This window comes from Syngnathus acus, chromosome 2, assembly GCF_901709675.1.
Source record: "Syngnathus acus chromosome 2, fSynAcu1.2, whole genome shotgun sequence".
Classification (NCBI taxonomy): domain Eukaryota; kingdom Metazoa; phylum Chordata; class Actinopteri; order Syngnathiformes; family Syngnathidae; genus Syngnathus; species Syngnathus acus.
The window spans coordinates 10879403-11001918 of record NC_051088.1 but is presented as its reverse complement, the minus strand read 5'-3'; the positions used below and the strand labels follow the sequence as shown (position 1 = coordinate 11001918).

Sequence of the window (122516 nt, the reverse complement as noted above, 5' to 3'; positions counted from 1 at the left end):
TCCAGTGAATCAGCTGAAGTCACTCATTCCAGGCGCCGTGTTCAGGGTCTCCAGTGAGTCGTTTCTACCAACGTCATGAAAGTGCTCCTCCAGTCCAGCGTGTGAGTCAGTCACAGAAGAACAACGCCCCCGCTCGCTCCTCCGCAAATCCCCATTAGACCACATCAGACCTAATTCTGTTCAATGAGGTCATCATACAAACATGACTTCAAATCTTCCACGCAGATGAACTAGTCACTAGCCAATCGCAGGGCACTTATACCGTTCACACCTTTTGGCAATTTGAAAAGAAACTAGAGTATCCGGAGGAAACCCACGCAGGCACGGAGAGAACATGCAAACTCAACACAGGAAGGCTGAAACCGGAATCGAAACCTGCGCCTCTAAACTGTGAGGCGGATGTTCTAACCAGTACAGAAATGTATTTATTAATATTTTCGAATTAACGACAGGTAAAAAATTTTTGTCATACGTCATTGTTATACATTACGATCCACGTATTGCGCAAGATTTTTAAATTGCTGCCCAATAATGTATTTAGGGTCACGTAGAGCTACGTCTGATCAAAATGACCAATTGACCATTGTTGTGTAGGGTTATATTTACTCTTGTGTCTCAAAGTGTGATCAAAAGGAGTATTGTGAAGCTGGTTAATCATCGTCCGATCTCTGATAGGTATACCGCAAAAGTGCAATAGAGGTAAACAATGATTAGTGGATGGACTGTGAAAAGTTTTTTTCTTCTCGCAGGGAATCACAGGCTCCTCCTCCCACTCTTCCAAACTTTTGGTTCCCGGCTGTGGGAACTCCCTGCTATAAGTTTGATTAGAGAAAGACAAGGAGGCGTGGGTCTTGGAGCTCAGTCGTGAAGAGGCGTGGGTCTGGATTGCGCACAAGAGCTGACGGTGCGTTCATGAACGCACTCACCCTGTGGTTTGCTTGGATCCAAGTCAAGGGGATGCAGTTGTAGCTTCGCTTTTGGTTTTAGTTTACTCGAGAAGACAATATTTTCTAGAAGAGTGCAAGACGTGCACCAGTTTTGCAATTCCCCCCCACTTTCCGTCAAAATGTTCCCGGGGCGAGTTCGCTCAAAGACGCCGGGGACGGGCGCTCTCGTGGCCCGCTCGCTGCTGCGCCTCGCCGGGCTTCTGCTCGCTTTTCTTCCTGGATGTGGAGCCTTCAACCTGGACGTGGAAAACCCGTCTGTTTACAGTGGGGACAACGGAAGCTACTTTGGATACGCGGTCGACTTTTATTTGGCTGACTCCGCCAGGTGAGTTTATAAAAGACCACCACACATCTATCAATGTATGATTACTATGACCCTAATTTGTATGCCCACCCCCTTGAAAATCTCAAATAAATAAAGTCAATTTAATCCATATTTGTTCCCTCATACTGCCACTCATCTTTAGAGAAGCCTTTTAAGTATGCATGGCGCTCCTGGTTGTGACGCTCTCCAGCTCAGCTGATCCCTCTGTTGGAATTCTTTCAGCTTGTGTACTGTAGCGGAGAGTAGACTTTACGCAGATTTGATCAGTTGGATCGAATCGGCATTCATTTTTATGCATAATTGGTGATCAGTTTTAATGTCATAATTTGCAGATCATTTGGGGACTCTACAACCATTTTCCATGTATTGAATGGTTTTTATATATAATTTAGGGTGTTTATTTGTTGTTTTTTCTCCATTGCATTTCAATGGGCCTTAATTATACATAAAATTATATGTTTTGATTATTTGTACTATATTCTATGCAGACAGATGGTGTATTCTTTTATTAGGCGTTGCAAATGTTAAGTAGGAAGGAATGGCTCAGATTTGCTGACTGGTGCTTTTTGTTGGGTGTGCTTCTCTGCTAGTAAAGTTAAATGAGCCTTGGATGCAAACTCCTGCAATTGTAATCATCATTAGCCGCTAAAATGTTACACTCAGGGTTTCAGGAATAATCTGACTTCCTGCGTGAAAGTGTCCAACAGCTAATTTTCTCCTTCCTCATCCCCCCCCCCCCCCCCCCTTTCCACCATCATCCCACCACTCATCTCCTAGTCCTTACTGACTCTTTAAAAGAGCCGCTATCCGTCTGCCTGGGAAGATTTGATGATTTAGGATGAAAAACTTGCCTCACTGCAGCGTTTCCCCTCTCCCTCCACCTTCGTACGACCTCATAAACTGATGTCATCCGGCAGGGCTTTTTAATTCACCCACCCCTCAGACCTCCCCCCTCCTCACACACTCTGTCTGGCCTCCCCATCATCTCTCTTCACCTCATTAAGGATGAGGAGACGTCATCTTATTGATGATTGAACGTTTAATGCGGCGCGACGCTTCGCCTGAGGGGAAAGATGAAACAAAGAGGCTTACTAGAAAGCTTACTCCAAAGTGAGTGAGCAGATTAGGGTATGTTTGTATGACAAGACGCGAGTAAAAGATTGACATTTTTTACTGTGGGTTGAGTGAAAAGCTTCAATTTTGGAAGACCATTGTCTCATACTGTCTGGATAGAGGATACAAAAAAAAACCCTAATACGCATGCTGGGCTAATATATAGTTGGAATAAAACCAGCTTTGCAATACACCTTGTTGATATTCTGTACATATCGCTAGTGACCCTTTTAAATCAACACTGTCAATGTAAAATGAAGAAAAATCACAGCTGAACTTTGTAAAGATAAATTTTGTCTTTAAATGTGATTATGCTTATGAATTTTCTCTGCAAAGTTGTGTTCTTTATAAGCACATTCTTCCTGAAAATATCCGTTTGCTTAAGTCAGGTTAGGCAATTGCAGGTGACCGACCGAACCCACTCACTCACTCACTCACTCACTCACTCACTCACTCACTCACTCACTCACTCACTCACTCACTCTCTCTCTCTCTCTCTCTCTCTCTCTCTCTCTCTCTCTCTCTCTCTCTCTCTCTCTCTCTCTCTCTCTCTCTCTCTCTCTCTCTCTCTCTCTCTCTCTCTCTCTCTCTCTCTCTCTCTCACTCACTCACTATATTGTCAATATAATTTGTAATGTATTTAGAAAAAGCATATTCTTTATATGTAGATATGCTATCTATTGACATAAATGATGAAACTTTAGGCAAAATTATAAGACTGTGGACGGGCCGGGCCGGGCCGTATGTGGGCCCCCGGACCTTACTTTGCATACGTTTAATCTCCATAATATGATGGTTGCAAGAGCTGCAAAGAAAATCGACACTTTGATGGCATGAAGTAATAAGTATGTTGAGCAGCACAAACACCCTAAATACATGGCCCACCAATGTTGTTGTGGTTGTGATGTATCCTTTCACACTGAACACCTGTTAGGTTGTTATCAAAGACAACCGTCTTCATGACAACGTTTTCATCAACTTTATCTTTGACACCTGATTTCAAATGTTTGCGTTCTCAGGCTTCCAAATATTCTCACTGATGGTGTATTTGCTTGACATGGCTGTCGATAGCATGTATTGAGGTCAAGTGACAGGATCAATGTGATCGATCATCTTTCTTTCTCTTTCTATTTTGCCTGAGGTTGACTGGCAACCAGAATTCACACTTAAAAATTGGTACGTATGTGTAGAACCCTGTGTGAAAGATAAGAATGTTGCAGAGTTGCCTAACTGGCCTAATTGCGAAATCTTACCAGTGCAGTGGAGACACAGCAAGTGGGGGAGTCGCAGGAATCCCGAGCCGGGGGTCATGCGAGGGTTACGTGCGGAGGAGTCTCTCCCTGTCGGGATGAGTTGAACGGCTCTGGCTCCAACCTTGGCAATAAAAATATGTCTGTGTTTAACAAATTGCCAGATATGTGTGTCCAAATGCGTGTGTTGTGGTTGGAGTCTCCGCCACATCCATAAATGGGACGCCAGGCTTGCAAACACAAAGGCGTACTTTCTCCCACTTTGAGACTGACAAAAGGTTTATGTATGTAGTGCTTGTCATGCCCTCTGGCTTTACGTAATAAAATTAAACTGGGAGGCTGGCAGGCGGCCCACCAAGGAAGAAGGCCTCGGTATTAAGTCCGGAAGATGGGAAACCGGAGTTGGCAAATGGGTTGCCGACAAAGGTATTGGGACACATTTCATCCTTATGTGGTCCCTGGCCTCACATCTTGTTTAACCGTCAATCCTTAAGAAGACTTTCTGCAAAATGTTGAAGTGTGTTGTTGGGTGTTTTGCTCCGTTTGTGAGGTCAAAAGCCACTGATGATGGAAAGTAAAGTGAGAAGCAAAATTCTATGAACAAAGGACTATAGGGTAACCCAAATTACGTAGCAGTATGTAGTAGAACTACATTTGTGAGTGACTCTGTGGTGACTGCGGATTCGGGAGTGCATCTAACTGAGATGTTAGTCGTCGGGGTGTGGAGGTCAAGGGCTGTTATAATAAGAAATAACAGACTTGCCTGGGAGTGTATGAAAACTGATCCTGCGTTTACACAAGACTAGGGCTGTGCACAAATCTGTAGTGATTCGAATTGAGATTCGAGTGGGCGATCGGTGAATCTGAATTTTAGGACTTGAGTCAGAATGAATCTAAGCTAATGAGCATTAAATTAAGCAGTTAAGGACTACTGTCAATCAAGCCCATGTCAGAAGTGATTCAATACCGCTCATTACTTTGCTGCCGGCCTCTCACTCGATGAAGGGAGTTTGCCAACTTGACCTGGAGAGACTAGCAAGCTTAGCTATCAGATGGTTACAACAAACAGTTTGTGAACAAGTTTTATTTATCAGGTGAATTAAGGAAAACCTTGCCCGGCAAGCACATTACATGTTTTTAGTCATGTTTTGAGTGCCCTTTTAGATGTTTTAACAACCTTTTTAATGGGATTGGGTCATGTAAATAGTCTCACTTCCACGTCACCAATGTCTGACCAAAACATATTGAGGTCATCGCTTTCACCCAGTCCCCCTTTGCCAAAATTGACCTTTGCAGACAGGTTTCGTTAAGCTAATATTGACGTAAGACCAAGGTCCAGTTAGTTCACTAAAATGGCAATGTTGTGCTTTTCTACAAGGGTGAGCAAACCTGATTGCTATCATTGCCGTACTTTGTATGAGTGTTTCCAAACTATACCTGCTTACGCTTAATACGCACACACACACACACACACACACACACACACACACACACACACACACACACACACACACACACACACACACACACACACGCGCGCGCACACACAAAGGGTGCTTTGTCTTTACTGCCTTCTGTTGGAGGCAAATTTTCAGCGTGACTTTTTCTTCCTTAAGTCAATGCTGGAACTGTGCTTAAAATGTCAGGCTTTGCCACAGCGCTGTTCGATACCGCCAAAGACGTGACTGCTGCCACACTGCTGCGTTTGTTCCGAACACAAAGCGCCTGTGTCATTTCGTATGGTATGAACTAGGGGAAAAGAAGTCTTGTCGATACTGAGCCTGTGTTTGAGTACGGTGACGCTGTGTGATTAAACCCCCCCCACCCCCCCCAAAAAAAATGTTTTAAAGGTCTGCCATCACGTTTGAGTTTGGGAATGCCCCTGGGACGTCATGTCTGGGAGTTGGCTGCTCGTCAGGAGGGCCGACTCGCCTCATACGGCACCATGAGCCTGACCCCCAGACACCCCCCCCTATGAGTCACTCATCAGTGATGGTAATCTGATATGGGCTGTCCTATATTTAGCATTCAAATGGCACGGTCATAGTTTGGCCATATTTGACATAGAGATGAGCCACTGCGGCCATTACTGTGAATGTTTGTGTGTGCCGGAGGCTGTTTCAACAGCTGCTTCCCCCGCCCCCACCTTATTTAATACAACAGCCTCTCTATGCTTAGGTGAGACGACTCGGACCCCCTGACGTGGTCATTGTAGTGAGGTGTGAACTACCAGCACTGCAGGAGGACTTTAGGGGCCTGTGAAAGAATTGGTGCTAGGGGGTATTTTATAGGGGTGGGGGCAGGCACTTTGCTGTACATTCACTGGCAACCTCACAAATCATTGCAATGTTTTTCCTCTCGTTGCTTATTAACACAGTCGCCGGTTTTCCAAAACAGCTGCCAGGTTTAATGCACAACTACTGCAAGGTCAGTTTTGTGTGTGTGTAACGGCTACAAAACATTGGCACAACTAATGGTACTAGCAACTTTGTCATATTAAACAAATGACCCAAATGACATAGATGCTCAACTTGGTACTAGACCTGTTCTGTGACGAAATACATAAGCTGGCGGATGCCCTGCTAGCAGTCTTCCAGCCACATTTGGTACATGCTAAATACTTCTATTTCCAATGACATGTATGGTATTTGTTTTGCTAAGTGGTGAGAACAGATGTTCTACCAGCTATTACTTCCCAGTCTAAACCAATGGTGAGAAAATTTGGCATATATAATTGGTACTGTTCTGGTTCCATTAGCTGCAATGAATACTTTGTTAACCACTGTGGTGTATGTTAGCTCAACTATTAAGTATTTTATTTGGTATGATTTGCAGACACACTGTTTATGTGTCCCAAAAGTGTAGTAAGGTGGAACCCTGCTATTCACTGGGCATTGGGGGCCGAGCTCAAGAACAAATGTTCCCCTTGAGTAGATCACGTGGGTCAAATTGAAGAAATTGGGATATGCAGGTTTTCTAAAAGGACATTAACATTTGTTTCCTATGGCGTGTAGATTGTGTAAATGCAATCAAAAATCGATTCAAGTAGTAAAATGTACGAATTACAATGTGAGGCATTTAGCAGAAATAAATCAAATTCAAAACACTCTTTTCCTGAAACATGATCCCATAATTCCAAATGTTAAGATGTTGTAATAGTACGTTGCTCAAAAATTACGGTTATGTTGCAATTCGGTGTTAGCCAGTGATGACTGCAAAGGGAGGAAGATAAGTTACAGACATTAATTTTGCTGAAGCTGCTGTGCTGTTGGGAAACTCCGCTGCTTCGTAGGCTGCTGGGCTAACGTTACAGTTATCGCTAGAATAATGATCTAACACAGCCATTTTTAGATTTATATCATGCCCAGTGTAGTGTAGACAGTACCTTCCCATGAAAATAACAAAAATTCAGGCTTTTCTTTGCCACTGATCCGCAAATGGGCACATTTATGGATGGCTAACAGGGAATATGTGGGTTCCACTGCAATGTTGTGATGCTTTGACTCTTTCCAAACCACAGAATAGAGAGGAAATGATTTTGTGTGGATAGTAAGATCAGCTCTATCCGTGACGCACTGGGCTGTTTATCTAATCAAGATGTCAGGCGTGTGCCTCAGATCTGTCGTGATGTCCAAAATTGTAAAAGAAGATTTCCAACTTGTCGTTTATCGGCAATTCGCAGGTCAATCTGACAGAAGCGAAATGTGGTTTGTGCAAAGCACAGTAGACTCTCTGTAGTCTGCACACACCATCCCGCCAGACACTGCTACTCTCATCAGCCGCAATGTGTGTGTGCGTGTGTGTGCGTGTGTGTGTGTGCGTGCGTGTGTGTGTATGTGTGTCCGTGCGACTCCATGTGTCCCCATATGGCAGCGTGAGGACTTGAGCAGCTCCCGTCTGGCCTCTACTCTGAGAGGAATCGAGACATTCGTCTGACTGCACAGGCTGAAGCTCGCGTGTCTGCCACTTGGCTACAAAAAGAAAACGTGCATGTAGCGTACAAAGTTGAATCAATTCCATTTGTTTTCAACTGCTTAGAAGTTACTTGCATTAAGTAGGCTCATACTGTAGCAGACTAAAATGCTCTCCGTTGGTTTGCGTCGATGGCTCACTGAGAGCATTCTTAAGTCTACTTAACTAGTTTTGACTCCAACTGGCACAAATGTGTTTTCTTCTCTTACAGTGATGGTTAGGCTGATGTCAGCATCCTAGCTGGGTGGGAGACAATTATATTTTTTGAGGGGAGTGAGGCAATGCCATGGTCCACTTCAGTTCACCACAGTTTTTGCAAGGGCAACTGCTTGTGTGTGTGTGGGTGGGTCGGGTGGGGTTTAAAGAAGACATGAGCGTGTCGACAGTGTAAGTTGCTAATTAATTTAAGAGAAGTTACGCAGTCAACAATGGAGGACATCTTTCTTTTTGACGTGTCATAAAAACACACAGCCATAAAACAACGCTAAGATACTGAGACAAAAGCGCAATCCCGTCTCTCTCGGTCTAGACCTGCCACCTCCATCGAGCCGTGGGTCAGGTCACTGGCCCCCAGCGGGTGCCGCATATTTGCATAGCTCGAGAATTGTGGCGACGCCCCTCACTTGCACCAAAGGAATTTGTCATGCAGACAGAGCTATATTAAATGCTAATCATACCAAAGCTCTACTTGTTGACAACAATAGATAATTGAAGGAATAGGAAAGGGGTGGGAACACCCTGCGAGCACTACTGATCCCCCCAGAAGATATCGGGTCATTAAATGTTAAATCCGCATTCACTGTAAAGTACTTTTTGATGACTATCATGTTATGCTAAATGGTTGCTTGTGTCAAATTCCTGCTTAGTGCTGATTAAAAATGCTTGCTTTTTCTTTTTGATTACCATGTTGTGCTAAATGAATGCTTGTGTCAAATTCCTGCTTAGTGCTGATTAAAGCTGCTCGCTTTTTCTGATATTCTTATTTCGAAGAGCTGCTCAGTCACGTTTTCTAGACGATAGATGATATCAACAAAAGTGGTTTAATTGAACTTACAGTATGCTGCCTTTTTACTCAAAACAGATGAGGACAAGTCGTTCCGTGTGTGTTCGTTTTAGCTTACAATTTTGTTAGGTAGCTGGATTAGCAGGAAACCTACTTTACAGATTTCCATAAAAACTTTTATTGAGGAAAAAGCATTGCATACATTTTGAGTGTTCATATGAATCCAAGATTTTTTTTTTTTATTTGTTCTCAAAGTGCTTAGGGAGGGCCTCAGAGAAAATAAATCCATTTACTCCCTTTAGTTTTTGTTTTCACCACTTTATATTGTGTCACAATTACTTACTTGATTTCTCTCTAACGTTTTGGACTTTATGGACCACCACAGTCTGAACTGGTAGAAGTCAGACACAGGGCACCTATAGAGAAAAACCACCATTGACACTCACATATAAGTACTGTTGTTGCTTTAGATTGCGTTAAATGACGAGCTAACGAACACAGCATTTATTTCCAAATGGCTAGTTTCTTTTAATGCATGTATTTTTAAGAAATACTAATTCTACAAGAACAAGGGAGGTGAGCCTCTTCTGCAAAGTAGTCTCCTGCAAACCTTGAACAGATGTGTGTGATTTGAATTTATACCCCATATTGGTGTATGAGTTCGGATGACAACAAAGTCGCTCTCCAGGAAGTGCCTGTGAAGTAGATTATTTCACAGGTGCTGAGGTCATCATAAATAATACAACTTTGACTGATGGGTTTCCTTGTATCCTTTTTTTTTTCAAGTGTGACTTTAAACTCCATGATATGAGACACACAGAGGTTCCCCATTGGGACTGATCTGTCAAGATTACGAGGTCACTCTTGCATGAGGAGGAAGCCTCCAGGGCGGCCAGAATGCCACGTTTGGTCAAAAAACTGCAAATGCTGCTGGTGCACATGTGGAAGATTGGAGGCAGGAAAGGGTGCACTTCCCTGAAATTGTTTGCCCTCAGCATTCCCATGTCTGCCACTTCAATGTTAGTGATGCTTGTCAGGTCAAGTGATCCACATTGAACTAATGGCTGTGGCAAGTGGACATTATTATATGTTAACGTGCTAATTCTAAACAAAAGACTTTCTTCTTGTGACCTGTAGACATTTATTGCACAGAGTGTGAGCGATATTTTGATTTTTGTTCTTTCTTTGTTGATGCAAAAACGACTGAATTGATTTTTCAGAAAATTGATCTATATCAATATTTTCTTCATAATTGATAAAATGCCTATCCGTCTGCCGACAGACCACCCCAGAATCAGAAATGTTGCGGTTCAATTGTCCCACGTGTAGCATACTACTACTTAGATTGCAGAATACCCAGAAAAGTACCGTAATTTTCGGAGTATAAGTCGCACCGGAGTATAAGTCGCACCAGCCATAAAATGCCCAAAAAAGTGAAAAAAAACATATATATGTATATAAGTCGCTCCTGAGTATAAGTCGCCCCCCCACCCAAACTATGAAAAAAACCGCGACTTATAGTCCGAAAATTACGGTATTTGCTCGTCTTTTAGCCCTTCATTCATGTCAGTATGTCACAGCTGGGAAAACAAGAGCATGACTCCACTTAGCCTGTCTGTCCTTTTTTTTTTCTGTCCATAATTCCCCACTGGGTGCAATGTTTTCTCCTTGTGAGTCTGATTTCACACCAACCAGTAAGAGTCGGGGGGGGCGTCGCATTTCAGAGCCACAGGGAGTGATGAAATAAGTCTGCTTAGTTTACAAAACAGTAAACTCTGGTGTTGATATTCCATCAGTTGTTGAAAATGGATTTTGAAGACCACAGCAACCATATTGTCCTTAAACAACCACATCCCCCTTGTGGTCTCCCAACCCATGACCGCTAACATTCTACAACATGCTGTGTATTCAGTAAATTTTGTTGTTTCGCTACAATAAAATGATATAGCAGTTAAACTGCACGCTGCAACTCTTTGACAACAATGACAAAGTTCAATTTGATTCTCTTGGCTGAGGAACCATGTTTGGTAAGTAACTGTATGACGTCTATTTATGATTACTACTAATTACCTAAGAAAAGCAGTGATTAAGAGTTCTAAAAATCTGCGAAGCATAGAATTTCTAAATCAAGATTATAAACATTCTGTGTAGTAAAGATCTTGACAAACATTTTGATGAATGTCCTTCCACTGTGTCCCGTTTAGTGCCAGCGTGGTGGTGGGCGCTCCCAAGGCTCACACCAAGCAAATCGACATTGTTGAGGGAGGCTCCGTCTCCTCCTGTCCCTGGAGCCTCGGCCAAACCGATTGCCACACTATTGAATTTGACGCAGAAGGTAAGTGTCATGACTGACATGCTTGCTAACATCTACAATTGAGATTAGATAGAGTAGAATAAAACGAAACAGTTTAAATTTGCATTTTATTTTGTACCACGGTCAAAGAGAATAAACACTCATTATGCTTATATGACAAATCAGATTATTGGGTTAGTCTAACCAAAAGTGGAATTATGAACCATCTAATTACTGTAGTTAAAGTTAAATCCAGACACATTGTATTACTCATACTCTGCTAAGTGGATAGTATGGTAGTGATTTGCACATCTGCTTCATAGTCAAATGTTCTGGGTTCAAATCTTTTTTTTTTTTCCTGTGTTGAGTTTGTTTGAGCTGACAGGACTGAGCACCAACATCTTGACCTGCCTTTGTGTAGACTTGAGCTTTGTTGACGGGAAAGACTCCTCCTTCAGCACCAGGTTGTGGTCGGCCTCATTTTTTCCGCTACACTGGATTCTTATCGGTTATGTCAGTTCCTGACAAGTAATTTTTATCCTGTTTATGTCTGGGAAAAGCTAATTGGCTGTTGAGGAACAGCTTTTGAAGGATGCTCTTTGCTTCCTTCCCCCAATTCATGTTTGGGAAGGTTTAGAGAGATAAGAAACAAATCAACAAATAAGTAAGACAAAGCTGTGTTTGCGGGACCGGTGAACATGATACAGGGAATCTTGACACAAGGCCTGCAGGTGAGCTAAAGGGATGACATAAGGTGATCAAATGAATGGACTTCTCCTTTGGGCAGCTGATAGAAGACCCGGAAGGCTTTTTTGCTCAAAGACAACACAGCAGACTGATGACAGGAAGAATCAGAGGAAACACAAACTCATTAGCAGTTATTTTCCAAGTCTGAGACCACGGTTCAAATAGACTTTATAGTCTGTCGTGAACAATTGGCGTAATATTCCAGGAAGTGTTTCACAAGACCATTTGACGACACTTGGCTCTTGAGACTTTTTGCACTCTTTTTTTCCTCCTGTGTTAAATGTTGGACAGCCATGGCGTTATATGGCCGCAGGCCATCCTGAGCGATGTCATCGCAAGGTCTAATGGCGAAGGCGAGTCGACCCTCTCGTCAGGGGTAATCTGGGGGCGAAAGCGCTCGTTACCGTGACCTGAGCTCGTTCCGACATGCTGAGCTGCGCTCCAGTGGCGGAATTCTGAAAACATCTGCACGCGACTCTGCGCCAAGCAGCTGTTGCATGGATGACATTTAGTGTTGCAATTCTTTTACTGTAGCTGTGACCGAGCTTTGTATGCCAGCTTCAACAATCCAAGAGGTGATCCACAAGTCTGACAGCGGGTGCTGCTAGTCATTATTTGCTTGAGTTTTTTGACGGGACAGTTCAATTTGATGTGGTTTTGGCAGGTGCACAACTTGTAGTCTTAGTTTAAGGGTCACTGATTACACTGGTCAATTAATTTTTATTATTCTTTTCAATCAGAAATGCAAGTAGACTTTTCTAGATTTTTTTTTGCGCTGATTCCAAATTGGCCCTAATTATATTTTCACTAGCACATCAGGTTTTCATGAAAATGATAATATAACTACACCGTATATGTTATATAGTAATATATAGTAAGAGTAGCTTCAGCAACTGGTGGAATTTTTTTCGGGAAATGTTAAAGCTATAAATTTCAATGCTAGGGAAAATCCGTATTGCGTGAACGTTCATAGGTCAAACTTTAAACACGAAATGAAAATATCCACAAAACGTGTCACATAAAGCAAACGAGTTGAGAGGAACTCAACAGCATCCCTGCTGGTCACAGCTGAGTACTGCATGCCTTTTTACCTCAAACGGTTTGACACAATCAGCTATCAGTTGAACAAAACTAGTCGATTCATTGAGTCTTATACCCAATGTAAAAAAAAAAGTGCTCTGACATTTTTGTGTGTCAGTGATGGTATCCAAACGCTTGGTGAGTTTGAGCTCTGACCCACAGGCCATCGACCGACTTAATTAGCCCAACTAATTGGGTCAAAGTGTCCCCCTCCCATCCACTTCCTCTCCCTTTGAGATAAGAGCCTGACTATGGTTGGGAGAGGAGGTGTGGAGGGCCAGGGCACCAAGGAGCCTGCGAGAGGATCCCATTCAGGATGGGAGGAACGGAAGAGGGCATGTGATGAGTGAATTTGACCATTTGTCTTCTAACCCACTCACACACACAAACACACTCACACAGTCAAAGGCAACACATCCGTCTAATGGTGTGTGCGTTTACTGGCGCACCCCCACACAGCAGGTCCTGTCCCGGGAGAAGCTTGGTCGGGCACAAAGCAGCCCCCCAGAAGTCACATGTCATGTTTTGAATGGCCTGTTTCCACGCCATCGCCTTTTGGAATCTCTATTCTTTTCATCTTATAGTGGTCCACGTGACTCCAGTTTACCGCCCGCCTCAAGACAAACACAACTTTTCATTGCTGGTTACAGTGACACTAGCTCCTGCTCAAATTAGCCTGATGAAATGGAAGGCTTCTATAAAAGTCATTTAGCCCCACAATTCAAAACGCGCATCTCTCACCTCCCCCTTCCTCCCTTCATGTTCGGTAATGGTGATGTATTAATGTGTCCCCTCTGTGAGGAATGTCGGTAATGAGCTCAAATCCATTAGGCAAGCCCGAGCATTTACATCTTTGGCTATTAGGTCCATTCCAAGGAGAAAATCAATCATGTTTTGTTCTCATCTCAATGATGATTTATCACAAGTTATGAGTTATCAGAAGTATCTCAATATCTTTATTTCCCCATGGATGCAATCTCAAGGATTAGATCGACATTAAATAATGCACATTTTCCTCACAATTATTATCATTGGCAAACGAACAAACACTGAATGGATTGTCATCAGAGAAAACAAAATTATACTGATGCGTTAATGCTTCTTCCTTTGTGTCAACAAATAATTATGGTATGCAATACTGTCCCCAAGTGGACTGGAGGTACAACAGCATGTGCTATATGTTGCCTCGCGTACATTTTAGGGGTGGGTGGCCAAACTGGACCAAACTGGACTTGTTCATGTCAGGAAAAAAAAAAAGAGAACTAATATGCTACACTTTGTTGTGTTGGTTGTCTTGGTAACAGGAACTAAAGATACACAGCCTCTTACGCTCCATGTTTTCTTTGAGTTATCCATGCTGATACCTGTGAGTTATGAAAATACGGTGGTGTGTTCTTAATGACTCCAGCAAATAGATATTAGCTGAAGTAACATGCTTGCAAGGAGCCCTTTGAAGCCTTGCTCTTGTTCCTCAATTGTTTACTTAGAACTGATTCACCTCGGGAAACCTAAACAATCATGAGAAAAAGCTGCAGATGGGGTATTAAATGAATATTGTATTAAAAGAATATTGTTGTTTTGCTCAAGATTATGATGGGGATCCTCTAGGGAAAGTCAGCGTCGGAAACGTAATTGTGCATTTATTTGGAACGGACATAGAACTGAAGTGGACGTGGAAACGGAAAGCTTGAGGCAAAAGTGTGTCGAAACAAAGAATGATGACCACGTTGCTATGAGGGCTTCGGTCCAAAGAGTGATTATTTTGCTTGGACCAAAATCTTTGTGCTGTTCCACATGGAGGATGGAACAGAACTCCACTTTTGGATTGCTGAGTGGGCTGACAACACGCTTTGCTCACATCCGCACGCGTCATGACCATCATCTTCCTTCTCGAACTGGCGACACCCTCGTGAGAGTCGGTTCTTAAAAAATGTGTTCTTCCCTCTGTAATCGATTTTGTTTGCATTGCTTTGTTGCTTCGGCACAGATGAAGCATCTGTCTGCCAATGACTTTGCAAAGTTTAAACCTGACCCCGGCGGCCATCTGTCATCTCTCGCTTGCTTGCTGGTGGAGTGTCGAAGTGGCGGATCATTGGCCAGGTGGTCAAACGTGGCCAAGGGTCAATGAGGTTAAGCTCAGACAGACCGGTTCGAATTTGGTCAGACACTCTGGATGCCGCACATCAGCCTTAAGAAATTCGTCACCCTCGTCATAATTGTTTATTTTCACCCGACGGCTGTTTGAAAATATTGATTTTATATTTTTGTCATCTGTGTCATGTGTCATTCACTTTGTGTGAAGACCAAATATCCGGAAGCAAGGTCAGCTTTTAGGTAGTATGTGCTAATCTGGCCAACTAACATTAGAGTCTTTGAGAAAACAAAAATCTTAGGAGTGTTGCTTTATTATTTTTTTTCTTTTTCATATTTCACATTACGACTTGTGGTCTTGGTGTCAATGGAATTTTGTGTGTCTGTCACAGGTGCTCGTGTCGTCTTGATCAACAACACGGTGCATCAGATCGAGTTCAAGTCGCACCAATGGTTCGGAGCCACGGTGCGTTCCCACGGTGACACGATTCTGGTAAGTCGATCCTGGCAAAATATTACTGCATAAATGAGCCCACTATAAAGCTACAACACATGCAGTGAAGTTCCCCTAACTGCATTCCCAAACTTGCTTCGTAATCAAACATTCAATGAACCCAACCCCCCAACGCCCAACCAATGACGTCAGAGTTTGGCCGCCAGTCATCTGGTCCAGCAAGGGTCATGACCTGGGTTGGGTTTTGTGGTTACCCTGCTCCAGATGCACTGACACCCTCAGCAGGCGTCCCCCTTTTAGATCACTGTTGTAGCAACTGGAAAAACATTACCCACCTAAAAAATCATGTCCAGTCCACCTCATCTCTTCCATACTGACCCCACAATTTTCTTTCTTACAGGCCTGCGCACCTCTCTACTCGTGGCGGACCGAAAAGGACATACCTCGCTCGGACGCCACTGGGACCTGCTACCTCTCCGTTCAGAATTTTACCAAATTTGTGGAGTACGCACCTTGTCGAACAGGTGACTGTCACCTTTGTCTTAGCTTGACAAAAGTTTTAGCAAACACAAGTACACTGCTGGTAACCCAAAGTCAGTTGATGTTATGACACGAATAAAAACAAAAACAGTCACGACAGTATTAGTATTATTATTCCGATGTTAGCTTTTCTCATTGTTTTTTTTATTTTTTATGAAAGGGCCCTAAACTAAATCCACAGAATGAATCAACCTATGGGTACAAACAGAGTGACCCAAACCCAATATCATTTTATTATTGATGTATCATCTCAATTCCTCATATTGTGATGGATCTGTCATGTCTGTAGAAATCAGCGATGAGGGAGGACAAGGATACTGCCAAGGAGGATTCAGTGCCGACTTTACCACGGTAACCACCTCGTTTTGGACCAAGATTTGTCCATGTCAGTGTAGTAACGCCCAATGTATTATTTTTTTTTATCTTTCAGGACGGTCGAGTGGTGTTGGGTGGGCCGGGCAGCTACTTCTGGCAAGGTAGGCTTTGACGCATCATTCAATGCAATTTCTTTGTTTAAAAATAAATAAATTGAAAAAATATATACATGTTCATAGCCAACTGGTTTTCATCTTTGGTCATAACTCAGGTCAAGTGATCTCAGCAGATAAAGAGGACATTATTGAGGCCTACTACCCGCGCTACTTTATGCAGTCTGTGGGCGGTCAAATCCAAACAAAACAGGTCCAGGCTAAACATGATGACAGCTACCAAGGTAACACCCTTTTTCTTCCTCCTCACCCTTGTTTATTAATACGCCAAGAAATTTCACTTTCATTTTTATGCCCTATAAGGTTATTCGGTGGCTGTGGGGGAGTTCAGTGGCGATCAAGTTGAAGGTAAAGTCAATTAAATGTTTACAACCAGGCCAGGAGTTGGCGACAAATACAATTGCAATAGACTAGAGAGAACATGAAACTAAGCCACCCGAATATGTTTTTGGCCCGAGTTGCGTTCTGCTAGCTTTCTTCCTTCTGTAAATCTTGACTTTATTTCCCTCAGATTTTGTGGCTGGCGTTCCAAAAGGAGTCATGCTTTATGGTTTGGTAAGAACGTGCTCTATTTTGACTTTCTTTTTCGAAGGCTGTGTGGATTTTAAGACTGATGGTGTAAAATATAAGGGCGGGGGGTGCTTTTGTAAAATTAAATTTTGGCATCTTTGACTGCTGTGTTGCAGGTTTCCATTCTAAATGGAACAGACTTGAAGATGATGATTAACTACACGGGCGAGCAGGTGAGTCAGAATTTTCAGTGAAGCTCAATTGTTAATTGAACAATGTAGTGGCAAATCAAAAAATGAATGAATGAATAGCAAACCTTTCTGAATGTTCAGTCTGAATTTCATGACTGAGACAAAACAATCGCTGTCTTTGTCCCCAGATGGGATCATATTTTGGCTATGCAGTGGCCACCACTGACATCAACAGTGATGGGTGAGTTTTCTCTCACCCAAAAATAACCATCGGACCTAATTGGAGGCCAATGACTAGGCATAACACCTCAAAGTGTCTCAACCTGAGTGACCGAATGTATGTCCCTTTTTTTTGTCTGCAGGATGGTCGACCTGATGGTGGGCGCTCCCATGTTCATGACGCGAGGCTCTGACGGCCGCCTGGAAGAAATGGGCCGAGTCTACGTATACCTGCAGCGGGCTCCCTTGAGCCTGGAACTCGGGCCACTTCATCTGACAGGCACTCAGGTGTTTGGCAGATTCGGCAGCACCATTGCACCCTTGGGTGATTTGAACCAGGATGGATTCAATGGTGAGAGCAGGCGACCAACCGTGTTGCGGAACGGTACGATCTGCTACCATTCAAAACACAAATGTCATCCTTGGCAGATGTGGCTGTGAGCAGTCCATTTGGCGGAGAGGAGCAGCAGGGCTTGGTCTACATCTTCAACGGCTTCCACCAAGGCCTCAAAGAGAAGCCATCCCAGGTGATTGCGGGCCAGTGGGCCGCAGGTTCCATTCCCGCCAGTTTTGGCTTCGCTCTCAGAGGGGCCAAGGATCTGGATAGGAATGGTTACCCAGGTCAGTGATGTTAAAAAAAAAACTGTGTGCATATCAGGCCTTTACATGCTTTCTCACCATTTTCTCCTCATCTTCCCAGATCTTATTGTTGGTGCCTTTGGAGTTGATAAGGCCGTTCTCTACAGGTTTGTTCTTTAACATTATTGAAATGATTTATAATGATTGAGTTTGCATGTTGTCGAATTCAAACAGAAAAGTCTATGCAATTTTTTATGCTGTAATGTTTTTTAACATATGCCGTGGTGGTCTCTCACAGATCCCGGCCCATCGTCAACACCAGCGCCTCGCTGACGGTGTACCCCACCATGATCAACCCCGAAGAGAAGAACTGCATGATCACGAACGGGAACACAAGTATTTCCGTTTCTTGGTTAGTAACCAGAACTCGCACTTGTAATCACTTGTTTCCTGCCTGATAAGGAATATGCACGACGTCAGCGTTGCCCGAGCGCTGCTCTCGTGTGACGCCTGTTTTTTGTGTTGTGCATTTAAGCGACATGTTCAATAGCAGCATTGTTGGCCATTGTGGCTTCCTACAAATGTGCGCACTATTCCCTCTCCAGAAGAGAGGAAGCAGACGGCGGTGGCTGGATTTTAAACACGCTTAACACTGTGCTCATGTGTGTGCACCCCTCTACCCCCACTTTATGAAGGAAACGTTTGTATACACATGTGTCTTGATTACACTGCCGCGTTGCTGTGGTGATGAAGAGTTTTCAGAGGGGATAATGGCAAGGAGAGTGAGAGAGGGGAGGGGCCTTTTCCTTGCAGTTGCTTTGAATGCGATATTGTTGGGTCGTGGAACACAGCTGGGAAACATCAGGACACGTAGACTCACAGTTGGGCTGGAGCATTCACACACAGGAGCTTGGATAAAGATATTAGTGCTCCTCAATAGAGGTCCTTGTACTTTGTCTCTTTCTGTTAGTTTTGGATAGGGCAAAGAAATAAAGGGGAGATTTAGAAGCAAGTCATTCACATATTAGATCTGAATACTTTGCAAATGGTGCAAATTATTACGTGATAATATCAGCAATGAAGGATGCCATGATGTTTATCCAACTGAAAAAAAACCAGAAAGGTTCTTAATAAAAAAAAAATCAATTGATTCAATAGATTCAGCAACACTATGACTGTTTTCTGCACTTTAAATAACTGAATTCAAGAAGATATGGCTCTTTAAGGGCACTTATTAAAAAATATGATTACTAGAAATACAAGACTGGGCAAATGACTCCAATTATACCACATTGTCAATTTTATTGAATGACCCTTCTTTGCTAAAAATCAAATCTCGTGCTTCTTTTGTCTCAAATGTAATTGACCAAACACTGCAATACAGGTTAAGAATATGAGCATCGGTTTTCTTATCAAATCATATTACGTACCTGGAAATGTCACTTACTCTAAGTAAACAGCAGCGGTGGCAAAACAGAGCCAGTTATCACATTCATCACTGTATCCTGTCCTGGTTTTTGCGGGTTCTACAATGATTAGGTGGGGGTGGGCTGTCAAGACATCAGCAGCGTGTTATGCGGTTGATGTCATGGGAGACGACTTCCATGGGTAACCTTTGGCCAGTCGCTGCTGTAACTCGAGTGCTTGCCCAATTTCACCCTTCTTAACTTTGCTACTCGTTTTTACATGCATCAATTTATCAGCCCGGCTTGGTGAAAGCTGGCTTTCCAACATTCCCAGTCATCTTAGTCATTGCATTTGTTACATTACCCTGAAATGGGAAACATGTAAGGAATGGACTGTGTGCTTTTTATTTACAATCAAACTTCTGTCCAACACAGCGTCAACTTGAGTTTCTGCATATCGGCTGATGGGAAGCACCTACCCGACGTTCTCGGTGAGACAACATTCCACATCTACTTTGTCAAAAAGTTGTTGGGATTTTTCGCATCTGACAGTGAAAGTTTTAGCACATGATTGCTGGATTTCATTCCGTCAACTATTGTGATTTATACTGTCGGTCTTAAAGCCTGGGTCCAGATGTCGTGTTTTTTCTACAGAAATGGAGATCACCATTCATAAATAGATAAAATCATTTAAAATTATTCTTTTTATTTTTTTTATTTTTTGGGAGCTTAAGATCAGGGGATGCTTTGAGAATAATTGTCAATTTTTGTCTATGTGAAGCCCTTTGAGACTGCTTGTGATTTAGGGCTATACAAATAAACTTGACTTGACTTGACTTGACTTTTTATGCATGGCAGATTTCCAGGTGGAGTTGCAGCTTGACAGTCAGAAGTTGAAGCAGAAAGGAGCGGTGAGACGAGCTCTTTTCCTGGATTCCCAGCAGCCTTTGCTGCAGAGGAACATACGTGTGCGCCACGGCGAGCGTGTGTGCAACCACACCAAGATCTACCTCAGGGTAGGTCCTCGTTCACAGCTATGTACTGTATAATGCTACCATTCCTTGCTGTATCCAGTCTGTTTTATTCAACCGCGTATTCTTCAAATTTATTTTTGCCTGCAGGATGAGAAGGAATTCAGGGATAAACTCTCCTCAATCTTGGTGGCGTTGAACTTCAGCCTGGATTCCAAAGCTACTGCGGATCAGCACGGCCTGCGACCCATTCTCAACTATCAATCCGCCAACATGATAGAGCAAAAGGTACTTCAGACTAAATAAAGTTGCATCTAACCACAAGTGCATGAATGAAATGAAGTAGCATGTATGTATTGTACAGCATGCTGTCATTTTAAGGCGCACTGGATTATAAGGCGCAGTCTCAATGAACCGGTCTCTTTTAAACAAGTCAAACTTTATTGTACAGCCATACAAAAGGCCCACCTGAATATAAATCTCAGAAAATTAAAGGGTTTTAATTGTGCCTCCAAATTCCAGCGCAAGGCATGAGATAACATGGACACACATCACTACAGCCTCAAAAATGATCTAATAACAATCATGAGGGAACGACACTGCCAGAAAAAGATTCAAGTGATTTAAAAAGGGGATTTCAGTATGAAAATATAAAGAGATTACAACTTTCTGGTCTCGGGCTGTAGGATGCAAGATTTCCATCTCCAGGAATGAACATGGATGAAATGTTTGACCTCTGGGAAGACTTTCTATGAGATGTGTGGAATGTGTCTGTGGGTATTGTTTTCCATTGGTGAGTTGGACCCAAGAGACGGCCTGCTGGCCATTCGAGTTCTTGCTAAAGGTGTTTGATGAGCTGGTCCCACACCAAACTCATTGAGACGTGCCTAGAGGACCCTGCTTTGTATATTCCAGTTTGGTTAACGTGTCTCTCGCTGTCATGTAGCTTCTCCTTGGCTGCTGCCTTCAACATATCAAAGCTTGTGGGCCTCTCACAGATGTGGGATGCTGCCAAGAGCTAAGACCTTGAGCTAAAATATCAAACTTAAATCTGGCAGAGCTCCCTTTTAGGATAATCCTGAAATTCAACATACTCATGTGTCAATTGGGGGGCGGGAGTCGTGTTGAGGATATTTAATTTCATCCGCAGAATTGGAGCGTATTGTGATAACGCAGCTCTGACCTTCATTAAACTGCGAGACTGTGTGGCAGCAACTTTTCATCAAGTCTGGATGTGTCTCAAAAGTTACTCACGCTCTCATCCTTAACCTATTCCGTATGTTACTCGCGGGATTTATCGTCTCATGCTGCATCAATTCATGGGCGTCATTCTGGCATCATTTGCATGAATCTCAGCTGTTGTTCTACTTGGGAGCTTGAAAGTATGCAACAAGGCCCTCATTGTTCTTTGTTACTTTGATTAATGAAGTACTCTCGCTTGATTGCACCATGCAGAGGACACTCGTTTTTAAAAACGATCTTATAGAATCTGTTGCGCCACACTCATTCGCTCAGATTAAGACACAAGTTAGTAACAAATCGTGATTGAAATATGAATCATCTGTGACAGAAGACAATTTGGTCAAATTCCAATTGTTCTATCTGATGCCTAGGGTGTAAATCACACATGGATCCGCCCGCTCATGTTTGACTTGTAACATGCCTACTCCAGATGAATACAACGATCCCAGGCTCTAAATTTCAATTGGCTTTCAAAACATATTTCCTTAAAATTTCCCACTGTATTTTTTTCCCACTTTGTAATGGGGCTGGGAGAAATCATGTGGTTTGATAGCCCTTAAAAAAGACTTGTATTACTTTCATCATTATACTGCAAATGTTTGTCAGAGTTGTTGTGAAGCTCCGAGCATCACATGTGTTATCCACACAGGTCCAAAGAACCATGTGCGTAGTTAACATGGCGGCTTCCCTTGGTGTCCATAATTAGAGCCTGGTGTTGGTGTAATAACAGAGGGGGTGGAGGCAGGCACATTGCTCTCTCTAATCTCTTCCTTCTATTTATTATCCTCGTCATCACCGACATCGTGACACTGACAGTCGCAGGCTGATGCAATTTAGCTTGCCGCAGGTACAACGTTAATTTAGCAACAGTGCTTTTAGTTCCTTTCTTGCCTTGGAAGTGCCATTCTCTTCAGTTTTGGGGGTTTCGATGTCTGTATGTAATATTCCAGAAAATTATGAAAGGTGAAATTTCTCACCTATAGCATGGGAAACTGCATTGGAATGTTGAAGTTGATGTTGAAGTTGCAGAAGACTGGTATTGGCTGGTATTAGAACATTTCAAACTGGTTAGAAAAGACAGGACAGTCTTGGGGTCTGTATTTTCTGGCCTTAGTCACGTGATATTCCGCATATTATAGCAGATTCCACGTGGTTGTGTTACCAACTCATCCTAGTCATTTTTTTTACGACACATTCTAACTCGAGTCAGATGAGGCTCGCTTGGCTGTCATCTATGTTGACAACATTTTGACTTAGCATATCTGATCTGATGTTCAGGCAACAGTTTTAAACATTTATTACCACCACCCACAGACCTCCAGTTGAATCGTACCATTTACAACACAAGCGATTTACACGCGCAGTGGGAGTCAGCATTTTAGAATAATGAGGCGTATGCATGGCTTAAGTTTTTCTACAGCCTAACGACGCTGCCTCTCTGGTTTCACTGGGGTGGCGTAGCGTGTGTGGAAAGTGTGGCCCGCCACAGATCGCTGTGATGTGGGACGGTGGCGAGATCGGTGAACTTGCAGCCGCATGCTCTGTGCCGCAAGAGTGTATGCTTCCCTACGGTCAGACTCATCATTTCCTCGTGTGACGTCGCAAACACAAAACATGTGCGTGCCGGCACAGCTGGCTGAGGAGAGTGTGTGTACACGTCTGCTCCTATCATTAGCTCAGCGGGTCGTCCCATTGAGCCACTACAGTGTTTCAGACCATCCGTTTGTAATCCTATAAATAAGAAGGGGGGCTGTGATCCAGGTGTGTGTCGGGATGTCATCAGTCATTGTACATGTTGCATCATGCTACACACATCCTCATGTCTCCCTTCAACACATGTGATTTATTATCTGAATTCAAAAGAAAAAGTGTGGCTTCTTTATGTCACATTTTTTTGTGTTTAAATAAATGTGTGTTCAGGCTCAGATTCTGCTGGATTGCGGAGAAGACAACATCTGCGTCCCCGATTTGAAGCTGGCAGTCCACGGGTGAGTCTTTCATTTCCTCTCATATTTCTTGGAATCCATTTATGATTGATGGGGAAATACAGTAGATTCCGCAAATATACAAAGTTGGAGTGAATGCTGTTTGAAATCTCAATTAAGGACCAATTGGAATTGATAAAAGGTTTGATATAAATCAAGCCCCTGCACTCAAACCTGACTGCTCCTGTTTTTGTTGCACCGCTGCTGGCTTAAACACACCAAAGGAAGGTCAAGCAAGCAGCGGCCTTTCAAAACAGGAAGCGCGTGCGCTCGACAGGTGCTACGACAAGCAGGAGACAGGCAAATTGTCAGGAAACGCGAGCGCCGCGTGCCAAAAGTCCAAAGGTCCCGCCTGATGCAGAGGTTGCCACACGCTGTGCCGAGAAATCTGTTAGCATTTTCCTCCTCCCTGATACTCCCTTCTCCGCTCTGTCATTTCGATTTCACATTCCTATATTTATCTGCCATCTGCATGTATGGGCGACCCCTTGCATATGGAACAACCTGCTGTGGGTGCATTGAAAGTACAACTCCAGAAAAGTGCGATTAGCGCAATCAGAACCATGTCCGAATTTTTGGGCCTGCTGTGTTGGGGCCAAGGGCTAATGTGATGGCCATGGGTTTTGTGGAATTCCATCCAAATACAAAAAAAAAGAGGCCATCATTCCTGCAGTGTTGTTTCTTGCACTGGGCTGCCAAAGCTCACAACCTGTTGGAGGGAGGAGTCCCTCAGGGAGGCTTCACGGTGTTGTGGCCTTTTACTAATTTGGATCTGTTGTTTGGTTTTGAAAAAAAAAAAAGCGCAGCGGCAGTTCGAAGACAGCTACAGCTGACTTACAGGAGAACTGCTCGCCAGCTTTCCCTTTATGAGAGCAGACGCTAATTAGAAGCATGTGCGTGACCCTCGCTATGGAATTCTTCATTGTTCCAGGGAATGGGAGGAAGCAGAATAGGAGCGCCGTTGTTCTATGCTCCCAGTGTTGTGTCGGCTTATACAATCAGGATTTTTGAGCCCAGCACCGACCGTCAAGTCAAATAAAAAAGCTATCGCCAATCCGATCAGAAGATGGACCTATCCATCCAATCTATTTAAACAACGACGGCAGCACAGAATGTCTCTGGAGTACATGAGATTTTGTTTGCTGAAATGTCTTCCTTGGCGGATCCGAGCAATGGCGTCAATGATCGATTGGCAAAATATGACAACCTGACAGCTGTTCCACACATTTATTGGCTTGGAGACACCATTTGACCCCAATTAGTAATAATTTCTTCCCTCTCCTGGCTCCACAGGGACAGAAAGGAAGTGTACCTGGGCGATGACAACGCCCTGACCTTGACTTTCAACGCCAGGAATGAGGGCGAGGGTGGCGCCTACGAGGCAGAGCTCTACGTGGTGCTACCACCCGAGGCCGACTACAGCGGCATCGCCCGTAATAATGAGGTGAGCACAGCTGCTCCCCCTACTAAAAATAAAGAGCACATTCTTTGGACATGCTCACACTTTTCCCTACACGTTTGGCCCGCAGAGCTTGACCCAGCTGACCTGCAGCTACGACACCGAGAACCAGACCCGATACCTCAGTTGTGATCTGGGGAACCCCATGAAGTCTGGCACCAGTGTAAGGGCGCCGTCGTTAGGCACTCCCCGAACAATCATGTTTTATGGCGATCAAAAAAATGGCGTGACGTCTCGGATTTTCTCTCTGCTGTGGAAAGAGTCAAAATGTCAACCGGAGACAAGCTGCACAGAGTCAGCAGGATTTAGGAAATGTTTTGCCAGAAATCATTTTTTCATTTTAACTATATTTAACACAGTTATAGTGGAACTTTTGTTTGGCTTGAAATTTATGTTCCATTTTAGTTTTGGGAAGCAATAATATATTACATTTAGGCAGTAACATAAGTTACAGTTTTTTGTAATGGACTTAGTTACTGAGTCTCATAACGCGTTAGCAGGAATGCAGTCCGATCCGTTTTATAAGATAAGATAAGATAAGATAAGATAGTCCTTTATTATTCCCTCAATGGGGAAACTCCTGTGTAAGCAGCAGTACACTTAACATACACGCACACACGCATGCAGGGAAGGGGGTAAAAGATTTAAAAAAGTAAAGATATATATAATTAAAAAAAATATGGACAGTATGTACACAATACACTTTTACACAGTATACACAATATACAGTGGAGATAAGAAATTATTAGATAAAAAAAATAGTGCAAGGGAAGGTAATTAGGTATAAGGTAATTAATTAACTTGTCATGGTCAATAGTTATTTCCTTATTTCTTAAAAAAAAAAAAGCAGCGAATGGTTTGTGATGAATGAAATCGTTAGTAAAAATTAGCATTATCTAACACACTTTTACGCATTTACACAAACGCCCTGAAAAACATGTCAGAATACACTTTCTTCGACTACTTTTTTTGTTTAAAGTGTGTTTGTAAGGCGCTTATGATGAATGTTCTCCTCAGCTTTGGGCAGGTCTTCGTTTCACGGTGCCTCGACTTAAAGACACGCACAAAACGGTCCAGTTTGAGCTGCAGATTCGCAGGTACTTTGCCAACAGTTTAAAAAGTCCCAAATCTCTTCTTCTGGTTTTGAGGTCACCTTACCACACTCTTTTTCTTGGCATCTACAGTAAGAATGAGAACAACTCTCACAGCGAGGTGGCGCCTTACAAGTTGGAGGTGGTCGTCCAAGCTGAGGTCATCCTGCAAGGGTGAGGACTCCCGGGGCCTCAAGCAAGTTCTTGGTCCCTCATCAAACATGTTCTCACTCCCACCTTCTCTCTCTCTCTGTCTCTCCATTTTTTTAAGGGTGTCTCGCCCAGATAAGGTCTTCTTCCCACCGGCCAACTGGAAGGTGACCAAGAACTACGAAATGGAGCAGGAAGTGGGGCCAGCAGTGGAACACATCTATGAGGTAAGCACTTCTTTTCCCTTTCCACCTACTACTGTACTACAGTATCAGCCTGTTGATCCTGTTGACGCTGCATTGGGCGTTGTTTTGCAGTTGGTGAACAATGGGCCCAGTCGGATCAGCCACACGCTTCTGGAGCTGCGCTGCCCCTTGGCCGCCCAGGGCCACAATCTGCTTTACCCCCTTGAGTTCTCCACCGAGGGCCCCATCAACTGCACCTCCGACAGCAACGTGAACCGCCTCCAACTCAGAGTGAGCGCAAGCTGCACTGATGCACATCTGCTCCGATTTTGACCTCTCGGAGACTCGCATAACTTTTTGAGACCTCCTGATGATTGGCGGCACGATGTATGATTAAGTGTCTACCAGCCTGCCAGCCCCACCCGTGCCAATGCTTTGATCAACCACCTCAATGGCAGTAAATTCGCTCATCGCTGACAGCCGGCGGTGTGCCCCCTCCCTCTAAATATAAGGGAGTTGTTTGTATTTACAGATGTTGGGCAGAGCTCATCTGTGTCTTCTTTTAGGGATGGCCACGCTTCCGTGTGTCTGATTAATAGCGTGCTGACATTGGGGCCTCAGAACGGAAGGTCACCGTGGCAAATGTTTAATGCTCGTCTCTCCTTTACAGCTCCAACACACGGCAACAGAACCACCTCATCTGGCTCTGAGGGCCCAGGAGCACCGTGTGGAAAGGCGGGAGGCGCACAAGAACCCGCTCGCGCACTCGACAAACCTGGTAAGAAGGCCCCATTGACTTTTTGGATGGTGGCTCCACAATAGATCAATTTAAGTTAATAAAAGTGAATGCTAATTCAAGTTTCACATCTCTCTTATTTAAGGATATTATGCAATGCAATTGAAAAGTGTTGCTAGTTTTTTTTTTAACATGTCTGTGTTATGCTTTCATCACACTCCATCCAAGGTTTTGACTGCATACCGCAGGGCCATTGGCGTTGAAAGGGAATTATTGTCAGGGTTGTCCCGTTGTCGTAACTAATAAGTGTGTTGAGATGGGGCCCCCTTTACATATAGTACTGGGTCCATACAGGGACCATTGACAGTCCCAGCTGCAGGTCTCCTTGTATGGATACCTGCCTCAAGTAAAGACATTGTTGTGCTGGCGTCCCAAACAGTGCCTGCCCTGTCTACCATGTACGCACGTGATGCTCAATGCATCTTTGTCTCACTAAAGAAGCATGTTACTATGTGAGGGTTTAGAAAAGGGTTTGGCCTCTTTGAGTAGTTCGCACTTGAAGTCTAGAATTGCTCACACAATTGAAGGCGTTTTTCTTTTATTATACAAAATGTGTTGGCAGTCATAATGGGAAACGAGGCAACATTATTTAATTCAGTTAGGAAGAGACCAATGCAGGGACCGCATTCAATCACCAATAACGGCGCCTGTCTGCTGCTGTTTCTTTTAATGATGTGTCGGGAACAACCTTAACTTCACCGACCTTCACATCCCGACCACAGAAGCCTACAAACGAGGATGTGTAGGACTTGGCACTGCAAAACTCCCATGTCCTTCTCATAGACCACTTGGGTTTTTTTGGGGGAGGGGCTCTTGCCGTGGGCACTGAGGAGGTTTGAGTCGGAGAGGAAGTGGTTTGATAGCCCGCCTGTCTATTTGATTTTAATAAGTCTGTCTCACTTCGGGGCTCCTCTTGCGTTTGTCAGCCTTTTAAGTGAAGCAAAGAACTCCCGCAGGAAACCTCTGCATCTCAGGGTGGTCTGCCTCCGTTGCATGGGGCCCACGTGTTGGGCACTGAGATGATTTGTGGGAGACTCATTAGACAATCTTGAGGAGAAATAGACTGCTTTCAGCTGTTGGACAGTAATATGAAAAGGTTTCTGTTTTTTTACAGTCAGATGACATTCCTTCCAAACTAATTTGAAGCAGGCACGGATAAGACTTCTTAACATTGGACTCCCTTGTATTTATTTGACCGACGGCAATAATGTGGCTCCCACTTGTTTTATTTGAATGTTTTTTTTTCTTTTTAAATACTTCACCCTTTGTGAGTCCTTCACTTGTCAGCAGCTGATTTTCTAGGTGGCCTTGAATTTACAGTGAATTTTACAGTCTTTGGCCGAACCAAATGAATTCCAGAATGCTAGTTGACAGCTGATTGGTTGTGATGAGTTTTGCATAGGAACGGATGGATACAGAAAAATCTTTTCCAGGCTCAAACCATTGCTATGCTTTATTTTTCTATTACTAACTGTACATGCAAGGTTTTTGTTTCTAATGAACATTTCTAGATATGCAAACGTGTAAAAACAAGTTATGCATGGTTAAACTGTGAAAGAAGTGAACATTCAAACAAGCTTTAATGGCAAAGGTGGCGATTAGAATCAGAGGATATAGTAGAAGCAGTCATAAAAGTATAAAAAATTGGCCAAATTAATAAAACAGTCACTCGTGTCATGTTTTTTCTTCTTCTTCACATTATTTTCTTTTAATACCCCTTGTCAAAGCTGCTTTTGGAGTTTCTCAAAAACCTGACTTGATTTTAGGGGCACATTTTTCTAGATGTCAAATTATACAAACTCAAATTACTCAAACTAGAGTTTCCAAAATAAATCACCACCAACGACTGACCTGGTGTGCTTATTAGCGGTTGCAGGTCTGTACGGTATGTAAAAATGCAAATTGTGGTGAGCACGTCTGCCACACGGCTCAAAATTGAATATTTTTTTTGCCTTACTTATGTAACTTCCTCCCACATTCCAAAACCATGCATGTCAGGCTCATCGACGAAATCAACCATTGGTGTGTATGAGAATGCTTGTTTGTTTATTCGTGCTCTGAGATTGGTCTTGGCCTCTTTCCAAGTCAGGTCGGATGGGCTCCAGCTTCAGCTGTGACCTGCTGTCGAAAATTTGCTGTGGTGTGAAGTCAAATGAAAAGCATCTAATCAGCATGTATTGCCTGTTGTGTTTTGTGTAGTCTTGCTCCAATGTGAACTGCTGGGCCCTGCAGTGCCAAGTGGGTCTCCTGGAGAAGGGGACCACGGCCATCCTCAAAGTGCGCTCCCGCGTCTGGGCGGAGACATTCATGGAGGTTAGCTTTTTTTTAAATTTTTATTATATGACAGATGAGGTGTTGTGTTTTTTTGTTGTTGCTTCTTTTGAAATGATCCATTATGTCCCTTTGGAGACCTCATACATGTCTGACCCACAACAGTATGTTTAATTGCACGCTCAAACGTGGGCGTTTCTTTGTCTCTGTCGCCACCCAGCGTTTGACAGTAACACTACATGCATGTCATGTTTCTCCTGCAGAGAGCATACAAGCAGTATGTGCTGGAGTGCCTGGCCAGATACAGTGTGAAGACCATGCCCTACGCCATCCTACCCAAACATGTTCCCAGTGGACACAAAAAGGTATTTAGGATTCTTGTTTACCTATTTACATGGGGGATGATGAGTATATTAGTACAAATATGTTACAATACAAATGATTCAACATGACCTCTTATTTACGAGAGTAATAATTATTCAACATGTAAATATTTATTATCACACTGTTACCTTTGTAAGCGTAGAAACTCATGTTAACGTTTTCAAATAATAGATTCATGCATTTATTTTATTTGTTTCACTTTTAGAGGTAGAGGAATTTGATTCTAAGTGTGCTCATGTGGTCCTCAGGTGGTGACCCCAGTGGTGTGGAACAAACCTGACATTGACAACTCGGTCCCACTATGGATCATCATCTTGGCCATTCTGGCAGGTTTGCTGCTTCTGGCCTTGCTCATCTTTGTCCTGTACAAGGTCAGTGACAATGTGAGGATGAAAAAAACGTATTCAAGGGCTGCCATCATTGAACTGTTGCTCCGTGTCATTCGGCAGTTCGGCTTCTTCAAGAGATCCCTCCCGTACGGCACCGCCATGGAGAAAGCCCAACTCAAACCGCAGGCTGCCTCGGAGGCCTGAGCGGCCCACGCGAGCCAGGCTCCCTCTAGCAGGGCTGCAGAACCACAGAACCAGGCCACATGATTGCAAGGGAGACACACGACGGAAGATTGCAAAAAAAAACAACAACAAAAACGAGACCACTGGAACTACTAGACTGGTCAGAAGACAATTCCAGACGTACTCCAAACCAAATGAATGTTTGTTTTGTATTTATGTTTGTCAGCAGGTCGCTTGGCAAAGTAGATCATTAGGATCATTTTTTAAATGTAGTATATGAATGCAGCTGACCTGTCCAGGATGCTCACAGGATTGTCTCCAGCATCCAGGACAGGTTACGCAGGTATAGACAACCGCCAGGTCAGACGCTTTGTGTCCAACCGCCAGGTCAGACGCTTTGTGTCCGTCCATGGCGGCAATCTCTCTGCCTCAGGTCGGAGGATGGTGCTGCGTTGAGTTGTTTTTGCACTCAAAGAAAATCTACTGATTCACTTCCAAAGATGCCAAAGACTGACTCGCGCTCCTCACGGGTTTTCAAGTTGCCTGCTACTGATCGCTTTGCTTGTTCGCCAGAACCTCTAAATAACTCGAGACGGGACTGGAACTGGACAAAGCCTTGCTTTAAAAGTTCCGCCAGAGAACGTTTTCTGGACTCTGAAAAGTCACGAAGCCTCGAACCAAAGCCCTGAACGTGACAATCAGCAGAGTTGTAGCCAACACAGAAGGTTCATGTCGGGAGCGGTTTCTGCGAGTGTGAAGGAGCCCATTTTCAGCTTGGTGTTACTGTGACATACTATTTATGACCCGTTTGACTAAGAGAGGGAAAAACAAAATCAGATTACAACCAAAAGACTGCAGGACTGAACTTGATCCAGACAAGTGTTGAGATTTCTTTTCAATTTGATTTTAGTCTTGTTCTTGGACTTTGACATGCAAATACTTTGACTTTTGAGTGTGATAGCGGATATGCATTTGTGTGAATGGCATATTTATGAATGTTAGTTTTATTGTATGAATTCCTTCTGCGTTCCCACCGGTAGGTCCTGGTAAGCCCCTCTGAGTGTTGACGACGGCTTTCCACCATGACATGTTGCCACCATCCACATTTTATTATCAAAGCCTTGATACGAGAAAAAAAATCAATTATCAAAATATTGCCTCATATTTTAATAATCGAGTCATCATTTGATTTCAGGCTCTCAAAGTAATTCTGATTTCTCTTGCCTTTATGAGCGGAGACTCGTTTCTTTTTTTTGCGTTTCAAATTTGCAATCCACGCTTTTACTTTGGAGAACAATGTCATCAATCCTACTTGTGTGATATTGCTGAACTGTTGTTTAGTTTTTCTTTAATTACTAAATAATACCGTATAAATAAAACAATTGGTTAATAAAACTGTTAAAAGGAAAAACACGTTTTTCAATACACTAACGGCAATAAAATTGTATGTGATTATTTTATTAATCGATGGAATAATTTTTAGAATAATCAATTCTGAAAATATTTAATAGTGACAGCCCGCCCTTTCCATTGTCATTGATGAAGTATCACAATACTGTTGTCGTTCTAATTTGTGTCACCAGGTGGTCTTCCGATCGTATTATGATACTATCGTATTGCAATACTGCCGTCCCAAGTCTCATTTTGGCATCAGAAATGGGCCAACCAGGCACTGGGAGCTTGTTTAGATGTGCAATATTTATAGTCAACCACCCCCCCCCCCCCAAGTCATTGTTTTGTATGCATTCTATTTTAGTTTTGTTACGCAATCTAAAGTGTTGTTTGCGATAAGCACATATTTCGTTGTTCAGGTTCGTCTTTGCTGATATTACACTTTGATTGAATTTGTCACCACTTTGTTGCACGGATAAAGATCACCAACCTTGGAGAGCTGACATGATGAATAATGATGATGCGCTGTATGGTTGCCTCTATCCCGACATGACTGTTTTACTAAACACGGTTCACGTTTGTTTGCCTCACTAACCACCCCCCTCACGTATAGTATACGGATTTAATGTTTTTCAAATTGTCTACAAGATTCTTCCTAATTTATAAGAACGGAGTGTCACCTCCATCGTCCCCTGTGGTTACACCATGTGAAGGCACTGCACCTCTTGCCACCTTTATTTTGTTTTGAATTTTGGCATGTCCTAGCCTTCTTCCTTTCTCTTCCAAAAAGTCGTTGTACATATTTATGACTAGGAGAGTATTTCCAAATGGTAACTTGTGAATTTTCTCACCCCATATTGGGGATTCATTTTAATTTTGCTGGATGGAGAGGGCGCATCTTGTAGGTTAATTGTTCCTGCTATGAGTTAGAAATTTCTACTTTGTATGATTTGTATTTTAAATAAACTGTTTCCCTTTTTAACAAATCCCCTGGGGTTTAACTGAATGCACATAATTGGGAAAATAATTTATTAAGAAAAACAAATGTATGAAATATGCATATACAGAGCATCTACTGATTTATAAACATTTGTGCATAAACGACTGACCGAATAGTGAAAGGCTGATTGTGTTCCTCTGGCGTTTTGTGAAGTGGTGTGTGACTGCAGTCTATGAAGTTGATGAATAACACAAAAACACAAGAGAGTGTTGGAAGGCCGTCAGCTTGATTGCAGTTCAGCATAAGTTCGTCTCATCCTTGAGTCGGTCGCCATGACAACCAGCCTAGCAGCACCTCCAGAGCTCGAGTATTTGTTCACGGAGTTTCTGTGCGCTAGCATTCTAGTGTCCTCGATAGCTGTGTTAGTTTGCGCTGGTTGTCGATCACATTCAGGTTCTGGATGTAGTGTTGGATGTTGCTGGGACTCCGCAAAGGGAGTGCGTGGTCCGAGTCTGTAAAGATGGAGAACAAAGCAAGACATTCTATGTATGGTTTTGTTCTTCTTAAAAAAAAATGAATGCTGTGAGTTGCAATGAACATAAACAAATTTTCATGGCTTTTTCTTCTAATGGTTACGATTTAGCCTGTGGCCAGGGTAGTGATTCACAAAACGGCTTATCTGAGCCGCTCCTCAGAACTGGGGTAAAAGAAGGGCCTGTAAAGACGAGGACAACTATTTATGAGCATATTTCTACTTCAAGTACAGTTCAGTTGTATCTATAGTCCATTCTCCCCATGGGAACTGGACAGAACCCATGTGAGCACAGGGAGAATATACAAAACCCACAGAGGAGTCTGAGATTTGAACCAGACACCTATCAACTGTGAGGCAAAAGTGCTAACAATTAGGCAAGCATTCTGCCTAACATCAAGGAAGGACCCCGCCGTTCCAAATCAACGGCCTTTCCATCTCTACACAAACGTAATCCAACTTACATGTAGATAAGCGTGCAGCAGGGCTTTCCAGAAACATTCGGTCAGCAAGGCCTCTTTGTGGCGACGAAGGCACTGCAGAGGGATCGGAAATGTCGGTTGATGTCATTTAGCATAGTTTGCCGCAACAACTAGATTATGGACGTGTCCCAATACTTTTGTCCAAAATATAACCTTATGGCACTCACCATGAGGTTGGCTCCGGCAAAGCCGCACCATTTTCACAGTCTTGGCAATCATGCGCTTGTGGGTGAAGGACATTTAGGTCACAGTGTTGATTATTTGTTCCAAAAATACAAGTCAGTAAGCACAAGTCTGTCATACCATCTTTTCAAAATTGACCAGCCGGTCTACCAGGTTGGAATTTCCCTCGTGGATGAATGTCATGTCTGAAAAAAGATGCAACATCTGGTCATTTTGGTCACTCACGTCACTGCTGTGCTCCGTTATTGTACGATGATGATAACTGGTGGTGACCGTTGGTTACCTTTGAGTATGAGAGGCATGAAGGGGATGTAAGGGGGGTTGAGTTTGGCCACAGCCAGCCTGTAAGCTCGGTGGTTGCGTGAAGGATCCTGGCACAAGACAGTACAATTTGCATTAACGGCCACCAGATGACACCGTTTTTGTTTCCAATATGAGCTTTCCATACAAGGAAGCATGAACGGATGCATCATGTCACATATTTGTTATTTAGACACTTGTGAACCGTTCCAACCACTGCACAGGCACATTATATTTTAAGTCCGACTCACCATAAGCCTCTCGTAGGCGCAGTAGATTCTTTTTGTCTTACCGGGTATTCTCTACAAAAGGAGACGGGCTAATTGTGAAAAATAATGGTGACATTATTCAAGTGTCACACGTGAAGTGAAGTATCACCTCCCAGGTCTTGTAAAGCCTATGCACGGCGCTGTTGCTCAAACCAAACATCACGGCAAAGAAGGAATTGAGATTCCTCTGCTCCTTTAATCTGAAAGGACACAAAGTCAGTCAACTTGAGGTCATTTTATTGATCAAGTTTTGACCCTGTGACGTCTGATTTCGTTCAACAAGGTTCTGTTGTGAATTTTCATCTTGAAGAAACAGTGGCAGAATGGATTTCCCTACGTAGCAGCAACTGACAGAGGGAGCAATTATTTCAGATCAAACTGGCATTGCTGCCTAAATAAACAATGGAAACACAATGTTCAAAGAAAGAAAATGGATGCAATAGAAATGGGGAAATTAAGCTTCAAGTTTGATTCATGAACCAGTTGTACTTTTTTAATCCTCCAGATGGCACTGTTGGTTAAAAGGGGAAATGGCAAGCCAAAGTGCTTCCTGCCCAATGTTGAACAAATAGTGCCATCTAGAGGTCTCAAAAAACACAACACTTGGTTCATGAATCACCTTGAAGCCTTTTCCCTCCCCATCACTAGATGCAGACTCTTACACTGCAGCGATTTTGATGAACTTCTTCAGCACGATGGCTCGTTTGACCAGGTCTTCACAAAGGCAGAGCTCGCTCACCACCCAGTACTGAACCTCGTTGAAGCGACGGACAAAACGCTCCAAGTTGGCCGTTATGGAGACTGGGAACTTTTGACGTCCAAATACGTAATGGATGAGCTCAGACTGGAGGAAGAGGCGGAGGGTTATCAACCTCAGTGTGGTGATGAAGATACAAAAGGAACCAAGTGACGGCAGGTCTGGTTTAGAATGACGGATCGACGACTGACCTCGTGCATGGCGGTAAACAGTTCCCAGTCGTAGTTGGTGAGTTCATTGGCGATGTCCTTGGAGCACATTTGCTCAAGTGTGTTGGCACTTCCTCGCTCGGGACCCTGCTGCTCTTTCAGGGGCGTCTGAGTCAAGAGCGAGAGTAAGAGAGAAGATATAGAATCATTGGGTATGTCAGAAAAGGGAGGATCTCAAAGGAATCTTTTCTTGAGTGCACAAAAGATGCCTTTAGGAAAACCCAAACAAGCACGAGGAAAACATACAAACGCTACACAGGAAGTCCAAAGGCAAGATTCAAACGGAGCCTCAGAACTGTGTAGATAAACACCGTGTTACTTCATTCACGTGCGGTCACACGATGTTTACCAGCAGTTTGTTCAATTAACCACATTGAAAATATCCATACCAGTTTTTCAACTTGGCCACTGGTGCAGATGAAGAGTCTCTCGTTGAGTCCCAGCGCGGTGAACACGGCTGTGGCATCCAATTTCAACTGGGCTCTTTCTGTCAGGGTAGCAAACGTTAGTTATTAAAGGTTTTGACTAGCATAAAATATGTCACAATGATGATTTGGCACCTCCAGCTGAGTTCATCTTGACCAGCACGTGATCTCCTCCAGCTTTGACTAGTGACAGCATTACTTGTTGGACGGACATGTTGACCGGCAGTATCAGCGTGAGAGCTTGGTGGTCTGGCGTGTAAATCTCGTATAACACTGCACGGCAGAGCAGAACGTCACCACATCACTACGCTGCAAACGGCCGAGGCAACTTTTCCAAGTTGTCGGCCAAAACAAGCACAGTTTGGCAGTTTCCATATCAGAATGTTTTGACAGCTCACCTTTATCCTGCGCTTTGATTGGTTGTATCCGTCCAACAGACTCCTCGCTGTGAGCAAACCAGTCAAATGAGTTCTGTTGATGACAGCAGAGCAACAACAGGGAAGCAACACTAAATAAATAATAAAAATAAATAAATGTGCCGTTACAGCGGAACACATTTTCTTCAGGGTGCTGGCCACCTTCTGATTTGCAATTTGAACCGTGGTATCAGGTCAAACCGTTGGCATCATGGAAATTTTTATCAACTGTACTGGCAATAATTAAGTCATACTGTAAGTGATGAAACATTTCATATCAAGAGTTATTGTGATCAAAACGGACATACCACTACCCGCAAGTCTGGCTTTGACGTCATAGGCGTTTGTCATAAAGTAATGCTAATGGACAGATCAAACCGTGGGAGGCAAGATGGAGCAAGAAAAATTCAATAATTTAGTGAAGTTATTTAATACATCTTTTGAGCGGAGAATAAATCACTCCAAATACTTTTACCCTTTGCAACATGGCTTGGCTAAAATGCATGTAGCAAGGCCAATGCTTTATCATAATTTCCCTGCCTCCTTTCTCAAGTGTTAGCAGCATTAAAAGAGAGGTGGGCTGATTTAAAACGCTTTTTAGAAAAGGCAAAGAAGCACATCCAAAATGGGATCTAAACGGGAAATACACTGCGACTCACCATGCCTGGAAAAATAAACATTTAAAGTCTGCTTGTTGAAAGCTACAGGATATGGAGCTGAAAGGACAATGAGGAGGGCAGCAAAAACAGGCAGATCCTATCTAAACAAAATACACTTTTGTCAGGTTCTGCATTGCATTTGAACTTGCTTAGCATGACTATGACAAACCTGAGTTGCTGGATTTGGAACCAATGAGAAATTAAGCTACAGAGCTACAAACAAAATTAGTAAAACATTACATAACATTGTTAGGCAAAGAATTATGGTCCTTACTCTGCCCAATGAGTGGTAGCCATTCTCTAACCTGGTGAAGATGACAATACACATTAGCTGCATTTTGAGACTCGAGAAGTTGTTGAGGATATTTTAAGGTACACTAATAGCATTACACTTTTGTTCTTCTTCTATCCCGTAATTGATCTTTCAGCACGCCAGCCAAACGAAAATCCGCTGCAATGTCCTTCTTTAGCTTCTGTTTGAGAGCACACGAGAAATAAATAGTACACACAAAGTCAAAATGTACTTTCACTTTATGCAACTCTAAAACTGATTTCTAACCTCACCTCCAGAAACGTTACGGCAATGGGGTCTTCCCTCAGCAGAAGACCATAGAGTGCTACCCACTGACCAACCAGCTTCACCACCTTCTGCTTCGTGTTGAGAACGTAGGCGGCCTTCTCCTGCTCGGATCCCTCAGAGAGCTCTGCCTGGTAGGTGCATTGCTCGTTAAGAAACATTCACTTGAAGGTGGTTGACAACACCAATACTCTAAAATGAAATTGAATCTATTAAGAGTACATGAAATCTAAAAGACCCCCCTCCCCCAACATATCAACTGCTTTGGTTTATAAGCCGCCAATTCATTTCTTAGCCTAATCGTGTCAGTAGTGCGACAAAAGTAGAGCTGATTGATGGAGTCAAGAAGAATTGGATTACAGTAATCCCCTTTCTGTTCTAGACCACCCACAAACTATGTGAAAAATTGAATAGCGTTTACAGGAAATGTTTTTAAGGTCTTTTAACACACGTTTTAATCCTTACAAACATATTTTTGTACATAGTGGATCGGGAAAATCCACAAATAAGACTGATCACTGATTAAACTGCGGGGACAAAAGCTGGGAGGAAGAAATTGTGGCTTATAGTGGGAAAGACTTAAATAGATGTGGTTTGAAAACCAATGACCTAAGGATATTGATGCTGCAGTGCAGGACACAGTTGACTGGAGGGCATGAAGACTCTGTGGGTGAGCAAGAAATCGCTCACACACGAATCTATCAGGCAGAAAAAAAAAACATAAGACCGCTAAGGTCATGAAGAATTTGTCCAACAAACAAGAAAAGACGAGAAAACCTCTCACCGATGGCATCAGTCCCGTTGGAGTCCAACTTTACTGTTTCCAGGAAGTGTTCCAAGATCTTCTCTGGCGTTCCTGACATCACAGTGTACCTGCACAAAACAAGAAAAAAAGAAATAATGTTGACATTTGCACTATAGTATTATGTATGCAGATTTAGCGATTAGGAAAGCAACCAAGTGAGGTGTCAGACCTCAATATAGTTTTAAAAAGTAATGATTCTTTTGATGACTTTGACTTTCTCAGTATAATTTTTATCTTAATTCCACCAGTAAAAATTATAGTAGAAGAATTTTTACCCAAAAGCTGTACATTCTTGGCTTTTTTTTTTTTTTAGATATTATATTAACATTTTTGATCAGTAATTTGCGGAATGGGGGGCATTTACAAAGCTATCAGGAGTCTGGGTCCCTCACTTGTTTCCAGCTCCCCCCTGCTCATCTGGGTCAGCACATTTCTCCAGCACCAGCACAGTTTTCCCGTGCTCCTCCAATCGCACCGTGTTAGCCTCTACGTCCTGAAATTGAAGAAACGCATAAATACAATCACACAACAGCAAAACAAAATTGCAATGGAGCAAACGGTCAGCTGACCTTGAGAATCCGTATGAAGTCGTGTTTGTCCACACGCAAGAAGTGACAGTTATCCTCCCTCAGGATGATGGTGGCGGCACGCGGGGCGTCATTCAGCAAGGCCAACTGCCCAAAATCTTTGCCCTCGTGCAGTGTGGTCACCAGACCCTGAACGCACATACCTCCTGTTGTCAATGTTGTTTTTCTATAGATAGAAATAGTGCTGCACTTCAAACCTGAGTGAACTGGTAAATTGGGATTAAAAGGCCAGTTTAACAAACTCACAACTGCATGCAAATGTTATTTGCAGATTCCACAGATTTGAATGTTGGCTCTAGCCTTCCTGTGTCAAGTAGGAAAGAAATCCTTTTTGTTTGGTGTTATCATTCAGCAGAGCCACTGACCTACCTTCCCGTGTGTGATGACATTGACGGAGCCTTTCCAGATGATGTACCAGGAAGTGCCTTTGTCCCCCTGACTGAACACTTCAAAAACAACACAAACCTTTGAGCCAACGTTTCAAGTGTGCATTATGATCAAAACGCTTCAGCATTGATGTCGGCACATTTTGACAACCATGGTGCTTCAAGGGCTGCTGGCGTGCTTTATTGAAACGTGCTATTGTGCTAAATAGCTGGTCTTCACAATGAGACGTGTGTACATGTACAAAAGTGGGCCAACTTACGGACGGTACCGGCCTTAGCATGTGATTCAAACATCAGCACAGCTGCCAGCTCTTTCCGCACCTACAGACACAGCGGGGACAAAAGTTGGCTTCAAGGAATAAACAAACTAGGAAATGTTGGCTTGATGCCTTCTGATAGAACTTCTTGTAACTAAAGTAAAAAAGTGTTGTTGGGTTAGGAATGCCAGGCCTGCTTACAATAAGAGAAATTATCAAACACTTAATATGGCAAAAATTGTTAGGAATGAATTAGTAATATAATTGACTTTGAATTTTGGTAATGCGTCAATAGCAGTGACTGACCGAGGCGGAAAGATGAGCGGCGGCTTTGACATGGAGAAGCTCCTCATAAATGACCTCCAGGTCCTCAGCACTTCTCTGGGCTGGACTAAACACAAAAGGCTTGTTAAGACATACACAGGAAAGCATACATTAGGTCAGAATTGGAATTGTCTAGATACGCTTTGACTTGGGAGCAAAAATTTGAGATAAGAGCCCAACACGGTGGTCGTGAACAACATGCAGTCGTTTGGCAGATTGAACACGTCTTCAAAAACAAATGGCTTTAGCATCTATCCCAGCATGTACCCGCTGCTGGCAACAGTGATTTGTGATGTGGAATGTTGTGACAGATTATCCAAGACTCCACGGCACTCACCATTTGCGTAGAATCATCGTGAGTAAGGCGTCAGGGCCCAGCTGAGACAGCAGCGACAGGCTTTCCTGCAGCTCATCCTCCGAGTCCTTTGTTAGGTGGTTTGGTCCAAACTGGGAATCCAGGAAGCGGTAGAACTGCGTGTCCTTGTCGTGGAAGTTCACCTCATGTTTCACTTGGCATGGAAAAGACAAAGACAATGCAAGTAAACAAATACGTGTGGCTAATTTGGTTGTAAGCCACAAGCATGCACGTATTGTCCATCTGGGACTCTTATCGGCTTGCGTAAAAAACTGGATTAGTGGTTGTCATGGCAGCAACTAAGGTTCCATTGTCCTTATCAAAAAAAAAAAAATTACTTTGCAACTTTTAGTGTTAGCATATGCGTTAATTGTTACATGTCACAAATTGAGCCTAATGTGACATTGGCCTCACAGTACACTATTGATAGTTTTCTAAGACTAATTACAATTCTTGCTTGCGCTTTAAACAAACTTTTTTTTTTTTAAATATGAGCACTGGAAACAAAGTGTCTTCAAAACATTGTAGAATGAATGAAAATTTATTCCAAGTGAGCCACTTGAATAGATGATGGAGTGTTTCTCGCTTGATTGGACTTTTGTTTTGCTGGCAGACAATGCGCCTTCTCCTGTAGATAGTGCATACTTGACTGGGTTAATTTTGTGCCTGCACACTTAAGTCACATTTTAAGCTCCTCAAGCATGTCTGAGTACTGCCTGAGATATCATTTGCTGAATATATTACATTAAGAAATGCCAGTATATAATATGATTGTTGAGATTGGACAGCAAATTTATGCTTTGTTGAATTTTTTTTTGTCTAGTAATTTCATGACATGTTTAGTTCTCGAAACTACATTCACTAGATTTGGGTAGTTGATCTGAAGTTCATTTTTCCTCATGGATCTCTTCGTTTTCAGCATCAATATTCCTAATGTCTTTTTGAAATGTCTCAGTGTCCTACCATGAACCAGGATTCCTTCGTCCACCAGGACCTGCCACATTCCGACTGCCTGGCTTCTTGACTGCAGGCCTTCATTTTGTCCCATCAGCCAATCGACAAGTTCTTTACCAGAGCAGCATTGTCTATGAATGAAGGTGAGTCACAAAGGATGTCAAATGGTGTAGGCGCAATTTTGTAAATCCATTTATTGGTTTGTAATTTAAAATGTTATGTAATTTTTGTAATATAAAATCGCGTTGGAAATAAGAGACATAACTGAGCTTATTGGATAGTAGCAGAAATAAGAGGGCAAAGTTAATTAATTCTTTCAATATATCAATATTCATCATTAACATTCCCGACAAAGGAAAGCACAATGTCCATCCGAGTAGGCATGTTACCTGTAAGTTTTGAGGTGATGTTTTCGATCTCGGATCAAGCCAGGGTTCCTCACGACCATGGCTCTGTACACGGACCTTGCGGCCTTCACCACGCGATCTGAGGGGAACTTAAGCACACAGAGGTGAGCAGTGAGTCATTAAACACACAACTATATTTATATCAGGGGCATAAATATGACATTGGGTTGTTTTATGATATGGAGAGATTGGCTGAGAACAATTTGGGCCATGCAATGGTTCTGTATACACAAGTGAGGGAATGATCTGGCATAATTAAGAGCACGTGAGAAGATCTTTGTAATGGGTGTTGGAAATGGCCCCGTAACTCTGTGACGCGTAGAGGCTCCCCGGCCACCCTTGGTCAGTTTCCATTCAACTCGCCATTTAATTCCTCCTCACTTCCCCTCGAAAGCACGCAAGGCGAGCAGGTCCAAGACCTGAAAAGGGTGGCTGAAGCCCTGTGAGCCACTGTTGCAGAAACAAGTCTTATGTAACAAGAATGGGCGTCAATGTGGCTGTCCGGTTTTTCCATCCTTTGCGCTTGATGACACCAACAAAATGAAATTGTAGCTTTGCTTCAACCTTCTTGCCTTTGAGTCAAAAAGGAAAATACATCATTCCTCCGCGTGCAAAAACCCGTCAGCCTCTGAAGCAGGCTGGTGCCAAGGCTGGGGGGCGGGCGGGCTGGCTGCAGAGGGAGGCCCAACTGAGGCTCTCATTTAAGTAAATACGAAAATAAAAAAATGAAAAAATAAACAAGATAAAATAAAATAATATATACATAATATAAATACGAATAAATATAAACATTTCTACCCCAAGTTTCCATATTAAAAACAAATGGTTGGACATGAGTATATTTAATGCAGTTTTCCATAATGGCCTAAATATCGACCTATATCGTAGTATTGGGCAGAAAAGAAATTGTCATTTTGCCCAATATGGATTGATGCGTTATCGGTGTGAGGATTACCTTGGAAAACCAACTTTGAAAATGTAACCTTAGTTTAAAACTGTAATGCTACCCTTGAAACCCTACTTCAAAACCCTAACCCTAATTTGAAATCTTTTTTCAAACCCCTACCATAGCTTTGAACTACATCTAAACCAGAACACTGGTTTCAAACCCTATTTCAAAATCATAACCCTAGTTTGAAACCACAGGGTTACGTTTTCAATTTAGGATTTTAAACTATAGTTATGGATGCAAAGTTGGGGTTCTCGCTAGCATTAAGGTTTCAAATGAGGGTTTTAAACTAAGGTTGAGGTTTCAAGGTTGCGTTGCAAATAGAGCGTTTCAATTTAGGTTTTCAAACTAGGGTCAAGGTTTTGAATTAGGATATTAAAAAAGGGGTTGGGTTTCAATTTAGTGTTTTAAACCCTATCAAAATTGTGCTCCTTGAGAGCAAAGTATCTGAACCATATCTTTGTAAATCATGCAGTTAAGCTTTAGCTTTAGAGAACGAAGTGTTTTTGTTTAGAGTTTTCTATAAACATGACCCACATTTTATTAACGACTGAAGCTAGTCTTTATTGAAATTATTGTACTGTACTATGTGCTTGTGTCAACAGACCAAAGTCTTCAATGAACCTCATGTACATGGTTTTGTTAACACCAACAACTCTATTGAGTCTTTTGTCATCTTAATGTTTTCAAAACACCAAAGGCAATAGTCTTCAATGAACCTGATGTACAGGTTTTTGTGAACACAAGCAAATCTTTACCCTACATCGACAGATTTCTAATCATAACACTGAAGACAATTTAAAGTCGTTGACAAACCATGATTTTTTTGGGGTGGGGGTAGCGGAAAAATTGCAACTTTAGATGCAACATGCTAATTCCAAACAAGAAAGCCAATTATACAACTAAAACAGACATAGCCTTTGCTTTGTGATTGGACCAGGAATTGCGACGCAAATCTGTTCCATGCACTTCAACTAGCTTGTTCCCAGATCTGCCGGCCCCTAAATAAATCCAACGTGGGTCCTGCACGATTGCAATGATGAAGTCATGAGCACAAGGTACGTTCGTCTTTCCCAGGGGCCCATTTCACCTTTTGATCCCCACTGTGACATTCTCAGGCACCAACTTGTATTTACTTTTTTCCAAGAGGCAAACTTTCCATTACTCAAGCAAAAACACTATTAAAAGTCGTATTTCATTTTGAAAGCTGGGTTGGCTCACACTAACTGTCAAACTGAATCATGAGCGGAGGTACAAAGTCATTCTGTATGAATTCTGAAAAAAGGCTGACTCGGGATTCATACTGTATAAGACAGAAATTCTTTGATCATTGATAAGGAGTATCTATTAATTGTCCACTCATCCATTTTCTGCACTGCTCATCATTTTCAGGCTAAAAGGAAACAGGAGATGATCACACGTAAGCTGACTTTGGTGCAGAGCAAAAGACAGACAACAATTCACACTGCCACTGAGTGGGATCCGAGTCCACGCCCCCAGCTGGGAGGTCAGGTGAGTGACCCACTGCACCAATTATTCATGAATTCATGCATTGCCATTGACAGCTATAGACATAACGATTGTCACTGTGAATCTGGAATCAACAATTACATGCAACATGTACCACATGGCTAAAGTTACATTCCCATACATCTTTTTTTGGAAAGTCAAGATAAACCAGCAGCTTATAGAAGTCTATTTTTTTCTTAAATTACATGAATAATTCAGATTTGCCACTCCAACATTAACTGGTTTGTCTTGTCAACGTGCAGCGAGATTCATTATCGCACATGCTCGAAAGCATTTCACAGCCGGACTGCAATTGTCAACACTTCCGCACCAGTATATTGCATTTGTGCATTCCTTGAGTCATTAGTATTGTAAGGTGGAATGACCCCGCCCCCCCCATGTCAACACTGTGTGATTTGACAGGGAGATTGGAAGGCACTGTGACCTTTGTAACAGGAATGGCACACTTTTGCAAGTAGTGACACAATGATGCTTGTAACTACAGGAGGGTCATTTTTTTAGACTCGTATAATCATGAAAGACATTAAAAGGATCTATGAAACTTAGTTCTGTTTTTTTTGTACCACCCTGAACCAGTATGGTGCCACCCGACGTGGTTTTATTTTCCATTATTTTTTTGAGGCCAAGGAGGGCCATGACATCACTGTCAATGGATTAACTGCTAGAGGTTGGTGTTTCTTTAAGGCATGAGGCAAGTCAACTTCACTGAACACGCCCATCTCCTGGTTTTAAGCCAGCGAGACACAGCTGCTCGGCGCTCGCCACATCCACTGTTTAACAGCAATACTTAAGATTTCATATGCATCAGCGTGTAGGTGAATTTTTGAGTGACTAATGGAGCATGAATTCCACCAGGGTGAATTCACAAGTAGCATATACCCTTGGGAACACTGCGTACGTGTATATGAAAATGTTATTTTGATATCATGACTAGAACGAACAAACATATTGTTTGAATTCTGCTGTTATTCAGACTCAGTGTGTCGTCTTAACTAAATAATATGCTCCCACAGTGCCTAAGCCTGTTTATCGGTGTGCTTGCTGCTTCTTCTCTCCTTACCACTTAGTTAAGGCAAGCTTGAGATAAAGAGTGGTGTGAGGGTCCCAGCTTGGGGTGGGGGTGGGGGGGGGGTCGATTAGCAGTGAGCACTCAAGTGCCCTTTCGACTCCTTCTGACCACCAGTCTCGTCAGGAATGTGCTTTTCAAGACTCGCATGGTCAGTTTCACGAGATATTAAACACAACGAAAGAATAAGTTCAGCACACCGAGAGGATGCAGGAGCTGCAAAACTCGCCCAGGAGAACAATAACGTCTTTCTTTGGACCATGCTTCGCTTCACATACACACCTGCTTCATTGTGTCCTTTGAGTCCAGCACCCGTGGTAGTAGTGGAGTCTATGAGAAGGAGAGAGAGAAGGATGGTGTCATGAGCCAATTTTGCATATCTAAATAACAAAGTTTAACCAAAGACATGCAATCCAAATTTAGGACAGGAGCAACTACTAGTTTGATTTTCTATTGAATCATTTGGCATTAGGTTCCAGATAATTTATGCATGATTGATAAATGAGTTGAATGATGAGTTCAGTGGAGGGCAGAATGAATCACGCTAGACAATGTCAACAATTTATATTTTGCAAACGCTAGACAATGTCAACAATTTATATTTTGCAAAAGCAATTATGGACATGTGAAAAAATATTAATCTGAGTTACTGTTGTTTGCAAAAAAAAAATCATTCAGATGGGAAATCTGCCCTGTACTGACTACGTTTTACGTCACGCCCACATCGGCACCAGACTGATTGATGAGACACTTTTCACGTCATATCTCAGACGCATCTGTTAAATGTCGCTTCTCCTGCACACACACTTTTGTATTTCCTCATACGTCGGTCACACGGCGGTGTGGATGGCCGACTAATGGTCCTCATTGTTTGCGCTTGGAAAACAACCTTGTTAGCTTCTCGTCTGACGAGGTGGCCAAAAGACAAAATACACTCGTTGATTTAATGGTGTTGTAAAACCACATATAGGACATTGTCTTCTTTGTTATGACCTTGATCAAATGATGCACGAGGCATATGCAGGAAATGTAGAAAAACTAGTTTGATCCTATGGACGCAGTCACGATCAGATGACTGGGGAATGTTACATATTTTGTCCACATACTGTATATAGGTGAGCAAACCTAGCTAGTAACAATAATGATGTCTTACAAGAAAACACGTCACTTGGCTAACATTTGGACAAACTAACTTGTACCAGCTAGCAAGTGGTGACAAAGCCTGTCTTCATTAAATTATTGCGAAATGAGCATCAGCGCTTTGTGAGGCCGACATACAGTAGTTGGACCAAATATTGAAGTTCTCCTTCCAAACATTGGGCGGCCTTTCGACGCCGACCGACAGAATGAGAGTCTTAAACAAGGTTTTTAATGGAGCAATTGCCTGCCTGTTGGTTGTGTGTATTAATGATGTCAACATGAAACATTCACAGGAGAACATTGTATGCATGGTCTGCTTTTTGCTCGCTCGTTCCCCACCCGACTTATTTACTCTGACTTTTATGACCGGTTTTATGTCTTTTTCACAGCTTTTTTTTATTCCTTTCACATCTCATGACGCTTTCTCTGCCTGGACTTTTGCCCTCTTCCTAACAGTGGGCAACTTGGGAGGACATCCTCTGCAGTGTCTGAAGTTTTCTTGTGTAATTTATTATGTAAGTTAACTTGAAGAGACGCAATAGCCGTCTATTCAGATCAGTGCTGCTGGTAACAAATTTTGTTACATAAAAGGCGTCGCTGATGGGGGAAGAAAGATTGCTGGACATAAACACCAAGATGATATTTGTATTAAGTCTGAAAGTATAACAAGTTGGGCATCTATCTGAATGTTGTGTCTTCATGTGACCAGGAAATGACAACTTTCCTTCTGTACACTCTTCAACAGGCTCTTCCAAGAAAGGGAGTGTGAAGGTGAACAATAAACAATACACTATTTTTAATACTTTGCTTTGATTGCCTTCCTGTATCCACCCAAAGGGCTGCACAAATGTGCTTCCACAAGTGGCTGGGAATAGTTTCAGACTTAAACCATCACATGTAGTGTTTGCTTTTTTGTCCTTCTAATCCAATAAAATGTTATCAAGTGAAATGTAATCATTTGAAATAGTGCAGTCATCAAATGGAAATTAGATTTTAAACCCGAGTAAGAGCATATTCACATTTTTGGGTGTGTTTACGTGGGCTTTAAAAAGCTAAATACTGCCAAGATTCGGGTTTTAAAAGAGTTATTGACTGCATGTAATCATAGTCACTGACCTTTTAAATTTTTTTTGATAAAACAGTGGATAAAAATGGATTTTGATGTCATAGGACCCTTTAAACAAGTATTCAATTGTTGCACCTCTACATACAAGTTACACTAAAGTGCATAAAACACACATGGTTATTAAAAGTTGCAAAAGTTGAATTTGGATGCAATTAAAGTTGTAATAATACTCATTGAAGGTTATACATTGTTATTCTAAAAAAAAAAAAAAAAAGAATGCATTGTAGTCAAACTTCTAAATGGACAATCGGGTTGAGATGACTTGCTGTAAAAAAAAAAAAAAAAAAGACAGAGACGCGTGTCATTACGCTGTAGTGTGTAATTTGCGTGCAGTATAGAACAATGCGCTCATTCAAGAGCGCATGCTCTGAGATGTGAATATACATACCCATCTGATGCCGCGTATGGTCGGCGTGTCCACTAAGTCTCGGTCCGGAAACACTTGATAATTGTAACTCCTAAACAGATGCATCTTATTTCACATTTCAACAGTTGACCAGAAGAAAATCGGAAAAGTAGCGCCCGTCACGCGACTTGCGCACGCAGCGCATACACGCTAATCAGAGTCTCATTCGGACATAGCTGAACCATGGTACCGATTCTGGATCTCATCTGCTCCAGCATCCCGAAGTCGGACTCGACTCCGCTTGGCCATGTCGTCGTGCTGCGTCACTTTTGAGACAATCGGGGAGGAGTGGCATTCACGAACGCACGCGCGGGGTGCGCGCTTTGCACACTGGTGCGCGCTTTGCACACTGGTGCGCGCTTTGCACACTGGTGCGCGCTTTGCACACTAGTGTGCGCTTTGCACACTAGTGTGCGCTTTGCACACGTGACCCCCCTTTAATCCTTTACCTCACTACTTACGTCTTCACGATTCAAGCAGCATGACGAATGACGTTAATTTGGTAATATTCATTTTAAATCATCAGTTTCGAGCGCTTCAAAAATGTCACGAGATACAGATCACAATTACCGGGCTGTTCTTTACCACTGCAATAGTGAGACAGTGGCACGATTTAAGAAGCTGTGGGAACGGTACTGTCTGATTTTGTATTATATATTTTCTTTCCCGTTAAAAACATGACATAATCATGGGAAAAAGTTACAAGAATAAAGTTAGAATGCCATGAGAAATTGATTGTTTTTTTTCTTTAAAAAAAGCAATTTATTGCAAGAGAAAAATACTATGTGCATCCAAATAATATATTATAAATTATTATACAAATATTTAAAACTTTTAATTGAAAAAATAATAAAAATAAGCATTTTTTTAAATTAAAGGTGCATGGGAGGCAACTGCTTTACACACCACCTCACAGGTCAGAGGTCAGGGGTTCGTATCCGGGCTCCAGCTTTCCTGTTTTCCTGAGCTTGTATGCTTGTGTGGGTTTCTACAGGTTCTCTGGTTTTCTCCCACGTTCCGAAATCATGAATAGTAGATTAACTGAAGACTTTAATTGTCCTCATGAGTGAGCTGGCAACAAGTCCACAGTGAGTCTGCTAGAATAGGCTCCAGTACACCTGCCACCCTCACGAGGGTAAGTGCAATGAAATGGATGGAAAGTCACGACAATACATAAAGTGGTTGAAGAGTGGGTATTTGACTCTTTGAAAAAAATCTTTGTCGCTCTTCAAGATTTGTGCTTGACTATGTCTGATTCCCATGACACAATTAACCTCACCGTGTTTTTAGCAGCCTTACCACAAGCTAACCACTTGTCTGCCCAGCTGAAGGGAATGCGTCCTATGAAAATACTGTTCACTGTTGATTCTTGAAGCTGTCTGAGGTAATCAGATGATGACCAGCCTCACTCTGTATGCTTATCAAGTTGTCCCAGCTTTGGGCCAGATAAACATTATGTTGGTGGCAAAGTTACGGATAAACAAAAGCGCCTGAACGTCTTTACTCAAGCGCAGGAGTTTTGCTTCACCTTTTCTCACGTTTGCCCGCACTTTGCTCTGCCGTTAAACTGACACTCGTAGCTTTATGGATCCATAAAGCTGCCTTTTGTGTCACCACATGTATTCCGTAAAAGCTCCAATGTATTTTCAGCACGGAAACAAGTGAGAAAACACAGTGTTGCTAGCCTTGTGAGGTGCTGCATTGATCATAAATAGAACACAGCACTGGTCAAAAGCAAACTTTAATCATTCAGAAATAGATAATACAGTTGTGTATTTTCACAATTGATGAGCTTGGCAGGCACAACTAAATGCATATCAATAATAACATGTCCATTCACCAATTTTCTCTAGCAGAGCTGGGTTACCCGAGAATAGATGCAGTGCAGTCATGCACCGAGTTTGATGTCCAAAATTTGTACTTTTTAAGGATCATTATTTACAAGCTTACCACCCTGAGGTCAAAGAATTTGAAGAGATAAGCTAATTTAATTAACAAGTAATATTTTAGTTCCTCTTTTCTTATTCACATTTTACCACACAAGTTGCAGTTTACTGCGCATGTACAGCCAGTTTTGTATTTCACGTGGTAAATGCTGGCCTCTACTGTGAAGTTTCAGCTTTGCAACCTACATTGAAGTTTTGCATCCCAAGTACAATTTCAGTGCAATAAAGCAAAACCATAACATAATCAATGGCAGGAAGTAACAAAATAGCAATACTTCAATCCGGTACAGATTTTTATAAGTCTCATAAGCAGAAAAAATAGACGAAACAGCTCTAACATGGCAGAACATGAACCAGGCTGCATTAACAATGACAGTGATCGGGCAAATTTGGAGAACCAAGATATTCCTTATCCATCTTTACTCAAGACAATTGTCACTATCAAAATTGTCAAAATTGACAATAGAAGCTATAAAAAAATTATAACGCGTTGCCACCTTCGTGCCAGCCGAAAAACAGGCAGCCTCGGGTGTTAAAAAATGACACTGAAAATATCTTGAGTGTAAAACCCATGCTAGCTAGCTCTAGGTTAAACGACAACAATGCATCATCTGATAAGCAACAAAATTTTTCTTCCAAGTAAAATGACTGTAGTCAATAAGAGTACGTGTTCGTATTTTGTGTGTTGATATTTTTCTTCCTTTTGGACCAACTTACCAAACAAACGTTTTTACTTTCACATTTGTTCTGCAAGTACATTTAGAATTTATACTTTCAATTACGAGTATTAAATCAGTAGTCCCTTAACTTTTTTTTGCACAAATATCTAGTAGTTTGTTCCTTAGGCCACCACTCTAGACATAACAAATGCTCATTTTGGAATAGATTATAGTTGCATAAAAAAAGGTAGTTACGTGGTTGGTCATTATAAAAATTGTGTTTGTGTCTTTGTGTGCGTGTTTATTTACATCCATCTCTGTTTCTATTTAAATCATTTGAGGAAGGGAGTGGGGCTTCCTGCGGCTGATCTACTACGCCCATGGAATGTGTACTTGGCCAACTGTCTGGTACGTCTGTCTTGTGGCACACAAACACACCGACACGCATTTATCAAATGGAGATATTTAATTAGTTAAAGCCATCAAAATAACCTCTTACTAACCGTCGACTAAACTAGTGTGAACCTAAACCAGTGTGTGTGTGTGTGCGTGTGTATGTGTGTATAAAGTAATACCGTGTTTTTCCATGCATAATGTGCAAAATGTAACTAATTTATTGTCCTAAAATCTGGGGTGCGCATTATGCATGGGTACAACAATTTTTGAAGAAAATCTCCCTCGAAATAAAACTTGAAATCACACCTTTCTTCTTGTTTGTTGTCAATCGCGCATCGCATTCAGCCATCCTGCCCAACACACTTAGTCAGTAAAATTCATAATTGACGACACATCGTTTGATGCGATGGTGCAATCCTTGATGGTGTGTTATTGTCAAATATTGTTTGTTTTTTAATCTCCATCGCAGACCGGATATCATATGGAGGCCGCCATGACAGTATGCGCAGAACGGATGCGCAAGACACGTCGGCTATCTAAAGAGCGAGAGTTCAGTTCTCTACCTATTAGTTTCAATTCACAGCTTAATTAGCGTATTTTACATGGAAAATTACGGTATATTGACAATAATATGCATCAATACAGTTTTAAAAGATCCAACACTAACAAAAGTCACTTTCACTGACACTAATGAGTCAAACTGAGTCAATTCTATCTCTTGCAAAAACTCTTTTTTTTTAATTGCAAGACATGATTTAAAGTTACAGAGGAATTTGTTGCCAAAGTCACTTATACTAGGGCTGTTCGATTATGGGTAAAAATCATAATCACGATTGTTCTGTTCAATATTCCCCCAATCATTGAATGGAGCATCTGTCATCCTTTTCCCCTGCCAATTTAAGCCTTGTTTACTTTGTGTTTAGCTGGGCTTTATTTTGAAGTCGAAGACGACAAAACCTGGCATCTTTGAACAAAAGTGCTGTTCAAAACCATTCAATGGCCCCAAAATGAGCGTGTTCACAAAAACGTCCCAACGAGCAAAAATGCACTACGTTCACTTCACGTTCCTCCAAAATATGAACAAGTTCATGAGATTTCATTCATTGAATGCGTTGAGGTACAACACTGCCTGTTAAATATGGGCAGGATCTCCACGTCTCAGAACGGAATCACCAAGTTGTCCTCGATTATATGAATTTTGAGATTGTCTGGAGTCAAAATCGTGATTATGATTAAAATTCGCTTAATTGAGCAGCCCTAACTCAAACATTTTACCAAAGTAGAAGAGAATCATTGACTCACCGTGGGTGACCTCCTGACATTCTTCTGCTTGTCCATAGGTTTCCAAATTTTTAGCAGTGCTTCCTCCATTTCTTCCGTTCCATCCTATATGACAGAAAGATAACTCTCCAGACAAACAAGGCCGCGTGATCTGTGAGCAGAGTTACTGCAGATGGCCTTCCTCTGATTGGCTGTGAATAGTTAGCCTCGAGGGCATAAGGCATTAGCTTTCACATGGCAGGCCTCGGTTATGCAACTTGAGTTAAAGCTAAGAAAGACATAGATGCATTATACAGAGCGGGACAAAATTTATTCTAGCTTTGCATTTTGGGGAAACAGTTCGGAGCTGCCTCAGCTGGTCAATAGTGGGCGTCCCACCACTCACCACTTACAAAATCAAGATGAATAACAAACAAATGAACACATTTGGAAAAAAATAAAATACAGTAAAAATAATTGAAAACATGTACCATGTATGGAAACGGATAAATGTAAATTATTTCTTCATGATGATGACTTATTTCTATAAACCTCTCAAAACATTCTCTCAAATGATCGCAACATTCCAAGGAACGCACGTTCCATTTCTACTAACCACTAAAAATTACTCAGAGGTATCGCTTTAATACCAGGCCCACTCATGTGATCTCCTGGGGCCACCTGGTGCCCACAGACACAATGTTGGTGACCCCTGACTTACATATTAAAAAAACACAAGTCATGTTGTTTTTCTTAATCCAAGACCGAAAACAATATGGTCCATTATTTTGTCCAACACTTGACAGGGACAGTGTAGCATGTGGCTCCTCTTGTCATCTGAAATTAATACGCCATTGTAAACTGATTCAAACAGTTATTGGTTTGAGTGGAACAACATCATGCAACATAAAACATAGTTATTGGTTTGAGTGGAACAACACCGTGCAACACAATCTTGCAGAACATGGTCTGATACGTGTTTGTCATAGTAATCCTAGTGATGTAAAGACAGATGTCTAACAGATAAAGCTGAATTTTTTTCCTTTTCATGTTGCAAGACTGCAGGGAGCATCTCTCTCTTGCTGTGAGTGTGTCATCTTTGTGGCGGAAACCGGAAATACTCTCGTTTCTCCATCTCGCCGCAGTGTTGTTTCTATCTCCTTTGCTCACATTGGATGTTATTACGTGAAATTCCAAGACCCGTTTTGGTATTTAACTCGATCGCTACCTGCGTTGACGTAAACAACATTTTGCTCGCTCCCGTGATTGTTCCGTGTTAATGTTAATAACCGATCCCCGTCGTTAGCATTGGGGCTATCGACTTACATAATGTTGTGATAAGCTGGCGATGAGGCTAGCTTACTTAGCAGCAAAGTGTTTTTAGAAATAAACACCGCATTATCTCTTAACAAGCGCGTCCAAGGCGGTCGTTCGACTGACATGGTCTTCAGAAGAATACACATCAGCATAGGCTATGCTAGTTTCGGTGCCTTGGTTGGACTATCGGCTTTTTTGGTGTGGAATATTGTCTATCATCAGCCATGGACGGCGGCTATGGGAGGCCTCTCAGGTACGTCAACGTGTCAGTATGTTTTTCTTTAATTATATTGAACAATATATCAAGACCTGTTCAGACAAAACTATAACCCAACGTCCTAAAATGTGTCTTCACGAAAGTACTGTAACCTGCGTGGTATTGAAAACAGCAGGGACAGTATGTCTTGGAGAATCTTTAATTTTATTTAAAATAGCTAAAGGTTTGTAGTATACTGTTATGTGTATAGTTTGCTCACAATCAGGCTTGTCTCATTTCTCACAACATGACCAAATCGTATGCAAGACCAAATAGTATGCTTCCCTCACTCAATTTAAAACATTATTTTAGGGTCTCTTGTTTACTAAGCCCCCCCAAACCCATTAACGTGTTGTGCTGTTTATGTCCAATTTGCTGTGGCACAGTTACAAGATAATTCACTAAATGTGTGCGAAAATTCCATAAAGGTTTGTGTAATTTATTCAACGTTTGAAAATACTTTTCTCCATTGATCATGTGTAGCATCTATATATAGTTTTCTCAGATAGAGGACTCTTTGACCTCTTATCCTACTGTCTTTGCACAAAAGGCCTAGTCGGGATACATCTATTCTACGGCATCTGCAAAGCTCAAAAGAACACATCTTTAAATAGCATGCTGTTTTCCAATGTTTCCATTGAATGTGTTTTGATTTGTGCCTGACAGGAGTGTTGGCTGTCTGGGCTTTGGTCACACACATCATGTACCTCCAGGACTACTGGCGCACATGGCTCAAAGGCCTCAAGCTCTTTATCTGCGTGGGTTTGCTCTTCAGTGTCCTGGCCGTGACCGCTTTCATCACCTTCTTGACGCTGGCTATCACGCAGAAGCAATGTAAGAGCCTTCCACCACATGGCTTATGTTAAGGGCAACAAGCGGAGTTTAAATGTTTTTGTGTGTTGCAGCTGTGACTGACCCAAGGAGTCTGTACCTGTCGTGCGTGTGGAGCTTCATTACCCTCAAGTGGGCCTCCCTCCTTGTCATGTACTCGTTTCGATATCGGCAGGAGTTTGCAGACATCAGCATCCTCAGCGATTTTTAGTTGGATGCGACAGACTTTGAGGGTTCTCTGGATTGGGCCTTGAAGACTTTTTTGGAACGTAAGGATTTTAGGTGATAGTCGCCTTGGCTTTGACCACCAAGAGTTGCGCTCGTGTCATTGTATTAACATATGTTGAAACTAACACACTTCTTGTTCTCGAGTGCATGTCTCAACCTCAAGGCTAGTTTCTGTTACATTTAAAAAAAAAAAAAAAAAGAAAAATCACCATCCTGGCTGGTTTCAGAACATGCTGCCCCAATGAAATTTGCTTGTTCTCAGAAAACCATTAATGGCTGTTTTTTGCTTGTATTTTTCCAGAAACAGCATTTGAAAACTGTCAGTATATCAGCCAAAAAAACAAAGGGCACCGTAAGCAATGTTTTTTTGAAAGTTACTTGATGTACTTCAATTTCTAATGTGTTTAATAGAGTCATGACTCTGTATTTACACTGTATGGGTTGAAGTGACGCCATTCTGATCTTGATATTTGTTTTGTTTTTTTTGGGGGGGGGGGGACTTGGCTGCCACAATTATATTATGATACGTGTCACGGCAGTACAAATTAAAATCTTGGAATCAAAAATACAGAACGGGTCGGCGAATAGTGAAAGCCCATCTATAACCGACACCCATTGTAATACATTTGCGGATTTATTTTTTAAAACCTCCAAATTCTTCAAAAACAGAAGCAAATATCATTAAAAATATGCTACATTGGATGTATGTTGATCATCAAACAAGGACACCATTGCCAAAAGCCTAAACTATGTAATGTTTTATCTTTGTATTATTTATGTATTATTCTTCTGTGTTCACATTTTAAACCACCCTACGTATTGACGAAAGTCGTGCTAACTGGTATTTTTGGACAAGTAAGCAAGCAAGCATTAACTGTTGGTGTGCCTGTGTGTAGTGTTGCTTACACGATGACCTTGTCAACTTCTTGTATTGGCATGCATACGTACATTTTGTTGGTCTGTGTGAACAAAATCTTGGGACTCTCTGCTCATAGGCGAGCAATTTTCTTTGCGGTGATTCTGTGCTTTACTTTTACAGTATGTCAAAGCAAAGGCCAAGCACATATTGAGTAGTGTCTCACCTAAAGGCCAAGTCAGATATGTCGTATAAAGTCTTTGCAAGAATCCATCTGTTTTAAGCTTCAAATTAAATTATCTTGATGGATTATAAAAAAAAAAACCACGCATTTTAATCTTAAGATTCTATGTATAATTTTGCACCCTCATTGTGTTGTGTGACCATATAGTAGCGCCGTGCAAGTTCCTTTTAAGCTCCCGCAGGAGGAGAGCCGCCCTCATATTTGTCCTGTATAGACTTGGATGAATGCCGAATGCACTTTAATATCGACGCTATTGTTTGCAGACATAACTTCCAAAACCTTACATTCGTTGTTTTGCCTGCTATCCATGTGTGTCACTCTATGCTGAAGGTGAAAACTGGAAGATGTATCATTTTAAAATTTTGTGAATGAGAACATGCAAAGGTACATTACTTAATTCCATGTATGTTGTCTCTGACTAATAATAAAACAATTCAGCTCCTAAACAAGGTTGGACAGATTATTTTTTCCTCAGACCACAAGGTTTACTGCCTTTCTAGTTTAGTCATGTGGGAGGCGCTCTAGCCGCTTGTAACTTAGCAGGCTTAAAGGTTTTCACCGGAGTGCTGCCGGTGAATTTATGAGGCTATTAACAAATCATTTTAAAGTATTCTGGCAACACCTACTGCTGTGCACCGCTTCCTCTCAGTGGGAAATTGGCTTCACAAGTGATTACAAGGCTTCTGTGACCATCAGCTTGAATTTGTGCCTCCACAAGTCGCTCATCACTTAACTAAACGTGCATGTTTGATTTAATCATTTGCAAATCATTCTCTGAGCGCTCATGTTTGAAAATGACTTGCTTGCTTTATAAGAATCAGGGAAGTTACCATTACAAAACCATCAAAATCCTGATATCGCTGAAAGATGGTGTGGGGTGTGTGTTAAGAGTGATTGCTTGAAAAATGGTTAGGGCTGACGATCAACAATGTTAAGGTTTTCAATATTTACGATTGCAAATCTCTCATCGCTGCATTTGGTCGAGCTATGGAGTTTAGAATTGTGAAACAGGAAGATAGCCCCCAAAGTGTCTTAAAGCAAAGAGCTGGAGAAATTGAATCCAGATCTAAATTCCATAGAACCGATAACAAAACCAAACAAACAAACAAATACTAACAATAAATAAATATCCCCTTCCACACAGAATAGCAAAAGAATGCCCTTTTTTTCATGTCAGGGCTGTCAATTGTTCATGTTTATACACTTGCCCCCCCCTCCCCATCCTTGAAAACATTTATTTGAATAGTTGCTGCCTTGTCACACTTGTTGTCATCACCGATGTCATTGCACAAATAATTCAACATTTACGGTTGCCTAGCGCACATATTTTTCCTCTCCTGCGAACATACACAATGACATAAATGACTGCTTTATATTTTCCACCCCTTGCTCATTCATTGATGCAATGGTTTAATTAACACGGTCCCCTTCAGTAATTTGAGCCTCGAGATTTATGTTTTGAATTCACTGACACGCCTGGTGGTTCGCTACTATTAGTGAGACTAATGGTGTGGTGTCAGAGAGTTGAGTCATGGGGGATTGTTTGAGTGCGGCTTGCATGATGACGGGCCCAGGGAATATCTCAAACCATTTTGTTGTTAATATTCAAAAGCAGAGTGCCTTCAAGAAGCTTAATGAATGACTGTTTTCTCATCATGAGAGCATGAGAACATCCCAGAATGACTGATAAAACAGCCGCATTCAGATTATGCAGTGTCAGCATATGGTTTGTTTGAGAGCCAATATGACGCCTGCATGTATTCATTTATGTTGTGTCATTTCAGTCTGCATGAATGCATCTACAGAAGTGTTTTTTTAGATTATGAGTCATGTTCATATAAAATACAACTGCTTTATATTTGACTTTTACAAAAACATACTAGCTTCATTTGATACTAATTGATCTGGGATGTTTTATAAAACATGTTCATTGGGAACTTTTATCATCCCATCAACTCATTTAACAAAACATCTCAGGCTCTTTATTGGATTTTAAGAAGGGGGGCCAGCTAGAAGTCCAGCTATAAGGAGCTCATATGCTTTCAAGCAGTGCGTGTATGGATTTGGGGTCACATTTGTTTCCTCTGAGGGTCGGACTCTGCCAAGGCTTTCATTTGTCTCAGATTCCGTTAATAACTGGCCTGGTTTAATGGCCTCAGTAGGGCGCGTCTGCGTTTGCAGAGATGTGGTTCTGTTGGATCACCAAGCGATGATGATGAGTGCCAAATTTAGACCATAACAAAGGCCCTTAAATCTATTAATTGGATTACACAATTGATGGCAAACTCAACTCCCTTTTTCTGCTGTAGTGACCAAACATACCCACAGGGTGTCACTGTGGTATAACCGTAAAATCTTTCTCTCGTCCGAGTTTAACCCTGAAGGAAATCGTGAAAAACAAAAGTTTAATGCCGCAGCTGGAGCTATTTGAAAGCAAAAAGGCTTCTCAAAGTTTTGTGATCTATTTTCCTGTGATCCATATATATTGAGCAAAGGAAGAGTGCTTGCTTAGCGGGGAATGACGCACCTCAGTTGCCCTGCAAATGAAGATGCAAACGGAAGGGGAGTGTGAAATTAAAACCTTCGCTTCCACTAAACACCCCCTTGAGGCCTTGCCCCTGAGCGCTCAACCTCTGCTCATCCAGAACTTGCATACTTCATTTTTTTTACAAGATACATGACTCCTTGAGTGACAAGAGATGGATGCCATCTATGCAGAATCCACTTTGATAACTTCCAGCTGCTGCACCGACTGCAAAATAACCAAAGCAAATAACCACACAAATCTAAAAAGTGCTTTACGTGGAAATAGACAGGGGGGTGAGGCGCGCGTGCCGCCTGCCAGTGTAAATGTCAATTCAGTGTCAGCTTCTTTCTCTGATCATGCGTGACATCGGCAACTGCTTGATCTTTGCGTGACAATCGTTCTGCCTCTCATGGCGCTCGGCCTCTAATGATGCATCTGAAAAGACGGCGTGGCAGCCACCTGTGTGTGAAAGTGCCCATTGTTCCGTCTTTCCAAAGTCAAATATTGTCATTTTCATCCAACAGGAGTGTCCTGCTGGGACCTCGGTCGGACTCAAGAAGAAAGGCATCATCCAGGCCTAGAGTGGCACCTGCAAATTCTTGGAGCGTGGAGTTCATTATTCCCCGTCGCTGCGCTCACAGCAGGTAAAGATGTCATGGGATTAGGAAAATTACAACTCATCATCACATTGAATGGCCCTGTTGTAGTTAGTGGGAACCTTGTACTAGTGCCATCATTGTTTTTTCATTTGCAAGCTTGTCGCAGAGCAGGCTTGCTGCTTGAGGAATCATCTGAAGTGATAAAGCCACATTTCAAAGAGCAATGCGGCTATTGTTTTCAAAATACAACTTGGATTGATGTATAAGGCAAACCCTGGAAACTTCTGTCAGTCTGAGTATCAATAAAACTATTTTTTGTCTGTTTTTGCTAGGCACCACGGGAGACAAAACACATCAGTCATCAAACATAGCAGACGCATGACAAACATTCGTACGTCGTTCTTGGTTGACATGACTTATTCCATTTTGTCCCCTGTGGAACACATGGCGAACAATTGATGTGATTTTCAAAATAGCTGCCGTATAAGTCATCTGTAGACATCCTTGTGATGGGCAGCAGTTCCCATCGATCATACTCATGAAGTTGTGATTGGTAGTGTTGAAAGTCGTGCCGTACTTCAAGATGTCGTCCACGGTACACATGAAATGCGATAGGGCTCACTCTTGGATGACGTACAGGTTGGGACACGTGTACTATAGTCATCATGACGGATATTGCCAGTGCATATAAAAAGTCTACACACCCTTTTTGAAATGCCAGGTATTTGCGTAAATAATGGCAGGTATTTGCGTAAATAATGTCACATCTCAAAACGTTCTACTATTAATGTGACCTATAACCTGTTCAACGTTTAAACACTGAACCCAAAACAAAGTTGGGGTGTCACGTAGGCTTTTCCAGACCTTTTTCGTTTCCTACTAAGTCTGAAGGTTACTCTGTGTGCAAAAAATGACTACTATTTAGCTTTTATTTGACTGCCATTTGTAACAGTACAAAAATTGACATTAAATGAGAGATAACCTAAATGTTAACTGCATTATGAACAAACTGTGAAAATCATATCAAGTTATGGTCCATAAAATCCAATATGAAATTCACAATCTAGGTCTAGTGCATCTAGTTCTTCACTACAATTCAAAAAAAATCATGTGGTTATCTACAGGCTTGGTGGCAAGCATGCGCAATGGCTGCATAATTAGCACTCTTCCATGCCAGACGGGCACAAAGCCGCCGTCACCATCACAGTAACACCGGAACAACCTTTGGCGCCAGGGCCTGGTTCCAGTGCATCTGTCAGCCCCGAGTCACCAAGCCACGGGTGAGCCAAAACACTCAATCTGCAGCCTTGCTACACAATGTACACAAAAACACTGCTTTGCCAACGACGTCATTCATGTGGAAGCTGCTTTATTTGCTACGTAGAGTATTTTAGTGCATATCGCCTACATGTCCAGTCACAATAATAGCCTTGACTAATTCTCAATCATTATCTCATAACTAGGGAGGCAGCTAACGCGGGGTGGACGTCTCTTCTGGCTCTGACGTGAAATACACAAGACAAGGTAGAGTGTGGAGACGGCGGCCAGAAAGGTTCCCATGAAGCCCAACAGGATCCCATAGAGAAGAGGGAGTGCCACATCTAAAGGGCCCTTGGAGTACTCAGGCATTGGGCGTCGCTCCACAATAAGATCGAGGTCACGCTGAGTCAAATCGGACGCTAACACCAACCGAAAAACATCCACATATGAATGGTTATTTATTGGTGAGTAAAGTATATGTGATGTACGTTTCCCATTTACGGTGGTGTGCTTGTTTTTAATCGGATAACATAGCTTTTTACGATTTCGGCAAAATCACCAAGATTATTTATTTCTATTCCCCATGGTTAAACTAGCTGAATTTGAGTCAATCTGAGGTCAACCAGAATCCCAAAATGAATCGTATTCAACGTCAGCCTGTGCTCCGATTCCCCTTAACGCACAATCACTCACCTCTTTTCAGTCTTTTGGGTTGGCCTGTTTCCGGTTCTGCTTCTTGGAAGTGTACGGACTTGACAAGGTCATGATAGCCTTCAGCATACCGTTTCAGGTTTAAAATTTTATCCTGGTTGATGTTCTTGCTCAGCTCTGTGGGGAAAAAATATGATGACTGAAATGCCAAAACTGCATCTGTGTAAATCCTGCATGGTGTGGCCTTTAACTCAGTTAGACCCGGTGTGGGTAATTTCTCTCATGCCAACTGTTATTAATGATGGTTCATAATTGGTATGTTGTGCATCCACACTGGGTTTTTCATAAAAGACACCACCATCTCCCTCGTGCCTCGCCTTGTCATCGCCTCCCTTTTTCCTGATGAAAGGAGCAGATGCTTTCTTGTGTGGCTCGCGTCAATTCCACAGAGTCCTCCGTCAGATCATTTACACCTTCGTCTCGGCCACGCCGGACGACAACACGTGCCAGAAACTGGCAGTGTGCAAAAAATATGCCATTCTTGACGCGCCAATTAAAACCAATCACAGCGTAATGGAGCAATTATATGCCGCTGTTTAAAGTCTTCAAGGAGGCATTCTTGACCGGATTAAACAAGCGCTTGTAAAAATACAAGCACTGAGCAGTCGGATGAGGCTGTGTTCCAATTTGCGTTTGTCGAGGGACATGCTGTGATTTCCCCTCGTGAGGTTTGTTATCAACGGTACATTGTACAAACAAAGTCAGAGCTTTTTATTTGAAGATTATTACATCAGTAGGCCCGCATGAAAGCAATCCAAAACGACATTATAAAATGTAACAGAGCAAAGCAGCAACCCTGAAGGCAACAATTTTACGACTCTGATCCTATCCTTGAATAGCTAATTGTCTACTTAACTGTGAGCTTTTATATTATTATCATTATTATTGTACCATCAACCCTCTTGTGGAAGAGCATTTACAATTGCTCTGTCTGTCATTATACATTGCTGGCATAGATTTCCCTCGGGCTTTGCAAACTCTTACCAAGTGCGATGTCAACTCTATTGATGTGGCGCAAGGCCCAAGTGAGTCGGTCGTAGTAGGCCTCCATCTTGTTTTTATGAAGAATGTCTTTCAGCTTCTTCCGACATTCAGCCTCACTCTCTGGTAGAACACAAAATATATGGGGCTTATTTACTAAGTTCACTGGAGACATTTTGATACAAGAGAACCTCTGAAGTCAAATGCCCTTGAGGTTGTACAATGCAAAATTTGACCAAAGATTTTCTGAGGGAAACCACTGACATGTAAGATGTCATACAAGACCTCAGTAAATCTCACTGTCTGTTGCTTTTACGTCCTTTTTTCTGCAACACGTAAAAAAACATAGCGGCATAAAACGTTCTGTACATAATGTAAAATCAGACATCTAAAAACAAAGACAGTTTCCTCCAGTGGAAAACATTGTAACCATGTCCGAATAGATTAAACATCTATCCTGGACAACAGTGTCTTTAAACTTTGGTTAAATCCTGTACTCCACAGTGTCAATGGTCAAATCAGTTGAGTGCTGACCTTTAGATGAAGAGGTGTCTCTCTTGACAATATTGCTATGTGCACTGATTTTTTCCTTTGATTCAGCAAGTGCTTCCAGAAGTTCCTTGCACTCATAAGGCATCAGCAGCTCCGCCAGACGTGTCAATTGATGCTCGCCGATTTCTTCAGCCACTGGACAGCCACATCGTGCACTTGTTAGACGATCACTGTTCATTACCTTGTCAAAGGTGTGCTTGATGGCGCGCTCAGTAAGTAACACTTCTCAACACAGCAATCGGCAACTTAGCATGCAGCACATTTTGCCAAGTTTAATTAATTAGCATGCGAGTAACTCATGTTCTCTCACGTGGACTCACCTGTGACATCATCCTCCTCCTCCGCAAGTATCAAACTTTGGGTAAAAAGAACCAAGAAACAAAATTTCCAGATTTGCATGGCAGCTGAAAGAACAGACAGACTATGATTTAAAAAATGGTCAGTGATTGACACATTTCAACACAGTTTTTATAGAACACTTTAGAAAATAATCACAGCCACATGCAAAGTGTTGTACACACACATGCACGCTCAAAACGCATGCGCACATTTTGCAAATATTAAAATAAATTCCTATCTGTGATGTATTTTTTCATATTGATTTAACATCTGTTGTATTAAATATCTCATTATGATTATACACAATTCGTTATTAGTCATTGATTTTATTTTTCTATTATTTTCTATTATTTTATTTGTAGCATTTTCCCCATAAATAGATCCAGTAAATTTTCACTTTTATTCATTTGTGATTCAATCTAACGGATTTATTGTAAATACTATATTGTAAGTAAATATAAAAATAAAAGAACTCAATATACTGTCTTCAATTACATTTTTTGTCTAATTGATGAACTCCAGTAAGATATTAAGCAATAAAGTAATGGCCTTGAAATGCATTTTTTTAATTAAAATAAACAATTTCTCGTCTTTGACCTTTATCTCTCTCATTCTCAATCGAAACATTGCTGGTTTGATTGGGAGCTATTGGTTTCCCAAGGCTCCAAAACATATTGCGCTTGCACCTGTTGCGCAATCACCGTTCATCCATGAGACCTGGATTCGACATTCGATTATCTTACCGGGTACTTCCTCTGTACATTTAACCACCCATTCAGGCAACATTTATAGCATGGTTCACCGAACTCTTAGGCTATGTTTTGCACGTCTGTCAGTTTCCGATTGCAGAGTGTCGCCAAGTCCCTGCAGCTAATCAAGCTACTTTATGGCGATGACTCGACGTGGCAAAGTTAATTCTGGTAAGTGTTGCCTTGAAGTTGCATCACCACCCTGTCGTCATCAGTTTGGTGTTATTAAAGAGTTTGACGTTTTTGTTGGGTGGGAGTGATTGCTATGACGCGATCTTAAAGATCAGGGGTGGTTTAATGAAATGAACGTAAATGACAATCCACAATAAAGACATGGTTGAACACAATGTATACAATTCATTATTTAGACTCTAAAGAAATAAATATCTTCTTTATTCTCTAAATTTGAGAGAATCAAAGAAGATATTTATTTAATCCTCCCGTATTGTTCATCTATCCACTCCAATGAGCATATATTGGCTGTCAGAACAATTCAATGCTCTCTCCCATTAGATGACAGGCCCATTAAAGGTTGAGAAACAACGCATTATATAATGTAAACTTTCCCAGTTGTCTACAGCACCAAAACAAAATAAAACGAAAAACATGTTACACGTACCATACTGCCAACATGAGAATACATGCTTGTGATCATAAAAGGGAACTTCCTCAAGAACATTTAGTTTATGCCCACTCAAATCTATGCACTTAATTATTCAAATAAATGACACAGGAATAAAGAAAAACAAACATTTGAAATGCATTGTAGTAAGCCAGCTTTTATTGAATTCAACAGCGCTTGCTTGAAGATGCAACCATCATTAGGCTGATAGGATTTACATTATGTACGTGCGCTTTCTTATGTTTTTGTCTGCTTGTAGCAGTGTTATATATTCAGTTTTGGGGTGAGCCTGTGTGATAAATACAATTTGTTATGAGCCTCTTCCATGTGAGGAGGTTAAGTCTGCACTGTAGCAGAATTAATTTAATCAATTACCCCCTGCTTTTTTCAAACAGAGCATATTGCTTTATGTGAAGCCACAAATATGCAGTTTTATTGCACACTGAGCTGACAGCAAAGCAGATTTTGGCAGCAGCACGGCAGAGTTGTGTAGGACCACAATGGGCACGCATGATGAGTCGCTCAACTTAAGAGGTGCATAACTAAATGACATCACTGTGTAGAGCTGAAGCCATATTTTATATTGTTAAGAAGATCCATTTGCCTAAATTGCACAAGGTTGGTTCTGCAAGCCAAGGCTTAAATTTGAGATTTAGATGGCTGACTACCATGAAAATGAGTGTGGGTGGCGTAGGTGACATTTATAAGACACTTTTTTGGTAAACGTGAATGGAAATCATAAGGAAGTAGAATTTCGATTTTTATCGTTTATTTAAAGTGTATTAGGCGTAATTGGAAAAAACAAACAAGTACCAATTAAGAAATATATGAATACTGTATTACCACTGTCTATTTGCCTTAAATTCAATAACTGCGTGAGTTTTGTTTGTTTTGAAATGGCCAGAAGGAAGGGCCTGATTAAAATGTGAAATTGTGATTCGTCAACAGGTAACTTGTAATGTATTATTTAAGAAAAAGTAAGGCAACATTTCTTGGTTATCTACAGAAAAAGCAAAATTAGAAAATAGAATATATGATAAGGATTTTTGTACAATTGAAGTTATGATACATACAAACACAACACAAACTTTGTTTAATCTAAAATATGCAAGGCTAAGATGTAGGGAGTTTTTTATTTTTGCACCATAACACCACAATTCAGTTTCACTTTATGCAGATAGAACACGAGACACTAAAAGAAAGGTCAGAAATTTCAACTAATGCAAATGCTCAAGCACCTCATGGCCTGCAAAAATATAGTGCGTTAACGACTTGAGAAGTGTTCGGAACTAAACTGAGAAGAGCGCCATCTTTAGCTGGTGGTCTGGTGTGCAGCCTCCATGTCTCGTACACTTCACGCCACTGAAATCTGGTTATGTACAGATACAGACTCCGGTGGAATGAAGGATAGAACACATGGAATGTTCCTGTTGAAAGGCGTGCTAAAATCAAATAGTTGTATGACTTAAAACTTCTCCTTCCAGAAGGCCCCAAGTCGAGGCACGGTGATTGCAGGGAGCGGCTAGCGACGGTTCACGAACGATGGGGCGGCGGCATTGGTGAGTGGAGCAAAACCTTTTTGCCTCATCTTCTCCAGTTTTAAAAGTGAGACCCAGAAAGACCGAGCCTACATTTTGCTGTAGTTCCGTGGTCTCTGGCTCCCGATCAGACCCCAGTGACGCTTTGTAACCGGACACCAATCACAACCCCTCACCTGAAGCCTTCCTGTGCATCCAAATTTGACTTCAAAGCAAATACGCGCAGGACTCTGCAGGTCAACTTAGATAAGAAAAGAAGTCAAATCAAAGGAATATTTACGACAAAACGTTATTTTTTTGCTCCTTCCTTGTTGTAAAAGCAATACTTACCTTTTCTGCTTCTCTTACAAACGTGTTAAAGTTTTTCTTCGTGACTGCACATGCAAGCGACAACAAAGCACTGTCAGTCTTTTCTCAACCTGACTCAGGTAGACGGTGCTTTAGACTTCCCAGCCAACCAATGGGATGCAAGCACCCGCAAGGGCCACCCACACTTTTCCTAAACCATAAAAAGGAACCACACCCAGCCATGCTTCTGTGACTTTAGCGACAAGAACTAAACAATCAAAGATAAGCCTTAATAGTAAATGTGTCCCATTTTAGAGCGCTCATTGGCTCACTAAATCCTCTTTCCATGTCAGAAATTTTGGTATTTTATGAAATATTATTAACTCGTGATGGTGTTAATGGGCCAAAACATTGACAATATTTTTTATTATGTGTATGCTCAAGTATAATAATCTCCTTTATTCCATTGCTTTAAAACAATGATGTTTTTCTCATTGCAGCGTTATTTTGTAAAATGATGACTTTGTGCTCTCATAATGTTGTTTAAAGTGACATCCTTAAAACATCTGTCCAACACAACATCCAAACAGTTAGTTGAATAGCATTCTTGCAAGTACCTCGAAACACAAGTAGAAGTAAAAGGGGATCATTTCTCAGATAAGAAAATGCTCTCCTGGAGCTGCAGGTACAACCCCCACTTTAAGCCTTACGTGAAAAAGGGGCGACACCCGCCATCCCTCACTGTGAAAGGAACAACTTTTTGAAAAGCATTCTTTCTTCTCACAATAGCTGGATTGGGGAAGGGGGGGTCCTGAGGAGATGGGGGGGATGGGAGAAGAGTAAGGGCACATTCCTAAACTGAGCCTCACCTGATGGGACGTTTCTTAAGAGAGTCCCTCCGTTCCAGCTCAGACGTCCACCTTTGCAGTTTTATTGGCAACCAAATGTAATAACTGTTCAGTTTTCTTGATCAATAACAGTCGACTCTTTATGAGTGTACAAAATCAAATGCTGGCCAACCTCCCATTTGTACATGCTTCAAGGTATATTTTCCCAAAAGAAATTGAAACAACTAAATAACCCAACTGGCAAAGTCTGGTTGAGGTAAAACACAGTGACAGTAAAGCATAGGCAGACCGATAATTAAATGTCCAATGGCAACCCTGAACACAAAATTTAAGTGAGGCATCATTCAAGCTTATTGGGCACAAATGGGAACGAAGGTAAACAACTTTTGAACCATTTTCAAAATATACAATTTATTAAATATTACTGGGTGGTACTGGGTGGATTGGTTAGTGCAGGTCACGGGTTCAAATCCGGGCTCTGGCCTTCCTGCATGTTCTCCAAGTACCTGCATGGATTTTCTTCAGGTACTCCAGTTTCCGCCCACAACCCAAAAACATGCATGGTAGGTTTACTGAAGTTGCAGTTGGCTGGCAACCAGTTCAGGGTGTGCCCCTTCTCTTGCCCTAAATCAGCTGAGATAGGTACCAAGCACACCTCGGACCCTCGTGAGGATAAGACATGTTTTCAAATCTTACCCATGCAGTCTTTCCCAAACCTAAATTTTAAATCTGAATGTCCTCTGTTCATTTTTTTTTGTGTGTAACTCCCTCAAAATACACTTATGCCTACCAATGGGTATTAGAAGCATTCCATTGAAGAGAAATATGGACCCATTAAAAGCCCATGCTTAGTGCTGAACCGTATTTCAATGTTATTACGTGTTTGCCAACCACTGCCGATGTTTTATTTTCTTTCACTAGTCTTATAAACCAGCAACAACAAAAACAAAACAACTGCAGAATTCAAATTGAGACTTTTTCTTCTTCCTGGTTTCAAATCACATTGCATGCTGAACCTCCCTTTAAATAACACGGAAGTGATGCTTTTCACTTGAAATTTGACCATTTGCTTCAGACGCTCATGACAGTTACACCGATTTGCATGTATTTGTGTGAGCGTTGTGTTAAGGCTCTGCAGCCCCAGGCCACCCTGAGGTGTTTCTCTGTACCTTGATACTTCTCACCACCTCAGCGGCGGCTGGTGTTCCGACTTGCTCGGGCAGGAATGCACCCTCGCTGCTAATGTACTTTTATGGCCAAGCACATTTGACAATAAGCAGACCCGTCATTTTCGCACATCAATATTTCAGTCTTCATTTGGATGCAGATTTGTGCCGGCGCACCCACAGTACAAATGTGCTGTGCCTCATTCGGAAAATACCCGAGGCGTTGGACCCTTCAAAAGAGATGATCGAGCGTGATTCGCTCATTGCAGAAATGACTGTTTTTGTATGTACGAAGCTTTTGTTAAAAACAACAAGAGATGATATGTGCCCGTACCTCATATAAACTCTGTCTAGTGGAAATTGCATCCGCTGGCATGGGAGGTTTTAAGATGCACAAATGATAAAGGTTCTCTTTTACAGAATCACGTTTGTGATGACGTTTGAAGTGAACAAGTCCAGAAATTTTCATTTCCTACAGCTTCATACAAACTCTGAAAACATGCACTTAGACTTTATGCTTTCTTTTTAAGCACTCAAAGATCTGTTCACATTTTGACAACAGAATAACAATCAATCCAACTTTTATTGTGACGCTCAAATCTATCCTGATCAGCTTTCATCAGGCTGCAAACATCATTTGATTGATTCAGCCAATACCCCTGGCGAGCTCACTTTAAACTGTTTCATCAGTTGAATTTGTTTTTGCTTGAATTCGCTCTCCAAATGGCCATTTCGAAAGAACCTGGGAACCAAGCCAAACTTCCAAAACTTCCTCTTTTTGTGAAGGTGCACTGTAACTTCACTGAACCAGCCTGGACTTGTCTGCTTCTCAAAAGCCGCTTCCTTCTCTACTAAGCTTCTTCCTCTATAAAAACCTGCCACATTCCAGCTTGCTGGAGGTGCTGATTAGTGCCGGATTCTTTGGAATAGCATTGTACAGAAATTGCTGTCTGTAGAGGGAGAGGCTGAGTTAAGAGGTGGCTCAATTATTGATAAGGGCAAGCCAAACGTAGCTAACCTAGCACCCTCTGATTAACGAGCACATTAGTTAACCAGCTCAGATGAAACAAGTGATACAAAGAACTGGGGTCAGTTGCAGAGGTGGGACCTTCCGAAAGGCCCAACAGCAATTACGATGAACATTTGGTGTGTGCGTGCAGGCACATGTCCGTGTCCGTGCTGTGTTTCTGTCAAAATCACGTCTTGCACAAAACTAACAATTGAGCAATCTTGCTCTTTAATGACCTTTATTCCTATATCCGGTAAGTGTCATCGAAATGTGAGCCCTGAATTGTTGTAGTCCCTTACACAGATAAGCTCACATGCCAGCAATCTAGTAAAAGACTTGACTTCTTTCTTGGATGCTTTTGTGTTAATGATCGCCAGTCACAGCAACCTGCAAATGCAAACAAAACACTTAAGTCTATTTACCAAGCTAGTTGGAAATGTCACTTGGAAATGAAATACTACTTCTATGCTGACCCGCTATTTGTCCTCTTCCATCCTGTGAATATTTTCCTGATTCAGTACATAGTAAAAGAAAAAAGCAGGGGTTTCCGGAAACCTGTACTTCCAGTGTATGTTTGTCAGCTTGTGGTTTAAAATGTTATATCTAAAGTCATGTGATTCTGATAGACACATTGTATGTCATATAAGCTCACTTGCAATAACAACCCCGTGGCCTCTCCCGTTATTGTCATAACAATCTTTTTTCTGGTTCATTCATAGGCCTTTACCCCCCATATTCGAAGTCCTGTGAAAATAAGTTGGGGAGTTGTTGAAAATAATTTGTTCATAATAAAATTACAATTGGAAGGAAGCTCCTGTGGTAGAATAATCCTGAACAGTTTATTGTATGAATTGCAAACAAGGAGACTGGAAACGCTAATGCGTCTTATATTGAAAAACAGATAAAAAGATTGATGAAAAATAAATGAAGAGTATTAGCAATGTTCTAATGGCAATCCGATATGGGCATGAAAATAAATTATTTTAACTTGAATTCTGGCAGGACTATTAGCTGCTGAACACTACAGTGATTGATTTCACACAATATCTCTGTGCTCTAGTGAGCATAGTTGGATTCTCTAATCAAAGCTGTCCAAACATTTAATCACAGAAGAAAAATGAGAAATATGTGCTATGCACACCTCACATTGTGTAATTTTTAAAATATCTCAATATAAAACTTTATTAAAAAAAATCATAGTGCCATTTTCTTTCCCACAACCATGCAGCTACTTTATAGTAGTATAGAAACATTGACTGAATGTCATTGATCCCCCAATTCCTTTTTTCCCCTCAGTCATTAGCCCGGAATGTAGACTTGGCAATTTGGTGTTGGTAATTGCAGATCCTCTCCTTGTTTGAATAGTATATGAAGAGCAAAATGAATTCCTGACTTTCGCAAATCAGAGCTGCCACTGCTGACTTTTTTTTTTTTTTTTTTGAAGCGGGGAGGTCACTAAGGTTGAATGGCACGTCTGGAAAAGAATTATAAAGCAATTTTGTATTGACACCGAAGCTACATTCCTCAACATGTGCTGCACCAGGTACTGTCGAAGCAGGGCATTGAGGATATTAAGGCTGCCAATGAGTATTGATCCTGTTGGTGCAAGAGTGCATACCTTCTGCTTTAAATGTGTATAAGAAGAGACAACTTGGTAAGGGAGGTGAATAAATCATCTCTCTTAGGTGGGGATGTCACATTTGTTGGAACGAGCAACAAGTTCAAGCTAGTCCCATATTCACCATTTTAGCCTGCAGTGAAAAACTTACTTTGGAGCATTTGGTTAATTAACTCCCCCACCCCACCCCAATACCTTGCTTCTGTGATTGCCAAAGAATTTTCCAGGAGTGTTTCTCTGGGCTTGCGGAATGCCGACAAGATGGAGCATGTCTCGGGTTGTCTCACGACATCTCTGCAAAATGCCCTAAAGACAATGTAGGAGTGGTTATTGGAGATGATGAAAGCCATCAAACAATACAAATGTGTTTTATCCAAACACGCAAGCTTTGGTTATGTGACTAAGAAAAGAACGTATGGAGAAAGAATGTACGTACCATCACTAAGGAAGCTAAGATAAACAAAAACTCACTGGCCACAATGTGACACTTGAACAAGCTAATAAGATCCAGGGTGAGCTGTGTCAGAAATGCAGATTTGAAAATGGAAATGATCTTTTTTGTAAACATGTCCACACCTTTCTTAGTTTTGACTGACACTGCAACAAGTTTTTTAATTCCAACTCTCAACTACTCTTTGAATCAAACCGCCGAGTTGCTTTTAAGTCGCATCTAATTTGAGGTCTAAATTTTTGACCGAAATCAAAAATGCAAAAGGAATTATAATAGAGTTTTGAAGTTCGCTTTAAATGTGAATAAGAAGAGACAACTTTGTTAGGGATGTGAATAAATTGGCTATCTTAAATGAGATGTCACATGCAGAGTTTAAAAAAAAAAAAAGAAGTCAACCAAGTCTGTGAAAGATGAAGTACATATATAAAAATATGCTATAGACATTGGCATTTAGATTTTAAAACTGGCTTTACTCTTCTAAAAGTCTATAAAGCGGGGGTTGTAAAGAACAAATTCAATAGATTTTGTGTGAGTTTTAACCTACACTGGCTATTTCAGGCATTTTTCTGAGATCAGGTTGCTGTTTTTCTTTTGCCGGCTGCACTTATGATGTCACCGAATGCATTTAGCGTGCCTTCGCGTTAGAAGCATTCAAGGCAACATGAGCTCCCTTTACTTCTCCTCTGTGATCAGCGCTGGTTAAAATCACCAGAACCCAGTGCCTGTGAAATCTGAGTCAGTCACCACGTCGTCTTTTCAAATGGAAATGTAAGACAGCGTTTATGCCTTGAGCCGCGATATCGGTACTTTAATCTTTATTACGTGGTGTAACGTCTCTATGTATCATCTCGGTGGTGGCGATGGGACTGGAGTCCCCTTGTTAAAGTACACACTGCGTTAAAGTATATGGATTTGGTAAGCTAACATCAATTGGAGTATTTGCTGTAGTCTTGATAGCAGTATGGAAGAGTCAAGCAGTGTTGGGTTGGTTAGATGGATGGATGAATGGATAGATGGATGGATGGATGGATGGATGGATCATGAATATACAAGATGACTCGTGACTCACCCAAAAAGGCAAGATGCAGACTTTGCTAATACCCCACATGAGGCAGGCCAAGAGGAAGACAGAAAATATACTTTTGCACCATCTGCTGAGGAAGGGAGAGAAGCACATCTATGCGGGAAGAAGTCAAATACGGGGTGGTTTCTTCTGTTGTGTAGTAGCAAACAAAGATAATGAATGAGATTATAATCGCACAAAGATCGGATCCGGCCAATATTATGCAATTTTTATACAATTTAAAACAGCTCCCAGGGGTCTTGGAAAAAAAAGTCTGGAGCATTTAGACTACAGAAATGATGAAGAACTATTGCACACTTAATGTCCATGCTCTGGTTTGGTTTTTGGCGTGCTCAAATGCCAAGTAAGGCTTTTGTTGCCATAACAGCCTTTACGTGTATTATATTTCCATCTCTTGTTGTAAGTCTAAAATTTCAGGGGTATTACATGTTGGAGTGAAAACTCAATAGATTTTGTTTCCTTATTGAAAAGGAACTTCATTTAAATGACTCAAGGTATTAGGTAGGCTTAATATGTATTGTACAACGCATGTTAATTTTTAGCCTTTTGTAATTGGTCTTTAGAGCTCTTTGAGCGAGGCATGCACGGTTTTTAAATTCCAGCTCACACTGCACAAGTTCATTACATCTGATGAAAGTCAACTCTAATAATTGAAATGCTCACAATGTACTAAGTTGACCTCAGTGTAGGCTAATATGTGTGTTCGAGCTAGTGCTGTGTCATAACAGTCTTGAGCGAGAGTAGTGTTGATAGATTTGTTAGTTGTAAACATTTTTTCAGCGCCTTGCTCAGAAGTGTTTCCAAACCAGAAATTTAGTTTTGCCTTGGAAGTCAGCCATCGATTTTTCTGAGTAAATAAATTTGTGTGACTCTTTAAAGTTACAGATGACTTGTACGATCTCTCTTCTGACATCGTGAGAAAAGAAGAGCTGCGCCGTGGTATGTTTTCTGGCTATAGGAAACGCATGAAAAAAGAATGCCGGCAATATTATTTCTGAGTTGACGTTATTGCACTTTTATGTGTCTTGGGAAATCATTGTGTCCTGGGTTGCAGCAAATGATTATTGAGAGCTTTATAGGGCGCAATGTTTAATATGAGGTTGAGCACAGACAAAATCACTCATTGCACCTCAGGGAATAAATTAAGGGTGAGTGAAGGTATCGCCGGCATATCTGCAGAAAGACAATCTTTATTACCAGCCGCCTGCCTCCGTGTCGCGTCATTACTGGGACGCGCACTGTGCTGCTGGCGCGAGATTGTCATTCCCAGCTGGAATGAGTGGCGTGCGTGGACTGCAGTATTTACTCAAGCCAATACATCCAGCAAATATTGATCCATGAGATGTGCTTTGGAAGCCACGGGCCCTGAAAACTCCTGAGGCAATCAGCGCCTCCATTTCCCATGCCACGTTTGACCAAGTCCACGGCCGTACGATATGAGTCTCGAGAAATGTGCGATCGAGCAAACATCCTTGATCATCTAATCAACAATGATTTACATATTGCTGAAAATATCAAAAAAGGCCAGTTTACCTCAATGAAAACCTCATTCTAAGAAAATCAGCTTAAGGGATGATCTTAATGTAAGCCGTTAGCATTTCTAACCCTTGAGATTGATCAATAATTTGCGAAAGTAACAGAAACACGTTGGGATTGTCCAATAGTGTGGATTCGTGAAAAGAAAAAAAATATATATATATATACATATATATTGACTCAATTCAGACATAGTAGGATTCTGCATGAATGCAACAATATGGTATTCCAGTATTTTGTTTTAAAAGTGTTATCTATATTGATTTGGCACAAATACTGTATGCAGTGCTTCATAAAATATACACACTTAGCACGGCGCTTAGTGTGACATTTATGCCAAACATCTGCTTAACCCGTCATATTTTTTATGCTAACATTTATTATTGGTATCCAATAATTTTCAAACATGCTCTTTTACATAAAAAAAACAAATAGTGATGCGCAGTATATTAAGATTTTAAATGACATTTAATAACTTGTATTCCTCAACGGATACATTTACTATGGTTGTGTTGCATGGTGTGCTTGATTAAATCCTGACTTCTCAGAAAAGACCAGTGTGCCGACTCGAATCAGGGTATAAAAATGTAGCTTCACTTTGAATGGCTTCATTGCCGCTCAAAATTGCAATGCGTCGAGAGCTTACGGAAACCAAAAGCGTTCACATTAAAGCGCTTCATGGTGCTACTTACAGTAGATGGCATCTTTCTAACTACCAGGTGAGAATGGTGAAGTGGTCTCTCTTAATTTCACGGCCAAGATTAAGACATAGACAAACAAATAAACATTTGTGGTCTGTACATTATGTTGTTTTTTGACGCAGGCTAAGCGCAAGCAGACTGCTGACTCTATAGATCAGCTCGCTGTTTGTGTGTTCTGGTCTCAGATGGCCCGTCTGCTTATCAGCCAACAGAAAGGGAGAATTTTCCATATCCTTCAGTGAAGAGCACCTGGAGAGGCTCGGACCCGGGTAGGAGTGACTGTCAGCGGTAAAATGCATGTTGCTATGGAGAAGAGAAGACTCATTTCCTGCCTAATAACAAACGAGATAAAGAGGCAGCTATCGCATTGTTTTCTCCAATTTTCTCCTCCTCATTCTCAAGGGACAACGAACGATGCCTCGGCGCACCGGTGCAAACAAAGTGTTGCTGTGTGCAAAAACAGCAGCTTATTACCTCAACTGCCACTACTGTGCTGAATGAAGATGCTTTTACCAGAGTAAGCAAACAACCTGGTCATGAAGTCATGTTTAAAAGGCAACATGATTTTAATTTGAAAGGCATCATCACTTTATTTGACTTTGAGAAAACACCTCATAGGGTGGTTTATGGTCCATTTGATTTTGCATCGTAGCAAATGCTTCATGCTGCTCATTTTATTATTTTATAGTTCAGGCCCACACAGGTTATGTTCTATCAATTACGAATGTCAAAATTGAAGTGATGACGTTAATATGTGGAATGTTTATTCATTTTCAAAAATATCTAAATATCTAGATGGCTGATCATCGCTATATTAGTATGTTTTTTTAAAATAAAAGTTGGAATCTTCAATACCACTTTTTTCAGACTGTTACCATTTTGAGTAATCAGTTCTTGAGTAGTCACCGATACCAAGCACCGATACTACTTTTGATACCTAAAAATTCCCTATAAAACAAAGACAGATACTTTTTGGAACAGACCTTGATATCCCAATATAGCCATTTGCCTTAAAATTTCATAAAACAGCAACAATAGGGCAACTGATGCTGCTATCAGCCAACGTCATGAATACTAGTTTTGGCACTCGCCCATCCCTAATTAAACGTTGTAAAAATATTTCTCTCAGGAAATAATGAAAATAATTAATTCCAAGGTCAAAACAGTCACAACCAAAAAACTATTAACTGCAGAGGCAATGGTAATTAACATTTTCACACTGTTAATTGCCATGTTAAGCGTCAAAAGATCTTTTTATGTTTGTTGAGTCTTTCTTTTATTGTCCTATTGAAAGTCACCAAACTGAAAAACCAAAAGGAAAAATACAGTGTCTCGAATAATCATTGCTTGCCAATCTGAGCTCTCATGAAATCATAATGATCAGGACATATGACTTTTCAGGCACCATCGTATTCCCAAATTTGAACCGCAAATCAGTCCAGTACATTTCTACAAAACTTTCTATTACCAGCCCATCTTTTCTTCTTTCTCGTTTATTTCCAAGTTCCATTTCAAATATACGGCTAAGTGGCTATCATCATGCATTACGAGGCTTCCAACCAAAGGCCTGCCTCATGTCACCATGTCAGCGTGCTGCAGGTCTCAACAGAGTGCCAGCCAAGCAAATGGTGATTAAGTTGGAAGGTCAGGTGGAATTGATTCTTTTCCCCGCGGTACATCCTTGTTGCATTTCGGCTCGAAATGAGTGCTTATTTGTTTTCAGGGCACCGCATTATTTCGCATGCCTCACCCGCAAGCGAGGTGGGGGTTCATCTGCGCTCAACAGAGCGCCGGCGATGCCCCGACACGATGACGTCAACGGAAAGCGGAGGGTGGTCAGGCGTTGCAACTGCAAGGCTAGTAGCCCTGTAGAGATTGACTTAATGGAGAGCAATTACGTTGATGACTTGCTGTAGTCAGTGATCTTTTATGTTTCATTAGCGCATTACTCAGACATTTAGCTAATGAGAATAGGGAGGCACAAACAAAAGTAATTTGCCCCCGACATGTTGAGCTGTGCGACCGCCGCATTGTTGAATAGGTCACATTATACTAGGTATGTCAGAAAAGTCCCAGGACTGGCCTCACAAGAAGCATTATTACTGCAAACAAGGATCGATATAAGTTTTGACGCGTAATTTCTTTTTTGCAATCAGGATGTGTGGCTGATGTGTGGAGTGATGCGGGAGGCGAAAAGCAGGCGTCATGTATGTCATGTAGACAATATAGCGGCAATGTAAGCGCCAATCTGTCACTTTTAACGCCTCATCAAGCGGTGACGGCGAACCGTATCTGTGGACCGCGCTTTGTGTTTTGATGCGGCTGACACATCTGACAGCGCGTGCGGCTGCCGTCAGTCATGAAGCTGCAGACATTGTCTAACTTTATTGGGCTGAACGCAATCAAAGGCACCTGAAGCGTAGCAAACAAAACCGACACAGAGAAAGATGTCTTTACAATTACTTGAAAACACGGTGCGGGGAGCCTCAGCTCACAGAAGACTCAAGTTGCCTCTGAGGCTTGTATTTCATCATTTGCGGTTTAGCTTTGCTGACTTTATCATCCATTTCAACTTTGGGGGAATCTACTTCATTGTTGTCCGTGTAGGCCATAATTTGCAGCATCCATAAAGTTCTCGTTTCAGTGTTCACATGTCATTTGATCATCGCTGATTTTTCCTCATTTCCAGTCCATGCCGCTCCAATGAGCAGAGGTTAGAGGTCATATCGGTACTGTTTTTACTGCTTGGCAATTTTCAAGTGATTCCCCCAGCGGCGGCAGCAAAAGTGCCTCTCAGCGCATCCTGAGGGAAAGGCAGATCGCATCCGCCCTCACCTCGCTCGACGGACGGTCGTGGGTGTGTGGGTGGAGGCTCGGGCGAGCAACTTTCTGACGCAGGTAGCGTCTGCTCAGAATGTTAATGTAATCGCAATGATTTTGATGGAATGTCTTCATAAATGTCTCCTCTCTGGGGAGGAAGAGTGGAGACGCTTTTTCGCCATGAATAAATTCATGTCCACTCTTGTGCGCCGGCACCGCCTCTGTTTGCTCATCTCATATGCGGCCGGTCGAGCGGCTCGTCCCGTGAGACGCAAGTTTGTAAACATGAATAATAATTAGGAGCAGGTTGACAAGCAGGTAATCTGCATGTTGCTTGCAGCAGAGGACTTGCTGCTTGCTTTGCAAGCCTTCCAGGGGTCCTTCCATACAATTTGCTAAGTTTACTTTATGAATGTGCACATTCTTCCACTTTTACAAGACATTTTAGGCAACTTAGGCAAGTTTATTTAAATTGCGGCTTTCCTTCACAAAACATATTTCGGCGCGCAGTGGAACCTGGATTTAACGGACTAATGTGGGGGAGGGGTCATCTGTAAGAGCCGAATTGAAGCAAACATTTTCCACCATGCATTTGATCACATTCATGAGATGCGATGTGAGTGTGCTTCCTTTTTTCCACCTCTGTTGCGATTCAATGCCATTAAACATACGACATGACAAAGGTTTGCTCCGTTAAAGAACAACCGTAAATACAAATAAGCAGATACAACACTCATTCTCTTGAGCTGTGGCGATGCTAAGGTACGTAATGCCCATCACTACTTGAAGATTTAATGTACTTTCTGTCTATTCATCGTTACGAATGGAGACCCGTTAGCTGTCCATGTCGGATCAATTCATTTTTTTATTCTATATCACATTATGTATTTGGGCTGAGAAATTAATCTTTTGGATAGCAGTTGTCTAGTGAGATAGTATGAGAAACAAGTTAAATGTTGGCTGGCTAAGAATGATTAGTTTGTGATGCTGTTGCTCATTTGGATCCATTTTGAAACAATCACCCATAAACTCCAAATGCATCACCGCCAATTGAATTCGGTCATAATTTTGTTTCACATTCAGGATGTCTGGTAGAAGTCATCAGTCAGAAAATATTGTGAGTTTAGCAGCGTAAGAGTTCAGTTCAGTACAGTACAGTAAACGATTAAACATATCTTTTAATTGCAATAGATTTAATGAATGATAAGCAAACCTCAGAGCTCTTTCCACACTTTTTTGATTGAAATCCAGGGAGATAAAATTGTACAGAGCTGAAAGACGTGAGGGAGACTTATTAAAACCATCGATCCTTCCTTCAATAGTCTTCATCTGCGCTGAGCCTACATTTGAGATGCGGAGCATGTGCTCCGGAGCCTGCCTTTGGAGAAGCGCACACATCTCTGGCGTGAGCTTCTCTTTACCCTATTGACTGGATGAGTCCGTCACGGGATCAGGATTAAAGTCTTAAGACTATCTATAAAAAAAGGGCCGGGCAAGGAAAAGGGACTTGTCAGAGATTTGTTTGCCATCAAGGACTTGTTACTGTCAGGTGAAGCTACCGCTCTGGAATCACAAGTCATTTCAAAGTCACTTGAAGATCAAACCTCGCTTTCATTAAAATCTTCCTAAATCAACATGAAGCCTTTTTATCACATGCCAAAAACACTTCAGTGTTACAAGGAAATTTCTGTCAACGCTCGTGAGTTCTAACATCGGCCCCCGTGTTACTTAGCATCGGTTGTGAAGGAAACCCCAGGGAATAAGATGAAGTATTGTCATTATTGTCGACATGTCTCCGCTATAATGCACCTGCTATGTTCTATCAGAGTTCTGGCAGCAGCGTGTGACATTACTGCAGTACAAACCGTACGATAAATCTCTTGACGCCATCTGTTCTGTGTTTGTTCTTCTGTTTTTATGTTTCATAGCATTTAACATGAGACACCCTGCTATCAGTTCAACAAGAGACGACTTAAGGGGAAAGCTTGGTTTTAAAATACAGCAAATTAACACAAAGAAATTCTGCAGAAGCCCTGTGGTCGTGGTTAGAATGTCTGCCTCACATTTTTAAGGTTCGGGGTTTGAATCCCTCATTCATTTGCATGTTCTTTCTATGCCTGAATTTTGTTGTTGTTTTTTTTCTCTATCAAATTGAAAATTCTTCGTCAAGTATGTTCCCCTGTCCAAAATTTCCTTGCGTCAAGAAAAAAACAACACTAAAACTGTTGGCGAAATCATTTGCGACCTTGAACGAACCCCGACGAAATTTTGCAACCTTCGCCAACAGTCGCAATTTTTCCTAGATCAGTGGGAGCAAGGGCTTTTTTTGCAAGCTCATGGATGAAAAAAAGCATTGATTTCATGTCGAACTTTCCTCCAAAAAGTCCTTCAGTAGTACTTCATGTTTGAGGAGCCATTTAGTTGTCATGTTGAAACAATTAAGTCCGGATAAATCACGCGCCAAAGAGCCCTCATTGTTTAAACATCAAGCACCTCGCATTGACTCCTCGTTAACTTTATCAGGATGCCAATAGTCATTATTGCTTGTCTTGTCTTGATTATCCTCTCAGCTGTAAAATCAATCGGACATAATCCATTCCCATTCTGCGGGTCTAAAGTTCACACTGCGATGATTTACTGTACAAGCTTATGTATTCATCTCTTACATGCATATTTACCTTATTACTCACAGCGGCACGTTTCCAAACCTTTTGACCGCCTGAATGATTAATTCAATTTTACTGTGGAAAAGGCATCGCTCCATCTCTTCACCCCCACCCGCCAAGGAGGTCATGTAGTGCAAATTGCAAGGTTAATAATGTCACGGATACAATGGATACAGTCGGCCCGATCAATACAGATGAGACGGCAGATGGTACTTTGAGTGAAGGTGTACTACAGAAGTGGAGGTGTGTGGATTTCCACATCCAAGGACATTCAATTCCAATATTCCACTCACACTCCTGTAAAGTTATTCCACATATGAGCTTTTCGTGTCTGATAACACCAAACACAAACAAACTGCACGAAATTATACCTTACATACACGGAATTCCAATTTAACGGCATGTCGAGGCAGACAGATGTTCATTCTTGGAAAATAAAAATATGCATGCATGAGATTGCGGAAATTGTCACGGTTGTTGGGATGATTGTGTGTATGGTCATTTTGTTTCTTTTGCGTGTTTTCCGTGCTGTGGGTTTGCTTCCCCTCTGTCGTCTCTTATGTGCCTTGGAATTTGATGCCATGCTATCATCTCGAAAGACAAAAGTGCGAGCCCTTTCTTCATCAGATATGAAGAATGTGATACACATCTGGATTACCACAAAGTATCCCATCGTGACTCACTAAAAACGAGGCACGTCTCACTGGTATTAACCAGAGTCAAAGATGAAAGACAACTGTAAACTTATGACTGACTTCACTTGACAAATGTAAATCTAAGCATTTGACAATTTTTTTTTTTTTTAGATTTTTTAGAATTTACCCACCTGATTTTAAACAGCTTGCCATCATTGGTTTCATGGAACTGCTAGAGATTTTATTGTCTTTTATTGCCAAAGAAAGAAAATTGGATAGGTGTTGTCTATGATGGAAATGTGTATTTGGGCTCCAAGGCACTCCATTTTTCAATAGCCCCCCCAATTTACATCGCCTTTAGATAGAGGTTTAATTTGTTCCATGATCTGACCATTTTCGTATTGCAAAATGCTTGTACTTCATCTTCATCTTTCTCCATTGTACTGAATGGAAATTTTATTATTATTATTATGATTACTTTTATAACAAAAAAATAAACCGTAATTTTTTTAAATGTTTTTAAAAGTTTTATAGAAGTTGCTCAAGGACCTTTTATATAATTCAACAAACAAGCAAACAAACAAACACACAAACACACAAACAAACAAACAAACAAACAAACAAACAAACAAACAAACACTAGCATAATCCCCTTGAAATGATCTCACAGAGGTGACAGACACTTAGTTATGATTGAGGAATTATCTCTACTGCTGCTGGGTCTTTAGCCATCCTCGTTTCAGGATAAGAGTGCACTAATTTGATTTCTTGCCATGCGGCCGCTAAGCATTCTTCCTCACACCATCATATGGCCCTGAGCAGCCAGAGCAGACTTTGCATCATCTCCTTTCAGGAGCGAAAAGTCATTTATTAGTCATTTATCGTTTGCCGACTATGTTCATCCACTAAAAACGAATAAAAACTCTTGAACTAACTAAATCGTGACTCCCATTACATGGCTTTTTTTTCTTCTCCCGATCCTGTTGTATTAGAATCATGTTACGATCAGTGTCACTTGTTAGTCACTTGTTTCTCTTGCTCAGACTCCTTCATAAAACTGTTCATTTTGTCAATTTGTCAAATTTTGTCATTTAATTCGCCTGCAGGGTCACTTGTCAGCTACCCAGACATTTAGTATGTTGATTGGATGGATGGATGGATGGATGGATGGATGGATAAGATGATGGACGAATATTGATCAATATGGTGGTACTTGGAGCGCTAAATATTGTTTTGGTTGTACTTGGTGTAAAAGGTTTGAGAATCACTGCTTTTGATTTTAGATAAAAGTTGGTGTTTTTTAAATGATTTTATTAGTGATTTTGAAGTGAGTCTGCACATACTCATAGTTGTTTCAGATTAGGTTTATTTATACACATAACGGGCTATTTGTAATCATTTTTGCCTTCAGCAACCTTAAGGTGGCGCCTGCTTTGAGCATACTGGGTTATTTCAGGTTCAAAATAAACATGCTAATAGACCACACGAATAAACTTCTTTCCAGTAAGGAGGTTGTCACTTGGCTTCTTGACTCTTGATTTTTACTATGTATGCCTCGTACGTGCTAATGACATTAATAATACAGAACACTCCCATGTTGCATGAACTCGAATGATTGACTGAGAGACAGTGATAACTTCTCCCGTATATCAAAGCTTAGGCATAGCTGTGAGGCAACTTCTCATATCTCACTTCAGAGAAAAGTGGGGTGTGAAAAAAAAAATCAGTTTGCAATCGTGCCCAGTTAATTGTGCTCAACACGAATCAAAGCAAAGAAGAATCGAGTTGGGTCGGCTTAGATAAAGGCGACGCCGCTGACTGTGTGGCGTGGCTAAGCCCCCACCTGCCTGGTGTCCTGTTGGCCTTCCCAACTGTCACCTCGCTCTAGGCTAAAAGGCCGCACTGCCAAGCTCTGTCTTTCTTGTCTTGTTCCATTGAACTGCTGTAACCGCCGCGGTAAAATCATCAAATACGGCGAGCCACGCAGGAATTGCAAATACCGCCTCTCTTCCTCCGCCTTCCGCTGGTTTTCAAAGGAAATGATAAAGGCGTGGAAATATGAAAATGCTCTTCTTCACAGGAATCTGTGAAGGGGGTAATTTCCATCATGCCCATGTCTGTTTCCTGCGTAGAGGGGAAAAAAATTATATCACTCTGACGTTCCTGTACAACGAGCAGCAGAAAGAGCGAAGAAGGGTTTGAAATGACTTTTTTCTCTCGAAACGCTCTCTATTTAATTTACTCCTAAAGGGTGTGTTGCCATAGTCACAGCCAATGGAAGAATTGGTGTATGAACACATTGTGAATTATTTGTTCATTTTAAGCTTTGTGATTCTCCATTGATAATTGTAAGCTTATTCCATGAAGAGCAATGTAAAACGTTGGACTATTTATAATTACATAATTTTATAAATAATTAATGTTCTCATTAAAATATATCAGTGCTCATATTGTTTTCAGACCGAAACCAGTACGAGAAGTCAATTATGAAGTAGTCACCAATACGATACTAAATACCGATATCACAATACTAAATCCCGATACCACTCGTACTTTTGACACATAACATTTCCCCCAAAAAACAATGACTGATGCTGAAGGCCTACATATCCCAATGTAAATATACATTTTCATTAAAATTGCCTGAAATTAATCTTCTGTTCATCTAATTTCTACTTTCTCTTTCCTGATAGTAAAACAACCAAAAGAGGGTAATCAATACTCGTATCGTCTTTAGTCGTGAGTACCTTATACCTTGATATAAGACTTCAGCATTGATATTTTCTAATATATTTCTACCATATACCGATTCCTGGAAATGGATCTGTTGTTGTAATCTAAAAATTCAGCCTAGGGGCAGACAGAAGCTAAGCACAACCTTTAGGAATTCTCTGAGTAAGTAAGATGTGTGATCTCATATTTAGTTCAATGGTGTAGTTTGGCCATATGAAGCTAGGATTTCAGAGTTGACATTTTAAACTCAAAAGGAATGCCAAGATGCTTTTGCAAGATATGTGATTGGCTGCACTTACTTGGTAAACAAATCCATGAATCCTACATATTGAGATTGATTCAGCCGGTGTCCTTGTCGGAGAGTTTAAGCTAATTGAGATGGTGGTTGTGTGGTGGTTGGCAGTTTCGTCATAACGAGCACACTGACTACAGAGTACACAATGCACTTATCTCATTCGAATGATTCCCTACTGTCTTGATGATAAATCTAATCTGATTAAAATAATTGAATTAATTGAGGCCACGCAGTTTCGCAAGGTCCATTTCTTTCTACCAGTGGACGAGCCTTTTTTTCTAAAATGGCTTATCATCATAAAACCATTTTTAAATTCTTGCAAATGTGCCGTTCAATGTTTCTTCAGTCTTCATCCTCCGACATGACTATATTTATCTTTGCTTGCCACCTCTTTGTTTGCTAATGTTTATTCTCAGTCCTGTATTAATATTGTTCGACTTGATAAGAGGATTTCTACCATCCAAAGCGCTCAACTTTCTCAAATATTGACCAGAGATTATTTTATTTATAATCTAATATTGAACAACCTTAGCAGACATCAGGGACAGATTCTCGCTGATTGTCTTATCCTTGTAGTCGTATGGGATCCATATTTTTGTCTGTGTAAACATTGAGCAGGTAGAATAAAGTGGAACAAAGCCAGTTTTGGGACGCTTGCTGATGTGTTCTAATTTCATAGCAATGATTGTAAATGAATAGGTCTCGCTGTACCCCTAAATCCTCGAATGACCTTCTGTAATAATTGAATGTTCCTTACTGTCACAGTGGAAGGTAACTACTACTCACCCTCAAGTTAACCTCATGGTTTATGCTTTCTTTTTAACATTCTTGAATATTCTGTCAAATTAAAAGAATACAAAATTAATGTCTCTTTTGTAGTTTTAAATGAGTAGGGGGTTAAAGATATCAGATTTTTTTTTTATGCTTACGATCCAGCAACATCCATCTGTGCTTGACAAATTTGGCTTTTTGGATCAAGTATATCAATTTAAAACTGTCTTTAAAGGTCATTAACAGGTTACATCAATACTAAGAATTATCAATATGTATTGTGAAAATGTGTCTGCCGAGAAGCTTAGCACATTGCTGAATGTGCAACCAAATGCGGCCATCAATACATTTTTGTTTCTTTGGAAAGAATGAGAGCAAAGTATGAGCAGGTACTATGTTGCATAAAAAGTCGCAGCACGTTGGGTTCCAAAGAGCAGGTTTGTTCCCTTGTTTAGTTGCTCTCGAGTATGCATTATTAACGCTACTCCTTAAAGATTTTCCATGAGGAAACTTCATGCTGCTTTGCTTCTAGCCATTTACTCTTTACTGCAATTCTCAAAGTTGGGACCAGGGAGCTTTTGAAGTGAAGGTATTTTTCCAAGGACCCCCTCATGGGTCTAACCAATTAAAGATTCAATAAGCTCCATTTCTAATACTATGATAAAATAAGGACAAGCACAACAGACGATGGATGGATGGATGGATGGATGGATGGATGGATGGACGGACGGACGGACGGACGGACGGACGGACGGATGGATGGACATTATCATGCTTTTCCTCTTTGCCATCACAAGTGTACCCTTGTGTTGTGACTTAAATAAATTGGCCACTTTATGAGTTCCCTGTGGTAAACTGACTCGACAACAAAAAGCAAGCGTCCAAGCAGTACTGGTAAACCGGTGCGAGTGCATTTTGATGTAGTTAATTACAAATGATTCTTAATTAACTAAAACTGTCAAACCCTATAAGTTACAGTGTTCCCGCAACTCCTCATAACAGCTCGACTTTTATTGATACCCCTTGCTTGGGTTTTTAAACCCCTCCGATATTTTACATTCTTTCACCGTGTTTGGATAATTTTAATTTTCCTGATGACAAATTTCTATTATGATCCATTGGCTCTGCCCCCCCTCCTTCCCCAGTAGCTGTTTATGTGGCCTAATAGCCAAGCACTGCAGCTATATTTCATGCACGTATATTTCTTTTCTGTGTACTTACAGAGGCACACAGTGATTGAAGTGAGGCCCTTAGCCATGACAGCTCCCGCCTGTGATATTAATGGAAGCCCACGTAATTGCGCACGCCATTAAGAAAGTACAGATGCTATCAGGGAGAGCACACATCATTATTTCTCAGTGTAGCACCTCATTAATATTTGTTGTTCTTTAATTTTATCCCAACACACACACGCATACGCGCACACACACATGCCGCCTCCCTCCTACTTTGCAAGCAAGAGGGCTGAGCTGAGGATGCCAGAAAGATGAGTCTGCTTCACTCCAGGCAGATGATTTCTTTTCTTCTGCATTCAAAGTAGGAGCGAGCGTCATAGCTCTCACGTACCCCTGCTCTGTACTCAAAAACAGTTCTGAATGCCATGGAAGTGAGTTGTGGCGCCTTAAGCTTCCCTGATAGTTTCTTTAAAGGTCAGATGGCTTACAGCAAGGTGTGATCTATTTAATGATGAACTCTAGTAACCCCTCGGTTACATTTTGCTGGTCAGGTTTGTGACGGTTGTCTGTTCTGTGAAACAGTGGAACGAACTGTAATAGTATCGCTGATGTTTGTTTGCCTGTAGCTGCAGACAGAACTCGCAGATGTTTTGGCCTAAGGCCAAAGGATTGATTGTTTTTGGATTGAAATCGTGATCTCAGACAATGCAATCTTATGATTCTGAAAGCTGTGTGTGTGTGTGTCATGCATGCCACCTGTCAACTGGTTACTGGTCAGGCAAAATCAATTGCTCCTTGTACAGTGCACGACTAAAAACCCCAACAACCTCCAATGTTAAAGCTGCTTTAAAGACAGATGCAGCACCCCTCTTATACAGTCTCAATTTGGGCATCTTCTGAGGGTGTGAACCACTTCGCTTGCATTACCAGAATCTATGGCTTTGTTTACAGTTAGAAGTTTTAGAGCCACTACATTTATTCATCCCAATGCCGTTATCCGTGTTATTTGCAAAGAGATCACAATTCCACTGCAATTGTCCCGGATCTAACTAGACCAAGTGGGAATACGTTTTCCAAGAAGGATATGACTGAGACGCATCACCATCACTCCTCCCAATATTACTGTCATCTTACAGCGCTCCAATATAATTATTGCCTATGAATAATGCCGCACAATATCTCCCTCTAAATGAAGGAACCTTTAAATTGGCCCCTGAAGGTTGCTCGATTCGGGAAAGTATTTGATAAAACGGGCTGCTTTGTAATATGTTTTGCTTGGGAATTTATTTCGTAGCGCTCAACTAAATTCATGGAAGCAACGCAATTTTGTATTTTATTACTTAGGCCAAAGGGATTATGCACTTATAGCTTCTGTTTGTTTCTCAGTTGGAAAGATAAAGTGCCCTGTAGGATATTATGTATGCTCTATTTTTTAAAACAGCCTCGGGTCACTGGTGCTTTCTATTCTTTTTCAAAGAAATGGACATTCACCTCGCCGGCATTGTGCAAAAATGATGCATCGGATGAGAGCACCACTTCATTTGCTGCTTGATGCAATTCTAACGCTCACATGCTCACATTACGGTTGTCGCTTTGGTGGCAGACAGATTTATAGGAGTATGCTAACTGGTCCACTTATGCAGAGATGCATTTCATCACTCTTTGATGACGAGCTCATAAACAGACTTTGAGACAATTTTCAATTTTTAAGCCGAATGTGATTGTTTGTGCTCCATTATGTTGACATTATGTGGCTGAACTTGTTTTATAACATCATCTTTTGACAAAATGTCTCCACAGTCCTTCAAAACACGTACTTGTGCTTTCTAACACATTTCTTTTTACTATTCAAGATAAGCAAAACTGCACAGCTCAGACAATAAACGCAACATTTAAAGTCTTCAACCTTTAATGATCATCTGACAAAACTGAGAGAAACAAACTATTTGTAAAGATCCATAACCATATATTTCCTTCTTCTGTAGTAGTGCCATTCTTTCTTCACTGAAATCTCTTTAAGTTTGAGTTACATTGCTGCTTAAATCATTATGATTACCGTGAGCACACAGATCAATACTTCTGGTCCAGTCCTAAATCAGCTTTATAAGTCATTTGTGGTGGGTTTTATGAATTATTTGGTTTAGAACATGAAAAAAGTGCGGAATATTTATGGAACAAGGCTGAAAAGGTTGGACTCAACAGATTGAATGTCCTAACAAACAAATCCACTAGTGTGAGATTCTGTATTGTTGTAAGTCACCCGTCAGAGTTTTCTTATTTGTGGTCGATCACTTCGGGGGTTATCTCTGGAATTCTACCTATTGTCTCGGAGAGTTTACTTATCCCAAGAGAAGTGTCTTTCATTTGCAGAGTGAGTACACAGTGCCCACAGGGATTCCAGTCTTGTCCTAATGGTTACTCCGGGATAATTATTGGAATTTCATTCAGTCAAGCTAACCAAATCCAATGTTATTTTAGAATCTCCCCAAAGAGATGAACTACCTGAGTCTGCTGCATACGGCTTCCATCCCCAAGGGGTTAAGTCCTCTCCAAACACTTCTCGGCCAAACGCAAACACATTAATGAGGGTTTTATCTACTTCCTTTTCCTTTGACTCATCTAGCCCAGCTCAATTTCTGCCCTAGATTAGCATAATTTCTCCCCTCGATCCCTTCCTGTGTCCTTGAACGTAGCTCGACGACTCGGCAAAGACTTAAAAAAAGAATAATAAAATTCTCACCACAGCTTGAACCCTTTCGCGATAGTCCCAGAGTGGCCCAGAGTCAAGTGGCCTTTTGGGGCCGTTCTTTTTTCTCTCTGACCCTCATGTGACCACCCCTTGATATTGTGGCCCCTGCACTTCTACTCTCTGATCACACATTGACCCCTCTGGTCCCACTTCGTCAAATATCTTTTGCTCAGGAGGGACCACCAAGTGTATGCAATGATCAACAAGCGCATCGGCATAATTGCAAGATACCTGCTTATTTAAACGGTTAGTTACCGTCATTGTAGTATTGAAAAAATACGACATATATGTCAAAAATTTGTCAAGCATTTGCTCCAGGGCCACATTTACGCCACTTTCCACTTTGTAAATGATGATACAAGTGAACAAGTGATGTTTTTCTCTAATGCTTATAGTCCAGTATGCAAATGACAGACGCACCAGTTCGATTGGTGCAAAAACAATTGTCAAAGACATGGCTGTTATATTTGTCACAATATTCCTGCTTTAAAAAAATGATACAAAAATATGTATATATTTTATGGCTAATACTACATGGCAAAATGACCGTGACAGCAACTGTGATGTCAGACTGCTAATTACACTATCGCACATGTGGCAAAGGATTCTTCATGTTTTTTGTTGTCTCCTTCGAATCGTGCCGATTAGCAACTCTGTTATGGTCTTTCAAAAAAAAAAATCTCTAATGTTGATTGCTAATTGAAAAATTAGAAAGTCAATTAGAAGCTAGAGATCCAATTAAAGTGGGATTGAAGGAAAAGCTGGCTCCAGACTCAATCAGCCTCTCTAATTGATCATCTCCTTAAGGCGAGAGAATGAGAACCCTCACCCCCCCTCCAGCCCCCCACCGTGCGTCATTCCAATCTAATTCCAGCGCTGTCATCTGACACGCTGATTTGGATTCAGCTGCAGTCTCTTTCCAGCTTGTGAGAAGATGAAAATAATAATGTTAGGTCACGAGGTGGATGGGAAGTCTCTCAAGGAAAAGTGACCCGGGAACCTCCTCACTGAGACTTGCACTCGTTCTCTCAATCGTTTGGACGAGCTTGTGAGCTGGCAGTCGGATGTTTTCTACATAAAGACTACAAGCCTGAAACCTAAGAGATATCTTTCAGCATTATATGAACGGACACGTTTGTCCTTTCAGGTGCTTCGCGATCAGGGGCTTTGCGATTTTTGCGTCTGACGCAACCCTCATTGCTTTAAATCGGCCGATTTTAAATCGGACAATTTTTAGACATTCTCATCCACGCAGCTGTGCCTCCACAATGGGATTTCTTTGCCAAACCGTCTTGTGAAAAATGAAATTTGTGTTGGCTACCTGTAATTGCTTGTTTTCTTCCGCTTCAGTGCAACATCATTTGCTCTGGGATTTTGCAGGCTCTGCTGACTTGTGCACATTTCTTATTTTTTCCCGCACGCAATTTTTCCTGCCTCCTGGCGACGATTGCAGAGATCCGTGAAAATGACTGATTGAACGTCGGTGTCGGAAACCTGAGTAGATGGAGAGCGGGAATTTAATCATACGCCAACGTTGCCATATGTGCACATTACAGAGATTTATTGACATGTTGATGCTTTGAACAATATTTTGAAACCTCCAGAATCAACCACAAACAAAGAAAAAGTTGAACAATTACACTGATGTATTTTAAGCCTATGTTGCATTTTCTCAAGACATTGAAGGCAACCTTCGCTTTTGTGCTCGATCTTCGCTTTCTCCTCGGTTGACAGAGAAGCGGAACGAACTGGATTTTCCTGCAAAGGTTTTTTTTAATCCTACTTTAAAAGTTCTTATGTGATGAAATATATGTCTTGAATAAAAGAAAATCACCCAAGGTCACACACAGCTTTATTTGACTTGTTCTGGGACCTGGCAAGCCAGAGCAACTAAGAAATTGCTGGTACAGCTAAGGAACCGTCTGATGCCAGACTCAGCAAAGTGCTCCTTTTTAAAATTGTAAAGTTGCATGCGGATTTCTCATGCAAAATGGCAAGTTGTGGACGGCAACACTAAAACATAAGGCGTTGTCATAAAGGTTTTAGAAGTTTAGTTGAGTGACATGATTGGCAAAGCATTGACTTGACCCTCGGTTTTATCTTCCTCTGCTATCTCGTGTCATCTTAAATCCTTGCTGGAAGTTACTCACACAATTATATTTGAAACCCTTTCTTCTTTTGCCCCTGGAGCTCGGTTAAAATTGTACCATGCCTATGGGCCTGCGTATATCTGCGAAAAAGGCTTGTCAGTTGTTGTAATTTCACTTTGAGATAAACGACATTGGACTCTTGAGTTGGCGAGTTTGTTAGGATGAGAAGACTAAATTGGCCTCCAGTTCATTCGTTGTGCTTTGGCTCTTATTTTACAGCTGGCACTCCATTCTGTTAAACAAATGGGCCGTAAAAAAATTACTTTCTGTAAAAGTCCTTTAAGAAGCCATTAGAAAATCAACAGTAATAAATTATGAACAGTACTGTAATGAGGTTGCCACAGAGGAACCTCATAGACCGAATTAATGTGGACCAGTCACGGACACCGCTTTATAGCCTCACGTCTCATTCATTTCTTCATATTTTGTGTACATGAAAAACGACTGGACGGAGGCAAATTGTTATTGGAGCTCGAAGCTGAAATGGCCTCTGACCCATTTTCGTCACAAAGGAGCACATTTGTACTTTACAAACTGTCTGATGCTGGTTTTTGAGAAGGTATTCAAATACAAACAAAAGAAGGAGTGACCGATTCTGGCCATACCAAAATGAGGAGTAGCTTCCTGCTTGGTGGAAACCCGGCTTTAAGGGATGACCTTTGAGCAGACCGCGGCGAACTCGAGATGGCAATGCCCCCAGCAACACTAGGTTGTGGCGGTAACATTTGCATTAGATTCGCTGCATGGGAAAGAAAAAACACATCACAGGTTGGACTCCCCTCTCTGACAGCTCATCTCCTCATGTCTGAGTATCTTGTGGGTTGACCGCCCCCCTCCGCTGCAAAGCCCCTGTAGCGGCGGGTGACGGCAGCCGCAGAGGCCAGCGGGCAGAAAAGTCACTCCCATCTGGTACAGTTGGATCAACATGGATCAAATGGGGGGGCCGTGGAGGCTCATGTGTCCCTCTCCGTTAGAGTGACAAAACAGGCTTTTCTCTTAAAGGTCCCCTTCAAAGGTCTGACCGTTGGCACTTATTTTATTGTTCTGAACTTAAAAATGATTTTTACCTCAATATTAACCAGCCTAAAGAAATACTAAACTAATTATTGTAGCTCAAGAACAAATATGTAAACACATTTTGTGTGTGTCAAATGTTGCTGACTCAGCGCGAAATGCAGCTTGGTCACTCTGGAAGGGGGAATGCCGCTCATCTGTGGTCCCTTCTTGAGCTTTCTTCATTTTTCTCCCAGGAGGGTTTTTTGAGTTTTTCCTTGACTGGTTAGGATGTTTAGATCAGAGGCTAATATTTCTTAAGCTCCGTGAGAGTCCAATTTGACTTGGCTTGACTTTTAAATGTTCCGGAACGCTCAAATTTTTGAGAGCAAATCCTTGTTTTGTGGAAGAAAGCCCTGCGGCGTACTAACGTAAGTGTATGCAGATTCCTTTCGAGCTAATGCACAGCTTTACTGAGTTATAAATAAGTACTATACTGTATTTATGTATTACGTCACTCATGGTTTTGAAAAAGAGTTTGGAAAGATGAAGTAACACAAGCTTTTCAGCAGAAAGTGTCGTATTCTAATACTGTATTTTTAATCACTGACAAGTAAAGAAAAGTGCAAGTTTTTTTAATTATGCATCCATTTCCATGACCCTAAAAAGGACGTTGTCGAGAAAGCGGACAGATGGCATTGCAAGCTGGTGGAAGTCTTCCACAATTTTAACACTACGGACAACATTTTCTACCAATACGTCGTGACTCACAGTTCCTTTTAGGCTCCACCTCCTTAAAGTCAACATGTCAGCTATTATACGTATCAAAGCCACAAGTTTGTGTGTTTGCAGTCACGCGTGGTCAGTAAATTCCAATTCAGAATCTTGTTTGTGTTTTAAATTGCGATTTTAATTGTGCCATACTGAATACCTATGACAAAAGTGAATTTCACAAAATCATGTAAGTGAAAAAAAATCCTGAGGAAAAAGCCTACTAGAACACCTCAAGTTTGTTTGTGGTTCTTTAAATAGTGGCAGCCCTCCCATTTAACATGAATTTGAATTTGAATTCTTTATATCACAATCTGGCATTTGAACAGTGGTGAGTAGACTTTTTATAACCTCTTGCAACTTCTTTGCAAAGGTTAATAGAGTTTCTGGATGTCAAAAGGTCAAACTGCAAAATGAGCTGAATTACCTTGAAGACCTCCCCTTTCTTTCTTTCTTTCTTTCTTTCTTTCTTTCTTTCTTTCTTTCTTTCTTTCTTTCTTTCTTTCTTTCAGAATTGTAGACACTGAGAAAAACAGGTGGAACTGACGCTGAAGAACTTGACATCATATGTCAACTGTAAAATGAGCCATAAATATAGTACAATTTAAAAAAATAGCAACCAATGGCCCAGAACACAATGAATGTCAAATATCTCCTCGAAGCAGATGCTGATTTGGTACCAGTCCTCCATATATTTGACTCTTGTCTCTTGTGGCTCATTTCCACTCCTTCCGCGTCTAATCCACATTTCCTTTGGTGATGAGACGCCCACTAATTGCTCCATGTTCTGCCCGAGTGTGAAGGTCACTGACAGAACCAATCAGGTGACTTAAATTACTCATTATTGCCAAGTGTTTATTGGCTGGAGGGTCGGTGAAGCGTGCAAGCTCTCCTTGCCCTTTACACAAAGCACACGTGCACAAATACACTCGCACACACTCGATCAGCTTTTAATCACAATGACACAGAGACTGATTGCTAGGAGTCGCTTTCCTTCTGTATACATTTACACTCTAGTCAATGCTTCAATAGTTTCTTACTTATTCATAACAGGAGAAATACAGTCCTGTCTGCTTCTGCATTTGAGCATATGCTTTAAGTGGGCTCTAAGTGACTACCCCAGAACACCTAAATAATTCCAATTATTATCACATAAATTCACTCTTAAAATTATATTGCAAAATAGGACCACATTATATGTTTTAATCAGTGCTATATTATATACTGTAATTAGAATGTCACTGCTCTGCAAAGGCCAAATAGTAAGTAATCTAGTAAATAAATAAAGAAATGAATGGATTGATAAATAAATAAATAAATAAATAAATACTAGACACCCTAGTTCAAGGATGATTATGAGCTGTGTGTTCATTTAATCAGGACAAAACAAAAACAAAAAGCTCTTTTCCCATCTCTTGCAATTTCCTTATTGAAATGGAATTCATTGCAGATGTGTTTTAGGACCTACACAGTTTTCCTATCCACATGCAAATCCTTAAATCTTACTGGCAAAGTTTTCCTAAAGCTTTGTAGCTGGCAGCCCAAACTGCACTTGTGGACAAAAGGCCACAAGTTGTCGAAAATATTTGTTTTTCAAACAACCTTCATATGTGCTGATATGGCCTTGGGCTACTTTCATGTGAAATGGTAAATGCTAAATGGGCTTGCACTTGTATAGAACTAGTTGACATGGACAAAATATCTTGATAGTCCCATAATCAGCAAGAATTAAAACCAAATTATACTGCAACTGTGCTTCAACAATATTAGTAACTTGAATGTTCATATGGTGCTATTGATATGCTAACCATGTCACCCAGACTCTCTTCATTCACCTCCTGATGATGGAGCAACTTAGGGTTCAGTATCTTAAAAGTCTGCCGAGATTCATACTTTTACTTTACCGAATAATGCTCCAATTCAAATAAAAATGGTTCCCTGGATGGCTGATGGCGTTCCCTATAGGAATGTCTCCACAACTACTCTGATAACGGCATTTTTCTTTGTGCCATTCCAAATAGATGTCAAGCTTGTCTTTGCCGCCATCCCTGTGAATCAAAGGGAAGAACGGTGATGAAAGTGAACAAATGAAATCAAATAAAGCAGGGTCACACATCACTGGAAGGGCAACAAATGGCTTCTGAAGTGGAAGTAATTTTTCCCCTTGTGTCTGGACAAAAATGGTGGAAAAAAAAAACATCAAGTCTGGTCAGAAAGCAAGTTGTCATTTTGCCTAAAGCACAAGCTAAGCGCATCCACAAAAATGTAGGTCTGAGCGGGACTTTGCATGGCAGAGGAGGGTCACTCATTTCTAATGAAAAAGGACAGTTCTTTTATGAAAAAGCGCTGAATGAGCCAAATCTCGGCCGAGGTAAAGCTTCATAAATCACCTGAATTGTATTCTTTTGAGTTGCTCTCTTTCTATGACAAACTGGTTTACAATTTTGGGTGGTTCTTAAATCGATGGTTGGTCCCTCCTGGTTGAATACATCTAAAAAAATATATAGATCCATCAGTTGATGTCTGTAGCTGCAAACATTAGAAATTGCAGCCTCACTGCTGTGACGGTAAAGAAAGGGGAAGTTTTTAAAACAGGATGACATCACAGAAATCGCCTCCGAGTCTAGCGGGGGATAACATTGACAAAAGTTTGTGTTGCGCACTTCCACACTTCCACTTTACACTGCGGCATATTTGAATGTCTTTCACTCTATCATCAGGTGAGGATTGACCCCTTCCCAGATCTATTTTATCTACCATTTGTAACCCAACCAAATAATTTAAAAAAATCCTTAAAATCAGTTAGAAAGGGGCATCAATAGTGCTCTCCAGAAAATGCTGTTTTATGTATAGGTCAGGTAATTCTTTCAACACATCAGATACTTGCTCTCCAATGACTCAACTAGTTCATCAAAACCGAATGCGTTACCTCAGCAACCGCTGCTGTAATGTCCCTTTTTGGTTTTATACAACCTCTCCACCTTATCGGTCCACCGCCATCTGATGACTGACTGACATGTCGTCTTGACAGGTTGTTTATGAGTCACAGCGGATGCTCGCCAGCGGCTGCAGGCCGTGTGACCTCATGGGGGGGGGCTTTGCTTATTCCGACTCTGCGGTCCCTCACCCTATATCCTGCTCGCTTCCAATGGTACAGGCCTGTGGGGCTTGGCACACGTGTGACATATACCGTAATTTTCGGACTATAAGTCGCGGTTTTTTTTCATAGTTTGGGTGGGGGGGCGACTTATACTCAGGAGCGACTTATATACATATATATGTTTTTTTTTCACTTTTTTGGGCATTTTATGGCTGGTGCGACTTATACTCCGGTGCGACTTATAGTCCGAAAATTACGGTAATTGATTCATTAATAATGTGAACAGATGTTTCTGGTCCACTCTGGCAGTGAGCCATATTGCCAGTTTGCTATTTTATTGCCCACGGCCAGACTGGCTGAATCTCATTAAATGTTTACTCACACACGAGACGCGAAGGTGACACATTTTGGGTCTTAAATAAAATAATGGAAGAATTGCAGTAATTAACAAGGATGAAGGATGTTGTGCCTCTTAACTGGGAAAATGGATAGAAAGGTTTACATAATTATGGAGCAGCTATGCGAGGAAAAAAAGCAAGTGGGGTGTATAGAAAATATCATATTTGATAGTGACAGGCCCATGCAATCTGATTCTTTTTTTTTTCTGATATAAGACTGGTACCTTATACAAACCTCTTATCGGAGTTTGGTAAATTACATGATGAACCTAATGGGTTTGTCAAAACAAAAATGCACGAGGGAATATCGTTTTTGGAATAATGGAATTAACAATTACCGTACTTTTCGGACGAGAAGCTGCGACTTTTGTCTCAAATTTGGAACCCTGCGGTTTACAGTCCGGTGCGGCTTATCTATGGATTTTTTTCAGTGATTTTTGTGATGACTTGATCATTTTTATACACTCGTAAGAAGGCTGTGGACCGCTGTTGTGCGGCACTGCTTTGCTGGGCGGAGGGATATGTGACACGGGCACTGGGGAGAAAAGTGGTGTGTTGATCGCATGTCCATCCGCCAGGCAAATAGTGCCGTATAATTCACACAAAGAAGAGACAGAACGAGATCAAGATGGACATGACTGAAAGGAAGCTTTTATACACAAACTGTCATTATGGGGGACAAAAGAAATGCATATTATACCGCTTTTAAGTTAAAGGCAGTCGATTTGGCCCATTGTTGATGACATCGTGTTGCATCACCCTTTTCTTTCTTTATTTCCCAGTCACGTCTACTGTGAAGTTATACGTGTAGCTCGCTATTTTAATGTAACTTAGCGCTTCGTGCATGAATAAAATTAGCATGAACAGACCCTCATCATGGAAAATGCTAGAAGAAATGCATAAAAGCGACGACAAAAGAGAGACTGAGGAAGTGTGTGGCGAAGGATATCTAACGCTATTCCAATCTCGGACACTGAGGAGGAAGACTTCGATGGTTTCAGTGCACAGGAAAAAGATGAAGACGGCTTTTTTTTTACTTTTACTGGTATGTTTTTTTTAACCAGCCCTGTTAGTGCTGTGCTACCGTGTTGCTGCTGTGTTACCGCCGTGTCACAGGCAGTGTTTGGAAAGAAATGTTAAGGTATGTTATTAAAACTTTAAAAAGGCTTTCTGTGTACCGTCTTTCTTTATAAATAACTCGCATGCACACTTCCGTGTTGCTGCGGTGCTACTGCTGCGTCACAGGCAGCGTTTAGAAAGACATGTGAATGTGTATGTTATTAAAACTTTAAAAAGGCTTTCTGTGTACTGTCTTTCTTTGTAAACAACTCATGCGCACCGGCGACTTATAGTCCGGTGCGGCTTATATAAGAAAAAAACTAAAATATCCCCGAATTTTAGCTGGTGCGGCTTATAGTCCGGTGCGATTTATAGTCGGAAAATTACGGTAAAAAATATAAAAAATGGGCACCTATGGTCGTGTAGTTTATGCTAAGGCGGTTGTCAATAAATGGATTTGGATGTGCATGCTTATTGAGACAATCCAAGTATACGATGATTTATTGTCTTCGTTTTTGCCAGACTGCCACTAAACTATGCATGTAAATGTCCTGACTGATGATCACCTACTGAGAATTGCACACGCCCCAATCGCAACCTCTCAGGATTGCCATTAATCACCATGTAGTGGAAAAAAAAAGGAAAAAAACCCAGCACCATAGTAGCACTCAAATCTTCAGCTAATTGTTCACGCGGAGAATATCAGTGGTTAGCTCTCTAAAGGGATAATAAGTATTGTAGCAGAAATGTGAGATGGAGAGGAAAGGCTTGAAATATAACGACAAAGGTCTAATTAATGTGTCTCCGTGGCAGCTTCCTAGAGCTATCCATTAGACTTTCATTCAACAAAGTTGACGGCGCTTCAATCTCACTTTCATTGTTCCAAGGAGAGCTCCGCAATAATAACATGATTGCAGATTGATCAAGGGAAGGTTCAGACGGGAAGTGCATGTGGCGAGGAATAATAATGGCCGCGCGTATCTGTGCCGAAAGCTCTCCACAAACGGGATCGCCAACACGCTCACAATTCAGAACATTTAAAATTGCTGCGAATCAATTCGCGTTTCCCTCCCTTGTAGAGTTTGACACAAACCATTGAGGGTTTTTCGCAAGGCGAGAAGTCCTGCCGGGAGCTACTCGGCCTTTAACTTGAAGTCAAGGCTCCCCGTGGCTGATAAGGCACATTGGGGACCACAGCCGTCTGCTAGAAATTAAAGTGGAGTCTTATAAATAGTGCGCTAATACCCACCGCCTTGTGAGGCCGCGTCTTGGTGTCTGTGTACGCCACATGAGGCCAAACCTTTTCCCACAACACGACGCTTCATTTATTGTGCAACAAATCTCTTCCATAAGGGTGTTTCTTTTCTCACCGTTGTTTGTCACATTGAGCTCAAGCGCCCCAATTAAATTGACACGGCTTGGAGGATTAGCGTTGTTGTACGATAAACTATCCAGTACGTGAAGTGAATGCTGCTCATTTCTTGAACTTGGGAAGATGGAAATAGCATGTGTGAACCCAAATGATTATCATACTTGACGTAGGTTATAGCCCAGTGATTATTATTTTTTCTACATCAGCCATCGCGTCTGGCCAGAACGGAAACAGTGAGAGGATTTCTATTGCAGCATGAAATTTGAGTAACTCATGTTGTGCATTACATTGTCTTTGAAAATTGTGGCCATATTCAACGACTTTCCCGACCCCTCCAGCAACTTACCAACAGTGGCTCCAAATGCTAGCATCATTTTTATTTTTTGAAAGGCCCAAACAATTGTAATTGCTGCTTCTACTTTTGTTTCACACATAATTTTTGATTGAAAACAACAAACATATATCTACACAGGTTGACGCTTATTAAAACAATACAAGTTACTATGCTAAAAAGACTCATGGAATGAATATCGAATGCTATTGACGACTGGCAAGGAGCACTCATGGCTCTTAAACTTCTTGCTAAAAGAACGATGTTCTGTCCTTGCAAGAGAACACACGTTATTGCATGTGTTGTGTTTTAACAATTGGACAAACAACCACTTGTCAGGTTTTCACATTGATGCAAAGTGAAGATAAGCATTTTTTTTCTTACATAGTCAATGCTCAGTAATGAAGGACAAGGTTTTACCTTCAGTCCGTCTACCAAAGGCGCTGTGTCAATATTGATTTGTGGACTATGGGGGAAGGGAGGTGGGGGTTCTGGACGGACAGACAAACTGCTGCCATCTTCAATACAATAAGCAAACAACTACAGGGTACCGAAGAGAAAAAAAATATAGGTCATTCACTTCAGCCCAGGAAAAACTAGGACATTTGTCCTATGAATATTTTTGCTTTGCTTCAAACTACAAGCTAATCATGACACAGAGCCCAAAATTAATTATACTGAAATCAATTGTAAGTCGCAAGAAGTTTAAAAGCTACTGAATGTATAAACTTGAGTGATAGTACTTTGCGGCTTATCCTATTAACATGGCTGACTTTATGTCACAGGCTGTTAGCACTGGCATCATGAAGAATGTGCCTTAATGATGCCTTGATGGCATCCCACAAGTGCAGACAATGATTTTGTTCAAAACCATTAAACTTGTTTCATTTAAGTTAATGGAAAACAGTTAAAGCATCTCAATATATGTTTTTGAACCGGACCTTATACCTTTTAACCGAGGGCTTTTGCCCAATACCACCATCAATAAATCCTTTTGAAAAATGTTACTTGTTGCGTTTTATCATAGTAGTCTTTGTCCCATTTAGTCTTTTGGTAACGTTGCTTAGGAAGGACACCCTCAGCAGAGTGAAGATTTGTTGGCTCCCACCTCTCCTGGGAGGCCCTTTATAACATTTTTTACTAGAGGCTCATTAATGTTTTACCAGAGTAATAAGCCCCATGCCCCGAGAACGGGCCGCCGCCGTGATTATGGTGCACATATCCATTAAAACTGATTAGCTCTCATGTGACGATGGGAGCTCTGCATCCACAACAAACACTCCGATTGCTTTTGTTTAAGGTTTGGAGTGTGCAGGCAACAAAAGTGATTGGCACGCCATCCTCCAGGCTTGACAAACAGTTTTAGTTTTTTGACTCCAAATTAATGGTTGCAGCAGCATGAAATAACACCACAATGTTTTAAGTAGTACTACTTACTACAATATATTTAATATATTATTCAATATACTACATTGCAACAAAATCCCTGTCAGATTGCTGGATGATCTTATATGACACTCTTTTTGCTTCAAATTGTTTTTTCGTCAACGTATATATCCTTTCAGAGTGCATTCAACTCAGTATTACCGCCATTGTCATTACCATGACATGTCTTTTTGCTTGATGCTAACCTCTGCCATAACTAATAGAAATTCACTCTTGTACTGGTATGTGTTTTTTTCATACTTAGTAGGTACAGGTTTCATTAGTTTGATTATATTTTTTTTACTATTACCCATATGAACTGGGAAGTGTTCTACTGTAGAGGGTCAGAACAACGTGAAGGCTGGAGCAATTGGCTTGGTGGCACATTCACACTGAGCGTTGCTGTAGTTAGAGAGACCACCCCCCCAACTACTACCCCAACCCCAACTAGTTTTTACGGGATTAACAGTAGCATAAATGTTCAAGTCAGTGCTTTGCTGTGTGTGTGTCCTCCCTGCAGCTGCACGCTGGCCGTGTGCCGCTGCAAGCTTTTGTGAGCTGGACACCATGTGGGAGATGCATCTTGTCCTGCCAGCGAGCCCTCCGGTGCTGGAGTGGCCCGCGCCACTGCGGTGCTGCGGGCCGTCGTTAACATTATTGACAGGTGGTGCATGAAGCCAAATGTCCTTGTGAGGACCCTGAAGGCAACTTTTCAAACTAAAGTTAAAGTCCAGCAGAGTCAATCAAATGTCTGTCCTCCTCCACTGTAATAACCTGCAGAGCTGTGACAGATAGGAGGAAGAGGCATTTTCAAAATTAAAGAGAAAACTCACTTCTCAAACATAACGTCACGTCGCAAGTCGACCAACAAATTCTCTGTGAATTGGTTTCTCTTCAGTATTCTGCCGTTTTGCCTCACAAGTGACTCACCGGCTTACAATAAGGGAACTCATCATCACATTCAGCTAAATGCCAGGGGGGAAGAAAACTCAGCAGAAATTATAAATCCCCGACAAATGTCACCCATCCGACTGACATTCCATATGTTTGCACTCTGGCGGGACTTCTTGCATCTGTCATCTTGTCCAGGTGAAAGAGTGGACTGGTTTAAAAAAAAAAAAAGAGCCGTACGTGACACATTTACCTGCTGGCATCTGGCAAAAAAAAAAAAATCAAGATTCTCAAGGTGGCGCTCTTAGATTTACTGAGCAAATATTCAAGCAGATGTTTATAGGCGCTTTTTTTTTTTTTTTTTTGGCAGGTAACGTCAAACAGATTGTGCCTCCTTAGTGATGACGCATAGCTGCTGACACGGCAACAGATGGCCTGCTGGATCCGCAGCCTCCCTCACATGGTCACGTCTGAAGATGGAAGGGCTTCACTTGAAGGTACAATTGGTCTTCCTGTGGGCTGTGTACGACTTCATTTTTTTTGTTTTACAAATAAGCCTTAATGGTGAACACATGCTCCTGGGATGACAGGGACTTGTCGTGCCAAGCCGACTGCGATGAACGGTGCCAAAAATGTGTTGCAACCGATCCCGTGTCGGATGACGTCACTTCATAAACCGAAAGTTCAAGGTAAGAGGAACATTCTGCCTTATTTTGACATTTTGAGAACAATTAATGAACACATAAAATTCACCAACTTAAGAATTTTGATTATTACATGCAAAAACAATTATAAATGATTTTCAATATAGAAATTATGCATGAAGATAATTTCCAGGAGTTTTTTATTTTTAGGGGGGGGGCACTTTTGGTGCGGTTTGTTTAGCTAGGTTAGAGCATAGTAGTCAAACTTTGAGATAAACTAAATCACCTGCTACATTTCCAAATGATCAAATGCAGTTGTGTTGTGGCCAAATGAGTGTGGCATTTGCTGTGTGATGAGTTGGGGAGTCAGTCGGAACGGAAGCAGGTCCACACATGGAGGCTTTAAAGCAGTATGCCGAGATCAGGGGCCAAGCTGTCTCCTTGGCTGAAAGCTAATGACACCGCTGGGCGAGCTAAGCGGCATTTGGCGCCTGAAATGGCACCAGAAATCAACACCTGCCCATGTCGCCTTCCAAAATTTGATGGCATTGTGATGAAGCGTACATCCCGCTGACGACGCAAAGGTTATGTTCTAGTCCATTGCAAATTTGAATCAGAGATGGTTTTTGGGTACTTCAACTTATTTTGGAGTCAGATTTTTTGTAGCAAGTCAGTTGTTTGAGGTGTTTTTAGGTTTTACACAAAAAAACCTTCAGAAACAATTCTTGAACTTAACCCTTAATTCATACATACTTCGAAATATATTACTTTTATATCATATTATTACCGTTTTTTTCCATATATAATGCGCAAAATTTAACTACCGTTTTTTTCCGTGTATAATACGCAAAATTTAACTAATTTATTGTCCTAAAATCTGGGGTGCGCATTATACATGGGTAAAATTTTTTTTAATTTTTTTTTTTTTAATTAAATTTTTTTTTTTTTTTTTTTTTAAGAAAATCATGGTACTGGTACGAGTATTGATTTATGTATTGTTCTCTTCTTGTCATGTTGTGAAAGAATGTGGGTTGAATAAATACCGAAAGAACAATAGTGTGTTTGTACTGTGCTCTGGTCATTTCGTCAAAGAAGGGATAATAGTCCTCTTCTCTTCTTGACTGACAATGAATGTGATAGTTTAATACAATCAGCAAATAACAAAATGCGTATTACAGGTAATATTTTATTTCACAACACTTTGCCTTGTTCCTTTCGTCTCTGCTGTTCACTTCAAACACGCTCCATACGAACGCAATGCTCTCGTATCAGACGCTTGCTCGATCACCTGCTCGTTTGCTGTCACAATGTACCCTACACAAATCCGAAACATTTGTTGCGGCTCCGAGTCACGACGAGGGGCAAGTTTTGGTTTCCAAGGGTGTTATTATTCCTCTTCAACGTCTCTCCCATACAGAGCCGCCTTTTTCACATGTCCGCACGTCACTTTCCTCTCTTTTCAGCTGATCGCGGTGGTGCCTTTACGGGCAGTCGGAGAAATCAACGCCAACAAAAAAAATACATCCAGCCTAGTTAAGACCATACCAAAGACTATAAAAATGGGACCCATTGCCTCCCTGCGTGTGTGACGATCATTGGGACTTAAAAAAAAAAAAAAAAAAAAAAAAAAAAATTGGGTGCGTATTATACATGGGTACAGGCTTTTTTCCAGCATCAACATGCCATTGTTAGGGTGCGTATTATACATGGGGGCGTATTATACACGGAAAAAAACGGTAATTTATTGTCCTAAAATCTGGGGTGCGCATTATACATGGGTACAATTTTTTTTTATTTTATTTTTTTTATCCGGATATCATACGGAGGCCGCCATTACAGATGCGCTTTCTTCTCTGCTGTTCACTTCAAACACGCTCCATACGAACACAATGCTCTCGTATCAGACGCTTGCTCGATCACCTGCTCGTTTGCTGTCACAATGTACCCTACACAAATCCGAAACATTTCTTCGCTATTGAGTTTGCTAGCGCATGCGCAGTGATACTGACCGGCAGAATAACATCCGGTTGTTCCCAAAGATGATCTTTTTTCTGAAATAATTTTACGTTTACGGACTTAAGTAGGAGTCAAAATTTGGGTGCGTATTATACATGGGTACAGGCTTTTTTCTAGCATCAACATGCCATTTTTAGGGTGCGTATTATACATGGGGGCGCATTATACATGGAAAAAAACGGTATTTGATCATTACGATTATTTTGAAAACTTGATGTGCTAGTGAAAAAAATAGCGCAGATTCGGAATCAGTCAAAAAAGTCTAAAGGAGTTTATTTGCATCTCTAATTAAAAAAAAAAACACTTGACCAGTATTATGTTTATAGTTCTGGTCTTTTTTTTTTCTCCTTAGACTGACATCAAAATATGGTAGCAAGTTAGCAACCACATTTGTGCTTTTTACCTTGTACTAGCTAACACTTGTCACTCTGTTATGTAGGATAAATAAAAAAAACTCAGTTTGTTGTATTTTCATCATCCATGCAGGGCGTCTGTCTGAATATACCGTAGAACCGCTAATTTTCTTTTCAACTTTGATTGGAGGTCGATAAATGTATGGCTCAATACTGCACCCGAGGGACAATAATGTGGAGGAGGAGAATATTATTGTTACGCTGCCGTCCACTTTGGCCCACTCGAGACTCAAACAAGATAATAAATCCTGAATCCGTTCGTGACCAAAAGTGATGTTTTATTTTCCAAAATAGTTGATTTTTTTTCTTTTTTTATCAATAGTTTAATTCAGATTTTTTTTTAATCTATTAGTCGAGTCGTGTCTGCACTGGGGGTTGATCGGCATGAACTAATTTGTTTCTGGCATCATGGGATCACTTTTCAAATGTCGCCGCTTATAAGAGATGGAGCAAGTCAAGGCTCTGACATTTTGTCACAGTCTCTCTCAGTGGAGTTTGTTATGGGCTAGTTCAAATGAAAAGTTGAAAACTAGCCTGTTGTCTGGGTAGAACATCAATCTGCTTGATTGTTTTAATTACTTTCATTCATTTGTATTTAGCATTTGAATAAAAAATGCAAGCCAGGCCTAAAGACAAATTAATGGTGCGGATTGAGATTTTAAGATTTGAAGACCCGCAAGTGGAAAGTAATTAACCTGAGTCTCAGGGTTCCCGAAGATTAGATAAAGCCATATGTTTGCCGTCACTATCATCCAAAGTCAAGTGAGGATAGACTGTGTATTAATATTAAATTAACGAACAAGAGTCATTATGTGAGCTCCTTGAGTAGATTGATGATTTTTTATTTTTTTTTGTAAAGTCACATCCACTTCAACCCTCACTCGTTTAAGCATCATCCATCTCACTTAGACACGGAACATAAAGACGTCGCCTTTATTGCCGAGTCTAGCGCAAGAATGCTAAATTATTTATTCTATACAGATGTGCTACTGCAAAGATCCGCAACATTGAACTGTAGTTTGACCAGCCTACAATACAGAGGAAGAAGAATATAAAGAAACATCTTACAAGTCACAATTTAGTTTTGTTAGTTTCCTAGATGTTTGGTAAATAAGCTCTTAATGAGTCATAAAATCCACACTTTTGGTATTTTGTGCATTTAACATCCAACTTCTTTCGTGGTCAGAAATTAACATTTTGCAAATTCTCATGTCATGAACACAGGCTTGAAAATATCTTGATGTTAGGAGGTCCTCCTCATTTTCTTCATCCACAACATAGCTTTGCTTCTTTGCCCTCAATTACTGTGTGATCAAATAGGATTTTTTATTTTTACAGTGTAAAGTGAGACATTATACAAGGAAGCATCTTCTGTGGTGCAGTCATAAAAATGAAATATCTCAACAATACATTCATAGCACATCTGATCTCCAATGAATTCACTCAACTATTCTCATAAAGGGAAAATGCATTAGTGGAAATTGCACAGCCTCCATTGAGTTCGACTACAATGACTGTAAAGCATAAGGTGCCAGATAATTAAATGGACCCTGGCAACACTCAACACACAAAAATGTAAAGCGAGAGAGCTTAGAGCACACAAAATGGAAAAGAAGGAAACGGATTTAAATTATTTTTTTAGAATAAAATTATAAGTCGACATCCTCTGGTTTTTAGTCAAATGTGAATACTTTTGTTTAATCCAACGTGGAAGCAAAACAAATCATCTTTGTGCTTTATAAAGCGCGAGAATTTCATGTAAACATCTTACAGACAAGAGATCAACATTTTTGTTTGCTTATTTTCCTGTTTTTTTATATGCTGTAGCAAACAAGATCGGTGTTATCTGAGCTCAGATTTTACTGCTGACACACATAGGGCATCAAAATGCATAGATTTTTTTATTAGAAAGGCCTGGACCGCAAAGTCAGACATCGCCTTGTTGTTGGATTTTACTCATTGATGGTAGACTGACTCCACATTTCGTGACCTATTAATTTGTCGACGTGCATTATCAACAGTTTTGCAATCGTGCCGCTCAAGAAACCGCAGGAGGCAATGTGTTTGTACGTTACAATTCACTGCCCACAAATGAAGCCCAGCTGGCGGGAAAAGTAATCAAACCTCGTCGACAGAAAATTGAATAGTAACATATTGATGTACTGTGTGCGCTGCATCCGTACATCACTTTTAAAAGCAAACGTCCAGACAAATGTCCGCGGCTCACTCAGCCCTTTTTCTTCTTTTCATGTTCCTCTTATTGTGATGGATGCCTGCTGTGGGGCCCCCCTGACCTCTCATTGATTGATTGACGCACTTCACAGTGCAATAATCCAGTGTTTCAATGCGCATCTGCGGTCCCAATACAATTTGTCACTGACAGGGTTCACATTCGAGCCTCCCCACCCACCCCGCGTTAATATTTTGCTTCCTAAATTGATTGGCTCACAGTCCCCCAGCCTCGTAAATATCAGGTAATGGTGCATCGCCATTTTCTCAGCTGTATCAAAAATGATCACTCCCTGAGATAAACCCACACAACATATATTGACATCTCCAATGGTCAACCTGCTAACTTTTGGTACGTTAACAGAATGTCATCCGACATCCGGACAAGAAGGCGATTAATTGTGAATGACATCTGACGCAAGCTGGTTCAAAACAATCTTTCAGCCAAACAGTCGAATTGGGATGAAAGGAAGAAGCCAAGCAGAACTCGAAGGGCTTGTCCTTCCCGTTGAGGCCTGATCATTTTTGTGCACTCGTCAGCTTCGCTTAGTGTCCAGAGGTTGTTTAGATTGTCATGGGCGCTGCTTTGGGCGACGTGTTACTTCATTTTATTTTTGTGTGTTGTTGTTGTTCTTGTGAGTGAGGTTTAAAAAAGGACCAGCTACTTTGTTCAAACCATGGGTGAATCATTTTTAGACTGGCAGAAGCAGGATTGACTCACGGATGCCATCATATGGCTAAGCTTTGACTCATTCTTTTCATTTTCTTTTATTTTTCATTGTAACTGTGTTAAAGATGATTTTTAACTTATTTGAGCTGAAAGATCTTCATGGTCCTTGTCAGATGACACATTTGATAAACACTGAATGCTGACGAGGCATTTTCGGGGGTCCTGAAGCATCCCTTAATTTGAATGCAAGCAGCCCTTTTAATTTGATTTTTTTGTTTTGTTTTGATGTAAACAAACTGAGATGGTAACATACAATATTTGGTGTAAAACTATTTTTCCTCCAAATGCGTTCTTGGAACATTTTCAATTTGTATCTGAAGGTGCCACTATATTTCCTTGTGTCAGGTGGAATGGTGAATGTAACCTTCAAACCTTCTGCTTTATATTTTTCTGCAAAGTGGACAATTCAGGGAGAGCAGACATTGAATGTGTCATGTTGCTTCTGAAAGCTTGGCTTACTTTACCGGCGCATTAACTAAGAGGGGCATGTCTCCGTGAAAAGGTGACTTGATTGATGCTTGGCGGGATACATTGGGATTGTCTACAAGCAAACACTTATCATTTTTAACGGCATTCTTTCATCTATTGACCTGCAAGGTTTACGTTAAAATGAATCCTGCTGTATGACAAGTCAAGGTCAGTACGTAGTGTGGCACTGTGAAATTTGTTGTAACAGGCAGAAAACACTCATTTCCCGCCTGCGTATTCTGGCAAGCGGGATACATTTTCGTGACTGGCATGCTGATGGATCTTAATGTTCTTTGTTGCCGTGGTACTGGCATGTCCGTAATGTGTTGCTGAGAGCTTGTGGTCGTCTCATAAATGAGCGTGACATGATGCTGGATCAAGACCCCTGAAAGTTAATGCCTACAGACGGCTACCATGATGGCACCTCATACTAACCTCGCGTTCTCCACCAAGCCTTTAAATGTGGATGCCGTATGGAGCCTCTCCATCACCGTGAGTGAGTGTGGCCAGGTCTCGGGCAGACACCGTGAAATGGGTACGCCTCTGGATCACGAAGCAGACCACTCAGCCCTCACTGCCCAGAGCTGCTCCATTTAGCACGGCCCATTAGCATGATGACGCTCCGTACGCTCGCCATTCATTCGTCCCCCCGGCGCAGAGGGTGTCTGACCACGCTTCCGTTCAAGGTGCTCCGCTCCGCTGGAAAGGCTGCGTTGACGCTAATGTCCTCGGGCTCCGCCGGCCGGTAATGACTATGAGCCGGGCGAGACGTGTAGGATTGATAGTTCTGATTAGATGTGCTGTCTTGGGGGATGTGAAGTTTTGGCTTATTGATTTGTTTTGAGTATGATATTAATCTTGACACCAAGCACGTATTGGTACTTTAAGGATGTCGAGCGTCGGTTTTTCTTTCTTTTAATTGACATCTTTATATTAAAATGTAGGAGTGTGGCGTTATGATGAGGCTGCCTAAATCAATAAAGTAACCTTTTCACTACCACGGCATTAACGTGGAGCATTGTGTGCACGTACAGTACATGCGTTGCGTGGGTGTGCGCCATAATGTAAAGGTCACTATGGCTGTCGTGCCAGTGATTTATTACCCGGCCAGGGGGGCCCAGGGAGCCGCCGGCGTCCGGCTCTGCGGCCACGGGAGTCACGCCACCCAGCCACATCGCATCAACGAGCAACACCGCTACCCTGCTTTGCTTCACTGATGCCGGCTGACACATGACTTTGTCTTTGAGACTTGGTGTTGGAAAGCTTGCAGGTCAAGTAGTGCAACAAAGGGTTCACGCGGAAATAGATTAAAGCCCATGACAAGAAAGTGATGGAGGCATGTACGGTAGGGCCTGAAAGTTTTGTTAAAAGTTTATAATGGAACATTACTGTTATAATATTCACATGCAGGTGTCTCATCTTGGCCGTAGTTTTATTGGGTTTTATTAGGTTGGGTAACTCTTCAATTCCGAGCATATGAATGTCTTCGGCTTCCCCGAGCCCCTCCTACCCCTCCATCTCCAACCATAGAGCTGCTCGAGCCCCGGGGCCCAAATAACTCTCCGATGACGACTCGCAGAGACATCTTCGTAATTTAAGGCACAATTCCTTTTTTTCCTGGGAGCTTTATAAAAATCTATATTGTGGGCATAAACAATACTGGCTTCCCGCGAGGCTTCGGATTCTCCTTTTTATGTATGCAGAGAGTTATGATTGAGGCAAGTGGCTCTTTGCTGAAAGGCCAAGCAGCAATCTAGTGGAACTCGGCCGCTGTCCGTGGCCATTCATATGGAGCTAAACTTTACCTGACCTTTGTCTGCCGTTACATTTTCCATAGGATGTCAATTTTGAATCATTTATAATGTCCAGTGTCTCACTCCAGCTAAAACCATGGTGGCTGAAATTGCTTGAATGTTGTTTTGGAGCTCAAACACCCTAAATGCGTTAACCGTAGGCTGCAAATAAAGATGGATAACTGCATAGCTTGACCTTCTTGTGGTCACTTATAGTGTAGTAGTTCACTCAGTGATGGTGTAAATATGAGTGCGTCTGGTTGTCTGCCTATATTATATGTATCTTGTGGCAACCCTAAACAGGATAAGTTGTAATGAACTCATCTTACCATCTGGAGGCTTGTCAGAGCCCATCTTAGGTTTATATCAGTGGCCACCAACATCAACAGAAGGTCACCATGAAACGTTCAATTGGTAATTTGGGATGCTAAAAAACAAAACAAATTAATTACGCTGGCATTGTCCCTGTTGCCAATGTTTGCGACTTGTGGCTAGCAGCTAGCCGCTAAGTGAGTGCCCTAGGCAAGCAGCTAATTCTTAAATAGCTGAATTCTTAAAAATTCTTAAACATAAATCACCAAGCTGCTGAAATACACACAGATCTGTTTATGTGTGCAATGCGGTTGAAAATATTGAACATTTTTAATACATTCGTCGGCCCCAACCCTATTTGAATGATTTGCCAGGATAATCTGACGGAGACGTCCAAGAATCGGGCTGTTGCTAAGAAGGGGTAAATTTGGTGCGATTATCAATATGTCTGTATCCAGATTGCAAGGAGCGAGCTTTGTGTGTACAAGCAATTAAAAACTCAATATTCCACAATATATTGCCTTACAGTTTCACATATACTATTTTGTCTTTATGTCTCAGGCATCTTTTTCCTTTGAATAAATCAATCGCAGAGCCCTGAGTAGATTTCCTATGGGTATTGTACATAATGTGGTTACCTGCTTTTAAGATTAGTTCTGCAACCTGCAACCCACTTGTGGTTGCGTGTTTTTTCACCGCTTCCATATGTCACAACAACAGTAGAGCTATGTACATAAATACTTGTTTTTCTTTTTTCTCCACATGCCAAAAAATGACTTGACTCGAGTCTCTGTTTGAGTTTAGAGTATTTTTTGCGGCAAAGGCTAATTGCTGTTGCGACAATTTTTGCTTGTGAGGCAGCTTGCTGTGACAGTTCCTTCTGTGTACTAAAGAGGTTGCAGGCGTTATTCCACTTCAGCCTGACACCGCTGTCTCTTCCAATTCCATCGCACTGTATTAGTCATTAAACTGGGCACTGACACCCCCCATCATATCATCACCCTAATCGTATCCGAGCATCCATTATACAGTGTATTTATGACCACATCATTAGCATCCCTTCACAAACCCCCTCCCACTTGCTGTCACTGTGACTTTATTGTACATCAGGGCTTCAAAGCTGCTTCTCATCCATCACATGGATGTCCAGGTGAATATATATTGACAAATGATATTCACCGCATTGTGATTCATATAGACGTGTTACGTTCTCACTGCAACATTATTTCTGTTCAAAGCGTCCCGAAAGGCTGGAATAGGGATGGCGCTTATTGTTGTTTCCCAAGCTCTAAATAAAGACAATTCTGAGTGTAGCTACTTCAGCCAATAAAGCTGCAGCCTGAGATGTGCGGCTAGCTTGAGTCTGCTGTGTCCCAATGTGATGATGAGCCGAACCAAACTCACTTTGAGGAAAGTAAAACTTTACAGAGGGGCTGAGTAGAACTTTTCAAACAAGTCGCAGCCGCAGAGCTGTTTTTTTTTTTTTCCGCCTTCAGTCCAACTGTGTTGCCCGATACCAAATGGCCTGTGCTCCCATCGTTAGGATAGTGCAGCACAATCTGTTCCTTGATTCATTGGGAAATACGTTGTACATAACATGTTACTCGATCCCCACTCTACGTAGATTGAATTCTGAACTGATCCACCATTGTACAGTATTTTAGTTGACAGTACACCAAAACACCACCAAGATGATATCTTTAGAAGAAGAGCATTTTGGGCAAGAAGAACGTTTTGGCACTACGAAATATTTATTCCGAGTAAAAATCAATCCCGACAATTCTCTTCACCACTGGAAACTGAATGAGCCCAACCGAGTGACAGCTCTGAGCTGAATTTAACAGTGAAATACAAAACCCACCGGGTGACATAAAATTCCCAATTAAAATTCTTATCACTCTTTATTGCCCAAAATGTGTGCTACTCAAACAAGGAATTGGCATTGGTGCTTTGGAGCAAAAAACAAAACAAATTAAAGTAAACAATAAACCGTAAAACTACAATAGTTCTTGAAAGGGTATTGTTTGCATCAATTATCTTACCACGCAGTGAAAAGTAGCCGGATTCAAAGTAAACAAAAAAAATGTATATCAAGGAATTTTAATGTTCAGAGTGGAATGCTAAATAATTCAGTTTCCGTGTTTTCACTCTGTGGCGCTCGCGACGGAATGCATCAGGCTATCCATCATTTGCATGATTTGTTTTTTTTTACTTGCTTCCTGACTGAGTGATTGTATCAAGTGAATTGACAAATTAAATTCAAAGGCCGCTATTCTCTCACCAGGGTGTATTAAACATTTCTGCTTTATTTGCTGAATCTGCTTTCAGCACCAGTAAACGTACGCGGCTCGCTATTTTTAGCTCCGGGGAGAAAACTGCAAAGCACATCTTTTTTTTCTCTACACAAATGCATAAAACAATGTTGAAAGACTGTATGTGATGAGTTCATAAAGTGCAATGGAGACATTTTGGTTCATCTCCATCTTTGAGTTACATGTGAACATTCCTCAGCTTTGTTAGTTTTCCAATCCTAAAAGAGTCGACTGCATCTTTCGCGAGTATTCTGATAAGCAACAATGGTCAAGTCATAGAGACATTTTTTGATGGATTAAATACGAAGAAGTCATGACATTTTATGGCTCCACGCAACAGGGAGTTCACGAGTCTTTCTCATTTAAATGCTGTAAAAGTATCTTGTTCTTTGAGATAAGCAATAAAGCCAGGGGCTATCCAGCAAAGCCATTAATCCCAAATGTCAGTGATTTATCTAAAACAGGCTAGACAATAAATCTTTTATAGAAATGCAGTCGCAAACCTGGCATTACTTTACTGCAATCTGCTCGCCGATTTACCGTCTTGATTGGGTTAGCGTGACAGGCCCAGTTACTGGGTCGCCTGAAGTCCATTTTGCAATATAGCTTACCTCTGCAAGAAGTAGTCATATGCTTCGGGAGCCTCTTGTATAAATGACAACAGGGAACCTGGCACCCCCCTCAGGTTAGAGTAAATTAACCCCATCTGCTCGATTGGAAGACCTCACTGATGATTGTCACTCCCCAGGTCCTTGACGGGTTCTGCTGCAAAAGGAGCTTTATATGGCGTTAACACAGCTCGAGTTGATGGGGAATGATAACTGTCGGCCCCCGCCGGGGACCCGCTATTTTTTCTCTGGGCTATTCCTGCACGCTCTGTCTTCTGTGCCGTAATAAGCTCGGCTGCTCAGGTGCTCGGCGAGATAGGACGTCTCCGCTTGGCCCTCCGTGACACACCGGCAAGATATTAGCGCAGAGTCAAATATAATTACGGGAACCTGTCGGCGCCATCTGTGGTCGAGCTCCTCGGTTGAAACTGGGGCCACAGGCGTGATTATTGAGCAGGTATGGGAATGTGCAACTGGGACCATGACCCGCTCCCACTTTCCCTTCCATCAGACCCTCAGGACCACATGTGATTCCAACTAGTTTTTGTGGAAATGGCCAGCAAACTGCGCCCACGACAACATTGCAACACCCCGCCAGCCCATCATTGAGTTTGGAACGTTTATGAATCAATTTTGATTATTATGAGCAAATTGATTTTACAGACATTGGAGATGTTGTACCAGTCTGTGATAGCAAGTGCCATCTATTTAGCTGTTGTTTGCAGGGATTAAAAAAAGATCAATAAACTCATCAAGAAGGCCGGGGGCACCATTGGAACTGAAGATGAATATGTTTGAGCCAGTGAGGGACCAGATATGACTGAGCAAACATCTCTTCATCTAGGACAATCATTCACGTCTTCTTCGTCTCACAAAGGAGCTCTTTTTCAAACAGCTTGCTGCCGGAAACAACGCTTCAGATCAGCTTTTAGACCGTTGACTCGTATAGCGATTCCCCACTGGGTGTGAAGAAATTGCTTCTAGACACTGACAATAATGTCTAATTTTTCACATCAATATTATTCAATTTGAGTGTACAGCAATGTCTGTGTAGTAATTGCGAATATTGCTACTGTGACAATCTAAATTTCCTTACGGGGGTGAATAAAGTATCCTATCTATCAGATCTATCTAATCTGTCTAATCTAATTGAGACTTGCACAACAGTCATAGAGGATTTGACTGCAATCTAGATTCTCAAAATCTTGCATGTTCGGCATCCAAATCAAAGAACAGAGGGACATGTCAACAAGCTCTCTGACTGGCAATAATCACGTGGCAAATGAGCAATCAGACACAGGAACTCATTAAACACATTGTTGCGCGGCTTCATTATGTCACACAGTCCTATCACATTGCGGGATCTCGACAGTGTTTTTCCCATAAAAGTCTCAATTCCCAAAGTTATCTATGACACCGAGTCATCATTTTGATTCTGTTGGACAAACATTTTTCATAACCTAGAAAGAAAAAACTGATCTTCTTTTGATGAAATGTCAGTGGAAGAAACAACAAAACAAAGTGTCACACTGGCCTCCCAATGGAAAGCAATATAACAGATGGCGGATGACTCGCCACATCATCGGGCCCCAAAAGCCTTTTTTACTGCTTAATTATTTAGTGTGTGATAAATGTAAGAGTTAAATAACTAATTGATGATTGGGCTGACTAAAACACCACTAATGGGCGTTTTTATAACACCGAGATTAGATTGACCCATAATTATTGACATTCAAATTCATAGCGCTAAGGTCAAAAACAATCTGATGCTCGATCACCAGTTTCCTCAGCTTTGGAATGTTGGTTTTCTCACAGGTTATGATGAAATAATTGTTTATGCTAAATGGTGTCATCTGCCACACAGTTGCCTCACCAAAGTGTAAAAAGAAGTAATAATAAACGTAATAATACTTAATCTACCGGACCAGAAATCTGTTTTGAAAATAAATCTGCTTGCTTTGCGTCTGGTCTGCTGCCAAGGTTTTCCAGAAGCTTTTCCCCACAGCAAATTCAAAATTATACAACTTCACGGTCATTTGAGGTTACAGGTCACATTATTTCCGTCCTAATATGGAACCATTAGATATTTTAGAGGTATAGTTGACATCAAATGCTCGATGTGATTTGCACATGCCTTGTGAATGTGTCAAGCCGTGTCCTATGAAAAGGTCTTTGTCGCTGCAAGTATGGTTCTGAGGTGAACTGGCTTACAAAGTTAGGGCTGTTTATAGATGATAGTCCACTGAGCTGTTGAAAACAAGCACGCACGCACGCACGCACACACACACACACGCACGCGCACAAACACACACACACTTGGACTCACTGTGCCTGTGGCCTTTGGAAAGGTTATTTTTTCTGTTGAAATTTTCTGCTGAGATACAAGAGTTGCAGACAACTCTTGAGCATCCTCATGTCCACGTATGGGAGATGGTGTAGAAACCTTCTAGCCCCCCCAACACACACACACATACACGAAGCCCATTTAATCGATACAGCCGTGTCTTCTTTTTTCTCCACAACTTTTCTGGAGTCAAATCAATGTCACATTTATATGTTAATGGAATCCTAAATTATTTACAGTGCAGTTTAACCCATGTGCCCTGTTCCCAGGCACCAAATGATTTCTCCATATAAATTTAAGATGGTGCACTTAGGGCTCCAAGTTGTACTTAGAATTTCTTTCAAGCGATGATCAAATTAAGCCGGATAGTGGAACCTCAAAAGTTGAATCTGTTTGGGGACTCTTGTCGACAATGTTGGATTTCAAAGCCCCCCCATGAATATACATTTGGTTTATTGTGTTTCATTACCAAGCTCCCAACTCATTATACTCATGTATCAAATCAGTTTTGTCTGTTGAATTGAATTGAAATGTCATTAATTCATTCCAGCTCACAAACACTGCCACAATGTTTTTTGTTTGTTAGTCGTTATGTACTTAGTTCAGCTAGGCAAATCACCTAAAAGATGACACATGTATATATTTAATGCACTTTTATGACAAAATCTCATCAAATAGGCACCTCCATATTGACTGCTTATCATGGAGCAGTCACATTGCGAGTCTATCAAATCGCCAAGTTCCTCATAGACAATAGAGAGGAGTAAAATAAATAAATAATAATAATAATTCCATTTTATAGCACAATCTTTTCTAAACTTTTGGACACAAATAACTCTTGGCAAGGATATGCTGTGTTGGTTTGAAATGGCCTTTGAGAAACAATCATCAATTATCAATCACTATTTAGGTTATCCAGTCACATGTTCAATAAATATGGTCATGCCTTTTAAGATTGTTGCTAAAGTTGCTCAAAGTCAATGAAATTTCAGTGTTCTCAAGTTCATTACAACAAAAGTTCTGTACACTGCGATAAAGGAAAAACATGACCATGGAAAATGTACTATCGCTTGTGGCAAGAAAATAGCATTGTAGTTTAAAAGATTAAAATAAATTATAATACATCGGCCACCTCAGATGTATGGCCAAATATTAGTTCAGTATATCATGTAGGGAGTTCACATACCTTTGCCCCCTCCTCTCGAGCTCCCTCGTCCCCCAAAATGATCCCACCCTCATTACCTTCACCAGATTGATGTTGCCTTTTCATAATGCTCCACACTGACATCACACGCTGTTAGAATGAATAAAAGATAAAAGACTGATTCGTATTCCTGGCGCTCAGCTTTTCGTTATTATTGGACCGTGCAAACCTCCTGATCGTCCCTTCCTGTCAATCGCCAGAAAACTTTGCCCCAGTCAAGCTGAGTGTGAGCGCTGCTGACAGACAGAAATCACGCACCTTCCTCAAGGGCACGAGAGGTCCGATTATGACAAGGGCAGAACGTGGCTCTGCATTAAGGACGAGCTCGTTCTTCTATTGATGAGCTCTTTTTTTTTTTTTTTTTTTTAAACATAGAGCCAGCGCTTTAAGTGTTGACCAGTAGCGTTTCAGACTTGAGATGAGATTCAGCAATTGTCAGTAAATGATCATGGGGTAGTTTGTCGTTATTTTAACGATTCAATTTCTTTGATTTGGTTCAACCCAATTCAACGTAACTTTATTTATATCGCAGTTTATCACAGCCATTGCTAGATACAAAGTGCTATACATCAAACTGTTATTGAATATTCTTTAATTTCTTTAATCAGCTTTGCGTTTAACTAAATAGACAGAGTTATTTGCCCAAAAAGTTTAGCTTTTCCACTTCTAGCTGCGTCTTCTTCAATGTATGTTTTTGTGCTCTGGCAAATTCAGCCCTTTTCAAATCCAGGTCACATTTCTTGCTTTCAAGTTCTTCTTTTCATGACTCCAAGGTCGACATAGTTTTGATTGCTTCCTTTGTACGTTTCGTTACAAGTTAGCCTTTACAATCCACAAGAATTGTAAATACACAATCTGACTTTTCTTTCACGCTTTCAAGCTTTCCCTCTAGCTTTTTGTCAAGACTGCCGTTTGGCAGTTCCAGCCTTTTTCAGGGAACTCCAGAAAGACCTCTGAAAATATTGATGCTTTGAAACATTTTTTGTGTCAGCGCGGTTTTCTAAATTCTCGTCTGAGCTCTGACAGTCAAAGTCGCTGCTTTTGTGATGAGCTTATCAAAAAATCACGTGGCATAACTGTTCGTTTTCCTTTTAATTGTTCAACTGATCTGGTCACCATATCACCAATAATTATCCTGATCCTTCTTTCATTTATTTGAAGTTTAAACTCTTTTATCTGTCTTGGACTTTTGAAGATTTTAATCGTCTTTTCCAGCTGCTGTTCTCCTTTAACTAAGAAAAATTTCCCTTATGGCTCTTAACTGTTGAGTTATTTGAAGATTGGCCGTCAGCCTTAACCTGAAATAAGGTCAACGAGGGCGGGGAATGTTGCTGATAAACTCTGACCACCTCTTCTTCTTTACTGTATATTAGTTTTGTGTTTGTGAGGTGTCTAAGACAGATCCTTAAGTGAGGTTAAAAGCCAGTGCCATCCCTGGAGTCTCTCCTTTCTCCTTGTGGAAGAGAGTTTTGTTTCTTAGGTGTTTCCTGAACTGGCAATTCATACAGGAACTTCTGTCTATGATTTGACATTTCAATTTTCTCTTTTATTCAAGTATTCAGTATCCAACATATCTGCTTTATTTCCTTTCAGCAAACTGTTTTTCCTTTCTAACGTTGGGATAACCTTGGCATGAGCTTTTCAATTTAAGTTTTAGCTATGAACTTCAGTGCTTGTAAGAGTCACACTATCCAGAAACACACATTATTGATTGCTGAAACCTTCATGGAACTACTTTGTCTTCTGTAAGGTGAGAAAACATAAAGAGATTCAAGCGTACATCGAAGCCACATGACGCTTTGTCTTCAGGTGAATTGCAGTTTGTCCAGCACCACCGCTTGAGGTGGGTTCGTCTAACAGTCTTTAAACATGGCAGATAAGACAGAATAATTAATTTATCAGAGCAAGCCAGGCTTTAATCCCTGGTGTCCTGGTGATAAGAGAAGGTTTCTTTTCTCCAGATCCCTCGACCGATAGGCGCTTTTGCCTCCGCGTTTTGCCGATAATAAGCCTGTCAAAGAGGCACGTGACTCCGGGCTCTGTCCCGTGCAGGTTATCTCGGCGCCGCACGTCCCTGTCTCCTTTTCCTGACAGCCGACAGCTCGCAGGTCGCCGGGGCCTTTGAAAGCTTGGGAGTGCGGGGGCCCTGTGGGCGTCTCTGTCATTTAAAAGCGGCTAATTCAAACATCAGGTGGGTGCAAGGCCACCGGAGGATGCAGACCGATGGACAGACTCGCCACGGGCTCATCTTGAATAATTCCTTTAAAAAGCAAATAAAATTCATTTTTAATAGCCCGCACTCGGTCTACTTCTTCCCTCCCCTGTCTGTAATTGATTGGCTGTCTGCAAGATAGAAAGTGCTCGGGCATTTTTTTTTTTCTATCCGGATAGTTGCTCGGTAGGAGTCGAAGAGTAATGAGATCCAGCTGTTTGTGACAGGAAATTCAGTAATGGGGTGGCACAAAAGTGCGGTGGTGGAAGTGCGACATTTGTATCTGCATGGTAAGCGAATTTGGAAAACATATTTTTACATACTGTATATGTCTTAAAATCTTGTCAGCTGCCACAAACCATCTTTCCTTCCCCTGTCACGGTTTATAATATTCTGAACACAAGAGCTCCAAAGACGCATCAAATTGAGCTCCAACTGTGGCCTTGCATCCAATGATTGACTTTAAGATTTATATTTAATACCTTTATGCAGCCATTGTTCCAAAGTTAAAAGTCGTCTTTCTGTATTTTAACAGTCAAAATTATTTGAAAAAATTGTGTCTTTACTGAATGTTTGGTTACAGACAACCCTAAAATTTATTCCAGTATTTATAAAATAAATGTTTCAAAAATGTATTAAAAACGAGTGTGACACTTACAAGCTAACTTTGAAATAAAACAAATTGAAGGTTATCTTAAACTTTAGCACCCGATTAATTAAACACCAAGGCAAAATCATTGTCAATTCGATTTGAAATAGACAAGTAAATGAAGCTTAATTTCTTGGTGTTGTAACTGATGTTAAAAATGCCAAAAGAAAAATCTTGGCAGACATTACTGTCTACGAATGACCTATTTAACATGATACAAGGAATAATTCAAGGCAAACAAGGGGTAAAACTTGAAGTTTTTGACTTCTTCCGACTCCCTTTGAACATGTAAAATGCTCTGAAGGAAGACATCTAAGCTGATCTTTTCCATCCTTTCAATCCTTATTTTCCGCATCTTTATGTATTAATATGAATCAACTAATTAAGAATTCCTACAAAGAATTATTATCAGTAGAAAATGATGCAGTTTTCATGCAAGTGTCCTGTCGTGCACTGATTCCCGTGATCTGAAGGACTCTTGTTTGTATTGCACTGCTGATGGAATGATAATTGTGGCTCATTACCTTTTCAATTTGGTGGCTGAGTGGTGCGCAGAATGAGTTCGGAGGATGGCTTGTGTATCTCCGGGGAGCAGAAGGATGTTGACAGAGTGGAAGTGCGCCTGGTAGCCTTTGCGTCACTGCGGTCCATCGTTTCCCTAAAGCTTAAGTGCTACGGGGCTGACTGCATGCTTTTGCATAGTGGACTCAGCTCATATGAAACACAAAATGGCAGAGTTACTGTAACCAAACTAAGCGTGAATTTGATCATTTATTTGTTGAACTGTGCACTTTGATGTTTTGTTTGTTACTATTGATCTTCCCAGGCACAACAAATGCAATCCAAGGTCAGCCATGAATGATTCACTTCATGTCCTCTCTGCCTTTCTGTCGTTGTCCGTTTGTCATCCTCTGGCTAACTAGCCCGCCTCAGCTTTTTCGATCTGTCCACCTCAGTTAAGGAAAAAAAAACATTTAGCCAATGCTGCTTCTTATCTGTCATGCTCCCCTAATCTCCTGCGAGCTGCTGAAGAGGAAGCAGCAGAGAGGTTGTCATTGTCCGGGGATGTGAACTCACAACCTTTTCAATTTCACCCCTGCGCCTCAAAGCCCTTCCGCCTGGACGAGCTCACGTCCCAGACAAAGGTGCCATTTGCTTTTCATTTCCTCCATGATAAGAGAGCAGACCTGCTATTGTATATTGTAATGCTCCTTCACCTTTCTGACATCAGCAGAATTGCGGGTGCAGGCGGGACGATCGATACAAATTAAAAGTAAATACAAAAAAATGGAGTGGTGGTGAAGAGGAGGTGCAGGGCAAGGGCTCTCCTCCATATTTTGAGGAAGAAGCAAAGAGTGAGGAGCACAAAACGCTCCATGTCAAGGTTGGAGCAACACAAAATATTCTAAGACCGCATTTGACGCGGACGAGCAAAACCGCTATGCTGCCCGTAGAGACGTCCACAGATGAATATGGGAATACGGCCATTGCGGTCCACAGACACTGGATGCTTCCTTCTTTTTCTGTGCTCCATTAGAAAGAAGCTGTGATGTGATATTCAGTCATTTAAGCAGCAATGGCCACACAACATTAGGCAAATGATGTCTGGCTGGTGAGGCTGCTCTGGAATTTGGTACTGCATCTATCAAACACAGCCAAGATTTCTTGGAAGAGCCGCTGTGCTTCTTTTCAGACTATTCTGTCTCCATGACAGTGCACTGAACTGGTCACAGTTACAGTTCTGTGGTTATAATCAGATCTATTGTTCCTCAACATTGTAGAGTCGAACCTAATAGTGGCTGGTGTGGCAGTGTTGGGCTACCAATGGTAGCCACTAATTGTGGGGTGAAAGTGCCAAACACAAGCATTTTTAGAAGTGAGCAGATAATAGATTTGCTTGGTTGATAATTCTCACAGGCACTCCAGAGACACAACTATTTGTATACAAACATTGAAAAGTAAATTTTCAATAATGGCAAGCTACCTTGTCTTCCGCAAACATACACATTGCAAGCCGGCTCTTATTGCTTCCGTATTTGCGAACGGTGCATTAGCTTTGACTCCAATTAAATTCGAATAAAGGTTGCAGGGGAGGAAGAACAATTCTCGAGTCTGCATGTATTGTGCTCTTGATTTATGGAGCACTGATCCACGGCAGGTCAGGTCAGCGAGCTAGTGAGTCTGCATTGTGGTGAGCATATTGTCAGCCCACCTGCCAATCAATAACCTATTTAATCGAATGTCACAGACTGTATGTCCAGAGCATATTGACAAGCTGCAGACGACACTTTCACATACTGCAAGAGCCAGATAAAATGCACCGGAATATTTTACCTTGCCCTCACAGATGCCACTTAGTCCATTATAAATTATTCATATAGTATTTGATCAACCCCTTTCTGCAACCATCACCAAGTAAGTCAGTCGAATACCAAGGTTGTACAATTTGTAAAAATGTTTTGGATTAATACTCTAAATTCACTGTTCCTAATGTCATTGATGATGCAACCTCAGTTCTGCAAGCAAGAAAGGCTTAATTAGAGCAATTTTCCTTTTTCATGATCAATGTTGGCAGATACCCGAGTATCTAACATCCATTAATGATTATCCTGAGTGATTATCTTGAGGTGTTGAATGTGCGACAGTGATTTTTCTTTCCATCTGCTCAGATAATTAATTGGGATTAACTATCACGAATGGTAAATTTAGTTTGATATTTCCAATCATAAATCCATGGGTATTTCCCCCCCTGTTTGTGTACAACCTTTCAAATGTTAAAATTCCAGATGTTAAAAATTGATAGGTATGTATTCCGCTTCCTCCCACTGGATAAGATTATTCCTATTCAAATATTTTGAAATGGAATCCTATGAAATATTAACTATTACCAACTATTGCAAGATATTATGGTCCTTCTTTTATGCTTCACCCTGTTGTGGAGCAGAGTAATATTTAGAAAGGGACGGGATCCCGTCACTACTCCCACATCACATCTCCAAGCTCGGCCTGACTGCCCTCAGAGGTGACATAGTTGTTAAGTGGCCTTTATCAATCTTTCAGAGTGCGACTGAAGGGAAAATGTGGCATTTCATTCTTCAATAAAGCTATTCCTCCAAAGTCGTACTCTTTCACTGTATGGTTCTTCAGAGACAATGCAGCCAGCTAATAGTGCAGTCTTCTTGGTTCGAGCTGTTATTTTGAAAGTTGCATTCTCAAAGATTCTGTCAGACAGACGACTGACATCTGAAGGTGACTTGCGACATCTGGACTTTTTTTTTCTTTTTTTTTTTTTTGATGCCTTGGCCCTGTCGCAGTCAATAAGCCATTTAATCTCGTCGCTGAGCCGAGTCGATGCAACCGATGTCGTGTCTGGGGCTTATAGTCGACAGAGGGAGGCTTCTGCCCAGGCCTGATAAAAAGCGTTCATTTCCTTGAGCTCCTTTGTCTTCTCTTTTTGGTACGCAGAAAAGAGCTCTCGGCCTTTTTTCAATCATGGATGCCTCTCTCTAATGAGCTGCTTTAATCCTCACCAGCTAACGCCTCTCGCCTCTCGGCATGACAGAAATGCGCTAGATTAGAGGATTACTCGCACTTTTGTATTCATGTACTAATTTATGAACACAAGCCATTCCGGTAGTCGACATGTTTCGGATATTCTGACAATGGCGTGCCGTGTGCCTGGTGACATCACTGCTTCAGGGGATTCATCCTTCTGGGAAGAGGAGCAGGTAGCTATTTTTGCCCTGACATGTATAAAAGTCGACTTTGTGCCATTGCATAAAACTGGTTCTGGTCTGCGCTTTGTTGTTTTCAAATTCTCTTTTAAATAACCCTCTTGACTTAACCTGGTGGCATAAATGGCTATACTTACCATAGGTTTATTCTCTGTAAGAAAAGGTGTGAATTAATTTATCGACACAATCCCATGAATAAAATTCTTTATACAGATAAAGACGTATTAGCGAACAACAAATGGAATCAACAGAGAA

At 41.3% G+C, this 122516-nt stretch overlaps 4 protein-coding genes and 2 long non-coding RNA genes across 9 annotated transcripts; 4 read left to right on the top strand and 2 right to left on the bottom strand.

Moving 5' to 3' along the window:
• Positions 1-835: 835 nt before the first annotated feature.
• itga5 (integrin, alpha 5 (fibronectin receptor, alpha polypeptide)) lies at positions 836-30389 on the top strand. Its single transcript, XM_037246080.1, has 30 exons — positions 836-1272; positions 10815-10945; positions 15214-15314; positions 15676-15799; positions 16105-16166; positions 16246-16291; positions 16402-16527; positions 16607-16651; positions 16815-16858; positions 16990-17046; positions 17193-17245; positions 17367-17575; positions 17653-17844; positions 17924-17969; positions 18101-18214; positions 19644-19699; positions 20067-20224; positions 20330-20467; positions 23342-23409; positions 24700-24850; positions 24936-25028; positions 25883-25962; positions 26050-26130; positions 26228-26333; positions 26424-26582; positions 26962-27069; positions 29287-29400; positions 29622-29723; positions 29991-30113; positions 30192-30389. The coding sequence occupies exons 1-30, from the start codon at positions 1067-1069 to the stop codon at positions 30273-30275; spliced, it is 3177 nt and encodes a 1058-aa protein (XP_037101975.1). The 5' UTR covers positions 836-1066; the 3' UTR covers positions 30276-30389.
• A 2272-nt stretch (positions 30390-32661) lies between these two features.
• On the bottom strand, positions 32662-52122 carry rapgef3 (Rap guanine nucleotide exchange factor (GEF) 3). 2 transcript variants are annotated; one of them, XM_037246082.1, is made up of 27 exons: positions 51991-52122; positions 45298-45345; positions 41453-41559; positions 41073-41194; positions 40092-40263; positions 39737-39821; positions 39434-39494; positions 39157-39233; positions 38770-38916; positions 38593-38693; positions 38180-38268; positions 38015-38093; positions 37383-37533; positions 37209-37291; positions 37093-37123; positions 36142-36214; positions 35879-36016; positions 35708-35805; positions 35301-35426; positions 35015-35196; positions 34462-34552; positions 34335-34385; positions 34067-34154; positions 33904-33968; positions 33768-33822; positions 33583-33654; positions 32662-33098 (listed from the first exon to the last, which is right to left on the bottom strand). In XM_037246082.1, exons 1-27 carry the CDS (start codon positions 52057-52059, stop codon positions 32980-32982), a joined length of 2580 nt encoding a protein of 859 aa, XP_037101977.1. In that variant the 5' UTR covers positions 52060-52122; the 3' UTR covers positions 32662-32979. The 2 variants fall into 2 exon arrangements, with proteins under 2 accessions (XP_037101977.1, XP_037101976.1); XM_037246081.1 differs by lacking the exon at positions 51991-52122 and adding an exon at positions 47670-47975.
• On the top strand, positions 48089-52112 carry LOC119119620. Its single transcript, XR_005097366.1, has 4 exons — positions 48089-48189; positions 48682-48822; positions 50634-50700; positions 52029-52112. It is a non-coding gene; the product is annotated as an uncharacterized LOC119119620 (long non-coding RNA).
• A 959-nt stretch (positions 52123-53081) lies between the features above and the next one.
• Positions 53082-56126, top strand: slc48a1a (solute carrier family 48 member 1a). The gene is made up of 3 exons (XM_037246085.1): positions 53082-53518; positions 54188-54355; positions 54427-56126. Exons 1-3 carry the CDS (start codon positions 53389-53391, stop codon positions 54561-54563), a joined length of 435 nt encoding a protein of 144 aa, XP_037101980.1. The 5' UTR covers positions 53082-53388; the 3' UTR covers positions 54564-56126.
• A 2609-nt stretch (positions 56127-58735) lies between these two features.
• On the top strand, positions 58736-60405 carry LOC119119619. Of its 2 annotated transcripts, none has more exons than XR_005097364.1 (3): positions 58736-58851; positions 59931-60086; positions 60278-60405. It is a non-coding gene; the product is annotated as an uncharacterized LOC119119619 (long non-coding RNA). The 2 variants fall into 2 exon arrangements; XR_005097365.1 differs by lacking the exon at positions 58736-58851 and adding an exon at positions 59142-59197.
• LOC119119617 (transmembrane and death domain protein 1-like) lies at positions 60159-65959 on the bottom strand. 2 transcript variants are annotated; one of them, XM_037246084.1, is made up of 7 exons: positions 65888-65930; positions 65735-65810; positions 62631-62730; positions 62293-62445; positions 61762-61881; positions 60760-60894; positions 60159-60485 (listed from the first exon to the last, which is right to left on the bottom strand). In XM_037246084.1, exons 3-7 carry the CDS (start codon positions 62707-62709, stop codon positions 60241-60243), a joined length of 732 nt encoding a protein of 243 aa, XP_037101979.1. In that variant the 5' UTR covers positions 62710-62730; positions 65735-65810; positions 65888-65930; the 3' UTR covers positions 60159-60240. The 2 variants fall into 2 exon arrangements, with proteins under 2 accessions (XP_037101979.1, XP_037101978.1); XM_037246083.1 differs by having other exon boundaries at positions 65735-65959.
• Between the last annotated feature and the right edge of the window lie 56557 nt (positions 65960-122516).

What these genes read in the sequence shown, in the direction of transcription:
- itga5 (XM_037246080.1), top strand. Translation starts at nt 1,067, where the DNA reads ATGTTCCCGGGGCGAGTTCGCTCAAAGACGCCGGGGACGGGCGCTCTC. An exon ending in ACATGATGACAGCTACCAAG is followed by an intron (nt 16,528 to 16,606) that starts GTAACACCCTTT and finishes ATGCCCTATAAG; the next exon opens with GTTATTCGGTGGCTGTGGGG. An exon ending in GAGTCATGCTTTATGGTTTG is followed by an intron (nt 16,859 to 16,989) that starts GTAAGAACGTGC and finishes GCTGTGTTGCAG; the next exon opens with GTTTCCATTCTAAATGGAAC.
- rapgef3 (XM_037246081.1), bottom strand. Translation starts at nt 47,753, where the DNA reads ATGCATCTGTTTAGGAGTTACAATTATCAAGTGTTTCCGGACCGAGAC. An exon ending in TGTTTACCGCCATGCACGAG is followed by an intron (nt 35,197 to 35,300) that starts GTCAGTCGTCGA and finishes CTCTTCCTCCAG; the next exon opens with TCTGAGCTCATCCATTACGT. An exon ending in TTGCCGGAGCCAACCTCATG is followed by an intron (nt 33,655 to 33,767) that starts GTGAGTGCCATA and finishes ATCCCTCTGCAG; the next exon opens with TGCCTTCGTCGCCACAAAGA.
- slc48a1a (XM_037246085.1), top strand. Translation starts at nt 53,389, where the DNA reads ATGGTCTTCAGAAGAATACACATCAGCATAGGCTATGCTAGTTTCGGT. An exon ending in GGCTATGGGAGGCCTCTCAG is followed by an intron (nt 53,519 to 54,187) that starts GTACGTCAACGT and finishes TGTGCCTGACAG; the next exon opens with GAGTGTTGGCTGTCTGGGCT. An exon ending in GGCTATCACGCAGAAGCAAT is followed by an intron (nt 54,356 to 54,426) that starts GTAAGAGCCTTC and finishes TGTGTGTTGCAG; the next exon opens with CTGTGACTGACCCAAGGAGT.
- LOC119119617 (XM_037246083.1), bottom strand. Translation starts at nt 62,709, where the DNA reads ATGCAAATCTGGAAATTTTGTTTCTTGGTTCTTTTTACCCAAAGTTTG. An exon ending in GGAGGAGGATGATGTCACAG is followed by an intron (nt 62,446 to 62,630) that starts GTGAGTCCACGT and finishes GTGGCTGTCCAG; the next exon opens with TGGCTGAAGAAATCGGCGAG. An exon ending in TAGAGTTGACATCGCACTTG is followed by an intron (nt 60,895 to 61,761) that starts GTAAGAGTTTGC and finishes TTTTCCCCACAG; the next exon opens with AGCTGAGCAAGAACATCAAC.